The following is a 130,863-nucleotide window of genomic DNA, read 5'->3' as shown; positions in this document are numbered from 1 at the left end:
GTGAGTAAGAGGTAACTTTTACTTTCTTTGCAAAGATGATAGGCCAGGAAAGAAAGAAAAAAAAAAGGCTTTTCTCTTTACTCTTCCACAGAGATCAGTATCACTGTATGAAGAAGAGTTAGTGTCTGTGGCTTCTCTGTTGACCAGATTTGCAGAGACACAGACTTCTGCAGAATTCCACTTATTCTCCAAATGGAATGCAAGTCAGTATACTGATCCCTTCCACAGAGCTGAGTCAGGGCCTCATTAATAGTATAATCCTTGGAGCCCACTTGTACCTAGAGCCTGACCCTTGAAGGCATGCATAGCTCAGGCTCAGGCTTTCCAGCGTTTAATAATCCCTCCCCCCAACCCATGCCCCATTCCACCCAGCACACAAAGAGGTCATGATATTTAAGTGGAATTTTAAAATGCTAAAGCCACACAAAAGAATGCAGCCTGGGTGTAGCACTCATCTGCTAAGTATAACATCTCCCCACCCCCCTCGCCACCCCTCAGAGTCAGTCCTCTATGAACAAGGTCAGCCAGAAAGCTGACACTACCTTAGCCAGGGAGAGGCCGACGGCGCCATTAACAGCTCTTGCCAGCGGTTACCTCAGACAATGTAAATACAAAACTGGTGCTTGTGTTTATTTAAAGTTATTGGCATCAGGCTCATTCCTGGTAGACAAAGATTATCTTGTTTACAGCAGTATCCAGATGATGGACAAGACTCTGTTTAATATAAATTGGACTATGCAGAGGGGGGGACCCGTTAGCATAAACAACTTCCCCCAAGCAAAACAAATCCTGCCAAGACTCAAGCTGGAATTCATTTATTATCCAGCTTCAAGTTGACTTGTCTCAACATTAAACAACTGAGGGGGCAGAGGTCTGAGTTCCGAGGGCATGGCGAGCCCGTCCTTTGAGCATCTCGTGTGCTTTGCAGTGGCTTGGTCTGTCAAGTGTCCACATCTCTGCAAAGTCAGGCACCTAGGCCACTTCTCGAGAGATGTGGCTACAAGGTATGTGTGAGACTGGAAGGGGAAGAGTGACCAGAGAGGCACCATTGTCCTTTCAAAACCGTGTGACTGGATGGAACCCCAGTGAATTTTATGAAGTGGGGACAAATCCGAGAGCTTCAGGGTGAGTGTCCAGTTCTCCAGCAGGGGCGAGTGCTTTGACACGGATCCTGAACTCTGTCCTCTCCTGCTTCAGATGTGATTGGAACTGGAGTTCAGGCCCCTATGAGAACTGAGTCCATCCAGGAATGGCATAGCCTTCTGGGATAACCTCATCTAAATGAAGAATAAGCTTATCTGACCAGCCCAGGCCCGGAGAATAGCAGCTCCAGGTGACCCACAGCGGTTGAGCCTTTGGTAGAATTGACATGCCCAGAGAAGACAGTGACATCCAGAACGGGGCAGATGGTGAGAGAAGGTATTACTGATGAGAATAATTTGTCTGAAGTCAGAGCCAGGAGGAACTGAGAAATAAAGAAATACAGTGGGGTTGGGGGAACAGGACGGGAAGATGATCAGGACCCTGGTCAAGACTCTGCCTTGGAAGAGAGAGCAAACACAACTTAAAGTCCCTGTGTGCCAGCCCAGCAACAGGTTGGGACAGGAATATTAGGAGCTGGCAAGGGTGTTGGCATTAGTCATGTTCTCTGAATGAACAGACTAAGGGATGGATAAGTGTACTGTTTTTAAAGGGATGTGTTACAAGGCCTTACAGACGCAGTGTGGGTACTCCATCAATAGTTGCCTTAGACTGGAGAGGCCGAGATCCGGCAGATGTTCAGTCTATGAGCCTAGATGTCTCAGCACTCACAATCTGGCACAGGAATACTGGAGGGTTCCTAGGGAGATGCTGGTCTTCAGTCTGTCTTGAAATTCCAGAGAAGCAGGTTCTAATATCACTGAAAGAATGCCTCGGCAGCAGGACAGATGGACTTGCCAGTGAGAGCGAGGGCAAGCAGGACAAAACCAAAGACTCCTCCCGCAACCTTTCATGTGGGCAGCCACCAGAAGGTGTGGGTCAGATTCGGGTTGGGTCTCCCTGCTCCAGAATAATACTATTAAGAAAATCCCTCCCAGGTGTGCCCAGTGTCTTAGGTCTTAGTTGATTTCAAACGTCACTTGACAGTAACATCATGACTCCTCCTCTGCCAACTTGACACACAATCACATCTCCTTATGTCATTCTTAATTTCCAAAGGAAAACAATGACCAGGTCATAATTTTGCTCAACATGATATGACTATCCTACATCAACTGAAAATGCATTATATATTTTTAGAGTAGGTGGCAATATCTCTTGAGGAATGCTTAGTCTTTCTGTGCCTCATAACTTGAATGTGATAATATCCAATGATATTATCTCAATCAAGGTTACATTGCATGATGAAGAGTGTGTCTAAGCTGTGTCTGTATGTGACAGACACTTTCATAACAAAACATGACAGAAACACTTATGTTAGTTTTAATCTTCATTTCTGCAACTGGTCATGAGACATTAATGGACATTTATAACCACCTTCCTGTGTGAAGTATTCTGTATTTCTCCTACCCTTGGCAAGCACCTCAGCAGGTCTAGGTTCTTCCTCTGGAAGAGTGAGCCATAACCTTCATTCCTGAAGGGTCTGTGCCCTCTGTCACTGTGTCTGGATTGGGTTGCTGTAGTTTCCCATTGACTTTAATCACAGGACATGGTAGCACCAAGAGACACCCTAAAGGATGCCCTGCACTCCAGACATAACCTTTTCTCCACTATGGAGAAGCAATCCAGTGTCCCCTGGTAGTCTCGATCTGAGCTTCCAGTTCAGAGAATGTTTATTGTCTCCATGCAGGAGTGTTCCCACCTCTGGGACCAAGACTTCAAGGCCAGGGGAACTTCGGGTCCTGGGAACAAGAAGCAAAAGTTTCCCTTGTGGGTCACTAGGGGCAGTAGTGAGTGAACCATTCCCAGTTCCGCCCCTTGATTCCTGGGATCTATGGATCCTGACTATAGGAGAAACAGTAACCTATACTGGATACTGGTTCAAAGCATATCCTACACTCTTCCCGGAACTCCCAGGCACTGCTACCTAATAAGGGTTACTCACGGGAGCATTGATAGCCCGAAGCCAGCTGCCCACCCCAGCCTGAGTGACAATTCATGAAAGCTGAGGTTTCTGTGATTTAAGAAAAGCGGAGTGAGAAAGACGCCATGTGACAGGATTCAAGCAGAGGGCTTTTTTTATTAGGGAAAGGGATCATAAAAGTGGGTAAGGGGAGGGAGCAGCAGGAGAGAGGAAAGGGGGGCGAGAGAAAAGCAGGGAGGGGAGAAGAGAGGGAGGGGGGAAGGAAAGAGAGAGAGAGAGAGAGAGAGAGGGAGGGAGGGAGGGAGGGAGGGAGGGAGGGGGAGAGAGAGAGATGGGAGGTGGGCAGGACCCTTTTAAAAGGGAATATAGTGAATGTGCACAGGTGGTGCTCTTAGTGGCTGCAGCTGAGGGCGTATCCTGTCAGAACCCCAAAGACAGGCCTGTACAGAAGCCTGAATACTGACAGAGGTGGGCTCTATGGAGCTGTCAGCATGACTCTACGGGCAGCCAGAACGTTCAGAAAGTCTCTGTGGCAGTCCTCACTGTTTATATAAGCTTGGGGAGGGGCCACTGTTCAGAAACATCCTGACACTCAGATTGTTTCCCTTCTGAGTCTTAAGCAGTCTCCCTCCAGGATGGAATGCTTCAACTCAAAGTCAATCGGTACACAACAAAGAGGTCCTGTAGCCAGAGGTTTTAGGACAAAAGATGCAACTAAACTCTGACCTGGTCACCTGCCTTGGCTCTGCAACCAGCTGCTGGTTCATCCATCTCTTACCTAGCCACTTGGGGGAGTCTCTGTATCTTAAACCCCAGCTACCTGCTCCAGCCTTCACGCAGCCATTTTGAACTGCTTTCCTTGCAGGCTTGGAGCTGTTTGGCGAATTGCAATCCGAGTGAGACTGATATGGCTAGGGAACTGGCTATGACTCAATACAGCCTGACGTTTGGGAAAGATGCAAATGTGTCCACCCGTGTTTCCGACACAGCAGGCTATGACACGGCTTCTAAGCACCTGTTTCGGAATCTGAAAACCGATATTTATAGCAGTATTTAACAAAAAAACATAATCAAGACAGAGGCCATTCCAGTGTCAGGCAACAACTTGATAAATGGATAAAATGAGGAGCAATATTCAGCCTTCAAAAGAAGGAATTTCCAACACATGCAATGAGAAGAAGCTGAGGGATGTTATGCTAGGTGAAACGAGCCAAAAGTGGAGTGTTACTTTTACTATGTAAAGATGTGTTACATTTGCTTCTGTTGTGGAATGTTACTTCAGCTATATAAAGGGGTGTTACATTTGTTTATGCTGCATTTGTTTAATGATGCATTGCTTTCCCTGCCTAAGGCACCTGACTGGTCTAATGAAGAGCTGAACACCAAATAGCTGGGCAGTAGAGGGATAGGAGGAGCTGGTGAGCAGAGAGAATAAATAGGAGGAGGAATCTAGGCTAGGAGAGGAAGACAGGAGGACACCAGGGGCTAGCCAGCCAGCTAGGTACCAGTCAATCAGTCAGACATGAAAGAAGCAGGAAAAGTATGGCATTCAGAAAGAAAGAAGGAAAGAAAGGAAGAAAGGAAGGAAGGTAAAAAGCCCCAAAGCAAAATGTACATGAAGAGAAACTGGTTAAATTAAGTTATAAGAGCTAGCAGGACAGATATAAGATAATGTCAAACATTCATAACTAATAATATGTCTCTGTGTCTTTATTTGGGAGCTGGCTGGTGGGCCAAAGAGAAAGTCTGTTACAGGCAAACACTCTCTAATTCCAGGTCTACCAGACACCTAGAATCATGCGATTCCTCCAGACAGAAAGCAGAGTGATGGCTGCCATAACTGCAGGAAGAGAGTGAAAGAGGCACTTAGCAGCTGCTTTTGCAAAAGAAGTAACAACTCCTTATCCTCACAGAGTGATACGAAGCAGAATGAAAGTCTGGGTACCTCTGCTGTCACTGCGTGTCTGCACACTGGCTAAAAGGCACAGAGGAAAATCACTGTCCTCAGCCTTTCTTCTTGAGTCACTGTGACTTTCAGGAAATGCAAGGCCTTACAGCAAGCACTGAGTTCTCTCCATGAGGACAGCTATCCTCAAGGGTGAGCTTGCGTCCTCAGCAAGTAGGAGACAAACAACCTAACAGTGTGTTGATTGCAGCACTTTGCAGGATGGACCACCTTGCAGGACTGGAGATGCAGCAGCAGGCTGACAGGTGGGACCACAGATAGTGCTGCAGCAGGAGACGTGGCTGAGAGTTGCAGCCAGCTTTTACTCATCACACCTGCTGGCGTGGTGTCACCAGGGTCACACCCTAACCACCCTCACCTCCCTGGTCCTTGTAGACTCCACTGAAGGAATCAAGGTAGGGCCCACAGTATGGTATAGAAGACAGCTTGAGTTTATTGCAAGCAGAATACCCTTAATGAGGGAGTGTAAATAAATGCACAGTGGGAAAAGAGACCATTGTGTTGGCCTAGAATTTAGGTAGGCAGTCTATACTATCTCTTAAGTCTCTGTAATCAACAACTCTATCTGAGGGACGTTTTCCTGTCCATGTGATTGTCAGACCAGTCTGGCCTTATTTTTATGGTTGGAGACAATGGTATACCCTCGTTATTTACTAAAAAGCCCCTGCCTACAATCTTAGGGCCTTCTTGGCACTTGAGAATGTCATGTCTCTATCCAGAGACATTGAGGTAAAAGAGAGAGAGACAAGGATAATTTGAGGGACATGAGAAAAGAGAGGAACCCTGTTGTGGAATAATCTTTTTGTACACTGTAAAGTTATGTCTTTGCCAAGGTACCTTCTGAATGATTTAATAAGGAGCTGACTGGCCAATAGGTAGGCAGGAAGAGGGTTAGGTGGGACTTTGGGAGAAAGAGGAGATGAACCCAGGTGTGGGAGAGATGGCAGCGGACACAGAGAGGAGAAAGGAGGCCCGAGATGTCAGAGAGGTAAACAGCCATGAGGCAAAGTGCATATTAAAATAAATGGGTTAATTTAAGTTATAATTTAAGCCTAGGCTACAGGCTGAACTTTCTACATAATAAGATAAAGTCTTTAAAGAGAGAATAAAACAATATTGAAAAGATGAGCCACATAAAGATGGAAAATATACAGAGAGTCTAGATTCTGTTTAAAGTCTTGTGGATTTGAAAATTTTTGATTGCTGATGTGTGAATGGCAGCTGCTGAGAGACATGGGATTGTAAGATGGACTGCTGAATTAAACCAGCCGAGATACTTTTGGAATGCCTTAACTTTAAAATGGAATTCAGAAAATGTATTGCTTTAGTGAAGAGGTTGTACTTTTGTTTCCACAGAAAACGATAGGCTGTGGATTCCTTCAAGGTTGATAGAGATCAGGATTGTTTGGGGAAGACTCCCTGAAAATTCTGGCTACAGACATAAAGAAATAAACCTAGAAAAACTACAAGACAGGTGATGTATATTTTACCTCTGCAAACAAAAAACAAAAAAAAAACCATCTTTGGCTGGCTTGTGTACAACATACAAAGTCCATGCTTGTGTTAATGCAGATATGTATGCTACCCTTAAAGCTTGTGTGTTTTCAGAGCAAGGGTACTGGATACCAATGAAAATGGGTGGCCCAGGTGATCCAGCCTCTCAGAATAGCTCTGTTGCAATTTCCTTAGAGTTCTGCATCCAGAACAGCTTCAAGACTGCTGGCTGAGATGGTCCAGTCTCACAGACTATTCTAGCCAGGACTGCAGCTAAGCCTTGCACTTTCCCATTACACAGAGACTGGACAACAAGTAATGTTATGGCTAACTCTCCTAGGACTTGACAATTATACTAATTTTCTCAGGGTCTTCTTAAAGATGTCATTGCCCCAAGACAACAGGAAAAAGTCTAGAAGACACAATACCCAAGAGGTAGGGTGGGTGGTTTTTAGTCATTTGGCATGTTATGGATGTTTGTCATTGTTTAGGGGGGTTGGTAACAAGTTGTTGTTGGTAATGGCCATAAAAAAGCTACATAAAGGAGATTAGATTCAGGGATCTCTTTCTGAAGGGAAAAGGGAGCTATAGCATAGAAATTATTGGATAAAAGGGTGGATTGTTGAGTCTACTTTTGAACAACCATTAGTCTCATATATTTTACATTGGTATGGATTTTTGTAAACTGATACAAATTTAAGGCTACTTTTGTTATGATGTATATATGTTTCTACTCTTGTTTAAGGCATTGTACCTAGGCAGCTCATTAAAAATGTGCAATAAAGTTTTAGTCCTTGAAAGTTATTATTACAAACTATTTAGGATAATAAAGAAAGGCGGATTACTAGTTAGTCATTTATAACAACCAAACTTATAGTCATGTTTTCAAGGTCATGCAGAGATAAACTTTAGATAGATGGTCTTCAAACACCTCATAGACCTACAAAATATGGGTATTTTAATGTTTTAGTAACAGAGTTTTTCATGACAGTGAGACATGTCTGGCAGCACCAATTTACTCTAAAGAAGGATGGTGATCATTGAAAAATTTCTATAAGGAGTTTGCTTTCATTTTGGACAAAGTTAGCCACTGGGCAGAGAGACCATGCTTGCCTCGAATGCTGAGTGTATGCTGTCCGAATTGGACAAGCAGGGCACAAAAGAAGCCAACTGCCAAACTTTGCCAAGACAAGGTGGGGCAATTCTTCATAATTCCTGCTTCACAGAAAAGCCTGCCAGATATTCTAGGCCTGTGGGCCGAAGATGAATGCCCCAACATTACAGGAGAACCTTGGGTGACTGTCCAAGCAGCCAGCTGTTTCTATGATTTTTCATAGTTCTGGGAGTTTCTTGCTCTGCACTTCCCGTTTACTCAGATAATATTATATCCTTCTTGGGTCTCTGATGGGGATTGAAGACTAGTCACAGTTTTCCTTGTTATCAGAATCAGAAAAGAAACTTACATAAGAGATATAAAGTGTATAAGGCTGAAAAACATAAAAGCTTAAGAAGTTTATCTAAGATGTTTTGAGGTCTAAATGACATTTTTAGGCTAGTAATGCAAGTTATAACACAAAATGGTTTAGGTATAAAATTTTGGACTAAGATAGCATAGATAATATAGTATTTTCTCTGAAATTGCCAAGTACAAGTGAACTGGACATTGTGAATGCAATCCTTACCTGATAATTGTTATTATTGTATATAGTTTTACTGTGTTGGAGTTAAAACCTTTCCTTTTTGTTGAGACAAAAGGGGGGATGTTGTGGGATAATCTTTTTGTACACTATAAAGATGTGTCTTTGTCAAGGTGCTTTCTAATTGGTTTAATAAAGAGCTGACTGGCCAACAGCTAGGCAGGAAGAGGTTAGGCAGGACTTCTGGGAAGAGAGAGAAGAAGAGATGAGTCTAGGCGTGAGAGAGATACCAGAGGACATGCAGAGGAAACAGGAGGAGTAAGATGGAAGAGGCAAAATATAGATTAATATAAATGGGTTAATTTAAGTTATAAGAGTTCATGGGACAAGCCTAAGCTAAAAGGCTGAACTTTCACAATTAATAATGAATCTCCATGTCATTTTTGGGGGGCGGGGAGCTGGCAGACCAAGGAAAAATCCGTCCACTGAGTGCCCCTACCCTAGAATTCAATTAAAGCTGCTCACCAGCAGAGAAGCAAGGAATTCAGCACAGTTAACAACTGCTTAAGATCTTCCTGCCCTCCTTGTTCTAAAACTATGGTTTTCCTAGAAATCTTACCAGAAATGTTCTCTGTGGGGAAAAGACAGGCACTTAGGGCCCTTGCAGCTCCAGTGGCTCCTGGTTTCAACTTATCAGACTCTAACCACATCTAAGGCATCTCTGGAACCACCTCATCTACCTTACCCATCAAGAGAGAGAAAAGGAGAAGAAACAAGTTGCTCATCAACTATTTGAGATGTAACCAGAGCTACCAAAACAGTACACACAGCCAATGCTGTGGCTATCCTTTGCATAACTGCTGCTCACACCTGAAAGTATCTCCCTTCCATGACCCTCAGAGACACCTGTCACATGTGTGGTAATATATTATTTATGATTCATTAAAGCTTGCCTGAGGATTCAGAAAAGCAAAGTCAGCCTCAGGCTATAGAGATCAAGCAGTTGTGATACACACCTTTAATCCCAGCAGTCAGAAACTAGGAGGTGGTGGCATACACCTTTAATCCTAGGCCTCGGGATTAAGAGGTAGACAGATCTCTTTGAGTCTGAGGTCACCCAGATCTACACAAGACTGATCCAGTCCTAAAGAGAAACAGCTCACACAAGGATGATCTCAGCATCTGGGTTCACACGCCTTTAATGCCAGCACTAGAGGGGGTATAAAGGATAGCAGCAGGGTCTTCGGTGGTCAGTATCCGGGATTCATTTTCCCGTCACACTGAGGATAGGAAGACTTTGAAGTCTCAGGATTCTCCAGCCGTGCTGAGGAGAGAGTCACAGTCTGAAGTTTGGTGGAGCCAGGATCACCTTTCGGTCTGAGGTGGAGTGAGAGCGAGTGACCAGCTGCTTTGCTTTTCTGATCTTCAGCTTGAAGCTTGAACCCCAATATCTGTCTCTGGGTCATAGGTCGCTTCCCACACAATGATAACAAGGGCCCACCATTGGTGAAGACGATGCCTTACACAACTCACGGAACAGGGAGAAGCTGAACTGGTGCCTACATACAGCCTTCACTCCTATGTGCTTTGTTACAGGAAGGCACTGTGAATGCTGCCAAAGGAGAAACCAACACCAAACCCATGACAAACCCTGTGATCTACAAAGGTGCCCTGCCTGCAGGGAATGCTAGTGCGATGGTGGCACAAAGCTTGCGTGGATAACCAACCAACTGATGTCTGATCTGACTTAAGACCTACTCTTCAAGATAGAGCCCATTACCTGACACCGCTTGGGTGACCAAGAACCTACCGCTCTAAAACAAATGAAACAACAGTAGAAATAAAATGACTCCTAATGGCCTTCTGCTATACTCTGATCAGGGCCTTGATGAGCCATCAATAGAGTAGCTTCCTCCTGCAGCAGGTGAGAACAAATACAAAGATCCACAGACAGACAATTGTGCAGAGACTAAGAGACCTTGGAACATTCAGTCCTAATAGAATGCCTCTATATGATCCCTCCCCTTGGGGCTCAGAGAATCCTGAGGAAGAGAAGGCAGAAGGATTAAAAGCCAGAGGGCATGAAGGACACCAAGGAAACAAGGTCCTCTAAATCAAAAGGATTGATGCACGCATGAATCATTCATAGGGCTTTTCTTTTTATTTATTTATTTCCTTCCTTCCTTTCTCTCTTTCTTTCTCTCTTTCTTTCTTTCTTTCTTTCTTTCTTGTTTCCTTCTTTCTTTCCTCCTCCCTTCCTTGCTTTCTCTTTTAAATATTTTTGTTATCTATCTATCTATCCATCTATCCATCCTTCTATCTTTTATCTATCTATCGTCTCTCTTTTTACACTATAGGCCCTTTGCATATATTTTATGACTTCCAGTTTAATGTTTTAAAGGAATTTAAAGGAAATGAGTGGGTTTCTACATCTGTGTCTATTTCTGCTGCCTTTTGGGGAACTCTTCTCCTGTTTGTTTTGTCCTACTCTGATGTGTTAGTTTTTATTTTATTTTACTACATTGTGTTATATTATTCTATTATCATCCCTTAGAAGCCTGCTTGTTTTCTAATGAGAGACAGAAAGGGAGTGGATCCTGATGGGAGAGGAGGTGGAGAGAAAAATGGGAGGAATAAAGAGAGGGGGTAAACTGTAATCAGGATGTATTCTGTAAGAAAACAATCTATTTTTTTAAAAAAAGATCTATTTATTTATTACATATACAGTGTTCTGTTTACATGCCAGAAGAGGGCACCAGACTGAATTGTAGATGGTCGTGAGCCACCATGTGGTTGCTGGGAATCGAACTCAGGACCTCTGGAAGAGCAGTCAGTGCTCTTAACCTCTGAGCCACCTCTCCAGCCCCGAAAACAACCTATTTTCAATGAAAGAAAAAATAGGTATGATGGTTATTCTTGCTGTCAACTTTACAACATTTAGTCACTAGACACTCCCGTGAAATGTCTGTAAGGGTCTTTCCCAAAGGTTAGCTATGAAGGGAATGTAGGAGGCACCACTCCACAGGCTGGAGTCCCAGATAGGATGAAAGGGCAGAGCAGGGGACATAAGACGGGCGCTAGCATTCACTCCTCTGCTTCTCACCATGACTCAGTGTGATCGGCTGTGCCACGCCCCAGCCCCCAGACGTTCCTACCAAAGGCCCTGATGGGTTATAGTCCTTAATAAACCGTAAGCCAGAGTGAACCCTTCTTCCTTTAGCAGGCTGTATTTGTACATTTAGGAATATATAACAATGAGAGAGAAAGAGGCCATAAATTAGAGAGAGGGAGAGCAAAGGGGTCACGTGGGAGAGACTGGAGGGAGGGAAGGGGAGGCTTGTTGTGCAGCAGTTTCCTTTGAGGTTAAAGCCCTCTCTCTTGGAGGGAAACTTCTGAAGACATGGGATGTAAAGGGAAAGTGAGGTAACAGCGGATTTTAGGTCAAGACATGTGGTGAAGAAACAGCAGAATTGGGGGGGGGCAGCGAGACACTCTGCTTTACAGAGGTGCTCCATTAAGGCAGGACATCAAAAACTCAAAATAGCTTCAGGAAGTCTCTAAAACTGACTAGATTCTCTAGCCCCTGCCTCCCTAAGAGTATACATGTAGTGAAGACTAAATCACTGTCAGACAAGCCCAGTCGCCTGGAAGAAGCAGGAATCAGCCACACATCCTGGGCCACTGGGAAAGGGCACTTTCCAACCTGCAGGCCGTGCAGTGTGTTACTGGTCTCCAGCTTTGTGAGCTGTCAGTCATGCTGGGGTGGGAACTATCTTTGAGTCATTTCTGCTCCTGTAAGTAACAGGGTGGGGGTGGGATCACTGGTTCACCAAGTTGGACCTTGGTACATTGGCTACTTTGGTCTGTTGTGGGCTTACTTTCTAAGGTGGTTAGAGGTGTGTGCTGCATCTCTCCAGGAAAGGTCTGTCACGCGACATGGTGTGTGATATAATTATATTTTAATTTCAAAAATAAATTATAGAAAACAAAGGGACTCAATATCAAGAGGCTCCCGGCTGGCGCACAGTTAGAAACTGACAGCAGCAAGCCCTATGCCATCTGTGGTTGTAGGGTGAACTAGAGATGGCTAGGTAGAAAGAGCCGGATTTAACCACCGAGTCTTTACATTAATTTTTCTTTGTAAAAGAAGAAAATCCATTTACATGTGCACAATGAAATATGATCACACCCATCCTGCCTCCACTTCCCCTTCCATACCCACTCTCCATTTGCTCCACCAATTTCTTCACATCTCCCATCGAAGTCCCTCCCAACAGCGTGTCTGTTTTTTTTTTTCTAGATAACCCATTAGGTTCAGTTTAGTTACTGCTACCCACATTCAAATGGGGTGAGGGTTGGGTTGGGGGCACCCACTGGAGCGAGTTTGGAGATTCTTCTCAGCTCGAAAGCTTCGAATCCTGGTTTGTCTGAGTTGAGGTCCCTAAGAGCTTAGGTTGTTGAGGGAGGCAATGCTGAGTTGTGCCCCCTTCCTCTGTGCTGGCATTGCCGCCTGGCATGTAGCAACCTAGACTATAGCTACCCAAGCCACGCACAAGCCTGAAGCAACCAAGACTATAGCTACTCAACCATGCATAAGCCTGTAGCAACTCAGGCTATAGATACCCATCCATACACAAGCCTGTAGCAACCCATACTATAGGTACCCAACCATACACAAGCCTGAAACAACCAAGACTATGGCTACCCAATCACACACAAGCCTGTAGCAATCCAGACTATAGCTACCCTACCACACACAAGCCTGTAGCAATAGCATGTACTCCCTTAGAGCACCTACACCTTCTAGAAACTAAATCCTCTATGCTTCCCAGGATGTTCTTTCAGTTGAAATTCAGAACTGAATCCCTGTGGTAGCCTGAAATATGTCAGTGCCTGTCTATCTAACCTGGAACAGACTGTGTTAATTTAAAACATCCTGGGCCAGACAGTGACCTACGGGTTCATGAGAGATCTGTCTAAAAAATATGATGGAGCCCATTAGAGAAAGATACTTGACGTTGACCTCTGGCCTCCACACCCATATGCACATGTGCACCTGCTGGTACATGTAAGCACACACAAACATGAACACACCACCCCCCCCCACACACACACACACTGAAGATGCTTGACAAGTACAGCTTGGCATCGTTAAGTCAGCTGGGAACCTTGAGAACTGAAGCTCTGACCTACAGAGAGGAATGGAGTTGTTCCCGGGCTGTTATGTAAATGGCAGAGTTGGAGGGATCCAGAGTTAGGGGAAGACAATAGCATGTTAGAGGGGAGTAGGACTGAGCTCTGGCCACACAGTGGCTCCCTCTGGCTCTGCCATCCACAGGCTTCTGGGCAAGACGTCTGCTGGTTTTAAGTTGCTACCAGGATCAGCCCTTCTGTGTGTGACCAGCTCTGGAGTATGATATTAGTGACAGACAAAAAGACTCCCAGAGGACAGCTATCAAAGCAGATGGGCCGTGTTTGTATAAATATACAAACAAACCTACCAGCGAGATCAATGGTAGGAGATAAACTCTTAGAATTCCAGGCAAAGATAAACAACCCGTGACACAGCCAGGTCTTCCTAGAGTTCACAGGAGATGGTCTGAAGAGGGGCTGCCCCTTGCACAGCTGCTATCAGGGAGAGGGGTGGCTGCAGACAGCAGCCAGGGCCAGACACCAGCAGCAGCTTCAGTTATAGTCACTCAGTCCCAAAGACCCGATGCCCTCAACTCCCATTGCCCCAGGTGATCTGAAGATCTGGGGGCCCGTTGACTTTACTTGGTGAACAGATCCGGCTATGTGGAGGGCTGGCCACCAGGTGCCCTCTCTCTTTCTCTCTCTGTATGTGTGCATTCTTGTATGAAATTCTCAATCACTGGATGGGAGCCTATGATTTCAACTTTTCTCCTTATACTGTATTCTTATAGTTCCCCAAAATGGGATCTAATTTTATGAGAGAGAGACAGAGACAGAGACAGAGATAGAGACAGAGAGGAGAGCCACACTAGGGATGTGGCTCATTTAGTAGTGTGCTTGCCTATTATGAACAGAATCCTGGTTTTATCCCCCGCACCACATAAACCTGACATGGTGGTGCAGGCCTGTGATCCTAGTACTCAGGACATGGAGGCAGGAGGATCAGAAGTTCAAGGTCATAGAAGGGTCATAATGAGATCCAGGTCAGCCTGGGATGAGAGGAGAAAAGAGGGAGGGGGAAGGAGAGACAGAGACAGAGACTTGCATGCTGATAACACAGACTCAAGGTGGTCTGCCTTCCTTTCCTGGTAGGAGCCGCACAGAGGGGCTCCTACACCAATCAGGCCTGGCTAGTGCCACCACGACGTGGAGGTAGGCAGGAGGATTCCAGGAATGAGGGAAACAGAAGGTTCCAGAGATCTTTACAGTGACTTTTTTATTTACAAACAAGTCATGAACACACAAAGCAAGCTGGACCCAGGCCTTGGGGTCTGGCATGAGGCCTGCCCATCTCTTGGCTCCTTGAGCTTGGGTGCTTCAGTTTTATAGCGTTTGGAAAGCCACTTGATTGGGGTAGGCTAATGCGGATGCTGGGAAATTATTTTCTCCTGGATTCAAGCCCTCATTTGCTTATTGGGAAAGGGACAGCCTTTACCCTGGCTGAGCATCAACAGTAGATAAAACATTCTGCTTCCTCTGGAAGCTGCCAGGCACTCAGCACAGACCTCTGGGTGCCAATCTGCCAGCCTAGTGCCTAGTGCACTTGGAGCATGTAGTTCTACCTTGACACGCCATATCCCTGTCTGTCTCTCTGCTTGTGAATGATATCTTTCCATGTGACTGGACTCTGTGAGCTCAGGGGCCTTGTTTGAATGATAGCTGTTCTGTCTTAGCACCTCAGTTGGTAGGATGCTTACCTAGCATGAAGCTGTGGGCTCTATCTGTAATACCACATGAACCCTGCATGGTGGTGCATGCCTGTAATCCCAGCATGGGGGAGGCAAGAGATCAGCTACATAGCTTGTGTAAGGCCAGCCTGGGCTACATCACATGCCTAGATAGATAGATAGATAGATAGATAGATAGATAGATAGATAGATAGGCAGGCAGGCAGGCAGGCAGGCAGGCAGGCAGGCAGGCAGGCAGGGCTAAGGAGATGGCTTAGTTGGTAAATGTACATTTGTAATCCTAATGGCCAGTGGAAGGCAGAGACAGACAGATCCCTGGAAGCTGGGTAGCTAGTCTAGTACAGTTGGCAAAGTTTGAGAGATCCTGCCTCAAACAAATAAGGTGGTAGGCATGTGAGGAATGACACCCAAGGTTGTTTTCTGATTGCTGCATGTGCTGTGGCACGTGTGCACCCCCACACAAGATAAATAATAAGTAAATGTAATAAAAGAAGACAGAGTTCATCAGGCATAGTGGTACATGCCTATAATACCAGCACTTGAGGGATGGAGGCAGGAGGGTCAAAAATTTGAGGCCAGTCTGAATTATACAGTGACTTTTCCCTGACTCAGAAAAACAAGGACTGAGGATACAGCTCCGTGGTAGAACACTGCTCAGAATATGTGAGGCTCTGGGTTCAAACCCCAGCACCACACTCACTGTGCAAATGAAGAAGTCTACATTTACAGATCCCTAGAAACAAGGCCAGAGGCAGAGTCATATGGAAGAGGGCCAGAACCAGCCAGGAGGAACATGGGGAGCAGAAAGTATAAGTAAAAACCTTCACTGTGTCAGGACTGGGGAGAGAGCTCGGCAGTAAGAGCATTTCCTATGCAAGCATGAGGACTTCCTATGCAAGCATGAGGACCTGAGTTCGAATCCTCGGCACTCATGTAAAAAGCCAGGTGTTGCCTCTGCCTGTACTCCAGTGCCTTGCAGGGCAAAGACAGAGGATCCAGCCTAGTTCCGGGTTCAATGATAGACTCTGTCTCAAGGGAATAAGACAGAGACTAATAGAGCAAGGACCCTGGCTGATCTCTTGGCCTCTGTTCAAGCATGCACACATGCATATAGGAACACGCACATACCACACAAGGTATGCAAAGAAACACATGCACAAATTTGATTTTTAAAAGCATAACTGTGATTTTATGGGAAGGAATGGACACGAATCTCAACAGGCTTCCTACTGAGTATTTCAATGTTGTGGAGAGCTCTGGCTGCACTGCAGCTCCTGGCTGTTTAGAATCTGGTGGTGAGGGCAGGGAAGTGTGAGCTCCAGACTAGAGAGTCCGCAGGAGATGCTCTCGGGCAACTTGTCGGCTGTCTGTCTGTAGGAACTGGCTAATGCTGAAGAGGGCAGTCCCCACAAGGACTCCAACTTATAGCATTGTAAAATTTGTAACAACAAGCAGGGTTGGTGGTGAGTTCCCTCTGAGGGGCAGAAATGCAGACGTGGCGGTGCAAGTGTTTCAGAAGTGGTGACCGAAGTACTCAAAGTTAGGAGCGGGTTGGACCAGGGATGGAGGTGGGGTGGACTGGGGATGGGGTGGCGTGGGGTCCATTTCTGTTGACCTGAAATCAGACCCTTCCTTTGGGTAGTTTTGTGGGATAACTGCCTCTGATGACCTCTCCGCTCGGGGAACACATACATGGAACAAGGGGCTGGCGGCCTCGGTGATGGGAGGCCTCGGATATTTCTCCCACTTCTAAGGGCAGAGGTTGGTTTTTCTTAGCGTCAAATGGCTGAGGTCTGGGGGGTGCAGAGCAGAGCTGCGTCAGAGCCGAGTGGGCAGCTTTTCCATTTGATGCCATCAAGATGTTGCTGAGACAGAAAAGCTTGACTCACCTTTGTCTTGTATGTTTGTGTTCTCTTTGTTTTTAAAGGATTGGCTGGAGTGTCCACTGTCCTAATGAAAGAATTATTACACACACGCTATCCCCAGAATCCATAAAAGCGTCTCTGGCCTGCTCTGTAATAGCTCAGTAAAATTACCACTACAAGCCTGTTATACGTCCACAACATAAACAAGCAAGCAAACAACCAAACCACCCAAAAACCCAACAAGCTGGCAACTGCTACCTGAACTTCAGCAGGCAATGGCGCCACTCATGTTCTGCCCTATGCAGGGCCACACTCTTCCTGGTTTTACGTATGGATGTTTAGCAATTTTCTGTTTGCCAGGAGAAGCTGTGGTCCAGATCAAAGGCACATCTTCCCACCTCAAAGATCCGGGTTAAGAGTTGCTCTTCCCACTTCAAACCATTTAGTTTAGGAAAAAAAAAGTCCCTCACAGGCGTGCCCAGTCATCTGAGCTTTAGTTACTTCCAGAAGCGGTCAAGAATAGCCATCACAGGTGGAGAAGGGCATGGGGACGAGGACGGACGCAGGTACAGAAGAGCTGGGACCGGGTGGGCTTAGTGCACTCTGGTGGCACTGCACCAACTACCACAATAACCCCGGACGTTGGTGTGTTTATATTGTTCAGCGCAAGGGAGGAGCCTTGGTAGGTGTCTCTGCGGTCTCGGCTGCAGTCATTTCAGATGGGAAAGCTTCAAAAGCTTCAGGGTTGGTTTTTTCACGCTCTGTCAATACCCACACTCAGACCAGAAAAGAAGGCTTTGCCTGTTACAAGCCTGACCTCTATGCCGAAGGCTTTGCCATTCCCATTGGGCCCTTGATATTCTGTGTCATGTCAACAGCACACAATTCATCTGCTCTTTACACACCCACTCAAGGCTTCCTAGGCTCCCCACACTGGTGAAGGGTGTGTGTGGCGACGGTGGTGTGTATCTGGCATAGTTAAAGTCATACGGTATGTGTGCATAGTATGTGTGCATATACCTGGTGTGTAGTATATGTACTTTGCGGTATGGTGTGTGTCCCTGATGTATGGTGTATGTACCTGGTGTATGATGTGTGTATTTGGTGTGAGGCACATGCACCCTGTGTGGTGTGTATGGTAGGTACCATGAAAGGAATATAGTATGTATACAAGTGGTGTATGCGTTGTGCCCAAAAAGAGAGGGACCCCAAGGCTTCAAGGAGCTTAACGACACCGGAATGCAAGTACAAGAAGGTTTGTTTAATTCCAAGGAAAACCAGCTAGCTGGGGCTTAACCCTGTTGGGAGAGTTGAAGCCCCAAACCACAAATGCAAGGCACTTTTAAGGAGCAAAAGGGGAAGTAAGAAATGGGAAAGGGGACATGAGACCCTTGATCTCATGTTACAAAGTTTTATGCAACGTTACAAAGTCTCTATACAAGGTTATTACAAGACAAAGTGTATTGAGCAAAGAAGCTACAACTGTCATTTATTTTAGGTGGGGGCTGATTAACAAGTCCTGAGGTCTGGGAGATTTTATGACCCGCAGATCAAGAGTCCATCTAGTTCCTAGTTTTCTTAGAGAAAATGGGCTAGGGGCCGGGTGTTTACACAATTGGTGATGTGCTGAGGTTCCCTTTTCTTATTTTGGGAACTGCTTGGTCAGAAGTTTCTTGCTTAGTTAGGGTCTTTTTAATTTTTTTATTATAGTATGTTGTATGCTGTGTGTGCTAACAGCAAATGAAAACATACCTGCAGGGTGTCAAGGAGTTAGTCGAGGCTGAGCAGAAGCTCCCCCACTTTCTGGTGGTGGTCGGTGTCCTTCTGTGCAGAGACCATCCAGAACAGCTGGCCCACAGGCTGGTCTTCCCACAGCCCATTCCCCTGCTGCAGTCTCCTATGCCAGTTAGCAAGGCTTCACTTCGTGCTCTGCACTGTTCAGCTGGCACTCAACCCAGACTTGCTCCTGGGCAGGGGCTCTGCCAACTGCGCCCGAGTTGTTGGCTGAGCAGGTGGCAGGAAGGAACTTGCTCCACACAGTTTTTGCCATTCCCCTGGAGCAACCTCACACTACAGGTGGCTTCTGATATTCTAGGTTGTTTCCTGGACTCCAGAAGCTGCTGCTACAACAAACCAGCACGAACTGCCTGGAGCGTTGTGCTCTATGCCAGGTTCTAGGACCAGGGAGACCCTGTGGTCACCTCCAACTGCTTTGAGTGGCTGTTCCTTGACCATGGTGGCTGCTACTACAGAGCACTGTTTCTGAATCCCTTGGCTGTCCTATGTTCTCATATGGTCTCTCTGTTGAGGCCTGCCTTCTCCACTTGTCATAGTTAGGGTTTCTATCACTTTGAAGAGACACCATGACCACAGCAACTCTTATAAAGGAGAACATTCGATTTGGGTGGCTCGATTACAGTTCAGAGGTTTGGTCTGTTATAATCACTGTGGGATACGGCAGCATGCAGGCATACATAGTGCTGGAGAAGCAGCTGAGAGTCCTACATCTTGTAGGCAATAGGAAGTGGTCTGTGTGTCACACTCAGCAAAACTGGCACGAAAGAGACCTCAAAGCCTGCCCCCAGAGTGACACACTTCCTCCAACAAGGCCACACCTACTTCAACAAAGCCACACCTTCTAACAGTGCCACTCTCTTTGGAGGGGGCATTTTCTTTCAAACTACCACATCACTAGACTGACTATCTCTCTCTTGAGACAGGGTCTCACTATGTAGCTTTGTTTGGCCTGGAACTGACTATGTAGAGCAGGGTGGCCTCAAACTCACAGATCTGCCTGCTTCTGCCAGTTAACAAGGCTTCACCTCGTGCTCTGCACTGTTCAGCTAGGAGGCAGGTGTTTTACCACCACACCAGGTCCCTCCCACTAGACTCTTAACCACAGGGTTGCCTCCTCTCAGAGGGACTCCTGAAAGTTGTCCTCTGACTTACAACCGCAGTAAGACTTTCAAAAAATTGTTCTTATTGAATTTCTACTGATAGACACCAATGCAAACAAAGCCTCCACATAGATGAATTATATACTTACTGAAAAATCAAATCATCCTAGTAAAATCTCAACTGGAAAAATTTGTCCCGAGTCATGTTCTGTAGGGGCAGCAAGGGGCAGGTGAGCAGCAGTTTATACCTTTCCAGACTGACAGAGGGCTGTACTTGGTGTAAAAAGCCTGACTTGTAATTGCACAAATGAATGGGGAAAAGAGATGTTCTGTAACCATTAAATCTGAGTAATCAGTGTGTGTCTCTCACTCACCTTGAACACACTGTAATAATGTGGGTTACACCAGAGGATGCTATGCTAACTGAGGTAAACCAGGCACAGAAGCCCACACACCAGGTGCTCCTGCTCTCTGACAAGCTGATCTCAAGTGGTTATAAGGGGAGCAATGGGGAAGTAGGTATGAAGTTTAAGTTAGGCAGGAGTAGGGCTGGAGAGATGGCTCAACAGTTAAGAAAACTGCTTTTGCAAGAGGACCTGGGTTCAATTCCCAGCACCCACCTGACAGTTAACAATCATCTGTAACTCCAGTTTGAGGAGATCTGATGCCTTCCCCTGGTTTCTATAGGGACTAGGCACACGCGTGGTGCACACACAGTTGTGTATCACACACCTATATACATAAAATAAAAATAGATAACTCAAGAAGGTTAGACAGAAGGAATTAAGGCAAGAGAGTAGGTTGGGGAGTGAGGTCCAGTTACACAATAACTGCAAAGTGAAAAGGAAACCTGTCAGAGATGAAGGCTGGAAGCCCCTTCAGCTGCTGCCACCAAAACTGAAGCACACACACTCCATCTGGACATTTAAGATGCTAGCCAGACATGTGCTGAATGAAGTCTGTGTGTAGAACTACATGTTACAGAGTGAGCATGCACAGAAAAGACTGTGCAAATGAGCCAGAAAGGTTGAGCTGTGTGGTACGGAAGTCCCAACTGTACTCAGTAGGCCCCCATGCTGGTAAACTGCTCTGGCCTTGGGATGTGTCTTTTCCTAGAGTCTATTGCTTCTGTGTCTCTGTCCATCTGTGCTCTAGGAACAAGGACGTGGGTCTCCTTATTGGTGCCCACTGAGCCCTGACACCTATTGACATCAAAGTTAGTTCTGACCATCTACCGAATAGTAGGGGTGGGGATGTAGGGCGGTTGATAAAATACTAGCATAGCTTGCACGAAGCCCTGGAGCCAATGTCTGGTATCTTATTACATTTGTTGTGTTTATCAGTTCAAGGCCATGCTCGGCTACACAGAGTTGGAGGACAGTTTGTGCGTCATGAGACCCTATCTAAACCACATGGTTACAAAAGAAGATTTGAAATGTTTGAGCACAGAGAAATGAAACCAACCTTTGGAAGGGGGGGGGCATGGCCAAGGACCTCAGGCCTGGTGGCTCCACTCTAGCAAGCTCCACCTGAAGACAGGTCACACGGTCGACTTTCAGTTTGTGACGTCTGCAACAATGAATTATTTTAGAAGTAATAGATTTCTGTTGGAAAGAGGAGAGAAGAAGCTCCAGGAAGTTGGGGGTAGGGTGTGTTTTGATCTAAATACATTGCAATCATGTGTGAAATTATCAAAGAATAGATTAAAAATTTTAAAGGAAAAAAATTAAGAGGGTAAACTTCTCTAGGAAGTCTCACAAAAGAAAGGTCTGCAGGGGACAGTGGGTGGAACTTTGGACAGGCAGGGGGTCAGATTAAAGGGTGAAAGTCCAAGGACTGACGAGCTTCCTGAGAAGAGCCACTGGTGAGAAAAATGGATACATCCAATTAAGAAACATGGCGCTTAGATTTGGAAATCTGGCCAAGGACAGATGTTTCTGTCTCTAACTGAGTCAGGAGTTAAGGAAGGAGGATGAGGAGGGCTGACTTGGTGTCTGATGATGAAGATACCTGCTCCAGACACACTGAGCATGAGGCACCCTGAGATCAGCCAAGGGACTAAGGTCAAACCACTAAGTGGGCCTGAGATTCAAGCCATTTCCCACAGGCACATGCTGATACAAGATATCAATGGACAGGAACCCTACAGACATGTCAGATCACATACCTTACAGCAACTCTCTTCCCCAGCCACACAGCCCACTCTTTCCCTGGACAGATTTGTAAGCAGGCATCCTGTAACCTTGCGGCTCTCAAAGCTACATTCTCTCTTTTGCCATCAAGATCACAGGCCTGTTGCTCCTCCCAGTATTGCCCAGATCCAAGGCAGCCTTGAGTTATGGCTAGATGCTGTTATGATAAAGGCACGAGGGGGGACCTTGTGTGAGGGACCTTGGCAGATTCCAAGGCAGGTGACGTGGAGGGACAAACATGTCAGGCAGACAGAGCTTAGTGAGTAGTTTTATTAGAAAGGAAAGGGGGGGGGAGGAGGAAAGAGGTAAGGAGACACAGAGACAGAGAGAGGACAGAAGAGGGAGATGGGAAAAGTCCTGTCTGCCCCAGGGGAACAGTAAGAAAGAGAGCCTAAGTGGTCTGGAGTCTGTCTTTTAAAGGGGTCCTTTGTACCTGTGTGCAGACTATGCAGTCATGGAACCTTGGGCTGACCAGGGTCCTGCCTGAGTGCGTTCTGCCAGGTGACAGGGGCAGGCCAGCATAATGCCTAAGTCCATTACAGATGCCACCAGTGTCTTTCTAGTTTCCATGTGGGAACTGGTTGCTGGTCAGGTAGAAAGGAGGAACAGTGCCAGGGGTGGGGTGAGACTCAGTACTCCATTCTGAAACAGCACCGTGTTTTTGGCATGTATCTGATGTTTAACACAGAAAGCACTGAAAACATGGTTGACAGGAAAGCATGCTTATAACCAACCATGTGATTGGCTGGGCATGGTGACACAGTCCTGTACCCTCTAGTAACTGGAGGACCAAGAGTTGGAGATCATTCTCACTTACACGGTGAGTCTGAGGCCAACCTGGGATACATGAGATCCTTTCATTAAAAGCTACCAGAATGGTGAGCAATGACAGGATGATATAGTCCTTGCCCCCTTAAGGAAACTAAGTTTTTGTCCTATTATGGATCTATACAGGAAAAGGAATTAAAATTTCAGAAAGCTGCAAACAGTCACATATGCAAGCCCAGGTGTGGTGATATATTATTTATGATTTATTAAAGCTTGACTGAGGATTCAGAAAAGCAGAGCCAGCCTCAAGCTATAGAGATCAAGCAGCAGTGATGCACCCCTTCCTTGAATCCCAGCAAAGCTGGGAGGTGGTGGTACACACCTTTAATCCTAGGACTCAAGATTCAGAGGTAGATGGATCTCTGTGAGTCCAAGGCCGCCCAGATCTGCACATGATTGATCCAGGCCTAAAGAGAAACAGCTCACACAAAGATGATCTCAGCATCTGGGATCACATGCCTTTAACGCCAGCATTAGAGGGGAATAAAAGTTAGGAGCAGAGTCTTCAGTAGTCAGTATCTGGGATTCATTTTCCAGTCACACTGAGGATAGGAAGACACTGAAGTCTTAGGATTCTCCAGGGATGATGAGGAGAAGCAGCAGTATAAGGTTTGGTGGTGGAGCCAGGATCGCCTTTCATTCCGAGGTAGAGTTAAAAAGCTGGTGCCCAGCTGCTCTGCTTTTCTGATCTTCAGCTTGAAGCTTGAACCCCGATATCAGTCTCTGGGTCTTTTATTTTTCGTGCTACACCCAAGCACGAACCATTACATCTAATAGGTAGGTGCACAGAAGTAGGCACACTCAGCTAGCAAATCAAGGTCTCCTCCTCACTGTTACCCAAGAGAGAAGGGTGAGGGTCAGGCTGGGTATAGAATACTTGTTAACTCCTAGGCAGAAAAACAGGGCCAGGGTCTCAGTAATATCATTTTGGGGCAGGGGGAGTTGGGGGAGGGCTGGAAAGGCCCACTATTGATTCTAGATTTCTCAGCCACAATTTAAAGACAGGAATCCCACTCCTCCCAGAACAATGAAAATTAGGACTCTTGCAGAGACTGTCAGGCGTGGATGCAAGAGCACGGGGTATCAGGGTTCTGAAGAGCTTGTGTTGGAAGGAGGCACAGAAGAAGAGAGGCTCGGTCTGTCGGTTCTGTCTCCTGGACACACTGCCAGTCAAGAACAATGTGATGGCCTGGGTGAGAGGTGGGCACTCCAGGGCTCAGAGGCCAAATGCTGGGGTGGCGCTAGCCTGACTCGGACTTCTAATCCATTAAAGGCCGGTGTAAACACAAGGGGGGGAAGGCTGGGAAGTATACCAAAGCAAATCCGACCTGACTTTGACCTGCCTGGTGCACTTAGTGACCAGACCCAGAGTGCATCTGTTCCCGGGACACAGCTTTCTGCGGCAGGTCCTTCCACTCGGGATGGTGGTGGCTTCCAGGAGAACCTCAGGTAGAGGAGAAACATAGTCGGAGCAGCTGTTGCCGATGCAGGATGCAGGACTGCGTGGTTCCGTGCCTCAGTTTCTTCCTCAATAAAACAGGTGACACCTGCCCAGGCGAGCCGCTCGGCAGATTAAACGTGCAAACCGCTTGAGATGTTAAACACACGACACAGTAAATGCTCAGTAAATGTGAACTGATGTAGTTATTCCTCAGCCCAATCCCTTTAACCCTCCCTAACAGAGGAAATGAGAGGTTTACTACAGCCGAGGTCCCTGTGTTTCAACAGGCTTTGGGGATGTGGTGTGGAAAATGGATTAGAGAGGGAGGAGGCCGAAGCCTGGGAACCCAGGGAGAAGTCTGCAGGCATCCAGATGGGAGGTGGAGGGACGGAAACTCGAGGTTCTTGGCAGTGGGATTCAGGAAATATTTCAGAGACATTCTCTCCAGGATGTGATAACAGGTTGGGAATGGAGGCTTGGCAGAAGGCACTGGCTTTGGGGGAGGTGGGAGGGCAGCAGCAGGGCTTGTCCTAGGGGGTGTGTGGCCAAGGACTGGAGGTCCAGCCAGCGCAGGGCGTGCACGGGCTGGGGAGCACTTCTGGACGTGGGGGGTCGCTTCCTGGGGCAGCTGGCTGGGGAATCTAGGTAGAGTTCGCCAAGGTGCTAAGTCTGATTTCCTCCTGGGCGGGCGGGCCTGCCGTGTGTTTGAGGGGCGTGCCTGGCCGAGTCCCCAGGGCACTGGCTCGCTCATGCTGTTGCTGCTCCTGGAATCCGCCAGATCCATCCTGGCAGCTTCCCACTTCCTTCCTCGCTCTGCAGCTCTGTCTAGGTGCTTGCAGAGAGGGGGCGCCTCCGCTCGGCGACTCCCCAAGACTCTCTGCACCAGAGATCAGTTGAGGGATTTAGACAGCAGAAACCACCGCCTCGGGCCTCCAGGGGGCGGGACCTCTCCGCCTGAGGTCCGCTCACCCAGCCCACTGCACCAAGCTGTGCCCCGCGGGGGTCCCCACCTGCTCCCGCCTAAAGCCTGTGGATATCCCCACTTAGACCCTCGACTCCTCACTCTCCTGCCAGGATACTATGGGGACCCCACAGGATCGCAGACGTGTACCGTCCCCCGCTTTGAGGACTGGGCTTTTCAAGCTCCCTGCACCCCCAAAGCTGGACCGTCCAAGGCGTCACTCTGTGAGGGATGCAGGATGCCCGCCTGGCTTGCGGTTGGGAGTAGATAACGCGCCCCCAACTGACTTGAGCATCGGATTTTTCCATGGATGCCTCCAGAGCCTAATTCCATTTGCATTTCTTCCCCAGGGCAGTTTCTGTCATGACACTCTCACGAGTGCATCTGTGTAGACCACCGCTCAGGGTTTGTGGTCCCCTTGGTGGAAGTTGACAGCTACCTGAAGTACACAGAAGTACTCATTTGGGGTCCACAGGGTCTGCAGTTTGCCCGAAGGGTGGTGCCAAGCTCCTTGGCTGTGATCCATCCTGCTGCAGGCAGAAAGGAAAAGGCCTGGGAAGGTCAGCCACTTTCTGAGAGGCAGGCCCATCCCTGGATGATTCTGATTTACCCGGCAACCAGGGTGTCACCCCCGCCCAAGTATCCACGAAGTTAAACTGTCAATAGTTCTTAGTCTGACTAATCCAATGCCTGCTCCTGCTCTACTAGAGGCCACCAGGGACTGGAGAAGCCTTTGGGAGCCTGTTTCTTCTTGTTTCAGTAGGGAGGGCAGCCTTCACTGGGACTGGTTTCTGCCCATGCAAATAAAACTCTTAACTTACCTCCCACCCCCCCCCCCCAGCCCTGCCCCAGCCAAGTATGAATGGCCTTGCCAAGTATGATTGACCAAGGCTGTGGAACACAGATTCAAGTTGCCTCAAATACTGTGTTCCAACATTGTAACAGGTTCATGAAAGTTCATATAATAACGGAACAAAGTAATAGGAGAATTTTAAAACACCCCCCTCTACGGGGGCGGGGGGAATCTGCAGAACCTGCTATTTTCTGGATGGAGAGCTCCTGACAAGTCCTGCAAGCTTAGCTGAATGTGGACACCTTCAATGCGCCAGTCACAGAACCAGGGGCCAGACAGACACAATGCTTCATGGACAGGACCTCCGTGCCTTCGCCTGTAGCTGTCGCCTAAACAGTCAAGCACCTATCACAGACCACAGCAGATGAGAGAATGCCACTAAGCAAATAAATCCAACAATGAGCACATTTCAGAGTGTGTAAACCACATGTTAAATTCAATGAAAGAGATTTCAATTAAAAATCAAATGTCTATTCATTTCCTTCCACTTAAGAAATACAAAGTTAAAATACAAAGCTTTATTTATATTTACTAAATCAAAGTAATAGGAAAAGTTAAGGCTTTGTTCGGTACTCTGGCCAACGGTAACAATCCCATTACTCTAGCACCACAGCTCACAAACTTACACACGACTCTGAGTGGTTATAAACTTACCGTTTTAACATATTACATATATTCATCCCTAATTACAACTTTTATCTAAAACAATTCAATACTACTAGAACATAATCCCAAGGAAGAAGGAAAAAAAATAACTTTCCATTGCCAGTGAGGAGAGTGCAGTGACTGCCACTTGATTTGGGACATTCTGGAAGAGTTCAAAAGTGGAAGGTTAGTTAGGTTAATCGGGCTCAATCCTGTGAGCTTTCAGATGAGGAGCGGGGAAACACAGTGCAAGTCACTCATGTGAGGCCACAGCATCATATGGATCACAGGGGCTTCCAAAAGGACATAATCACACTTGTTCAAAGACTGAATCAGGGGCAGGAGATGTAGCTGAGTTGGCTGGAGTGCCTGCTGGCATATATGAAGTCCTGGACTTCATCTCCAGAACTGTATAAATTGGGCATTAATGACTAAAACGTATATTAAGGAAAGAAAACCCATGACAACATTTTAGACTCTTAAAATTACACTAAAGCAATACTTTAATAAGCACATCTTCAAACAACAGTACCATGAACAGGGCTGGCAGCTCACCAATATATTAACTTAATGGCACATCCATGTTCTACTCTCTCTCTGCACTGGCCGTGCTTTCACCAGCATCAGAGTTAAATGTCTTCCACAGAAACTTCTCATTTGCTTTCCACAGGGAAGCCTCCAGCTCGTCTTTCCTTTTGGAGGCTGTGGAGAGGGGTGCTTTTGTACACAGAGTCTCGATCACTGCCAAGTCAGTGAGTTTGCTGAGGCTGTCATCGTTCTGCTCATTCAAGATGTCCCAGAAATCTTTCGGTCTCTGCCTTGCTTTGGCCACAGGCCCTGAAAGAACCTCTTTTGGCAGCTGTGTGGGACCTTCCCCATGGTTCTTAAAGAGGTCATTAAGAATAGAGGTGTCACCAAGCAAGCCTTCCACGGGAGTGCGTTCTGACACTGGGTTTTCTACCCCTGTGTTTCCCAGCTTGGAAAGCGGTCTGTTTCTTGAGCTGCATGCTCCTGTGAGGTCCTGCTGGTGTCCTGGAGAATTTTCTAGCTCTGTCTCCGGGGTTTCAGACTTGCTGTTTGGACAGAAGAGTGTCATGGTGCTCTTGGGTATGTGGTCATCAATCTCTTGAGTGAAGCTGACAGAGGGTTTCTTAATTTTTGCAACACTAGAAAATGTCTCTTCTTCATGGGAACCGTGATTATGAAATCTGACTGACTTTCCTTTACATAGTTTTGGGTTGTAAGCTTGAGACATTTTGTTGGCAGAATCATTGCATGACAAAGTATTATCATTTGAGGGCCTTTCTTCCAAAAGAGATTCTTTTTCTTTGGCTTTATTCTTGACTCTCTCTTTTTCCTTATGAACACGTCTGATCAACTCCGAAGCAGAATTCACAAAGAACCCCTTCACCTCTGGGTGCTGAAAACTGTAGAAGTCCCTGAGCATTCTCTGCCGCTCTTCAGATGTGGTGCTGATTACTTGTCTAGCAAACTCCTGCACCGGTAACTTGTAGTAAGAGGCCATTTCTTCAAACTGCTTTCTAAGATTGGGTAGATAAAGCCAGCAGTTATTTATTTATTTATTTATTTATTTATTTTTGTTACATTTTATTCTTAAAGACTACTCAGGAAGTTGTTGAGATGGCTCAGCAAGTACAAGTGAAGACCTCCTGCATTCAATCAGAACCCAGGTGAGGGTGGAAAGGGAGAGCCCACTCCAGAAAGTTGTCCTGGGGCCTCTACACATGGTCTGTGGCACACGGGCCTGCACTCACGCACTGCAATGGAGTTAAGAACTTTTAACGTATTCATTAGCAGTGACAGGAAACATAAAAGGGAAGCAATGCGCCTTGTTCCTTTGGGACATCAGCTTAATTTCACCCTAAGAGAATGTTCCTCTTCCCATTTGCTACCAGAAATGGCCTTTTGGCTTATTAAATCATCAGCTTTTTAGGTGACTGATTTATACTATTACGTAGTTCCTGGGAATTATAAGAGCCCAGCAGGCTACTCCTCCAGTCAGTCAATTTATGACTGACACGAGAATTATCATTTATATACTATGTATTTGAGAATCTATTTTGCATTCAAGTCCCATAGAGTAATATTGTTAAAGAATGGCTTTGATAAATAGAAAATCCTGAAAAATATTCCCCTTTTCCCCTCCTTTCACAGGATAGAATTTCACACGGTGTTTTCTTGAGCTTAAAAGAAAGCTCTATAAGTGTAGTTTTTGTTCCCCAATTGATTCAGTTTTAGTGCAGACAGCTAATCGTGGGAGTCAGACACTATTTTACTGAGCATACCTGTACTCAAGAGACAAGAGGACGGAAAGTCTGAGGCAGTATAGACTACATAGGGTGTCTGTCTCAAAGCCAAAAAAAATATAAATAAACATAAAAGTAAGATCTTATTTGAAAACGTGAACTCCCTTCCTAGAGTAAGACACTAACGAACACTTCTCTCTGTACACACACAAGTGGGCCTTCTGGAACCCTGGTAAAGTGGAGATAGAAAAATTATTTAGGTTCCTTAAGCCACAGACTGCTGCTTTGCACAGGGAAGGATTTGAAGTCTGAATTGTACCTATTCCCTAAACCACACTGAAGTTCAATGTGACAGCATCAGCAAAAGGATCTACAGCATTAACGTGAGGTCATGGGTAGAGCATGAATGCTGCAGGGTCAGTGCCTTCATAAGATGAGAGAAATAGGGAGACAGCACAAGGGTATTTTCAAAAGATCCCAGTTTTGAGCCAGACTTGGCAGCATATGCTTGTGATCCCAACACTCGGGATGTGGAGGCAGGAGGATTGAGTTCTTGATCATCCTCAGCTATATGGTAAGTGTGGGGCATCACGAGACCCCTGCCTTATCCCCCTCACCACTAAAAAGTAAGATGTTTTATTGCTTTGCTGATGCTGTGTTTGAGCCACAAGTTGGGAAACCTCAGTATCTGTAAATTCGTCTTCAGATAAAAGACGAAGCCAATTCTGCAAGACAGGTTAAAGGCTGCACAGAGTTGTATTTCACATTACACAACAGTTCCACTAGTTTTTACAGAGCCCTGTTATGTGCTAAGTGCACATATACATAATGTGCACTGTAGAGATTATACGATAGCAAAAAAGACCCAGTCCCCTGCTTCATGAAGCTCAGTCTAGCTAAGGTAGTCAAAGCAAAACAAGCAAGGCCGAGTGAAAGGGTAAACTCAGCTCTATTGCCACTCACAGTGGGTATCCAGGTGCTTGTTGGTAGGCAAGGAGGGTGCGCACAGAGGTGGGGGGGGGACGGAATGGGACACAGGGTTTTTTGCTGTCACCTCTATCTGAAGGTAAGGATGAGCCAGGGACACTTCAAGCCAGTCCTTAGAGGACCTAGAACACATCAGAACAGATGAAAATCCTGAAGTGGCCAGCAATCATGGGTCTGCATGGCCAGGTGAGAAGGCTGAATTTTATCATACATACAACATTCTTAGGGTAAAACAATGTTGTTTTTTTTTAAATGTATGCAAATAGAAGCATTAAATACTACTGCTTTTTGTGGTTTCCTGTTCATTTGTTTCTGCCTCCCAGGCCAAGTTAGTCTCTTATGGTTGCAGTGGTGGTCTAAGATGATTGCCATGGATTCTGGGGCTCACTAGTGTCTTATCACATGTTCCAAATTCAGGGATTCCACACCTGATCAACAGTCAAACCTACCTACCACAGTGTATTTCATCCCACAAGTAAACATTCCCCAATTTCTGTCCTGGAAATGGCTAATATTCTTGTTGGCACACACAAGCATGTTCTTAAACAGTTCCATTTTTCAGGTCAAATGAAGTAATAGAATATTATTATTCTGCCTATTTCTCATTTCCAAATCCACTTCCATGACCTAATAAATGTTTTTGCTTATTTATAAAGATTTAGTGACCAAGAAGGTTTTAAGTGATGCCTTTTACTTATCCAAGACTTGGCGATGTCTCGGCAGATGTCACAGTAACTCTATCACTGCTGTGCTGAGACGATGTATGGTCTCACCTGTGACCTAGGGGGACAGGCCACCCCTGGGAGGAGTGCTGCTTCTACACTATTTAGCCCAAGGAACCTTTGAATGAATTATGCCCATGACTGCACAGAATGACAGTTTTTTTTTTTGCCTTCCAAATCATTTTCCTGATTCTGGGACTGCAACAGAATTTTCTCTAAGAATTCAGGAAAATGCAAGGAGCAAAAGCTAACCACTTTTGTGAGAAAAAAAAATTAGTAGAGTAGCTTTAGGAAAAGAGAAAACGAAAAACCAAGTTAGAAATCTATTAGCACGTCTATCAGCAGTTATGAGGGTTAAAGTTCAAAGCATTTCTCCTCTTGGGAAGGAGCTGAGCCACATCTGACATCAGCATGTCACTGCTTTTGCTTTACAAGGGCTAGATGTGCTGAAAGCCCAAGGAAGTCCATCATGCAGCTGCTACAAGATACTGCCTTGATTCTGGCTGACTATGACGACAGCAGGAAGGGCTGGGGTGACCAGGCAGGTCTTGGCATTTTAATATTTCTCTTTTCCTTTTTATCCAGCACAAGACATTTCCTCTCTGAGCTGGGTAAACAACAAAAGGAAGCAAGAAGATATTGTGGAATGTTAATTTGTGTTACAATTTTTTATGCTGTGGAACATTTGTTTAATAATGCAAAGATGTGTTGCATTCTTTTATGTTGCATTTAATTCTGTAAAGCTATATCACTTTGCCTGTCTAAAACACCTGATTGGTCTAATAAAGACCTGAACAGCCAATAGCAAGGCAGGAGAAAGGACAGGCGGGGCTGGCAGACTGAGAGAATGAAAGAAGAGGAGAAATTTGGGAGAAGATGATCTAGGAGCAAGAGAAGGAGGAGGACTCCAGGGGTCAGCCACACAGTAAGAGTGAAAGTAAGATAAACAGAAGTAAGAAAAGGTAAAAGCCCAGAGGCAAAACATTGATGGGATAATTTAAGAAAATCTGGCTAGAAATGAGCCAAGCTACAGCCGGGCATTCATAAGTTAAGAATGAGTCTCTATGTGTGCTTTATTTGGGAGCTGAGTGGCAGGCCCCACAAAAGACAAAGAGTAAAGAGTAAAAAACAACCAACTAGAAGAACATACACTGCTATAGGGACCACGACCCACGTTTCTTTAATGACTGGGGAAGTAGAGTCAGTCTTCTAGAAGAATAACTGACCACAGTGAAAATGTGCGCCCTGCAGAAATCACCGTTGCAAGCCTGCCAGGAAGGACGAGGTGCTGCCTCACGCCAGCTCTCTGGGTTACTGTGGGGCTTGCCGCTCCTCTCCGGGCAGCTCAGACACCAACTCCAAGCAAGAGCCGGTATCACCTCTACTGTCCAGAGGCCATGTGGACCAGGCTTATGGGTCCATCTCACCACTTCTTGATGCCATTCTTGGTAACATTAAAACCTGTCTGTGGAGATCCCACTGAGATCCTGGCTTACTCATTTCTTCACCTGACCCTGGAGATCGCCTCATTTCCATGTTAGTCCACCCCACATCTCTGCAATCCCAGAACTTAGAAATTAGGGCATGAGACTTCTAACACCAGCCTGAACTATATACATCAAATTTCATGCCAGTCTGAGCTACTTAGTGAGCTCCTGTCTCAAAAGCATTGTTTGTGTTTTTTAAATAGAAAAGTTCTGATTTTCTGAAATTCGGATGTGAAGTACGGTTATACATTATATATTTTGTTAAGAAGTTATACTTCTTCGGAGAGTTGGCCAGAAGTCTAGAGTTACCACAGACAACCTACCTGCGAATTCCTTTTGGTGTTTCTCCAATGATGAAGGTAGTCTGATTAGTACGGTAGACATCTTTCTTTTTCTGGCTTACAGGGTGGGATACGCACAGAGGAGAGGAAATGCTCCCTTCACTTGGTGGCTGATCTTTCTCTGTTACTGTGTGTGCGTCCATCTTATCTCTGTATGTCTGTAAAAGGGAAGTAAAAACTAAGCCTGATCAATAAGACAAAGAACACACACTTTTCCCCAGATACTCTTTATAGTAAAGCAGATCACACTATTCAACTGAAGCAACTATTGGAGGATGTTAGCCTACACCTTTAAAGGACAGATATGCAAAAATGTATTGTCTATTGTCAAGGCTGTGGATGCACTTACTGACATATGGGCTGATAGCTACTATTCTAAAGATAATAATCAATGATTAAATGAATGAAGGTTCAGAATTGGTCTGTCTAGGCAAGGTGTGATTGTCCACACCTGTAATCTCAGCAATTTGGAGGCAGAGGTAGGGAGATAAGGCCTCCAAGATCATTCTGAAGAACACAGGGACTACCAGGCCAGCCTGAGCTAATGAGACCCAATCTCACGAAATCAAACAGGACTGTAGATCACTCAAGAGGAAGAGACGTTTCCTCTGAGGCCTAAAATAGTGGGTCAGGAAAAAATATTATATGCTTCTAATCTCAATGAGTGTAGCAGGATGGCAAGTTCTATTCCATTCCAAAAATAAAAGTAACAGAACAAATCCACAACAACAGAAACATATTTAAGTTCAAAAGTAAGAAAATCAAACTTTATAGGTTCCAAAACCAAAGAAATGATATAGCAATGAGTGGGAGCCCAGCAGGCCACGGGTTAGTATCTACAACATGGCCTGCAGGGCCTGTATAGATCTGGGGGATGGAAAGGACTCAGTTCCCTGAAATTAAACAACAAACATGTGGAAGGTAGTTTCATTGGCTCAATGCTTAATGCACAAGCGTGGAGATCTGTATTTGGCTGGCTAGGTGGCTTAGTGGGAAGAGGCTTGCTGCAAAGTCTGACAACCTAAGTTTGATTCCCAGAAACATGTGGAGGGAGAGAACCAACTTCTGAAAATGGCCCTGTGACCACTGTGGCACTAGCACATTGGCACATATGTACACCAAAGTTTTAACACTTCTACTAATAATGGAATTCCAATCTGAGTTTAACCTTAGAACTCATAGATGCTGGGTGTGGTGGTGCACACTTGTGATCCTGATGCTGCGGGAGAGGCAGGAGGATCCTGAGGCTCACTGTCCCAAGGAAGAAGAGACACATCTGTGCACATGCACACACCCACCTGCAGACTAGAGACACACGGAGCAGCAACAGCAGGAGCAGCGGCTGCAGCAATGCTGGAGATGCAGCTCAGGAGCAAAAGCTTAGCTCCATACCCAGACCTCCCCTCCACACAAGAAGGATAGCTGATTTACAAAATATAGACAAGGCTAAACTGGTATACAGAGCAACAGAAGGGGACTACCTTCTTACTCTAGACAGAAACAACCACTAGAGACAAAGCAATGGCTGGCTGGTGACAATTGGAGAATCCGGTTTTATACATCCTGCTGATATGAAAAGCTATCCTGAAAATCAACATTAGAAAATTGGTGAAGAACTGGTGAAAACCAGATTCCAATGAAGTGCAAATGCCAAAACAGTACAGGAAGGTTTCCATAATCAAAAGGTGGCTTGTGATTCAGTGGGAAAAAGAATTCAGAAAGTCAAAGAACACTAAAACTCTGCCACTGTTAAGCCACAGATGCAACCAGGATGAGAACTCTATTGTGGGACAACAGGGAATCAGGAAATCTGAAGGATACTTTCAATGACCTTACCAGGGAAGATAAGAAAGAAAGAAAGAAAGAAAGAAAGAAAGAAAGGAAGGAAGGAAGGAAGGAAGGAAGGAAGAAAGAAAGAAAGAAAGAAAGAAAGAAAGAAAGAAAGAAAGGGAAAAACCCAGCAAGGCATTGTATAAACACACTTGAGATAGGGCCAAATACAAACTTTAAGAAATAAATTTAAAATAAAATAGAAACAACAGATGGGTTAGACAGCAAACAGATCTGCAATAATAGTTGATAAACTAGGATAATAAAAACTTCAAACTAAAAAAGGAGAGTGTCTTTACTAGGAACAATAAAAACAAATGTCTTCCTCTAGATTACAGATAAGGAAATATCCTAAGACCTACTGGAAGGAGAGATGGTAGGAGAGAAATGGCAAATATAAGACTTCTAACTAGTGCCAGCAGAACAAAGCAGGGTAACGTCATTAGCATGCACACAAAGTGATGCTACCTATAATCACACAACAGTCAACTTGACAACTGCTCAAGCCAGGCGCTGTCGGGCACGCCTGTACTCCCAGATACTCGAGAAGTTGAAGCAGGACTGTTTGGTCAAGGTCTGTCTGGACAACATAAAAAGAGCTGATCTCAAAAACATAGAAAGGAAATTCCAAATATAAATAGACTACTAGAATTCATTTGCTATACATTGTTGATAATAGTGTAATTTTTTTCTTTGATGGTGTGCTGGCTAGTTTTATATCAACTTGATACAAGCTAGTCACTGGAGAGGCGGGAGCCTCAATTGAGAAAATGCCTCAATAAGATTAGGCTACAGGAAGGCCTGTAGGACATTTTCTTAATTAGTGATGGATGTGGGAGGGTTCATTGTGGGTGGGACCACCCCGGGCACCGGTTGTGGGTTCTACAATAAAGTACGCTGAGCAAACCATGGTAAGCAAGACAACAAGCAGCACCCTTCCACAGCTTCTGCATCAGCGCCTGCCTCCAGGTTCCTGCCTGTTTGAGTTCCTGTCCTGGTTTTCTTCAATGATGGACTACAATGTGGAAGTGTAGGCCAAATATGCCCTTTCCTCCTCAACTTGCCTTTTGGTCATGGTGCTTCATTGCAGCAATAGAAACCCTAAGACAGATGGGAATCAAAGAGGAACAAAATGACCTACGTTCAAAGGAGAGTACATTTTGATTCCATGGATATCTGAAGTACCTATTATGTTCCCATTACTATGCATCTGAGATATAAACACACTCAGGTATACATTGAAGAGTATCTCCCAGGGATATGAGAGGTGATAGCATTTAAAAACTATGTGCATTTAACCCCTTCTTTTCCTCATACAACAGGTATATCTCAACTTACATTCACATGCCCTCCCCCCACTTAAAGCAACTGTATGCAAACCATTTCTAATGAAGACAGATAGACATCTTTGGAAACTATGATAGATGGTGCACATGAACAAATGGTGCCATTGAAGCTTTGCTGACTGCAGTCAGTAACACTGAAAGCTGCTTTGTTAAGGTTATCGGGTTTTTAAATTGTTTGAAAAAACTATCAATGAAGAGAAGAAAATACTGATCCTTAAGATAAATCCAAAAGAAATGTTATGTATTTATTTCCATTAGAAACAAGATGAGGGTTACAATTTACTAGCTTCTAAATCTCCAGAAATATCTGTTCATTGTCTTAAGAGACAGGAACTCTAATATGGACTCAAAGAGAATAAAGAGTAGAGCAACTGGGTCAACCAAGAACTCCCCTTCCTCTTACACTGTGATTTCTGAAGCCATGGAGAAATGGTGCCGGGTAATGGCTCTTTTCAGTTGTTTATATGACTACTCTTTCTGACATCACAAAGCTCACATTTTATATACATTTAAAGAATCAGTTTTATAAATCCTTTGAGAATTCCGCCTTTGCAACCAAAGATACTGGATAAATAGGTCATTAGATTTTCTGACATATCCCACAATTTAAAACCAGATTCTTGAAAGGAGAAAAGCCATTTTCCCCTTCACATGAATTTTACATCCTACCCTTTATTATTACTTCTTAAAAAGACATGACTTCAAATTGCTATTTTAGTAGACAATTTTACTATTTTATTGAAATTAGGTTGTAAGACATAAATTTGTATTTAGCCCAACTGAATTATTAAGATTTCAGGAATGTATGTGCTGTCACATTTGTACTGAATTATAAGTATGGAATGGAGGTAGTGGATTACATTCTGATTGCTGTATAACAAGTTACCATGGTATTATTGGCTTGAAACAACATAAACTCCTGACCTTACATTTCTGTAGGTATGTCTGACATGGGTCTCACTGGGTTAAAATCAAAGTGCTGGCAGAGTTATGTTCCGTTTCTGAGGCTCTAGGGGACAATTCATTTCCATACTTCTCCAACTCCCAGATGCAGAACACAGTCCTTGTCTTCCTGTAACACTTCTCTCAGGGTCACACCACCCTGTGAGCAGAGCCAGGGAGGGTTCTGCTGGTGAGAATGAATGTGACTATACCAAGTCCAGACAGATTTAAAGGGCACAGGATTCTGATCAGCTAGGTAGTAGCCTTTAATGGTATTCATCCAGTTAATTCAACAAGGTCAGCTTGATTCAAACTGAATTGCCCCTACAATCTTAATCCTCTGTTGTCAGAGAAGGAAACATACTAACAAGTTCCAATGATTAGCCACGGGCAAGAATCTTAGGGACTATGGAACTTTTCCTTACTAAGGGTCCTTTGCTAGAGTCCACTGACCCTATGAAGGTTACAGAGAACTGAAGCTGCATTTGCAGGTGTGTATGTGAGCATGCACATGTCCCTCAGACAGGAAAGCCTGGGGCACTTTCTCATTGAATTGAGGACTATGTGAGCAGAAAGAACTGTGAATTGCTGGTTTACATGGCAGCTCTATTTATGTAGGTTTTTAAAAATCCTTACTCTTTTTGAAGAATAATGTCCATATTAATTTATAAACATCTTGGCGCTCTTGTTACAGAGGAGGTTTTCACTGTGTATAGCCAACTCTTCATAGCAGCTGAGATGGGCAATTACTGCTACAGAGAAGCTGTAGCTGTACTGACAATGCGCAGCCAGAACAGGACAATTCCAGATCAGGTGAGCTATGGAGTCCTGACAATAAGGTAAGTCGCAAAAACAAAGTGGATTAGAAATTTAAGAATACTGTCGCTTTTAACATTAGGACAGAGGATAAAGTTGCTCTTGTGACTCAAGGCATCAAGCTGAAAACACCTTTCTTCTCCCAGAGGATAGGATAGGCAACAACTGGATAACTGGTTTAGAAATGGATAGAAAGCTCTGCAGTTACGAGGTGGAGGAAGAAAGTGAAACCCTGTTTCTGCACAGCCACAATTTTCCTCCTTTCTGCTGATTGGTGAAGTGGTTGAGGCAGTGTTTCAGTATGTATCCTAGGCTGGCCTCGAACTCACTATGTAAGCCCACCCTGGTGGTAAGCTCACAACTCTCTTGCCTCTGTCCCCTGTGTGCTAGAATTACAAACATGAACCTGGCATCTCTAGTATTTTCTCCAGAAATCTGTTACAGTTTATATATGAAATGCTCCTACAGTCACATGTATTTGGACATTTGGTGCCCAGCTGGTGGCACTGTCTGAGGAAGCTGTGGAACCTTTGGAATGTAGGCTTTGCTGACAGACAGACCGTTTGGGTTAGCCTTGAGGGTTACAGCCTGGCCTTGCTTTTGATCCCTCTCTTCTTGACTTGCAAGATGTGTGGAGCCTCTGCCACACACTTCTACTGCCATGAACTCTAACATGCCTTCTCCACCATGACAAAACTGAAGCTCTGGGCAAAAATGAGTCTTCTGTTAAGTTGCTTCTGTCATATATTTTGTCACATTGACAATAAAATGCAGATGCTTAAAAAAAAGCAAGATGAGGGGATTGGAGAGACGGCTCAGCAGTCAAGAGCAGCTGCTGCTCTTGCAGAGGACCTGCGTTTGGTTCCCAGCACCCACAAGGTGGCTCACAATCATCCATAACTCCAGTTCTAGGAGATCTAAAATGCCATCTTCTGACCTCCGTCATGCAGGCAAAACACTGCTACTTAAAGATGATAATGCATATATTCATTATGTCTTTAAGTGAGGATAATAACTAAGAGGCCATCTGTGTAGGAAGAATACTAGGGATGTGTTCACTGTGCACCCTCCCTTAACTCTTGCTTTACATGAGAGCATGACTTATTGATTCTTATGCACTCACTATATATAGTCTGCAAATCTGAAACTCAAAGTAATCTAAATCAACCCTTTTCCACTTAGAAGATAAAACAGGAAAGAAGTATACAAATAGACTACAAATAAAGACTTATGCTCTCTTTCTGCTCCCTCTTTCCCGATCTCTTTCCCTTTCTCCTTCTTGCTGTTCCTCTGGGGCAGACAGTACTTTCCTGTCTCCCTCTTCTCTTCTGTTCTTCCTCTGTGTCTCTTTACCTCTTTTCTCTTTCCTTTCCCCTTCCCTTCCTTCCCTTTCTAATAAAAATTCTCACAAAAACAAACAAACAAACAAAAAAACCCCAAATCAATCCACACTAGGTCTTACCTGTCATACCACATGCTCATCTGTCCTGTATCAGTATGAAACAGTCAAATGGCCTTGGACAATACTGAATGATTTTTTTTTTTAAGATAGAGTTTCTCTGTGTAGCCCTAACAGTCCTGGAACTCACTCTGTAGACCTGGCTGGCCTCAAACTCACAGAGATCTGTCTGCTTCTGACTCCTGAGTGCCAGGATTAAAGGTTCGTGCTACCATGCCTGGGTTAAAGATCTTATTGCTATTTATTTATTCACTTATTTATTTTGTACTCACATGCCAAAGCATATGAGTGGAGGTCAGAGGACAACTTTCAAAAGTCAGTTATTTCTTTCTATCATGTGGGCCCCAGGATCACTGGCCGTCCTTTACCTGGTAAGCCAAGTGGCCCTCTTTCTTTTTCCTTTAGTGAAAGTCAAGATGCCTACTTTCATTAAAGCAATGACTTTTATTTCAGTATGAAAGGGTTAAGAAAGGAAAACTGTCAATAGCAACTCTTAATGTCAGTATACTTTCAAAGAGGGTGTCTCCTGCCTCACAGCTATATGCTTACATTTTCATCTTTCTGTTTATTCAGGCACATATGGAGTGTATATTCTAGGAAACAGCACTGCATAGTTCACAGAATGTTTAAGAAACAAAAACCGCTTTTTATGAACATTAATTGAGGTGAAAAATGAATTTGGAGGTAAACTGCTAAACAACCACAGAGGGCACTTGCAGAAGAATAAGAAGGGAATCAGAATTTGATGGGAAAAGGTTCTCATAACCACATCCTGTTTCAAACTGTCAAGAGATTAAAATCTAGGAGAGGGAAGAACTTTTTTTTTTCTTTCTGACAAAGGGTTTTTCAATGTAGTTACAGGTGGCCTTAAAACTAATGATGTAGCCCAAGCTGGTCTTTAGCTAGGGTACTTCTACTTCAGTCTTCAGAATGTTGTGGTTATACAAGCTTGTCACAATGCCCACAATGGGGTTAACTTTTGAAGGCAACCATGAAGAGCCCTGTTGTGGTTTGAATGAAAAGGGTCCCCATAGGCTCATGGGGAGTGGCACTATTGGGAGGTGTGGCCTTGTTGGAGTAGGTGTGGTCTTGTTGTTGGAGTAGGTATGGCCTTGTTGGAGAAACTCTGTCATGGGGGATGGGCTTTGGGGTTTCAGAAGCCTAAGCCAGGACCAGTGATTCTCTTTCTTCCTGCTGCCTACAGATCGGGATGTGGAACTCTCAGCTATCTCTCCAGTACCATGTCTGCCTGCATGCTGCCAAGTTTCCCTACATGATGATAATGTACTAAACCTCTGATATGTAAGCCAGCCCCAACTAAATGTTTTCTTTTATAAAGAGTTGCCATGGTCATGATGTCTCTTCACAGTAATAAAACTCTAAGACAAACCTCTAGCTACTAGTTTACAGAAGAGGTAAAAAGGTATTGTGGATAATCTCTCTTGGGGCTAATCCACATCCATAACCAGCACATAGTGTCTCCCCCGATCACCTTACCCTGTACGTTGCAGAGAAAGGATACTCAAGAGTGGTGCCCTGGCAGTACAGCCTATCTGTGGCAGGCTAATAGGAATCAGTGAAATCTTTCACTGGGTAGATATGGAATGACTCTAGTCATGAAGCTGGCTCCTGTTAGAGCACACCAGAAAAGAAGAGTATGTACCAGCAATGCTCATGTCTCCAAAGCCAAGTGCTTGGGCTTGATCAGTAACAGGAAACTGGAACTAAGGGGAGATTTTGAAGGCAGCGGAAAGTCATGATGGAGGAAGGCTCAACTCAGAAGGTTAGTTCTAAGATAAACAGAGGACCTGCCTATCCTGGGAAAGTCTGGAGCTTACAGCTTGTTCCCAAGACTAGTACAGAGCTCTAAAGACATTCTAAGGTCACCATCATGTGTGGCCACACTCTTCCATCATCTTGATCACAACAAGTATGCCATCAAGACTACAAATCAAGTGTTCTTTCAGTTTCTGTCTTCATCAAGCTTTAAACAGTGAAATCTGAGGCTGCAATGTTTTGTTTACACATCTGTTCAAACAAAAGATTTAAAAACAGATCTCTTTGGTTAAGGGCCAAACTGTAAGCACACACAAAGGCATAAATTTGCTTATCTTTGTGATACAAGGAACTGGGAGTGCTATCAAAACAGAGAGCACAATAAAAGTAAATCCATTCAAATGGCAGCTGGGCCTGAAGTGACAAAACTGTTTAAGGATCTTTATACAAGGGTGAAAATACACAAATTAATTATGCAAGGTTATAATGCAGGTCTCTGCATTCAACAAAAACCTAAGTCTAAAAGCTACTCTTAAACTTTAAGCCATCATCTGGGAGAATAACCAACCGGTTCCAGGACTCACCCCAAATATATATGAAAGTCACAATTTCTGCATATGTTATAAAAATGACACACCTGAAAACACAAGCAGAGTCAAACCCAAAATATGTCATGGGAAGAAGAGTTGGCAACTCTAGCTCCTTTCTTCCCAGAAAGTATAACACCTGCAGTCTAAAGCAACTTTATTTTGTGGTGGCTCTGTTGGTTTTATGACAGGATCTATCACTTTGTGTTCTAGGCTAGCCTAAAACTCAGCATGCAGCATAGGATGGTACTGAACTTATAATTCTACTTCACACTCTAGAGTGCTGGCACAATATGAAGGTGTACTTCTATGCCCAGTCTACAGTAAGAAATCTCACACAATGTGGCTGGTGGATGGCTCAGCAGACAGAGGTGCTTGCTAATGAACCTCCTGACCTGAGTTTAATCCCCAGACTCCACATGGTAGTGATTCCTACAAGCTACACACACACACACACACACACACACACACTCACACACTCACACACACACACACACACACACACACACACACTAAATGTTAAAAAAACTGAAGAGATTTCACAGAACTGTGGGAGACAGAAACTGAAGTCACAATCTGACTTCCTACATAGGACAGGGCATTTTCCTCACTTCCTTCTCCACATGCTCCTTTGCTAAGTAGGCTTCCTTGACCAGCACTATGACCAACAATGATGAATAACCAGCATGCACGCTGTTCAAACCTGACTAATCCTTCTATACTACATGCCAGTGTGACTACTTCAACTGAGCAGAAGCTGAGTTGAAGGAATTTCATTGTAAAAACAGTTGTGGGATGCCCTACAACTGAAGAGTGGATAGAAAAATGTGGTACATTTACACAATGGAGTACTACTCAGTGGAAAAAAACCAATGGAATCTTGAAATTTTGCAGGCAAATGGATGGCACTAGAGGAAACCATCCTGAGTGACGTAACCCAGACACAAAAAGACAAACATGGTATGTACTCACTCAGATATGGATTTTAGACATGGATCAGGGGAGTGTCAACCTACAATCCCAGTGCCAATGAGTCTGGGAAACAGGGAGGTTCCCAAGAGAGATGCATGATGCTCCAGAAAAGTGGGATGAGGCAAGATCTCCTGAGCAGATTGGGAACATCATGGGAGGAGAGAGGGCACCAGGAAAAGGAAAGGGGGATAAGAGGACATGAGAAGAAGGTATGGGGGAGCAGGAAGGTTGAGTCGAGGTAATACTAGAGGAGAGTAGGATGAGAGATTGAGTCATTATAGGCTTGAGGAGAGAGCTGACACTAGTGAGATCTCCAGATATCTACAAGGATAATACCAACTGGCAAACTAAGAAATAGTGGAGAGACTACATTAATTGCCCTTCCTTGATGGTAAGGTTGATGACTACCTTATATGCCATCCTGGAACCTTCATTCAGTGACTGATGGAAGCAGAGACAGATACCCACAGCTAAACACTGAACTGCACTCCTGGAATCTAATGACAGAGATGGAGGAGTGATGAGCAAAGGGGTCAAGACCATGATGGTAAAACCCACAAAGACAGTTGACCGGATAAGGGGGAGCTCTTGAGTCCCAGACTGATGCCTGAGAGGCCAACAGGGGACTGATCCAGACTCCATGAATGTAGTCTCAGTGAGGAGGCCACAGAAATCACTGGGGCCTTGGGTAGTGGATCAGTGTTTATCATGGTTTATGAATGATCTTTGGGAGCCCATTCCAAATAGAGGGATGCTCTCTCAGCCTGGACACATGGGGAAAGGGCCTAGGTCCTGCCCTGGATGAAATGACAGACTTTGGAGATCCCCCCAAGGACTGGATGGGGGTTAGGAGGGATGGTGGAGGGACTAGGGAGGAGGGGTGGGAGAGGGAGCTGGGATTGACATGTGAAGCATCCATGTTTCTAATTTAAATAAAAACAATAAAAAAACAGTGGTGGGGATCTGTTTTATGCTGTATTTTAATGAGGGATTATCAGTAACAAACATTTGGTGAATGCTCACTCCCTGCTGCCATTGCTAAGTGGTGGTGGTCATATTTAGAAGTATATGTTATGGTATTAATCCTTAAGTTACTTGTAACCTACAAAAAGAACAGATACAAATGGGGTTAAGTACAGTAAGTTCACATCCCATCAGCAATGATGACTGACATTGAGAAATGTGAACTGGAAGGTCAGCCAGCAAAGTAGGTGCAGTTGGAGGTGTGGTGGTCCACACAAACCTGTGAGTATTTCTATGTTTAAGGGACAATAAAGTATCTTACATCTGCTCTCACACTACAGTCCACACAAAAGCCTCGGCTTCAGTGTGTAAGGATTTATTGCAATAGCGGCAATGGTCATGCACTTGTTATCCTCTAATTTGATTTTGGCACCATCTCTCCAAGACTAGCATTTCCCTGACTCCAGATGCCATTGTAAGCCTCAGTTTAGCTCAGCTGTGGCTGTTAGAGCAGCTCGCAGAACTTGAGAACACTCAACTCTGCTCATTAGTTTATTACTCATGATACTCCACATACTGAAACAATATGCAGAAGCAAAGTTGTGGGGGCGCGGTATGGAGCTCCCATGCTCACCCTGGGGATGCCACACTATAGGAACCTCCACATGCCCAACCATTGAGAAGATCAAAACCCATTCTCCTTGGGTTTTATGGATATTTTACTGCATAGGCATAATTGCTAGCAGGTTGCATGGGGAAACTAGCAAGGCCTGTCTGTCCCATTGTTCTTCATAGCCTCCTCCCTCTATGGATGGGTCAGAACCCTTCCTGAATGAGGGTCTTAAGTCAGGGAATTTCTACAGGGTTGGCCCTAAGGCAGTGCTGATAGTGAGCCAAACAGTGGCCAAAACCAAAACATGTGTGTAAGAATATCACAATTTCTCATCCACATAGAGGACCCCAGTCTGGATACACTCAGTTCTATCTCTGAGTAAGGTTATTTCCAGGAAAAGTATAAAGTCATTCATGGAAAAGATTATTCAAGCCACCTAAAGTGTTCAGAACACAGGCTGAGGTAAAACTCAGTGCTAGTGGGTCTACCTAACAAAAACAAAGGCCCAGTGTTCATCTTCATTGCTGAAAACCAAACTAAACCAAACCAATCATACCCAACAATAAAACAAACTCCCCAAGACCAAAACAGTGTCTGAAGCCACTGGACCTCAACAAAACTAAAAACTTAAATCTTCTGGAAAAAATATTCAAACATAAACTCATTTTAGATTATCAAAAGTGAGTAAGATACATTCTACTTAGTGAAAATCTACGTGTCGGACTTATTTGAAGAGGTATGTTCTTACAGGCACCTAAAGAATGAAAAATTATGCTTCCCAGGGATGAGCCCACTCATAGGTTACCTAAAATCAAGCAGCAAGCCCTGAAACCATATACATATGATAACATTACACAGACTTAGCAGGTTGTATTTACATCTGTAGGTGTGTGTGTGTGTGTGTGTGTGTGTGTGTGTGTGTGTGTAACAGTAAAAACTAAAGAAAAAGAGGCCATAGCCCAGCAGTAGTGGCACACGCCTTTAATTGCAGAACTTGAGAGGCAGAGGCAGGCAGATCTCTATGAGTTCAAGACCAGTCTGGTCTAACAAAGTGAGTTCTAGGACAGTCAGCTGTTACACAGAGAAACCCTGTCTCAAAAAAAGAAAAAAAAACCAACCAACAAACAAACAATAAAAAGAAAAAGAGGCTATGATTTAGAGAGGGAGCAAAGAGGGTAGAGTATATGGTAGAGATTGGGGGAAGGAAAAACAAGAAAATGATATAATTATATTTTAATTTAAAAAGAAGAGATAAGTCTTAACACAACTGTACTATAATTCTCAAATACCTATTTTAGAGCAAGCATTTGGTGACACACAGAGTTCTTCTGCTGAGTGAAGAAGAAAGGCAGTTTGTTTCCAGCTGAGGGAGAAACTAGTGGAGACCTAGGGAAGAGGTTACACATTTGTGATGGTACACATTGAAGGGCAGAGAGATTTGGGAGATATAAACACAAAGCTGAATGTTATTCTAGGTAAAGGAAAAGTACAAGTATAAATCAGGGTTCTCCGAAGGAAAAGAATCACACACACACACACACACACACACACGAAGGAATTCATTACAATGGCTTGTATGTACAGAGGTTGAATAACCCCACAATGCCATCCCTAGGTGAGGATTCAGAGAACTCATTGTCGTTCAATCCAAGAAGTTGGGAGCTTTAGAACAAGAGGGCCCAATGAAGCATCTCCAATCAGGGGCTGAAGGTCTGGAAGCTCCTTGGAGAGCTGCTGAAGTGAGTTGGCATTCAAAGGTTAAAGAACTGCCAATGTCTGTTGGCCACTGGCAATGGCAACACCAATGCACCCATTCAGGAAGGATCAAGTAGGTACATGAGGGAACTTTCTCATCTACCCAGAGCTCAGATCACGTTGAGAGCAGATCTTCCCCCTCAGGGTACCAATCTTTATATTAATTGTCTGTAAATATCATCAAAGACACCCCCAGAGGCTGGCTACCAATTTTCTTGGCATCTCTCAATCCAGTCATGTTGACAGCTAAGATTAGCCAACACAATGCTTAGAAAAAGTAAAAATCATGTCTTTGTCAAAATGTCTTTGGTAGAGCTGATATTCCTTATATTCCTGTCATGCTTCTTGTGTGTGCTGTGTTTGTGTGTACCTGTTTGTTTGTGTGTGTGTGTGTGTGTGTGTGTGTGTGTGTGTGTGTGTGTGTGTGTGTGAATGAGGGCATGCATATGCCAGAGTGTGCCTGTGTGGAGGTCAGAGGACAACCTTGAATGTGGGTCAATTACTTTCACATTTAGCAGTGTGTCTTTGCTGTTAGCCACTGTGTATGCTCATGGATATGTCTGTGCCCAGGATGACTGGTTATGAGTTTCTAGGGACTGTCCTGTCTCCACGTCCCATCTCTCCATGGGAGCACTGGGATTACAGACATGTGCTACTGCATTGGGCTTTATATGGGTTCTGGGGGTTCAAACTCATGTTTCATACTTAAGCACCAATCAGTACTTTATCCACTGAGCTACATCTCCAACCCTTCACTGCACTTCTTGTGTCCAGATAGAGTTTAACTTTTAAAAATATACTCATATTTTTTTTAAAAAAGGAAAGATGCATTCAATCTAGTTTTTGGTTGTTTTTATTTTTAGGTTTAATTGGAATTTTTAAAAAACTAAGTATCTTAGAAAATTAAAAGATTAGTATGTTACATATTAGAAAGTCAAATCTGAAATTTTCAAGTAGAGAACAAAGCACAAGAAAAGACAAATGGTAAGAAAGGCCACAAGTTTGGAAGCGGACAGCCATTCCTGGGGCCTGAAGGAGACCCTTAGCTTCTCATTTTAAAAATAAGTAAAATGAAATGGATATACTTTCCCTAAATTCTTCAAACTGAAATACAATCATTTTCCCCCCAGTTTTATGTTTTTAGATAAAAACTCAGAATTCCATGTGCAGAGGCAGTAGGTGTTTCTATTAAGTGACTATGTCTGATTGATACCATTGTTTTCATAAAGGGATAAAATACAATTTGAAAAGCAGTGTTGACTGCTTACTATCCCTTAGTTCATTAGGGAGTCAATAAAAGTTCAATGGCACTTTTTATCTTTGAACCTCTATCCTGCTACCAGAAGGCATTAGCTGAAGAAATGACATTTTGTAAATTATTAAAATCTTACACTGTCTAATCCATTAAGTTTTTCAAAGTCAATTTCTCTGTGCAATCAGAAGGATCACCAGCTGGGAAAAGAGTTAGAATTATATCATTTCCTAATAATAAACTTTAATAACTAATAATTAACTTTTGTTAATCTAATCCAATGTTAGTTAAGTTTTTAACTTCTTAAAAAATGTATGCATGTATGTATGCTTTCTCTATCCCTTTCCATGGGAAATCAGCCATACTTCAGGGACGGTTCTTAATAAAGTTAGATAACTTACCAGGTAGATAATAAGGTATTCTAACAGCTTATTGGTACAACAAATAAAAAGTAATAATAGATAACTATACAGATCCACAGAAGAGTTTATCCCTCACTTGACTCTTAAACCATTATCATAATTATAATAATAAACATCTATGTTCTGTTTTGAGTAATTTCAGCACCTTTTTTTGCAAGGAGGTGAGTGTGTTTTGGATACTATGAAGAAGGCTGCCACAGGTTTTCCTGAACCCTAGCCATAAGAAGGAACAGGCCTATGTGTACAAGAGTACTGGCTTATCCTCCTGTTTGATAAAAGAGCATTTTTCACTCATATGATACACTGTCACCTACAATCAATCTTCCTTCTAGGGATAAAAACACAAAACTCCTTTCATGCCAATAGTAGTACCATAACCTCATGCATATATACACAGAAAACTTAATCCTACCTGTTACTTGTAAAACTACACAAAGTTAATATTGAGATAAAGGAGAAAAATTGATAGACCTAAGAAAAATCCCACTGAGAGTTAATTCTGTTAATATGTTAAAACCACAAACTCTACTTACTGGGCTATCTCATAAACCAGTCAATTTCTTTATGCCATTGGCCATTGTCCTGATAAAAGAATAATAGGAGGCTCTCTTTCCCCAAAGTCTGCTCGTTATAAACAGTCCATTCCTCCTTGCTGACTCCCAAGGCTGTATAAACACACTGCAATCAATCCACCAGAGCTCACAGAAATCCTTGCTTTAGGTAATCTACAAAATGTCAATCTAACATACGTACAAGAGACGTTCCTGGTAACTCAACATTTTGAGTTTACAGTATTCTCAACAACACTTAAACCTGCGTTGGTTATAAAAAAGACACTCCCACCTCAGTCTGACAGCTCGCTTAGTTCTCTCATTCACAGCACACTGCAATAATATAAAGAAGGGTTTACTATTAATCCAGGGTTTACTACAAAGCAACCCATTATTTTTCTGTCAAACACTGGCAGGAGTGCCAAGTGTCTGTCATCCAATTCAGGGGATTAAGTCTTCTTTTATAGTCCGATACTTGTACCAATTTATAAAAATACAGATATAGTTTCTTAGAGTTGGTCACAGTCTATATTTTGGCTTGGATTCAGGCAGCAGAGGTTGACTATGACAGCTGGCAGGAAACTCAGGGGAGAACACATCCTCCCACTTTAGTCACCATATCTCAGTTGCCATAGTGATTAATCCTTAATTGAATGCTGTCTTTGTACATTCTTTTCAGAAAACTTTAAGTAAACTTAAGTTGAAGACATCCAGTTGATTGAGAAAGGAGGCACTGCATCACCACAGGTTTAACAAAATGGTGTGACACACGCCACCATAGGTGCAGTGAAGTCTGTGACACAGCGCCACAGGTAGAGTCCTGTGACACACAGCACCATAGGAACTGAGTTCCTGTAACACACAGCACCATAGGTACAGAGTCCTGTGACACACAGCACCATAAGTACTGAGTTCTGTGACACACAGCACCATAGGTACAGAGTCCGGTAACACACAGCACCATAGGAACTGAGTTCCTGTAACACACAGCACCATAGGCACAGGGTCCTGTGACACACAGCACCATAGGAACTGAGTTCCTGTAACACACAGCACCATAGGTACAGAGTCCTGTGACACACGGTACCATAGGTACTGAGTTCCTGTAACACACAGAGCCATAGGTACAGAGTCCTGTGACACACAGTACCATAGGCACAGAGTCCTGTGACACACAGCATCATAGGTACTGAGTTCCTGTAACACACAGTACCATAGGTACAGAGTCCTGTGACACACGGTACCATAGGTACTGAGTTCCTGTAACACACAGAGCCATAGGTACAGAGTCCTGTGACACACAGTACCATAGGCACAGAGTCCTGTGACACACAGTATCATAGGTACTGAGTTCCTGTAACACACAGTACCATAGGTACAGAGTCCTGTGACACACAGCACCATAGGTACAGAGTCCTGTGACACACAGCACCATAGGCACAGATCTGTGACACACAGCACCGCAAGCTCAGTGAAGTCTGTGACACATTTCGATATAATAAAAACACACTGACTTTAATAGAGGCATTATCAATTTTTAGACACTTAAAACCTTTCTTAATGGTCTGAACTGAAACATAAGACGTACTAGTTTTCATTCCAGATATCTTATCTTTTAAAATGAGCTTTTTACAAAGATGGTTTTAAAATATCAAAATATAAATTTTGCTTTTTGTTATGTCTGAATAGCATTCCATAGTGAATAGGCACCACGTTTTCATTACCCATTTATCTTCTGAAGGACATTTAGGTTGTTTCCATTTTAGAACAGCAATGAATATTGCTAAGAAGTATTATGGGATAGGATAGAATGTCAAGTCCTTTGGGCATATACCAAGGAGTGATATAGACGAATGGATTATTGATAAATTAATTTTAGCTTTTCTGATGATTCTCCATACTGATTTCCATGACAGGGAAGCTACCCCTTGGATACCTCAACAATATGGCTACTTAAACAAAACCCAAAACAATAACAACACCAATATGGGTATTTCATTCTATTGAAAGGGGAAATCTCATGGGGTCCACTATACAAAGAACTACAGCCAATTAATGACTGCTGAGAGAAGGAGAATTCTCTCCCAGGGATGAGCCCTTTAGGTTGGTTATCAAATACTAAGGTAGTAGGCTCTGAAATCATACACACACACTCCAAAAACAAATTCAGCAGGATATATATGTATATATAGTATTTATGCATATGTATATACATACATAATATATAAATGCGTATGTAACAATAATCAAAGAAAAAAGCTCATCAATTTGACAGGGAGTGGTATGGGCATGGCAGGTGCTGGAGGGAGGAAAGGAAAGAAGAGAAGTAATATAATTATACTTTAATAAAAATAATTTTCAAAAATAAAAATAAGAAACAAGTATAATTAAAGGTAAAACATTCTTATTTCATATTTGTATTTTCAAATAACAGATATAATTACAAATTGATTTCGAGAGAGGTTTTAGTTTAGAACATCTATAAAATGTTCTTCAAATAAAAATTAGTAGGCATAAACTATAAGAATCAAAAAGAAACATAAAACAGCTAATGTATTTTAGGCCTTTCCTAAAGACATTGGTGAATTTTTAAAGTAGAGTCACAGTTTTTGTTATTTTTGTTTAACAATTATTAGCTTAAAAGTATTGAGGAACTCTGGGAGGTCACAGAGTTATCTACCACTGTGGTGTCCATTAATTCTCTTACAAGTTGTTCATTTGGTGCACATGTTTCTTTGTAAGTTAGCCAAAGCTGTGATTGCAGTATACTATTCCCCACACAGCAAAGCATTAGAATATTGTAATCACTCTTATTCACTTAGTTTTTACAAATATATAGATTTGTTTTGTTTTGAATCTGGCTGCAGACACATACGCACAATCTTTTGAAACATGTAAATTTTTTAATATAACATTGATGAAAGACATGAAGTGCTCCGAAGAATTCTCAGTAACCAAGAAGATTTTGAATAAGTCCTAGATAAAAGATACTAGGCTTGTAGGTGGGAAGTCTGTTTTATTTTTAAGATTTCAGGAGCAAGAGATTTTCCAAGTATTCCTTCCTTCCTTTTTTTTTGGAGACAGGGACTTTCTACATAGCCTTGGTTGTCCTAGAACTCACTGTAGCACGAATTCTAATTGTTCTCTGCTAATGCTCAGACCAAAGGGGTGATCCTGTCCTCAGACTGCATCTTCAGACTGCTTAGACTGCACTGTTCCTCAGACTGCATCTCTCTTGTCTTCTGCCTTACATTCCTTTCTCCGCCCAGCCGTATCACTTCTGTCTCCACCTCCTTGGTGCTGGGATTAAAGGCATGTGATCCCAAGTGCTGGGATCTGCTAACCCACCTCTGAGAACAGTACCAGCTGTATTTGTTCAGTGGAAAGAGGAGATGATAGGGGATGTTCTACTGTATATATGTTTCTCTTATTGGTTGATGGATAAAACACTCAATGGCCAGTGGCCTGGCAGGAAATATAGGTGGGGTTACCAGACGAGGAGAATTCTGGGAAGAGGAGACAGAGGAAAGCAGCCAGGGAGACACCATTTGCTGCTGTAGGAGTAACAGGTCCAGACATTCTCTGGTAAGATAAGACCATGTAGAAATACACAGATGCATAGTTATAGATTAATAATTAAGAGAGAGCTAGGCCATAAGAAACCTGAGCCATTGGCCAAACAGTTTATAATTAATATAAGTCTCCATGAATTTGGGGCTAAATAGCTGTGGGACCAGGTAGAACAGAAACTCTGTCAACAGGGATCACCTTTGTGTGAACTGTTTCTTTTTTAGACAGATTCAATCTTGTGTAGCCTAGGGTGGCCTTGAACTCACAGAGATCCATCTGCTTCTGTCTCCCAAGTACTGGGGGATTAAAGGTGTGTGTCACCACTGCCTGACATCTATTGCTAATTAGTGTGACTAGCTTGTGTGTACTCTGATGTTCAGGCAAGCTTTATTTGTTAAAACATAAACAAAATCACCACAACTCATCATGGCAGGGAGCCTGGCAGCAGGCAGGAAAGCATGCAGACATGTGCTGGAGCAGAAGCTGAGGATGCCTATCTTGATCCTTAAGCAGCAGGCAGAGAAAGCATGCTGGGAACAGTTAGAGTCTTTTGAAACCTCAAAGCCTACCCTCAGTGACACTCCTCCTCCAATAAGGCTACACGCCCTAATCCTTCCCAAACAGTTCCACCAACCTGGGACCAAATATTCAAACATATGAGTCTATGAGGCCCATTCTTATTCAAGCCACCACAAATCCCAAACATCTTCTGTGGTTATAATAACTACTGTAATGCTATATAGAATTTCCACACTTAGTTGTTATGTCTCTTAAAAGAATCAACAACTACTTTTGAGGGCATAAAAAGGACGCTGTTGAGAAACTTTTGTGAAAAGTGAGATAAAAACTAAATTTTCTCACCTTAGAACTGCAAACAGCTACATTAGCAGGGAGCTGGGAAAACTGTTTCAACTCAAATACATCACGTGTTGCCCATCGGCTCATGTGGTTCTCAGCTCTGCTTGATCCGATCACATTCTGATTGGAGTGGATATACGCCACTTCCTGAACACCACCTAGGAGACAACAATGTTTATGCCATGATTCAATACCATGAAGCAATACCGCTCTAATTACCAACAGCACACTAAGAACAGGGGATACCTGCTTTGTTCTTTCCTCTAGTTTTTGGGAAGCTTTGCCCTGTAGCTGAGGTTAGTTCAGTCTTGTGAGTCTTCTGCCATAGCCTCCTAGCTATGCTCGTTTGCTTGCTTCCTTTCTTCTTTCCCTCTCTTTCTTTTTGAGACAGTGCTTTACTTTGTAGCCCTGGTTGTACTAGAACTCACTACGTAGACCAGGCTAGTCTCAAACTCATGGTTACTCCTGCCCTTGACTTCCCAATGCTAGGATTAAATGTATACATCCGCACACCTGGCTATGTTTGCTTTATTTTATTATCTCTGTTGTTTTCTTGAGACAAGAGCTCATGCTGTAGTTCAGGATGGCCTAAAACTCATGGCAATTCTCCTATCTCAGCCTCCTGAGTGTTGTCAAAATTAGAGGTATAAGCTATTTGTTTTATTTTTAATCTTTAAAAAATTATGTTACTATCACAATATTTTTAAAAAAGTAAACTGAAAAGGAGTTCAAATATGTTGGTCCAAGCTAACTTAGAAATGACTTTCTACTTTCATCAATATGAGAACTGCTGAGATTAAGTAACAATTTTTAAATTTAAATCTGAAATGGAGATTTTTGTCTGTGAGAATCATGGTTAATGGTCCTCTATTGATTTTTCTTCTTTGTTAATTTCAAGTTGCTGTTTGCACATTTAAGGAGGTGCTCTAGGTTTATCTGCTCCTTTAAAAAAGTACTTGATAGCAGTGATGGGAGGGAGCATGGGGTTTATGACCAGGGAGTTGTGTTTGGTTGGTGGTACTCAACTTTATTGTTTGTATTTTGTATATTTTTGTACACATGCCCAGAGAATGTCAAGATGAGAGCTTTTTAGGAAATTAAAAAAAATTAACTCATAGCTTTTTAATCTGAAAGCAGTTTTAAAATGGCTGTATTTTTACTGCTTGCTTCTAGGCTCTAATAATTTATTTTGGAATTGAGGTCATAAAAGAGGAGGCTAGAACTAAGGCCTATAAAATTTCCCTCAAACAGCCCTGGCAATGAACCTCAACTGTGACCTCAACACTCTGCTGTTTTAGCCCTGAACCCTCCAGCAACTGCCAAGCACAAAACACAAGATACTGCTACATCATGTAATTAAAAGTTACCAGGAAAATATCTACATGCAAAGCAAAATATCACTAACTCGAATGCTGACACCTACAGTTAAAAACCTCAAATTATTTTTAAAAGCATTTGTAACAATTCCTTAACCCTCTAATGTCACTACTGTTAACAAACCAATTGATAATCCTGTTCTGAGTTAATAATGGTACCAAAATATACATATATAATAGAAAAATTTTAAGTGAGTCTTATCCGTAATAGAAAGCCTAATGTATAAGTAAATACAAGTTAACAATTAAGGTGCCTGTAGCACCTTATTTCATCTTTCTTCATATGGGGAATAAGTAAAAGACTCATAAAGCAATGTAAACTCATAATCACTAAGCAGATTCTGAACAGAGGTTGTCCATTCCCTCTGAATCCCCAGGTGAAATCAAACACCAACTACACGACAAAAGTAGACACCTATGGACACATGTAAACAAAATTAGATGACAAGACAGCCCCGTGAGCCCTCAATCAAATGGAGTCAATCTGCCATAGCAAAAGAATATAGCAGTGGCTCTCAACCTATGGGGTCACAGCCTCTTGGGGGATTGTCAAATGACCCTTTCACAAAATAAAGATATTTACTTTACGATTCATAACAGTAATACAATTAGAGCCATAAAGCAGTAATGAAACTAAGTTTATGGTTGGGGGTCACTGCAACATGAGGAACTGAATTAAAGGGCTGCAGTGTTGGGAAGGCTGAGAATCACTCCTATAGAATATTGGTATCTGTATTAAGGAAGAAGGAAGCCAGAAGGAAGGTGTGGCGTATGACAGACCAAAGAACAGGAGACCCCAGGATAGCCAACGGGCATTTGTTCGGAGGCAGGAAGGGCTACAGAGAAGGAAGGTGTTCTGCTCACCAGGGCTGAAGGGATCAGGGTGTCTTAAGGTAAGAAGGCCTCCGGAGAATGCAGCAAGCTAACTATATAATATAAATTCCCACAGTGGCCCACTTACCGGTGCTACTTCCCAGCCAGAGCCCAGCAAAGAGAAGCAACATGGGGAAGCAATCAGAGGGAGCAGGAGAGCAGGATTCAGCAGTAAGCAGGGGAATAATTCCCCCTTAAAAAGATCAAGAGAGAATCATCTAGGTCAAATCCTGAGAATTTTGAGGGGAAAAAAAAAGAATAAGCAGCACAGTGATATCTGTGCAAGAAATGACCATTTCACAAAAACCACAACTGATGTCAAAACAAGGCAAGACACTTAAGACCACAAAAGAAGACACAAACTAACAATATAAATCAGGTCAGGCAGTGGTGGTCATGCTTTTAATCTCAGCACCTGGGAGGCAGAGACAGGCAGATCTTTGAAGTTGGAGGCCAGCCTGATCTACAGAGCAAGTTCCAGGACAGCCGGGGCTACACAGAGAAACCTTGTATTGACCCCCTCGCCACCCCCCATGCAAAATCAGAATTAGAATAATTTAGAAACAAGTGATGGAATGTTTCAACAAGAGAGAGACATTAAGAAAATGTCCTTTGTAAGTGAAGACTAATCTAGAAGAGACATTAAGAGGAAATAAATACAACAGATAATGACAAAAAACTCCAAACAAATAAAAAGATAAAGATGATTTAAGAGACTGATAAATTCTCCAGACCAGTAACAAAGACTGAATATCTGAACAAGAAGAGAGACTTGAACACGTAACTAACAGCAGCACAAATGTTCCTGAAAGAAAGACTGAGTGGAAACTGCACTGGCATATGAGAATACTAACTCAGAATAACCACCAGACTCAGAATAACCACCAGACACAATCTGGTGAGACCACTGGACAACAATGAAAAGGAAATAATTTTCTTGTGTATTGGGAGGAGGGATGAAAATGAAGCTTCATACTGAAAATACTCAACAAAGTGTGAGTCAAGAACTTTATATCCAGTAAAACTGGCTTTCAGGGTAAAGATCATTATATCACAAGAACCTCAGAAGAAAAAACAAAAACAAAAACAAACAATCCTTCAGCAATATGTCTTTAAAAGTTTACTAGAAAACAAGGTCCAGATGATACAAACGACTTAGACATTGACACAAGGACTGAAAGGGACCATGAAATTTCTAGTTACCTGTATGCCACAGGGAATGAAACCAAAGGGGAAGAAGATTATATAGTCCTGCCAATGCCTCTGACAGTTTTGACACAGCGTATCCATTGTAAAAATGGAAAGAAATGGAATAGAATGTTTCCAGTGATGCTATTGGTGATAACCTAAGCGAGCGCTTTACTTCTGGGATACATCTCCAACCTTTACTGTAGCATCATGCCAACCCATTCCTTCATTCTTGTGTAATATGGGACAAAACAAATAAGCAGTTATGGAACAGTATAACTAAATCATTTTCTGCATATGAGCAGAATGATCAAGATGAAAGAAATAGTATTCAAATATAATATAAATGAGAGAGAACTTTCTAATTAAGTACCACTATAAATATGAAAATATAAACGTACTTTCATGATGAATGAGGTATATTCATCATCATATACAACTATATAAAATATATGTGCATACATATTCATACACAAATGAGTATATGTGTAATACACACATTAAAATACATAATTACAAACATAGCACATAAACTGCACATACATACATACAAATACCATGACCACTGGAAGTTCCCAGTACTACTCATTTGCAGGTAATACAGAGGACAGAGCACATGTCTGACTGCTGAGAATCATGAGCAAAATGCAGATTGAGAGGAACTCTAAGTAAATTATAGGATAATGAAAGGATGGAGGAAGATTCTTACTGATTACACAGACTATATAAAATGAAATAAATAGACAAGACTGAGCTATGCTACCATAGAATACACATCCGTGTGATAAAACCTTAACGATGTTGGGCCCCAACCCCATGGGGTCTCTGTGAGTTGCTGGTCAGCCTACAAGTGCAACTTGTTTTCCAGTCCAAGTGCTTTCTGTTTTCTAGTCCTGGCTTACTGCCCTGGCCTTGACCCTCTGACATCACCATTCAGCAGGAGGAAAACAATGATCTCTTCTACCTGGGGCTTTTCCACTGTGCTGTAAACCTGTATATAAAGCTCCTCCCTCTTACAAGAGAGAGACCTCTTAGCACTTGCAATGAAGACACACACATTCTCCTGGCAATAAAGGCAGCCCATGCATTTAGTACAAACAGCTGGATATCTGGTCTCTCTTTTCCTGATACCTTGGCTTGGAGTGGCTTGCAGTGGGCGTGGCAATAATGTATGTAAAGAATTACTCTACAAGTCAAAATAATTGGTTATATGGAACAGAAAAGCTATGGTGAAGGTGGCCCACATGGAGGAGCCTTACGGGGAGACAGCAAAACTCTATCCTCCTGTAGGTGGCCTTCCCTTTACTCTGTCCCTTCATTATTTCTTCATTATCCTTAAATATTTCTGCCTCAATGCAGCATCTTGATTTTGGAATTACTTTACAGATGACTGAATAATCTCATTGAATATATGACTGAAAAGTTAGAGAAATGTTTGCAGAATGTCTATAGTTACCTAATATTTTATCCATTGAGTCACACATCTGCTCTTGACTGGCAACTCTTTCACTTAAAAAGCTTGCTGGTTTCCTTGGCATAAAAGTGCTATTTTTCTTATCCGTGCCAGGAAGCTTGGGGAACAAACTGATTTCATCTTTTACAGTTTCTGCCCTGTGACTTAGTTTAGAGAAACTCAAGTGGCTGACAGACAAACTGTCATCTGAGGATGAAAACTCATCAATGACCTGAGAGCTACAATCCCCATCTGCTGCCCACACTTGTTTTGGATCTTTTGTTGCTGTAGGAGTCTTATAAAGCTCCCTCCTGTTTTTCTTCTTTCTCTTAAGCTTTCTTATGCTTGACTTGGGGAACATATCGATGTCATCAGATTCATCACTAATATTATCTGTGCATTTTCTTTTCCTAACAGGTTTCAAGGTCATGTTCTCAGGACTCAAGGGTTTTGAAACTGGTTCATTTCCTCTGCCATTGTTCTGTCTACCATCAATACAATTAATTTTCACAGGGTTTCCTGTTTCAGAATCTTCGGATCCACCTAACAGCAGCTTAAAGCGTACACGGTTGTTATGAGCTGGATACTGTGTGGGTAAGATGACATCACTGTCTTCTGACTCTGTGTCATTCTGTCCCATGCCATGAAGTCCAGCTGTACTGTGACACTTTTTCTCATCATCAGACTCGGAAGAAACGTTCTGTTCTAAAGTCTTCTTACTTTTATCAAAACCACATTTTCCATTAGGATTTTGGATGTTCTCTGATTTCCGATGTTCTGAAGTACAAACAGAGTCCCGAGTTTTCTGACAAGCAGTCTGTTTGGCCTCTGGTGACAGGCATGTGGGCTGTTCATCAGAACTTTCATCACTGGAGGCAGCGTTTCCATTGCCATCCTGTACTGACTTACAATTTGCCTCAAACAATTTAGAGAATCCACACTGTAGCAAAGTGAGCTGTGCTAAGGAGCCTGGAGTTCTACTAGAGCCAGCAGTCTTGTGTTCAGCAGTCTTTCCAAGGGAATGGCCTACTGACTCATCATCACTGACGTCACTGTAGAGCTCACAAACATCTGTGGATTCTTGACAGTCAGGGTCTCTAGGCTGCATGAAAAAGCAGACAGAAACATTAGAAAATAGGAGGGAAGGGTTGTGTGCAGTGGTTCATGTCTGTAGTAAGAAAAGCAAAGGAATTGGAAGATAGACAGTAGGATCGGGGTTTCAAGACCATTCTCCACTTCACAAGGAGTTCAAGGCCAGTCTTGACTAAATGAGACTGTGTCTCAAGAACAAAAAATGCTACAAATTTAAATTCAATTCTCTTTTCACAGTAACCGAAGTTAATAATAATCTTTAGTGTCTGTTGGGGAAGTCCTGTGCATTTGTCAATAAAGCACTGTCTGGCCAATAGGGAATCTAGATGGGAGGGACTAGGAGTCCAGAAGGACTCTGGGTAAGAGAAACACAGGAAGTCGAGATGTAACCGCCATGGGGTAGGAAGCCCGGAACTATTCTCCGGTAAGAGAAATACTTAGATTAACAATTATGGGGTAATTACTTAAGTCAGAGCTAGCCAGTAAGAAACAAGCAAGGCCAACAGCTTCATAATTAATATAGCCTCCTGTGTGTTTATTTGGGACTCATGCGGCTCTGGAACCAGGCTGACGGGAAGGCTTCTCTCAGGAAAAAGCTTCCTTTTACAAGTTCCCTAAAATTGAGACTTAATTTGTTAATATTTTCAGAAAGTCATCTGATACTTCTACCAAAATTTGATATTTGTGTTTATCTACATTTAAAAACAGGTCAACGTGGGCCAGCAAGATGGCTCCGAGGGAGAGGTATCTTTGACCAAGCATAACAACCTGAGCCTGATCCTCAGGAACCAACCTGGTGTTAACACAAAATAGGTAAATAAAAACAATTTCCCCAAGTTCAAGGTCACTCAGTTCACATAAATATAAATCTCAAAAGCAGACAAAAACCAAAAACAAACAAACAAACCAAAGAAACAAACAAAAAAAATCCCAGCAAAAAGAGCAACATAAAAATCTTCTGCATGTTTCTTGTATCTTGTACCTAACATGGCCTCTGGTAACAATGTAGGTTTCATGGCTGTGTAATGAGATCCTAAGATCACAGACTCAAACTAATACAATACTTGCTTTGCTTTACAGAATGATTTTTGATACTTGGATTTAATCTTAGATACACATTGATGGTCATTTCTCTACTTAACTAGTCCTTCAGTTAAAAAAGAAAATAGTGTGGTGTGGTCACTTACACAAGGTGTTTAATTTGAGGGTGATTGCTCCTGGATTTGTTTTTATGAATACTGATCACGTAAAATAATTAGTGTCACTCATCATCCTATGACTCTGTGTCTCTGAGCTTTCACAGTCCATGTTTTCTGGTTACTCACTGTGTCTAGTTCCTGTGCTGAAGGTCCCCCTTCCAGCCATGTTGTGGCTGTCATGATGCCAGCTTCCACTTGACCTTCTCTCTATCATGTCCACAAGGAAGAATATGAACAGCTGTAAATACAGAGCGAAACAACCAGGAAAACAACAGCAAAGGCAGACTAAGTGTGTCTTTGCATTCTTAATAACACTTTCTCATTTGCTAAGTAAGAAACTCATACAGCTTCACATAATAGGAAACTGTTCAACTCCACTGAAAGCACTCTTGGGTGGCACAGAAGTTTATACCTTTGCCCAGGAACCCTGCCTGTAACAGCTGTTCTTACATCATTAAGAAGGAGCACACTCAGCACCCAAGCGTCATGATGCTGAGTGTTGAAACCACAGTGCTCTAGTTTGTGTCAGTAGGGCATTTGCCATCCATATCCACTACAGAACATTATTGGGCTACTCGGTTACTTGGAGTTCTATAGTAACTACTACAGAATGCCAGACACTGCAGAGCAGGACACAGACAACACAGGCCTCCTTTCCCATCCACCAGTGCTCATCCCGAGTGATTGCCGAGATGCTGACGTTACGTGTAACAATGATGGCACATGTCCATTGTGTTCAGCTCCTCTCCCTTCATCAGCGCTCATCCTGAATGACTACTCAAGTATTACATTTAACACTGACCTATATGTCCACTTGTGCAAATGTTCTCTATCTCCATCAAGACTGAAATTGCTCAAAACAGGGAGAAATTTTTCTTCAACTTCATTTATGATGCTTACTAAATGAAATACAGTCAAGAATTTTACTATGAAGTCCCAGAAGCCAAGGGAAAAAAAACCTGGAGTTCTCCTTGGCTGTTTTCTCATCTATGTAATAAGGAGATGAAAAAGGACAATATTCCAGGGCTTTATGATAACTGTGTTAATATCAGCTGGAAAACATGATAATATTCTCAGTGTTCTGGCAAATTAATGAACTTTCAGAATTTTTAAAGCCATGTAAGTGTCTCATTTGAAGAATAAGAAACATCTGTATGCTGAGCATGAACATAGCTAAGAGTTTGAAATACTGGTGTGGAATTTTTATTGGGAACAGAAAACAAAAATCTCTAAGACACTTGAGAGTACATCTCAGGGAGTATTTTGTAACTTCTAATCAGAACATGTTTTATTTAGGAAAATCTTAATTTTTTAGCTCTCAATTTCAACAGCTGTTTTCAAAATAATAAACTCCTCAACTTTGTCTGTCTGAAAATGTCCATAGAGGCTATATTATCTCATACGTAGATTGGATATACACATTGTAAGTATCCACAAGAAAGGCTTGGCTTTGAGGCACAATTCATTTCCCATCTCTTTAAAAGTAGAAATTCTAAGCAAGTATTTTTGCTAAGGAAAACCAAATTTTTCTCTGAAAAGGAACACCTACTATATTTCAAAATTCCTGAATGATGAAACTGTACTTAAACCATCACTGAAGAGGTCACAGACCAGCTCCATACCTCCAAGATGTCTCTCGTAAGGCATGACCCTTGGGCCCTTAGTTTGAAGAGGTTGTGAACACCAAAGAGCTCGCCTCGATGTTCTTTTGATCCTTGTACTGCTTCAAAGTATCGCTTGGCATTTTCACTTCCAACCACTACACAGTGAAGTTGCTTTAACAGAAAAATACAAGATATTTTTGAAGTGTTTGCTCCAATAGTATGTCAGAATTTCCTGGCACTCCCTGCAGACACACAATTTAGTTGGGTTGGCTGAATTGCCTTGAGGAAGAGATTTTGTTTTAATTTCCCTGCAGATGTTGTCATTATGGTGAAATAATAATAATCTGGCCACCCTACTGAAGCAGACATCTTACATTTCTTATTTTATCTGTCTTTTAATTACTGAGTCAAGATTACATTATTATAAATGTTTAATAATGAAAAGATGACATCTGAATACAGTTTTCTTCTTTTTAAAGTATTATGTTAAAAACTAACATTGGCATAATTGTTTGTCACTTATTTATAATCTAAAGTAACTATACAAAGATATGTTGATACCAGGCTAACTGCAGATTTAACTACATTGACAACTACCATGAAAACCCTAGAAACACCATTGTCAAGAGTTTTGAAAACATCAGCAATGGAGCCATTAATGATATATATGGATATGTAACATTTTAGCATCACCATAAGGATGTACTCTCTATTTGCTGGCTATTTTATAATATAATATAAATGTGTAAAATTTAAACATGGTCTTTCAGGAAATACACACTGATGTTATGTCTGTGAGTTTCAAATGGCCCAGAAAAAGGAGAAAAGTAACAGCTCCAAGAAGAAGGCAAACATGAAAAATGTTACCAAAATGGGAATTGGGGCAAGTTTGGAGTTCTTTGTGCTGTTCATCCAACTCTTCTGTAAAGTTTTCTAAATAAACTGCATGCATATCTATGTACATCATATAAATGAAGCAAATTTCAAAATGCCAAACTTGATTACATATAGTACTCAAATTTGAAGAAACACAGGTGCTGTGTAAATGTTATTTTACACCACATACTATTTGAATCACTGCATGGCAGCACAGCACACCCAAATCCAAGTCCCCCTTGGATTATCCTGGATGTCTTTGCAGTGCAATTACAGCCACAAAGAAATAGTTTCATGAACAAACATTTTATATATATACATATATATACACACATACACACATACATATAGATGAAGTAATACGGTTCCAGGGATTAAGATCTGCTAACTATAATTCAGTGCACTGCTGTGCTCTTCATTTTCTTCAACTAATCAATAGTGTGTTTAAATACCTGCTCATCTCAGCCTACTGCCATAGTTATTTGGAGTAGGGTATAGACTGTCCAAGTATTCAGCTTTCTGGGTAATGAGAGTGGCTTTCTTGTGTATGCCAGCAAAATGTTTAAGTTGTCTTACTTGTTTGCTTCCAGTATTTGTTGCTCTACATTGGGAACAGACAACTGCTGGCTGCACAGGGCACAGATAAGAAGAGTACATGCTAAACCACCTTATTACACATGATACGCCAAAGAGTCCCCAGGAATTATTTTTTACAGTCGTGGCTGTCTGATTTTCTGGTGGTCTTCCCTAGCTGGTTTTCACTGAATTCCTCTCTTTTCTGTCTTTAAGGATTCCATAAATAATTTCTGGGACTTTGAGAAATTTTCTGTGTTCCAACATATTTGTAGTTGTTTTTCATTCTTAGTTTTTTATTCTCTTCTCCAAAGAATGTGAGGCTCAATGTACCTGTATGTCTGATATGCATCCTTGTTTCAAATTCCAACCTATCTCTAAACCTTTTATACCTTTTCCTTACCAGATTGCTACCTTATCTTTGTATATATCATACAAAGTTCTAAATACTATGATACTGTCCCCTGAAAATTTCTGTTATATATTATTTTATAATGCATAAGCCATTTTAGATAAAAGTGAAAGCACATATAATAATAGGTTGAAAAAAACTTAAATGATTAAGGAAACAACAGTTGATGACCAACTTAAGACAGAACTCAAAAAACAAGTCCTAAGAAATAGCCTCATTTTTTTCACAAGCGGTTAAGTTAGAAAAGAAATTCTCTCAAGTCATTCCAAACTGTTTCCTTTAGAGCTAAATAATTTAAGAAAATACACAAACTGCTGTGCGTAATTCTATTTTTAGAATGAAGAAGTTAGCATGAGTTTTAAGATTGGATCATTTTTAGGTTAACTACCACCACATGTGAAAGATGTTTGTTCTTAAATAGATGCCAGCCAAATATAAAGGGAGCAATTCAAATTTAATACTTGCAATTAAACTTGAACCTCAGTCCAGAGCTTCTCGAATGAGCAATTCTAAATGAGTAAATGTTTACTTTTAAGTATAAAAAGAACAGAAATTAATATCTTACACACAGTAAAGAGCCAGTGAGATTTCAGATGAACAGCCAGAGTGCCAAGCAGCAGCAGCTGAAGTCAAGCTGTAGAATCTCATTTACTGGGCATCTCTGTGGCCTGTTTCCCTATGGTATGTTCACATTTCCTCCATCTTTTTCATGTCTCAGCACTTATAGAAGATGGTAGCCCATGAACATCAACCTCAAGTAAAAAGATCAGTTTCCTTAAGGCTGGAAGGTGGCTCAGGCATTCCTGACCTCAGTTTTGAGATCAATGCGTCTGGGTACCTGAAACTCACCTATGGTACACATACTGTATCTTGGCTCACTGTGCGGGAGGTGTGACATTATTTAAATTGTGATCAGTGTACTACTAGCAGAGTAATGGCATTCCTGGGAGCTAGTTAAAAAGGCAGATTCACCAGGGCAGCAGTGGCACATGCCTTAAATCACAGCACACAGTAGAAAACAAACAAACAAATTCAGTTTTGGGCTGTACCTCAGACCTACTTAATCAGAACCTGTATGTCAACAAATCCCTAGGTGATTTAAATGCACATTAAGATTTAAAAAATATTGTTTTAAGAAGCTTTCAGGGGTAAAATCCAATGAACTTAACAATCATTATATTTCATGCAAGTGTATTTAGAGTATATTTTATAATCTTAGTAAATTCCATACTTGAGTAAAATTCAAAATTTCTTTATACAAATTTGTTCCTAATTTCTGAAAATAGGCAAATGTTTATTTCTAACTTAGAATGAGGCACATCCTTACCTGCTTGTAGACCTGTCGTAAGTACATGATCTCCTCCACTGTCCCCAAGGATATCAGCCTAAGTACTTTAACATCTCTACACTGACCAATCCTATACGCTCTGAAAATTAAAAACAACAAGTCAACTAAAATAACCTGAGGTTTCAGAGGCAGCTTCTACATGTAAAAGTGGAAGATCACAACATTTTTAATACTCTGTGTTTGGGTTACATGATGTTATTTAGTAACAATGCAAATATATCTAGAGAACTTTATTTTAAAGTCTGTTTTGTATGTTCACTGTCTATCTTTAAGGAACGTGTCTGGAGATTGGTTTGCCATTACTTTGAAAAGGCTGCATTTTCCCGTTATAACTTCAGAACATCACAAAATACTCCCAGTACTTCTAAAACATTTGTACAGTATTTAAAAACTGATCATGGGGTATGGGATGTAGCTTAGTGGTAGACCACTTGTCTAGCATGTGCAAAGTCCTGCAATACCAAGAACTGGAAAAAATAAAATAAAATAAAATAAGAAATAGTGCATATTTCTAGATGAAGGGAAAAAATGGCCTGTTACTTAACCTTGCTTCCTGCAATAGCAATACAGGCTCTTAACTTCTAAGCCATTTCTCTGGACCCTCATATTTCATAACTTTTATTTTTAGCCTTCTACATCCTTCTTATTTTGCACGTATGTCTCATAATAAGTATATACCTGAATCTAACTTTTCCATTGTATTACCATGCCTTTTTTTCTTTTAGAGTCTCAACCTATTCAAATATACATATACTCACATACATGTACACACACACAGATATACAAGCACATATAAAATAAAATAATAAAGCCATAGAGCAGTGGTTCTCAAGCTTCCTAGTGCTGAGACCCTTTAATACAGCTTCTCACATTGTGGTGGCCCAACCATAAAATTATTTTCATTGCTCTTTCATAACTGTAATTTTGCTACTGTTATGAATCATAATGTAAATATTTTTTTTCTGTTAGTCTTAGGCAACCCCTGTGAATGGGTAATTCTAATCCCATTGGGGTTGTGACCTCCAAATTGGGAACCAATGCTGTAGTTTCACTCCATTTCCAGAAGCAGAATGTGTAGAGAGTGAGGACTCGTCATTTGTGTTTTCAAATGGTAGCAAGTGATCACTATGTCTTGTACTTATAGTTGATGCCCCTTAATTTTTTCTAGCATTTAAAAATATCATTGTTACAGATTTTGAGAACTGATCAGAATACTGTTTCCTGAAAGGAAAGAAAAATTCGAAAAGTGCCTTCTTCCTGAATAATCCTGGTTATTCACTAAAATTACATGGAGATTCAATTCTTATCTACTGATGTTTTTATACCATCCTTTACTATTTGTGAGAATTTTTCCTTTCTAACTGTATGAAGCCTCTTAGCCACACCGCCAATGACATTTAGCTCTGACTATATACATGGAATCTTCTTTGGCCATCTCTGATCTGTTTGTTGGCTTGAGCACTGCTCTCGGGGTACAGCAGTACACTCCTGAGTTCTCAGGTGTCAGGCTGCTTTTAATCTTGTTTTACATACTAATGTGTCAGCCACTGATCACAACCACAAGTCCAAGTGGTTTTCTTTCTCATAAGATTATAACTGCAGCCACAGACGAAAAGTCTGACCTGCAGAAACAAAGCTGATTTCCATTTTTGCTAACTTGATTTTTCTTTTGGGTTTTGTTTTTACAAATCCTCTTATTTCTCACTCTGGGGTACTTCAGTCCTCTTTATCTTCAGAATTAGAAATTTAACAAAGATACAGATTTCATCTCCCTCTTGGCCATTATTTGTACTGTTTGGCAGCTCTTCAAAATTAACAGTGTTCTTCAGATACATTGTTAATTCCCTGCCCTGTCCTTCAGTCTTTTACTTTTATTTCTGGAACAAACAGATGATGGGTTTTTTTGGGGGGGAACAATGCTTTCCTTTCTCTGTATTCATATTCTGCCTCCATTTCATTTCACTGTTTTAAAATATACATCATTTATATCACATTGCTCTCTGTACTTTACTATTCGGACTTACCAGTGAGCTTTACCTTAGCAAAGGCTTTAATTTCTGAGAACAATTTTTGTTCACTATATGTGTATGTTCTTATTGTACTATGCTATTTTTGTCTTACCCTTATTTTAGTCCCTTCAACGCCTGCTTTTCCCTGTGGCTCTTTTCTTTCATGCTGCTACTTTTATGAATATGCCTCATAACTCTTAATCTCTCTTTTGTAATGAAAATAAAAAAGCATATGGATTGCAGTGGAAAGATGGTCTGGATTCCTACACAGGCAATAGGTTTATTCGATTACTTTCCTTACTGTGTACTGTGGAGATCTGGGATTCCTGATTGGTTCCACTTTGTGATCTAATTCTAACACACCAAGAACTTTTCTAATCTTGGTTTCCTACTTAACTTATGAAACGGTTCTTTAAGGAACTCATCCCAGACAAGCTCTGTGTAAGAATGAGGTATAGAAAGGAATCTTGCCTCAGTCTCACGTTACTCTATGAGCTTCCCAGGACAAACACCCTCGTCTTGTCCTGCAAGTTGTCAATTTATGCTGGCAGTTTGTTCTGTTCTGCAAACCTGACTGGTTTTCTCTCTGGTAAGCCTCTCTTACAAGTTTTCTCAAAATTTCTGAACTACTAGTAACAAATTGTCCTATTTTTCTTTGGTATTATGATCTTATTCACATTAGTAGGATTTGGGGGTAGAAAACAAATGGCTACTATCAGCCTGCTGTTTGAATTTAAAAGATTAGGGCCATTTTTTTTTAATACAAATTTTCACCAGGCACCTACCTTATCTAACTACAAGCAATGTATAAAGTTCAGGAGTGATTTTAGGTTACAAGAATTCACAGATCATTTACATTTTGTCAGAATCATACCTGTCAATAGCTTGAAGATCATTGGCTGGATTCCAAGTTGGATCAAATAATATAACAACATTGGCACCAACAAAATTGAGACCTAGTCCACCAGCCCTGGAAAGAAAAGAAAACAGCATATTAAAATAGCATAAACTGTTAAGAGGGATGGTTGTATACATTGTAATCTCAGCACTCAGGACGCAGAAGTAGGAGTCAAAAGTTCTAGGTCAGTTTAGACTGTTTAAGACCATTTCTCAAACAACCCCCACCATCCAGAATTGAACAAATCACTGTGCCCTCTTTCTGCTGCCAATATAATATTATATTGCCATCTTTTATATAAAAGTAGATGATCTAAACAGAAATATGCTTATATATCTATTGTGGTGATATCTTGCTTGTACAAATAAAGCGTGTCTGAAGATCAGAGAATGAAGTTCGCCACTAGCCAACCATAGAGTTCTGGAGGTCTGTGCAGACAGACAGGAAGTGAGATGGCTGGGTAAAGAGAGGATAAAAGGGGGAAGAAACAGGAACTAGCTCTCTTATACACTGAGATGCTAAGGAGGTAAGGTGAGGCTATGGTTTGTTCCTTCTTCTCCCTGATCTGTCTGCATTTTCCTCTATATCTGACTCCAGGTTTTTATTATTCAGACCAATTACAAACTCCCTTTTACAATCTATGACATGGTCAAAGGAAATTCCTAAACAAATTGACCATTTGAATCTAAATAGGCAGACTGATAGAAATCCATGTGCTATGCTAGTTTTTAATAATTTTTACATACCCAAATACCATTTCTATAGGATTTTCAAATAGAACTAAAATAATTTTAGTATATTCTTTAACTTTAGTATATAACTTAAACAAGTAGAAGTTACAGAAATATTTGTCCAATAAACCCAATCACTGGTCCCACAGGATCTTGGTTTATAAATTTAAAACTCAATCCAGGACACATACGTATTCTACACTCACATAAGTAAACCTTACATAACAATGGTTGTGACCTTTCCATATTGTGAAATTTCTTGCATTCCCTTTTTAACAGCTAATTTACAACAGTGATAAATTCTATATGTTTTAAAAGTAACAGTTACACACACACACACAAAGTGAATATTCCAGCTCTAAAGAAAAAATGAAGTTTAGAAATTTACATGAAAATAGACTTGTACTATTAAGGAAGGTCACACAATCACAGAAATAAAAGAAAAAACCCCACATGTTCTCTCACTCATCCCAGACTCTAGCCAGTAATATATGTAATCATGTGGACAACATGAAGAAAAGAGATGAAAGGCCATAAAGATTAGGAGACGAAGAAAGACGAGTATGGGTGATGGGCACGAGTCAAGAGAGATCATATATAGAGAATTATTCTTCTGGCTCTAATCCTGTCATGGATATCTGGGTCTTGGTGGTGGCTAAATGCATAAAATATATTCAATCCTAAAGTGTAAAATTTAATGTGAAGCTCCACAGCTTCCGCTCCGAAAGCCTAGTCTAAATGGATAGCAGTATACTAAGTTTTACAGACTCTGGGTGTGGTTAATTTTAATGTGTGATGATTTTATTTTTTGCAGGTTTTTTATAATAAAGCTCATACAGTTAAAAACTAATTGAAAATAAAAGGAAGAGCAAAACTCAAGTCCAAGGAGAAAAGTTTTGCTTTAGCTTTCCTCCACTGTCTTCCTAACCCTGCCTCATAAGCCTTTCATTTACCCGTTTCCCACTGTGTCAGGAACATCATCCTACACTCAGATATTCACACACTGATGCTCATCATCCAAAGGGGAAAAAAAATGGTAATAATCCTCTTCCTTACAACATGCAATTAAATGGACATCAACTGTCCATGACTCTACAAGGAGTCATGCTAGATATTTTCATATCTGTAATCCTCAAGATACACTTCCCATCCCCTGACAGGGGTCTCAGTGTGTAACCATAGCTGCCATGAAACTCACTGTGTAGATCAGGCTGGCCTTGAACTCACAGAGATCTGCCTGCCTCTGCTTCCCAAGTGCTGGGATTAAAGATGTGCATCACTAGGCCAGGCTTTTCTCAAGATAAGTTTAAGAGCCAAACACTTTTCAGGTAGGGACAAAAGGTCTCCTAAGCAGCCCAAGTTTGTATTCAGACTGAAGCATCCTGTTAGATTTCAGTGCTCAAGAGAAACTGACTTCTGTCTTTTTAGAATTAGTCTCCAGAGCTAATACCAAAAAGATTCCAGAGAAGCTGGGTGGTGGTGGCCCACCCCTTTAATTCCAGCACTCAGGAAGCAGAGCAAAGTGGGTCTCTGTGAGTTTGAGGCCAGCCTGTCTACAGAGCTACTTCTAGGATAGCAACCCTATCTCGAAAAACAAAGCAAAACAAACAAACACAAATTCTACAGAGACTTGAACCTATGAGGAAAAGGTTAAATAGGGAAAGAGTTTTGGGAAAGAAGACAACAACAATAAAATCCCACCATGGAACAGTTAGGGTAAACATGGGAGAGAGTTGGATGCACTGCAAGTAGAAGCTACATGAGCATCTGAGCATATCTATGTCTACCAAGCCTTTTCAACTGCTCCAGGTAGGCTCTTGAAGGAGAACCAGACATTGATTCATCTTGGATACCCCACTGTGCCCCCAAAAGGCCTCTGCAGTTAGGGGACTGAAAGTAAAAATGACACCTGGCTGGTTAAAGCAGAGGCAAAACTTCTTTTAGAAAAAAAAAATCATGTATTTCTAATGATGAGTTGATTCTCCGACATAATATAATTTAGAAGTCTACTTGCAAGCCTATGCTTTGGTATTACATGGCTAATAACAAGGATTTATTCTTTAAACAATTGAATATGATTGTTCATTTCTGGCCAAGGACTATTATTTGAGACAGAAATGTTATGACCATGCAGGCTATTTGTGTCTAAGAATGTCTTTCGTATTCTACTCTTGTACTAAGTGAATACATCAACTTTAACTATATTAATTAACAAACTGCATTTTATTATTATGTAATAAGTATAATAAAGGGTCAGATGAAGTATTCACTAAACGTGCTTCCAAGAAAACTAATGAGTAGAAAGGGCAATATCATAAGGATGCCAACTTCCTTCAAAACCACTTATAAACTCAATGATTTAAATTAACAAACAAACAAAAACCCTAATCCCAGATGAGAGGGATGATGCGAATTTCGTACTCGTCTATGAGTACGAAATTAATTCCACAAAAAATGGCAGTGGAGCATTCTTTAAACAAATTTAAAGAGCATTTATGAAAATCTAAGAGTTAAGGTACAGATATTCTAGGGAAGAGAAGACTTAAAGGAAAAATGAGATTAGAAAACACAAAAAATTAGATTAAAAATGTGGTTGTTTCAAATAAAATCTGTAAGATTGAAATTTTACATCCTTACAGACTCAGAACAAGTAGTACAAAATGTTTAATAGCTGATTTAAAGAATATATGAGGTTCTACTACAAAACCGGGAAAGCAAGAGAGGACAGCAATCTTAAGGCCAGCCAACAAAGCACACATCATCTAAAACAGTGGTTCTCAACCTGTGGATTGCAACCCTCCTTGGAGGTCACATATCAGATATTTATATTTTGATTAATAACAGTAGCAAAACTACAGTTATGAAGTAGGAATGAAGAACTTTATGGTTAGGGACCACCATAATATTAGGAGCTGTATTAAGGGGTCACAGCATTGCACAAAGGAAGTGCAAGAAACAGAAGGCATTTCAAATAAACAAGAGAAAAGCACTTCACGGAGGTGGAGAAGACATGGTTTCCGGGATGTGGCACAACAAACAACCAAGACCCAAAGTCTTGTGACTCAAATATCACAGTTAAATTTCAGCAGACGTCCCCACAGAGGATGGAGAATCAGAGTGGCATTTAATGACACTAAATACCAAGCAACAATGCTGTAAGGCCTTCAAAGACTTGAAAGGAAATCATTTCCAGTCTAGATTTCTACAGTTGGCTAAAGTATGAATTCAAAGGGGAAGGCAAATAAATGACATTTTCTGAATTGAAGGCTGCAAAAAATTACATCACGTACATCCTGGCTTACAAAGTTACTTGAGAAAACTTTCAAAAATAACAATGGGGGTAAATGAAGAATGAAGATGGCATGGGATACAGGTAAAGGATCCAACGCAATGATGTAGTGAAGAAGGCTTAACATGACAGTGTTACCAGTCTAAAAGACAACATGCTGAGTTTGAGATGATGAGATCAAAGACTGCTAGCAGAAAATCTTGATAACACAGAGGACTCAACATAAGAGAGAATGCAGAAGAGAAGAAACTGATAGAGGAGAAAAAAACAGGTCATGACTGAAATACAAAGTGAACTCAACTGTGCAAACATAGAACAGTGGACCCAGTATTCTAACGGAGAGTTAGTTTGCCCACTGTTTGATTATATTCCTTGAACTGGCTGGAAGGTAACCAAGAGAGAAGTTAGTTTAGTTCTACTTAATCTGACATTAAACAATGTTCAGAAAATCACAATGCAAGTTGCTGGGTTTTGATCTCCAAATTTTAAAGCTAACCTATGGATACTAATCTAGTTAGCTCTGCAGGAGTTAGAAACAGTAATAGCACCAACAAAGTAGTTAACAGGAAGCAAAGGTCAAAGAAAGGGTGGGTGTGGTTCTGTATTTAATGGCTTACGCCAAAAATTACTTCTTGAATTCAGTCACACATGACTTTTGCCGTGGTCAGGACAGTTAACAGAAGGCACAGGGAAACCACACAAGTGGTTTACAACTGGTCTCCAAAGCATTTCCACCAAGAGAACAAAATGAAAACCTATAAAATATGTAAGGAAACCATGCACCAGAAGCAAGAGCCTGAGGAAACAGCCTGATGATTAGCATCCCCAAGTACAAAACTGAATACAGTAAAATACCACTAATAAACAGATCTTAGGGGCTGGGTGTGGTGGTGCATGTCTTTAATCCCAGCATGTGGGAGGCAGAAGCAGATTCAAGATCAACATGGTCCACATCAGGCCAGACAGGGCTACAGAGTGAGGCCCCCAGTCTTAAAAAAAAATAAGATCAGCAAGATGGCTCAGCAGGTAAAGGCACTTGCCACATAAGCCCTGGAACATGAGTCTGATCCTCTAAGCCAGAGGTTTCAACATGTTGGTCGAGACACCTTTGGGTCAGAACGACCTTTTCACACAAAATAGATATTCACATTACAGTACACAACAGTAACAAAGTTACAGTTATGAAGTAACAGCAAAAATAATTTTATTGTTGGGGGTTGCCACAACATGAGGAACTGTACTAAGGGGCCACAGCATTAGGAAGGTTTCGAACCACTGCTCTAATCCTACATAAAAGTAGGAAAGGACTGACTCTATGAAAGGGTTCTTTTACCTCCACATGAATACCATGGCATGAGACTTCCCCAACAATAGCAAATAGAAAAACAGATGGTGATTAAAATTACTGAAGAATTAAAGGACTAGAAATTACGGAGAACAAAGTACATATGAAATAAGGTGGGCTTGTACAGCTCTAGTAGGGATTCTAAAAATGAAGGTTTTTCTTTAAACATGAGGAATGCAATGTGTCAGGTATGTAGGGATTGAGACCAGAGCTGTTAGCAGAAAAGTGGACCTGAGGTGGTCACAAAGGTCTCTGCACTGCTGGAACCTCTGTTTGGTGTGTCTGACACATGTCAGAAGTTAAGAATGCTGAGGTGTGCAACAGAACTTAGCTGAAGGCAGTACTTGATGCTTTGTATGTAAGGACTTAGATGAGAAATGTTTGGCATCGTCCACAGCAAATGAAGTTCAAAAGCTTCTCTCCTCTTCTAAGTTGCAGGAATTCAACAGAACTACTCCTGCCATAGTCATACCACTGCAGCCTGACTCTTCATCTCGGGACTCAGTTTGTGTTCTACTTTTGCATTTCACATTTTATTTCTAAAGTCCTCTGGTTCTCTTTTTCAAAAAAAAAAAAAAAGGTGAGAACAAACCTTAAAATTCTCACACAGAATGCCAAAAACAAAGTATTTATTATGCTTCCAAATATCTTTCTTAGGTATTTCTACTGATTGAAATCTTTTTGATAGAGTACATTTTCTTTACATGGTTCTAATTAGAGATTCATTAAGTAGGTGCTAGAGCAAATTTATCCCTGGTAAAATCCTAGGAACAGCTCCAGTTGGGACAAGGCAGAGAAGGCAGTAGTGCCAAGCTCTGAGTAAAAAGTCCAACGGTACTGACCCTAAGACACTTACACTATCCAGGAATTCCTGGGAGTCAAGGTTTGTGTTTTCAATCTTATCTTTTAAGCCAGTCCTTACAAGAGGAATTCCAGAATGATACGGTAATAAAAGATTAGGTAAAATTCAAGATACTGCTATTCTAACTACAAATGATAGTGTTTTTTACTGCTTCTTAAAGTCAAATAAAACAAAGCAACATAAGCCTACTTGTTGAAAATTAATCCCAAAATAGTTTTAAAAACAACCAGATAGAAATCAAGCTATCAAGGTTTATTTTCTTACATCGTGGAGACAAGGCAAATGTTCACATCTTTTGTACTGTTGAACTCTTTCACAATCTTGAGTCTTTCCTCTGATTTTGTGCTTCCATCAAGTCGCCGGAAATCGAGGCCAGAAGCCATACAGTATTGCTGCAGCACATCAAGCAGCTGGAGGGAAGTAGGGAAGACACAAAGTCTTCAGTCACAGGCTTTGTCCAATCACTGAGGCTACATCTGGTGAGCACTGATCACTGGGCACACAATTTCTGTCTTCAACTAATGAGCAATTGATATGGGGGTCCTGGGTGCAAAGGTAGGAGAGTGATTTCCTCATAAACACCAGGCCCAGGCTCTATTTCCAGCACCAAAAAAATAAACTTTTCTCACTTTTAATCTATACATTTCTTTCCATTATGCTGAAATAGACTGAAACCAAATATATATATATAACCATTGGTCAAATAATTTATGTAAACATGTCATTTTCTAAACTTTAAAATATCCTAACTCTCTCAAAAGAAAATCAGCAGAAAATACTACTTTATCTTTGAGTTTGATAGGATGGTAGCACCCTATCTAAGCTCCACACATAACTGAGCGTGCTGGAAAGGTCTGAATTGCTTTCTTCAACACAATTTTGCTGTGCGGATGAGGAGAACATGACAGTAATCTCTACTTCCTTGTGCTCAGTGCCTAGAGACCCAGACCGACCAAGCAAGAATGTTCTGGATAGAACTCACCTTGGTGGAAAAGGAGAAGAGAAGAACCTTATCTCTCTGTTTCCGAAAGTGATTTAAAAGCTGCTGGAGAACCTGGGAAGGAACACAGGCCATCAGGGACCAGTGCCGACTTCAAGCACACTTTACACATACAGACAGCACTGGAGAGTTCCTGAAAAAGTGTTCTACACAACACTAACCTCAGTCATCTCTGCTAGTTTCCTTTATTTATTCCAAGTTAACAAATACAATATTTATCACATCAAAGGCTATTCATCATCCTGTTGTCAGGAAGGAAGGACAGTTCCCAAGCCCATTTCATCTCATCTGGTTTTAATAAAAAGAAGCATTTTAGATGGATTAATTTAATTTCTAGATATACTTTTATACCTTTATGTTAAGAAGCTGAATTAGCAAAGCATATATTTTAGCAAATAAATGGCTTTCTAGACAGACAAAATACAATGCTCTCAGTTTGTATCAAGAAAGACCTGATGTTTATTCTCTAAGATACACACCTCTTCTTACTTTCTCCCTCTTGTTTACTTAAAGTAAACCCCAACTTCCAGATTGGATTTTGACCTCAAAGTGCTAATAATCTGCCCTTATATTCAGGTCTTTGGAGAGGAAGCAACAGTTCAAAGACTGCACATAGCAGAACCTAGTGTTTTTAAGCAGACATTCCCATATCTGGGAAGGTAGCACACCGTGGGAAGGCAATCCACAGAGAGAGGAATTTTCTGTACCAAGTATTACTGAACTATGAAAGAAACAATGTTATTTATTTGATGATAAACATCTAAAGAAAAAAATTATACCCAATATAACAACCTTTCAATCGTTTATCTACTAACTTTATTCTAAATTTGAGTCTTACCCTCAGTCTTTGAAAAAACATGATATGGAGGTTGCCTTTTTAAATCTACTCAAATGGTGAATAAAAACGTCACAGCCTGGGGAAATATTATTTTAATATCTGACAGCATATAAAGTTTTATTTGCATTTAGTTTACTTTTAAATGAAATAACTGACTTTATGAAGGACATGTATTTGATTTTATATAAAACTAATACTTTTAATTGATACAAGCCACTTTTTTAGGTTTTCAGAACTGAGTATAAGTATAGAAAGCTCCCACATACTATCCCTCATCTCTCTTTTTGCAATACTGGGGATTAATTCATGGCTTTGTGCATGGGAGGCAAATACTACCTCTGAGCTATATATCCCCCAAATACCTCCTATTAACATCTACATAAAGCAATTATTATTATTATTATTATTATTATTATTATTCAAGAGGTATCTGTGAAAATGATACAGAATACTGGACCATCATGAACAGAATTTGTTTACAGTTCTGAATTCTGATGGGTGTATCATGACATGGTTTCTTATTACAACATCATATAAAATAGTGTTACTGCTTAAAAGTCCCTGGTATTTTACATGTGCACCTTTCTTCCCCCCAGGACTCCCGATCTTTTTGCTGTCTTTGGAGTTTTTCCTTTTCCAGAGGGTCACACAGATGGAGCAGCACAGTGTGTAGTCTTTTCCAGACTAGCTTCAATACTTTAGCAATGTACACTTAAGAGTTCTCCAAGTATTCAATCCTTTTTTTTTTTTTTTTTGAGAGAGAGAGAGAGAGAGAGAAGGTCTCAATGTGTAGCCCTGGCTGGCCTGGAATTCTTTGCTATGTAGACCATACTGTCCTTGAACTTGAGTAGATCCACCTGCCTCTGCCTCTGCATCTAGAGTGAAGGGAGCATGTACCACCATGTCTCACTCAATTGCTATTGTAAAAACTATGCCATTTTATGGCTGCACCACAGTTTATCCATTTGCCTTTTGAAAGACATCTTGATTGCTTTCAAGCTTTGAAAATTATGAATAAATTTAGGTAGGGTTCTTGTGTTGGTATAAGTGCAAACAGTAAAATTCACTAAATCTAACTCTTAGGTAGATAACAAGGATAATAGATAATACAGTAAGAATATTTCATTTTTCTATTTTAATTTATTTCATTTTATTTGCATTGGTGTCTTGAGGGCATGTATGTCTGTGTAAGGGTGTCAAAGTTGTAGTTACAGACAGTTGTTAGCTGCCATGTGGGTGCTGGGAATTGAGCTTGGTTCCTCTGGAAGAACAGTCAGTGTTCTTAACTGCTGAGCCATCTCTCCAGTCCCAAATTTATTTATTTTCAATTTATGTGCATGCATATCTGTGTAAGGTGTCAGATCTTGAGTTACAGACAGTTGTTTGCTCCATGTGGGTGCTGGGAATTGAGTTTGGGTCCTCTGGAAGAGCAGTCAGTGTTCTTAAACAATGAGCCATCTCTCCAGCCGTTCATTTTCCTATTTTAAATATCAAGCACACTTTACGTGTTATGCATTTAACATTACTCAAAGTGAAAGCTTTGTCTCAATCACCAACTGTTCTCTAGAGTGAGCACTCACTCTGTAGTTTCACCTGTGATGGAAGAGAGCCACCGGCTGCTGTGGGATAACCCTCTCGTACATTGTAAAGATCTGTTGCTCGAATTGGTTTAATAAAATGCTGACTGACCAGTAGCCAGGCAAGACATAAAGGCGGGGTAACCAAACTAAGGATGATGGGAAAGGAAGGGTGGAGTCAGAGGAGCTTCTGGCTAGATGCAGAGGGAGCAGGGTATGAATATGCCATGCTAGCAAAGGTACCTCCACATGGCAGAGCATAAATAAGGAATAAGAGTTAATTTACATGCAACACCTAGTTAGTAATAAGCCTGAGCTATCCACTGAGCATTTACAATCAATATAGGCCTCTGTGTGGTGAAATTTGGAAACTGGCAGGCGGGGAAGAAACATCCATTTACAAGTGGTCTGGACTTCACTACGTTAATAGCTATGCGGTGGCAACCCTTGTTTCATTTTTACAGTCGCACAACGTTGGGCAGTGTCTTCCCTCGTGTTTCCTTGCCATCCACCCTTCTTCTTGTATCCCTTCAGATCTTTTGCCCATTTTTAAGATAGATTACCTAATTTTCACCACTGAGTTTTAAGAGTTCTCTGTATACTTTGGATACCAATCCTACATCATTTTGCAAAGATATCCTGGTCTGTGGCTTGTCTTGGAAGATGCTAATGCATTAAACCAGAAATATTCTGAACAGAAATCTACTCATGCCACTGGACATGGCTTCAGATCTGTCGTAATCTGGGTATTTAAAAGTAAAAGCAGAAATAAGTAGTAAGACGTGATTTTTTTTTCCTGACTGCAGGTCATCACTGGACTGATATAAGGAAAAACTCACTAAATGAATAAGCATAAATTAAGGGCTTTTACCAAAAATTCAAAAAGGACAGTATCATCAAAATACGCTGAAGCTCTAATAATGCAGGTGCTTACTTGACCCCCACAGAATAGGTCAATCTACCTGTGAATCTGAGAGTATTCACAGCAAAGAAATGTTTGGATATAAGTTCTTACATTAGTCAGACTGGCCTAGAAAGATGAACATGGTGCCCTTTGGTCTCAGAGCACTGAGCTGGGCTCCTTGGCCTTTCTCAAGTGCATATGTGATATTTCTTCAAGGAATTCACATGTCTGAATTCACAAATGATATGCAACTCAATGACTTGAAGGTCTTAACCTCACGGTCAATAATTCTATGACAAGCCTATATATCACAAACCAGCATGTTATGGGTGATGCTGCTAAGTACATGATAAGAAACAAACAGTCCTAACAGTACATATCTCCAGCTTATCACTGTCAAGATCTGTTTGACGAGCAATCAGTAAAAAGCTGCAAATCAACTGCTTTCCATTCAAACCAAGATGTCTAACGAGCTTCCAACAACCAAAATCAGTATAAAGATGAAAATAATCATTATCTTAACTACATACTATAATTTCTAAGAATAAAACTCCAAATAAATTTGGCTCTTACATCTTAAAATTTTAAAATAAATAAAATGGATAAAACAGATTGCAATATTTTAATTACTTGTTGGAATAAATCACTATATTCTCAAGAGTACACACTAATTTATTTTTAAAAATAAATTTTTAATGCAATTCTCTTTACTACTTCTATTTCCACCTACTTTGTCTCACTAAATTTCTAGGTTCTAAGCAACTAAACTACATTGAGCTTATCAAGATTAACAGCTAAAAGCATTTCTAGATAAAGCACTAATTGACTTTGAATTACTTCCTTTTTATTCCCTTTGCCAAAAGAAATAAATACCTTACCATCTGTGTAATTGTAGTATAAGGCTGAGAATTGTTCTTTAAAAAAAATCTGTGAACCCATAAATGAGGATTTTTTTTTTTTTTTTTTTTTGGTTTTACGAGACAGGGTATCTCTGTATTGCTTTGGAGGCTGTCGGTCCAGCCTGGCCTCGAACTCACAAGAGATCTGCCTGCCTCTGCCTCCCGAGTGCTGGGATTAAAGGCGTGCACCACCACCGCCTGGCGATAAATGAGTATTCTTGATAGCTACTGAGGAGCCAAGCAAACCTGCCTTCTTGCAGGAGGCCAGAGGCTGTCAGCAGTTCACACTACCACGGCAGGGAACGTCCGGAGCCTCATCAGTCAGGGCTACAGAACCTAGGCTTATTATCCACACCCCTCCTTTAGCAATGCCACACCAAGAACAACATGTGTGGTGATGTATTATTTATGATTTAATAAAGATTGCCTCAAGTGTCAGAATGAAAAGCCAGCCACACTAGTCAGCTATGGAAGCTAGGTGGTGGTGGCACACACCTTTAATCCTAGGACTCCAGAAGAGGCAGACTGATCTCTGTTAGTTCAGGGCACACTGAACTACTCAAATGGAACCAGTCTAAAAAGAGAAACAGTTCATACAAAGGTGATCTCAGCCCTTGGGACCACACACCTTTAATCCCAGCACTAGGGAGGTAGAGACAGGAATGATATGGCTGGGTGGAGAGAGGTATATAAGAAAGAAGCAGAGTCAATCTCAGAGATTTATCTTCCAATCAGCTGAGGACAGGACAGCCCTTTTAGCCTGAGGTATGGGTAAGAGCTAGTAGCCGGCTGCTTTGCTTTTCTGACCCTCAGGTTAAACCCTAATATCTGTCTCTGGGTCATTTATTATTCTTGTTATAGCCATAGGTCAGTTTCCTGGAGTAGGACAAATACTCCCTTGCAATTTTACTATCCAGGTCAGCAAACAAAGGTTGTAGGCAGAAAATCCAGTGTGGATTTAGAGGCCTTGTCTCTGCACATATGTGTTAAGAGCATATATTTTAAGTGCTCTGAAGTCCAATAGAAAAGGCTGAAGTATATTTGATACAACTGCCACTGAGAACCCATTGTGTGCACTGATCTATACGCAGAGGTCATAATCTCCATCACGTCTCAGTGTTTGGGAGACTGTCCTGATTAGCTGGTATCCTTGCTGTACTACTGCATCAATCAAATCTTTAGCGCGGCATCCCTGGTTGAATTGCAAATTGAAGGAAGAGCACATACCTTCATTTTCCCACTATATTTGGGATCAGAAAGTGTTTCAAAGGCTGCATCTTTGCTTTTCTGCACAAAATCTGGGAATCTGGAAAATACCTGATCACATAGCCTCTTGATAAGTGTTTCCTGGAGAGAAGGAAGAAGAAATTTCAATGCACACTTAAACCTGCAAAAAATAAAACTGTTTATAAAAAAATATATTTATGAGAAACGTTATCTGCCTTCTGTAAGTCCAAATAATGTTAAATATGTATGGTTTTGATGAGTTCTTGACACTATGGATGTGGATACTGTATCATTACTTTCTCAAGATTTCCAAAACAAGTAAACAAACATTCCCAAAAGAGTGAATAATAACAATCAAAGATTACTGTATCAAATTCTTTTTTTTTTCCTGTGGCTTTGGAGGCTGTCCTAGAACTAGCTCTTGTAGACCAGGCTTGTCTTGAATTACAGAGATCCACCTGCCTCTGCCTCCCGAGTGCTGGGATTAAAGGCATGGGCCACCACAACCCGGCTCTGTATCAAATTCTTAATGGATTTCAAAATCAGTTTAAACAGCACCAGCTACAGCACAAAAAAAAAGAAAAAATTCTTATATTGTTTTGGAGGCTGTCTGTCGGTCCAGCACGGTCTCGAACTCACAGAGATCTGCCTGCCTCTGCCTCCCAAGTGCTGGGAATAAAGGCGTGCGACACCACCGCCTGGCTCAACTGCACTGTCTTACTCTGCAAGTGCTTTTATTTAACCCTCAGCTTAGAGAGGACTGGTTTTTGACAGTTTGGGAAACAGCCTAAATATTTAATATGCAGATTATCATGTATCTACTTACTCAGCATATAAGATAAACATAATTAAACATATTAGCAAATATTTTGATGCAACTTATTGCATGGAATTGATTTATCAACAAAGTAAGTTTTTTTGGTTTTTGGTTTATTGTTTTTCAAGACAGGGTTTCTCTGTGTAACCCTGGCTGTCCTGGAACTTGCATTGTAGACCAGGCTGGCCTTGAACTCCCGAGTGCTGGGATTAAAGGCAAACATATAAACACTACTAGACACATTAAACAGCTATTTCTTTAAGATCAAGCTTTTTCACCCTGGTTAAAATTTACATGCACATGTTCCTTGATACATAAATGTCACTTTAAAAATGTATCAGTATTGATGCTGCAAATTGAGCTCAGTGCATTGCACATGCTAAGCAGGTTCTGTTATTCAATTATTAAATCTTAAAGTAAGCAAGTTACATTCCTCTTCAAGTTTACCTAAAACACACTTAAGAGTATTTAGCTAAGATACTGTGAAGGAGAAATCCTGGAAAGCACTATGTCTGCAGGGACTGACTGATTAGAGCTGCAATACTGTGGATAGATTGGAATGTCACAGCTTCAGAACTTAATTATCTTATCTTAGACAGAGTTTTTAGTCCCACCCTCTCATAGCCATTCCTTGCCTACCTATGTGTCAGACCTAACATTCTGTGACTAAGAGATAAATAATTCAGAATCCTAGTTTCTACCAATCCAAAAACTAAGAATGTCATCAGATAGCATTCTGGACCTATAAAAAAGCTTCCTTCATCCTGCTGTACCCATCTCTCTGATGTATCACTAATAATATATTAAAACTTGTCTCAATTTCTGATTTTCTTTATTCAATAAAGTTTCACAAACCACTTCCATGTTAAATGTGGAATTTGGGATAAAGTATACTTCTCTTTCCAGGCTCTGGTCCCTAAAATGGCTCCAGAATAAAGTATCTCTTTACTCCCTTCAAGATGAGAGAAACAGTTTTTGTGCCAACACTATACAGTATAAGTTTTATATCAAAAGCATTACAGAGAGATGTAAAGTCAACTCCAACCTGGTACTTTGAGGTGCTGGCAGTCTGCAGCAGTGCAACGTGGTTAGCTACTTTCTGTAGCACTGTCAGGTAACTAAGACACAAAGTTCTCACTTTGTCACCCCGTGAATTAGTCTGTAATGGAAACAACAGAAAACACAAACAAGAAAAGCATTAATAATATAGTTAAATAACTAATAATAAAACACAACACTAATACTTATTGTCTAATTCTCTAAGACAGTGAAGGCCAACTGCTTGGTAGAATAATCGTGAATCACAGACCTAGAATCACTTTTCATGAATCATAATATAGCAACATTTATTTAGCAAAAGAGGAGTCTCCATTCTGGAATAGAACAGTGATAGGAAGGCTGCCATTAAGACAGTCCTGGTAGCAACACAATGATGTAGTCACACTACAATGAAGAGTATTTTACTCTCTGCTTATGCCAAGCTCAGCAGAACTGAAGACACTCTAAAGAGACACTTGTCTCTCAATCTGACTATCAGAAACAATGGAGCCCAAGAAAACAGGAGTTCCCCAGGAATCTCACGCTGGGAGGAGGAAAAGACACCAGCCAGAGAGGCAAGTTGTCTTCTAGAAAGATTTCATGAAGTTCTAACAACTTGTAAAATCACCTTATAGACTGAAGTCCAGACACTGATGGGACAGTGGTGGGCAGGACCACACCTTGACTGGCACTGCTTGGATGTGTACCTCCTTGGCCTCTATTTAAATGCTGGTCTCACTTCTAGAATGGGCAGATGGACTTGAGGGATTTTTTCTGGATATATGCCCTTCTTCCCAATGTAGCTGTGCATAATAAATCTCCTTTTTCTCCTTTCCACTTTTAATTTCTCTCCTTTAATTGGATTGACTTGGAGAACAGGGTATGACCTCCGAAATTGGATAACAAAGCTAGAAAGTTTTCTAAAAATATGTGGCATTACAAAAATGGGAATGATTGAAAAGAGCAAAACTGATTAGATGGAATAAAAAGCAATCTAGAGAAATACTTGGGTCCCTGTAATGATCACAGATATGTGACATAAAGAAGAAATTGTTAAAAAGCTGGGCAGTGGTGGCACACACCTTTAATCCCAGTACTCGGGAGGCAGAGGCAGGCGGATCTCTGAGTTCAAGGCTAGCCTGGTCTACAGAGTGAGTACCAGGACAGCCAGGGCTACACAGAGAAACCCTCCCTGCCTCAAAAATCAAAATAAATAAACAAATAGCAGATGGAAAAACAAGCAACTTTTTGCTGCTAAGAAAACATTTTGTTCTTCTAACACAAGTCTCTATTAAATGAACACTGTGTCTAGGAGTTGTGCTTCATCAGCAAAGCAGTGATTCATTCTTACTAGCAGTGGATGAAACATTTGTGAAAATAAAAAGGAATTTTAAGATGAAAGGATGCTATTTTCTGACAAGAAGTGAGAAGATACCAAACTGGAGCTCAACTTCTAAACTAGGTTTTATTGCTATTTGAATATTGCATTTTATAATGTGGTGATTTGATATCATAAAGCATTTCTGATTAACTTGTGGTTACGTGTGTGTGTGTGTGTGTGTATGTATGTGTGTGTATGTGTGTGTGTGTGATGCAGACATGTATGTGCCATGGCATGCATGTGGAGACCAGAGGGTAACTTTTAAGAGCCAGTTCCTGCCTTCCACCTTGTTTTGAAGCAGGGCCTCTCCTATTAGCCCACAAGTCGCCAGGAATTTTCCTGTTTGCAACCCCATCTAACCAGGAGTGCTGGGATCACATACCCCGCTACCGCATGCTGTCTGTGTGGGTTCTGAGAATCAGAACTCAGCCTGTCAGGCTTGTGTCATAAGGACTTCTCGCCAAGCCATCTCCCCGTCCCTTGACAACTTTTTAAAAACATAACTTCTAAAGTTAAAGAATTAGAAAAAAAAAAGTGGTTTCATTGAAACCAGACCAAAACAGTGAAGATGAATGGAAATGTTTGCCTTGTAACAGCAATTTCTCCTTTTCCGGCCACTGCCACAGGTACAAGGCTGAGCGGACTGAAGGATCAAAGCCACATCCTCTGTTTCTAACACTGTTTGATAGACAGCTTTCTGGAACTCTGTCAAAGAACAATACACCATCTGTAGACAACAGAGAAGCAGTTACTAGAAATGTCTAAAGAAATGAGAAGAATCATCACAATGCCCACTAGATTTAATGAGGATATCAGCATAATCACTTATACTAACTACCTGTGCTTATGTCTATGACGATTACTCCCCCATTCTCTTTCATTCTTGTTCCTCTCCTCATTTTATATTATACAGACTATCATCTCACTTTTAAATAATCCTTATAATTAATTTATTCTCATTTTTACTTAAAAGAAAAAGATAAAAAACAAACCATGTGACTTTGTTATTTATTTCTCAGTATATCATGGGCCTCCTTAGAAATATATCAGTCTATTATGCAAATGAATTATGATAAATTAAAACAAAAGACTTTAGAACAATAGTATAAATAACAAATGCTACTGAAATACTTGAAAAACTGCAAAAACATTAAAAATTTCATGTTACTTTAGTTACTTGTATTTAGTATCTTGCTATAAATTCCTAAAATTAGTAAAGATAAGAATTAAATATATGCAAAAGCAAACTTAAGTTCCTTTTATATGTCCAAATTCAAGGAAAGAACAAACAATTGCACCAAGTTATAAGGAACACAATTTCCCTTCTACTTCAGGCAGTACTAGAAATTAGCAAAATGCTTCTAGATAAGTATGAAACCAGTGTCATAAAACCAAGTTTATCCATAATAGGCCATAAAGAATGTGAATACAAAGGAACAGCCACTTATTTTTAAGCATTTTTATAACTACAATGGTATAGTATTACAAAAAAATACAGGAATGCCTTTAAAAACACTACTAGAATTTTAAAAAATATGTCTATAGAATATAATTACTCCTTGCTGCACAGTCTTGAATATAAAAGCACATAAGAAGAGCAGGAGGACATAGATGACAGTCGGTGACTACAATACAAAGGATATATTAGTATTCAACACTAGCAGTTACTAAGTGTTTCTTATGTGTCATGAATTTCAGAGCAATCATGTGCCTATCATTATTGGTTCCCTAACAAACAACACTGGTCTGAGAACCCCAGTTAAGCTGCTCAACTGAAAAAAAACAAAAAACATTAACAAAAACCCTTTTAACTGGGAAAGCCAGAGCCCAAGTTCTAAATCTCTAGGCACAGCTTCTCTCTTGATGTATTTTGTTTGTATTATTCCTATTAAATAAATTACACACATACATGCACCCCTGCATGCAACATTTTGGAAAGCAGAGGTTCATGAAGTACTCTAACATAATAATTTTTGCTTTAGATAATTATCAAGTCACTTATCATCAATTTTCTCAACCACCATATCAGTACCCAAATTTATCTTTACAAGGTGCCCTAAGAAAACTGAGCATTTGGTATGATTTACTGATTAGTAAAAAAATTAAAAATCTTAGACAACTCCAATTTTCTTAAACAGTAACAGTATTATTTTCTTACAAGTTAAAAATTAGATCAGTAGCATAACTACAAACAGCATTCCACATAAAGCCAACCTAGAGGGGAAAAATGGGGCTAACCCAATTTAGTCCTATAACTAGAATTAAGATGCCACAGAGCACACTAAACAGTAGTATGTGAGAAGGAAAATACCATTACAAAAGGAAGCTGTCCCCAACTCCTTAAGGAAGAGCTGAATCAAAAGCCTTGATAAAACATGAGGATCTGGTCTGGGTTTTTTTGTTTGTCTGTTTTATTGAAAGCATTTTACTGTGTAGACCTCACTGCCCTAGAACTAACTCACTATGTAGATCAGGTGGGACTGAACTCAGAGACTCATCTGCCTCTGTGTTTGGGTGCTGGGATTAAAGGAGTGCATCACTAAGCCTGACTTAAGATGTGCATTAGATACACACTGTCATGGCTTGGACCCCAAAGGCCCCCTACAGGCCCCCAAGCCAACACCCAGCTCACTGGCCTTGAGCACATGGAGCCTTTAGAAGGAACCTAGTTCACTGAGGCTGTGTCTCTGAAGCGGGTATTGTGTTCCTGCCCACCCCTTTACCCCCCTATCTTTTTCCTTCTCACCATCATGCTCTCCCACAAGTCACAGGTCTGAAGAACCATGGACTAAAGCCTATGAAATCAAAATAGATGTTTCCTCCTTTTACAGTGACCTATCTCCAGTTATATCATGGCAATAGAAAGATACCTGACACACGTACTAATTACAGGCCTATTAGCTAGCAGGTCAGGAAAATTAGGAAAGAAATAGAACTGAGCTCAGTTGATGTTTTCTGAAATCCCACATGTAACAAACTTATTCCGCAAAAGGAATCCTAAAAAGAAATGTTTTTAGGGAAAAAAAATATTGTGATGAGGAATTCAGTAAAACAAACAAATGCAGTTCTCACCCGGTCTTCTTTCTTAGGCAACTGACCCTTGATAAGGGTCTTGGTGCGCCTCAGAAAACAGTCAGACATCTTTTTTGCAAGCCTGTGCATAGCTTTTCGGCCAGTAGCAAGCTCTCTTTTTGTTGCTGTGTGTCTCTGACCATGTTCCACTGGGTCAGAAAACTGCTTCTTGAAGTAGCTCTTGCTACCTAAAAGTCCTGGCACAGCCCTTTATAAAGGCAATAAGAAAAATGTAACAAAGTTACTAAATTATCTTTTAAAAAAGTATTCAATTCTTTTGCTTGTAAAGAATATATTCAGTGGCTTACTTATTAATAACAGCAAAACAAGAGCCAGGAAAACAGCATCCCTTCTTTGCGACTGTTTAAAACCGAAGGTGATGGGACTGGTAATTCAGCACTTATTTTCTCTGGGGACTAAGATGATGGAGGATGTCCTTCTGTATGCCGTGATGAATAAAGCTTTATGGTCAATGGACAGGCTTCTTATAGGCTATCTCTCTCCTAATTATTAACCCATTTCTATTAATTTATGTATACTCCTATGGTCTGGCTTACTGAGGAGTGTCCAGGTGTCCTACCTTCCAGGTAGCTACATGGCGTCTCCTGTGTTGACTCACTCTCGGCATTCCTCTTCCCAGCATTCTCCTAGTCTGGCAGCCCTGCCTATACTTCCTGTCTGTCTACTGACTGAAACAGCATTACTCATCAACCAATAAGAGAAACATATTCACAGCATACAGAACGACATCCCCCATCACTAAAATTTTTCACAGGACTTCCTACACTGAGATATGCTTAGGATTGGGTATTTCTGTAAACAGTTAAGTGATGAGTTTTCTGGATGAGGAGCTGTGATGCAAAGGGCTAGTAATCAGAAAACAAGGCAGCATTCAGCTAAACACCTACCCAGAAAATGCCTAAGCCTTTCACTCACCAGTCCATAACACACCACAGCTCCTTCATGTTGTTTTGAAGGATGGTGCCAGTGAGGCCAATGCGGACCTTGCATTTTATAGCCTTCATGACTTCTGTAACTCGTGCTTTTGGATTCTTGATTCTATGAGCTTCATCTACAATGACAGCTGACCATTCCAAACTACAAGAAAAAAAAAAGGAGTGGGGAACAGTAAATGCCTTTACCTTAGTCTGAAGAATTTAGACAGCATTTTTTTTCTGCCTAACACCTTCATCTTTTTATGGTTCTACTGCTTCTCTTCTGGCTAAGTGACCTTAGGTCACAGAACACTACTGATAAATAAACATAGAGGAAAAAATGAGAAATGAGAAAAGACATAATGCATGGGAAACTATAACAGGGTTAGAGATCATGTTTGATAATGCTGGAATGATAGCTATTATTTAAATATCATTATGTAACAATTCCTCCTTTAAGTAACAAACCAGAAACAGATACATAGAAGAAACAAACTGTACACTGATACAGTCATCAGTCTTTTCTGAAACTCGTAATGAATGCTGATTACTAAAAAGGTTAGTGCTGTGACCCCAGTAGAGACATGAGCAGCTGCAATGGTCAATCTACCAAAAAGAACAAGTGCTGCCCATCAGCGTGGGAGATCAGTGGGGGAACACAGCAGAAGTGCTGAAGACCCAAAGCCAGGATAAACGTCCAGAAACCAGTCTAATTAGAATATTGGGGCATGAAGATAACTGTTACGCCAGGCAGTGGTGACACACACCTTTAGTCCCAGCACTCAGAAAGCAGGCAGATCTTGAAGTTTGAGGCCAGCCTGACTATAGAGTGTGTTTCAGGACAGCCAGAGCTACACAGAGAAACACAGCTTCAAAAAAATAAATAAATAAAAACAAAAATGAAAATAAAAACAAACCAAAAAATTAAAAAAAAATAAAAACAACAACAAAAAACAATTACAACTGGGTGTAAAATTTTGAATAAATATCCAGGAGTTCAAAAGAAAAAAATCAGACACCATACACAAAAATGAACTTAAGATAGATTATAAATCTAAATATGAGGAAAAATAATAGAATTTATGAAACAGACCAATCTTCCTGATTCTAAGTCAGATACAAACTTCTCAAAAGTTCTTGTGATAAACTGGATGTTCTCAGAGTTACAAACTTTTGCCCTTCTGAAGACATCCTTAAGAAAATGAAAGGCACATACCGAGAGAAAACATCGGCAAACTATAACTGGATAGACTACATGGTACTACAACTATTCAGACGATGGACAAATACCTTGAACTATCTGAAAACACACAACAGATTGCATATATGAATGTCTGTAACTCAGAAAACAAAAAAGGACAAACTGCCATCATTATAGACTTACTTGTTAGTTTAACTTCCAATACAATCGGGCATTCATTGACCTTGATTTAAATTAAAATTGTATTCAATTCCTAATCAAGGAAACTTTTCTTTATAGAAGAATACCATTAATAATATAAAAGAAATGATACTAAGAAAACACATTATGGTATAAGACCCAATAAGATAAATGGGTTCAAGCAGGGATAAATTTTACATGCTTCCCCTCTTATCCTATAGGTAAACTTAGTGTCATTAACAGTGAACACCATGGCATACTCTAAAGTGACAAATATGATAGTCCACAACAATACCATAAAGCATCCTTGCCAACAATGTCAACCTGCATCTAACAAAGCTTTAGGTCAGGCTCAATTTACTGAGATAAAAACAATAGAGGGAATCAGTCTATATCAAGTGAGGAATTAATAACCAAAGCCACCACCCAAACCTTTACTGCATCCTACTTTACAGAAATTAGCTACTGATAATATCTTAAAGATATTTGCCTTATTCTTTAATTTTTTATTATCTTCTTTTGTGAATGTATGCATGTATGTACCTGTATGTGTACATATGTGTGTGTATGTATGTGAAAGACAGAGGTCAACCTCTGGTATTGTCCACCTTGGTTTTTTTGTTTGTTTGTTTGTTTGTTTGTTTGTTTTTTTTGAGACAGGATCTCTCACTAGTCTGGAGCTGACCAATTCAGCTAGGCTAGCTGGTCAGTAAGCTCCAGGGATCCACCGATCTATACAACTACAAGTGTGTGACACCATGCCCAGTAGGAACTAGGGAATCAAACTCAGATCCTTATGCTTCACATCAAGCACTTTATCAAGTTACCTACCCATATGACAAGGATAATGACATATAAAGTGTTGTAGAAAATTAGTTTAACTGTGTGAAAGCATGTTACATTTGTTCCTGCTACTTTTATTAATGCAAAGACATGTTGCATCCTTTGATGTTACATTTATTTAACTTTGTAAAGCTGTGTTACTTTGCCTGCCTAAAACGTCTGATTGGTCTAATAAAGAACTGAACAGCCAATAACTTACACACATGCTTGCACATACACAAGAGAGCACACAAGCATACATATACACACAAAATGATATGTTGGCTATAACTGTTGAGTAGATAGACACCCATACATACATATTTGTCCAACTTTTCTACAGATTTCTTAAGGCAAAAGTACAAAAAGATAGAACCTCTCAAGAACACAGAAAGGAAGAAATGAAAAATGGACAAGATGACTTACAGAAGCAAAGAAAAACAGTCTGGAGGCCAGGGAGCACTCTAATGCATATGTGTAGTTCTTAGGAACCAGGAGCTGGGGTACTGGGTGACTCATAAACTGGAGCCACATAAATACCCAAGTTGTTCAAGAAACGTTTGAACCTCACAAGTACAATTCCAACTCTACAATATAGGTATGATATTCTCACGTAAGGCTATAAAAGGCAAAGTACAGCAAAATCTTAATTTCCCCTTAAAAAAACGACAGTTGACACATAAAAATCATTAAAAATTGTAGCACAACTGTTGTTAGAAATATGGATATTAAAGTAAGACATGGGTTACACATGTTTATAATCCCAGTATTCAGAAAGAAAGAGTTGGGAGAATCAAGAATTCAAGGCCAGCCTGAGATACACAGAAAAGTCTCGCCATCCTGGGCTAGATGAGACTGTCTCAAAATCAAACCAAACAGAACAAAGAGGGTTGGGGTAAGGGTGAAGAGGAAATGAAGGGAGGGAGAGACAGAGACAGAGACAGACTGACTAACTAGTGTCAGTAACAGCTGAAGGTACCTGTTAGAAGGGAGTGTACAAAGAAATGCAATTTCCCCTACAAGCCTTATTTGATTCTTTAGACATATATAAATTTGCCAACATTTCATAAAGTAAAACATATAACAGCAATAATTAAATATTGTTTAACCATAGTATACCATGAATTTGTCTACTCTGCTGATTGTTTATTATAAACATACAGAACACCACACTCACAAAATAGTACTCACTCAGCGTACACATAGAATATTTAATATGTACCAAAACAAAGACATTTGAACCAATACAAGTAATAACAACAAAAGCAATGTCATCATTTCCCTACTTTTATAAATATATGGTTTACAGTTATATAATTCTTGGTATTCTTAATACTTATGTCACATAAAATAATCAATTATACATTTCTTTAGCAAATATATGTTAAAATGCAATAAATACTGAAGCACAGAAGTTAAATAGAAATCTATGTCAAGGAACACACTCTAACTTGTTGTAATAAGTGAAATTATTACATTTATCTAACTGCACAACATCTTTTGAGGTAATGCTGGCTAGAACTCTGAAGTCTAGAGTTAAAACAGATAGACGATCAGTATTAAAACCCCGTGTTCATCACTGACTTAATTGTGCAAGCCTAGACAAATTACTTAATATCCTCTCCATAACGAAGATTAGTGCCTTATGCCAAAATCCACGAAGAAGTAAAATACAAACAGCATGGGGTAAAAAAAAATCATATCCAAAGCCTGTAAAATCCAACTTTACCAATACTGCATTAAATATGAACGGTCTAAATACCCACAAAGGCAAAGTGACCAAAAAGAAAAAAAATCAAAGTTCAATTACATTCTACTTGTAAAGGGAGTTACTGCAAAATAAAGAAAATGTTGCAATAAAAAGAGAAAAAACTATAATAAGCAGTAGGCATAAGAAGACGGTTAACAGTTTTTTTAGTATTAGATAAAACGAGATGAGATAAGAAATATAAAAATAAGAGGCAATTAAAAATTAACCCATCAGGAAAAAGTAAAATTTGAAAACGCATGTGAACCTAAAAATGTATGACTTAAAGCTACAGAACTAAGGAGATATAAATAAATCTATGATTTAAAATCTCATCTCAGAAAATATAAACTAACCCCAAGGAAAATCAGCAAAGACTGGAACACTCAAAACTACACAAATAAACTGGACTTTTATAGAATACTATACCTAGCAGCCACTTTTCAGGTGTACATGCATTAGAAAAATACAATTCCTATCACAATGCCATATACTACATGCACACTAAAATGAAAAGAAAAAGACTGACAATGCCAATATTGGTAAAATTATAAAGCTATTCAACCTTAATACAATCCAGTTAAAGTAAAATGGCAAAGTCACTGTGGAAAATGGGTTGGCAGTTTCTTCTATTTACTCCTGCACTTCTAAAACCCACAAACTCCACTCTTATTTATTTACCCAGTACAAATAAAAGCATGCAAAAAGGGGCTTCCATAAATATATTCCTTGAAATTTTATTTATGATAATGACAAAACAGGAAACAAAATCAAATAACTATTTTCAAATGAATGGGTAAGAAAAAGAGGAACATATTGGTGAGATAGAATACATTCGACATTTAAAAAAAATAATCACTGATTTACTAAATAGTTCAGATGAATCTCAAAAACATATTGGGCACTGGGCGTTGCTGGCGCACGCCTTTAATCCCAGCAGCACTCGGGAGGCAGAGGCAGGCGGATCTCTGTGAGTTCGAGGCCAGGCTGGACCGACAGCCTCCAAAACGGAGAAACCCTGTCTCGTAAAAACCAAAAAAAAAAAAAAAAACCATATTGCGCAAAGAGGCCAGGCAGGAATGAGGAAACTTTCAGCCAAATTGTATTAATAGGATTCTCTGGAACAGCTTGAAGCATTCTGTCGTGGTAGAAATCAAGGTGAGTGTTCATGGTAAGAACAAAGAAAGGTTAGCTGTAAAGAGGACAGCTGGAAGGTTTCTCCCTTACTTGAGATGGGAGTTGAGCTCAAGTATTCATTGTTCAAAACCAGGTATCACACCCAGATTGTGCATAGTTTTACACAGTCAATAGTTTTATATTTTAATGAGCTGAAAAAAAAAAAGAATATTCCACAGAAACTATGGATGACCTCAAAATATTTACAGAAGAATTTAACAATGCCAGATCAGTATTCACTGAGTTATATAAGGTGCCCCTTACTATCTGTGAATTGGTTCAGGAAACAAAATAAGTGGATGTTCAAGTGTCTGACATAAAATGACAGTGTCTGTGTATAACCTATGCCATCCTGTGTTCTTCAAATAATCTCCAGTTAATATGCAATACCTTCCACAATGTAAGTGGTATGTAAAAATATTACACCAAGTTGTTTAAGGAAACCATTAGTTTGTTACAAACACATTTTTCTAGCCAATATTGTAATCTACAGTTGGCTGAGAGAACCTGTGAAAATAGAGGCTAAATACATTTAAAAATCAGTATTGGTTAATGTACGTAAACTGAACCTCATTAAGTTAATTCTAATAGAACCTTCCACCTGTATCTGAATAGTCCATTTTGGCAAAAACAGATCCAGTTCATCCTGTCATTTTCCAGATAAGATGATTTACTCAAATCCACACAGCTAATTAGTGATTGCTTCTATGCTTCTTTGTTACTGAAATTTTGAGCACAGGCGCCACTATATTTGCTCACACTAGCCTTAAATTCATGATCCTCCCACCCCAGCCTCCACAGTAGGTGAGATCACAGGTACGCACCACCTCATCTAGCTACATTTTACTCTTGAATACATTCTGTGTTTTCAAAACCTCTAAGACAACTGTTGGTTTTGTTCATTATTATCTCATGCCAGGCATTTAGCTGATTTGAAAGCATCACCTTTAAGGTAGTTTCCTGCCATTTTCTTTTTTTATTTTTTATTTATTATTTATTTATTTATTTATTTATTTTGGTTTTACGAGACAGGGTTTCTCTGTATTGTTTTGGAGGCTGTCGGTCCAGCCCAGCCTCAAACTCACAGAGATCCACCTGCCTTTGCCTCTGCATGCTGGGATTAAAGGCGTGCGCCACCACCGCCCGGCTCCTGCCATTTTCTTTCACCAACTATAATTCAAACTGACTGAAACCATAATATTTTAGCATTCAAAAGACATTAGATAACTCACATGTCCTTCCCTATTTGTATGCTCTTGGTACTTGTCTAGTAAGGACGCCTCTACCCAAACAGCCCAATTTTTTTCTTAACCACATCTTTAAACGTGATTATATTCTAAGGCTGGGACATGAATTTGGAAATTTTGACACAAATTAGTTCAGAACAAACCTCTTTTTTTTTTTTTTTTTGGTTTTTACGAGACAGGGTTTCTCTGTATTGTTTTGGAGGCTATCGGTCCAGCCCGGCCTCGAACTCACAGTAGTAGGACACCTTTCCAGATGGAGGCAGCTATTGCAACCTCTGCTTTATAACCCAGACATGAAGTCAAGCTAAAGGAGTTTGAGTTTTGCATCATGACATATAGGATGCAGATGACTAACGTCAGCATCACTCTCATGATTTTACCTGTTGAGTTCCTCCAGACACAAGCGCAGAGTTTCATAGGTTGTCAGAGCAATTTCACATTTCCTTTGCTTTAAACGAAGTAGTCCATTGTCCTTTTTGCTACCATGTAAAACAGTGACTCTGAAATATCCCCAGGTATCCAATTCATCCTTCCAGTTGTAGAGGACAGAAAGAGGAGCAACTATTAAGAACATCTAAAAACAGAAAGGAGGGCATCCATGTTTTTAATAAGAACTCCAACATGAAATACACAGTATCAACAGTCCCACTCTTTGATTTTGATGCTATAAGTAAGTGATTAATACAACTGACTGGTTTGCTAAATGTGAACAAAAAAATCCTCAAAAAATACTCTTTGTTTAATTACCTTTTTGTTAGAACAACAACAACAACAACAAAAAGATAACCCACTATCGGGAATGGTTATTTTCATTTCTATTCTTAAAGGCACTGAAGAAGAGAAAGGTAACTCTTTGAGAGAAAGAGAGAGAGAGAGAATAAAATCAGGATCCCAACAATAAATTAAAGAGTTAATATTCAAAACAAATGGGTAGCATCTTGCTCTGAACACAGTCTTCTGGGGCTCTGTTCACCTCTCCTTCCTACTCCATTTTCTCAGATTCTCTCTGTTGAAGGCAAGAGAAACTCACTGGAAAACTGAAGCAAGTACAGAAGAATATTTGTGTAGGTTTCTATCAGTAACTTTACCTGTATTTATTTCCACACACCCTGCCTTCCCACCTCTGACCACAGATTAACTGATTATGTTCTTCAAAACAACGTTTGATTACATTCAGTGGCTCGCATTTATCTCTCCTGCCAATCTAGAACCAACATGGCAAAACTGGCCCCAGTCTTCCCCACGTGCCAGCTTTATCATAATAACAAACCACTTTTATCCAGGAGTATATTTCCCAGGGTTAAAAGATAAAATAAAATAAAAATGAAACAAAACAGAACAGGTTTTCTTCATTGTACATCTTTGGCTACTAGTCCCTTATTTTACAGCAATGGTCTTAGGACCTATCAATACTCATTCCTCTATCCCCTGTTCTCTACTGAATTCCTAAAACAGAATTTCTTCTATATCTGGAAATAAGCTATAGTCTGGATATGAAGTGTTCCCCAAAGGCATGTGTGGTAAAGCTTGATTCCCGGGGAGATGGTGGGACTTTAAAGAGACAGAACCTTGTGTAAAGGAATTAAACTACTGGGTCACGCCCTTGGATTTTTTATTTTTTATTTTTTTGAGACAGGGTTTCTCTGTGGCTTTGGAGGCTGTCCTGGAACTCACTTTGTAGACCAGGCTGGTCTCGAACTCACAGAGATCCACCTGCCTCTGCCTCCCAAGTGCTGGGATTAAAGGCGTGCGCCACCAACACCCGGCAGGGTCATGCCCTTGGAAAACATGTCTTCTCTCTTTTCACTCTGGCCTCCATGAAGTGAGCAGTTTCCTCTTCCGTGTATTCATATCATGATGAGCCTTGCCACAGGCTGAAGAGCAACATGACAACTAATCATGCACTAAAACCTCTAAAGCTAAGAGCCAAAATAAATCTCTCCTTTTAAGTTACTCATCTCAGATAATTTGTCCGAGTGAAAGAGAGCTGATTGATTCAGCTTTCAACCAAAGTAGTCTGTTAAGATTGCTAACATACCTGTTTTTCACAGTGGTGCTTGGAGGTTCCACTTTTCTTGATAGCCCTGAATATCTTCCCTATGACCAATACTCCTAGCTTGCTATATATCAGGGTATTATTGGTAAACTTTCCTAAAGGTTTATACCTGCCTCACTCCCAAGAGATTAACCAGTAACACATACTGTAAAATGTAAGGATCTGTGTCAAGTTTCATCCAGGTCACTTATGACCTGTAAGAAACAAAATTTATATGACTGTGCTCATAAAGAGAAGGCAGGAAACAAGAGTTTAACTGAAGGGAGTTCCTCACCCCACCCTACCCCTACCCTTTTCTTGCTTGCTTCACTTCAAATGCCTTTTGCTATTTTAGTTTACCTTACAAATTAAGTTTTCTGTTTTCAAAAACAAAGTCAAAACTCAAATTACTAAGTCCAACTGTGATGTCACTCTTTGAATTTTGTGTATTACAGGATGAGAATCCTGCGTACGAACTCCATCTGGGCACTCAGTAGTTTTCCACAATTCAAGTAGTTCCTACCCTTACAACCACAGTGCTAGGAATTTAATCTACACTTACTAGCTACAAAAAGTTGGTGAGATATATACATAAGGGTGCATTTGCAATGCAGCCTCCTGTGACTGATTCTTCTTAAAACTGCTTGGCTCCTTATTTTTCTGTTCTGGCGTGTATGTTCTGGTTAGTCTTGATTGTCAATCTGATATAGCCTAGACTCACTTGAGAAGAGAAGTTTCAAGTGAGGAATTTTCTTGATCAAATTGGCCTGTGAGGAGCTGTCTTTATTTTTAACTGATGTGGAAGATCCTAACCTACTGTGGGCTGTACCATCCTTAGGCAAGCTCTCCTGGGTTGTATAAGAAAGGGAGCTAAGCATGAACCTGAGAGGAAAAGAGAGAGAATGAGCCAGCAAGCAGTACTCCCCCTTGGTTCCTGCCTCCAGGTTCCCACTGTGAGGTCCTTCAATAACAGACTATGTCTGACCTGCAAGTGTGAGCCTAATACAACCCCTCAAGCTGTATCTGACCAGAGTGTTTTATCACAGTAACAAAAAGGAAACAGAAACTTTCCAATTGTTTCATCCATATAACGAGAGCTTAAAAAGGTGGTAAATGGTAAGCAAGATAGCTGAAAAGTACTTTTGCTCAATATCACCATTTCTAACACAACACTGGTATTGTAATTGCTAGGAAATTCTTCCTCTCATTTTTCAATTTTAATTTTCTTTCTGTGTGGTGCACATGTATGTGTACATATGTACAAGGCAAAGGTTGACTTTGAAGGTCTTCCTCTCTGGTTCTCCACCTCTCTCACTGAACCTGGAACTTGCTATTTTGGCTGAGCTGGCTGGTAGGCAAGCCCTGGGACCTGCCTGTCCTCTGTTCCCAGCACTGACACAGATGTGAACTGCCAACCCACTTTTTACACAGGTTCTGGGGGCCCAAACTCATGTCACCAACGCAGCAAGCACTCTACCCACTGAGCTGACTCCCTAGCACCCTCCCTTCTGTTATAATTTTTTCTTAGAGTCGCCAAAGTTTGATCTTACAAGGTAATGATTTTAATTAACTTACTATGATTTATTTCATAAAGACCAATCTACAGCATAAACTTATCCTAAATCTAATGACTCATTCCAAGAATCAGCACTTGAAAAGCATGATTTGTGTCTTTTCCTTTAGGAATTCATTGGCACTTATATTTCATGCATTCCTCAAAGTTGTATTCATACCTGACAAGTTTTGGAATATATATAAAATAGTATCTCTCTTTCACATACATGCATTCCTAGTTCAAAATACTACTCCTTAATTTGTAACATTTAATTCACTAAATGCTTCTTTTTCAAGGAGATTGAAGATCAGTCTTTCAGGGTTTCTTTAATTCAGGCATTAACTTTTATTTTATGTATTCTCTTTTTGACAAAACATCTCTTAAAAATGTATTCTACTTCAAACGAACTCTCCAAAAACATGTATGTTCTGATGCCAGCAAAATGAGGAACAAATATAAAAACAATCTGTAATAGTACTATGATGCCTGGAAGGGAACTCCCAGCAGAGCAGAATAGTTCAGGAAGATAGCAATGGGTACACACTCCCCACCCCTTGCAGAACTGACAAGGCCATGAAAGAGAAATTATCAAGTAAACAGCCATAAAACAACAACAGAAGCCAACAGACAAACTGAAGCACTTGGAAGGACCAGGCCAATAAAAGTAAGACCCTTTAAGAAAGATCGGTGGTATTAGTCTTTGTCAAAACGCTTACTGTGGAATCATTACTTAGCTTCCCCTACAAAAAACACTTACACCAATTTTTAAAAATATGTATTTACTAAAAAAATGCATAATGACTTCAGCAAAAAAAAACTTTGTTTATAAAAAATAATAAATATTAAATACCAAAAATATGTATTTACTAATTTAATGTGTGTGTACATATGCACATATGGGCATCACATGCATGCAGGAACCTGCAGAGACCAGAAGCATATGATTTCCTAGAGCTGGAGTTAAAAATGGTTGTGAATTGTGGATGCTAGGAACCACATGCTGGTCCTCTGCAACAGTAGTAGATGTTCATAACCGCTGAGCCATCTCTCTAACCCCTGGACACATTTTTCAAAAGTGAACTTATTTGAAAGAATTCTACAGTAACTATTAGGACTTTGTTTTGGGATTTCAAAGATGGAATCCTACGTACTTGAACAAAAAGAAATTTCCTTCAATGGGGGGAAAATCAGTTCAGCATTGAACCATTATCTAAAATAACCAATTGACAATAGATAACAAAATTATTTAGGTCAAGTTATAAGATAAATTCTGACCTCAGAAATTAGCAAATAAGCTGTAAACTGAATATATAACCAATATACAAGCAAAATTTATGAAACCAACGTTAAAGAGATTAATGAAAGCCAATACAAACACAAGATCAACAACAACCTCAGTCATTACAGAAAATTTAATACAGATTTCTCAGAACTCAGTTGTTCAAATAAACAGGAAAATCATATTTGAATCAGAAGACACAGCTGGTCCAAGCCTGAGTTCCTTTTTGGAGACTGTCGTTCAAGAGAAGTCAGGATTCTTGACTACACTGCAGGAAAGTTTCAGGATGAGAAAATATAAAACAGAGTTGGACTTTATTAAGAAAAGATTTTAGCTTAGATTAAAGCATGATTTTGACATAGAAAAAGAACTTCAGGAAAAGGATAGTCCATATCCACAGACAGACATGAGCTTGTCAAGAGACCTAAGCTTAAGTCTTTTAGCAGTAGCCATATAAATACTTTTGATGGCTATGAGGTTCCTTTGTTAAATAGTTTCTAATGCCCTTCCCTCAGTATCATTTTTCAGTAGGTGGGTTGTTTCCTGAGGTACACTGGGCAGGTTTACAGGTGACAAATGTTGAAGGAATCCTTATTATATTTGGTCACTAGGTAGTGAAAACATAGGCTTTTCTCATAAACAAAGTTCACAGTCTAGGGAGCATCTCAAAAACTTGCAGGTTTACAAAATCCCTTCCCTTAGTATTCCACTTGAAATGGCTCTGTTGTTTAGATACAGGGAAATCTCTCAGCAAATCTGCTAATTGTGCTGGAATTCTTGACACTCAGCAGTCAAGAGGATCCCTGTCTTCCTAATTTGCCTCAACTGTGGGATTAAGGCTTTTAAAAAGGCAATCAAGCTAGGTTAAACAGAAAACACACAACTATGTGGCCATAATAGCAAAGAATACAAGAAACAAGTGGGTATTTCCAAACAATAGACTACACAAAATACAACATCAAAACATTTAAAATACTTTACAAAGGAAACATTATGGTTATATTATCCTGTAAGAAAAACACACAGAACTAAGATCTTCCATCACTCTACCAAATACTATATTTATCTGGAAATTTTAAGACTTCTCTTTTAAGTAGTACTTGGGTAAAGAGAGCAAAATTGGCGTCACAGACAATTTAGAGAAGAATAATGAAAACACTACTACTTGTCAAATGGAACTGGATAAAGTCGTGCTCAAAGGGACATTTACACATTAATGGAATTTATCTGAATACAAGACCACACAAATTAATAAAATTTCAGCTAAGAGATCCAATGAAAGCAATGTATACTGGGGCTTAGCCCAGAGAAGAGACCCTTCCCCCGCTCTACCTGCTGGGAGGACCCTGCACCTTAATAGAATAGTAATTTTTTTCATCAAGCATTCCATCTTTATTCCTACCAATGGTCTAAACACTGAGGAAAACATAAAAGCACACAAGAGGGCTGAAGCGATGACTGAGTTGGTCTCAGCACCCACGTTTTAAAAAAGCTGGGTGGCAGTGACCATCTGTAGGCCCAGAACTGGGAAGGTAGAAACAAGAGGGCTCCTGGGGCTTGCTGGCCAGCCAGTCAAGCTGGAACAGCAAGCTCCAGGTTCAGTGAGAGACCCTGACTCAACAACTAAGGTGAAGAGAGAAGACACCAGGCATCAACCTCTGACCCTCAGCATACACACACTTGTACTTGTACACACGTGCGCACACAAGCATGCATACACACAAAGACTATAAGCATAACACTTCTAGGAATTTTGTTTTATTACAAATCTCTTACGTTGTCTACAGTCACTCCACCCTGAACATGCCCAATCGTGTCTGATCTCAGCAGAGTCAGGCCTGATTAGTACGGGGATGGGAAAGACTGAGATATAACCTGATGCAACTATCAGATGAAAATGGCAGCCTTCCAAAAATAGTCTTCTAAAATAAATAGTTTAATGTCTACATTCTTGTTTGAAAATGTATAATACATTATGTTGTGTTTAAATGCTTCTGTATTTGCAATGTCAACTTTATAAGCTGAATACTTCTAGATATTTCACCTTTTGGGCTGTAGAAGAGGGTTCCTTTTTCATGCTTTTTAGTAAGAACTCTGGCATGTTATTTTCAATATCTTCACGAGTTCCCTTTTTATGCAAAACTGCAGCCAGAAATGAAATAACCTGGAAGAAAAAAGACTTTCTATCACTAATGCATAATTTCACTTTATACATGACAAACTAATAAGTAGACTACATAAAAAGAGATGTTAGAGGAAACATAAGAATATTGGCACTTCCTTTGAATTAACAAGCAAACTATGATAATACTTCCTCCGAACACATAAATTTCCACATGCCTATCTCATCTTGGAACAATTCTGCCCACTTCATGAATTCTTTCTTTATTCCATCATCTGAGATATTACCTTACTATTTGTTTCTATCCATGGATACTATCTTTTCAAAGTCTCTAAAATAAACTATACATTTTTTTCTTTTCTTGTAGAAAATAAATTCCTTAAAGGAGGAGATATTTGCCTCATAACTTTATGCCTTTGTTTATCTAATTAATGACAGAAGGCTAATTTAAGATAGGCTAATACAACTCATCAATACACATACCATTTTGAATGGCAACTATTCTCCAAAAATTAAATGAGAAGAATAAAAATAAGAAAAAGCATCCTTCACACAATCAACAGCAAGGAACAGTCAACCAATTAAATGCTTGTTGGTTGAAATGTTAGGTCTGGTTGTTTGGCAATTATGTGAATTTCAGCAAGGTAATTAAACTCCCTAAATAGTAATCTGTAAGAATGACAAAAATAATGTCAGCAGGGTTATTTTAAAGATTTGGTATGAAAGTGTATGAAGTGGGTATTCATATAGAAGGAAATAACTCATTACTTTACAAAATAAATTATAGAAATATTGAAACCTAAGGAAAAAATTATAAGAGAATTAGAAAAACTATAAAGGAAAGTTTCTATCTGGGGACAAAGAAGGGGGCTGACAAAGGGTCTCACTATAGCCCAGTGAAGTCTAAAACTCACTTAGTGGCCCCATCAAGATAGCTTCAAACTTGCAACAATCCTGCTTCAGCCTTCCCAAGTGCTGGAATTACAAGTGTCACTGTAATTCCATACATTTGGTTGTCAGTACACACCTTATGAGAAAAGTATTTTAAATATTTAAATATATATATATTATATGATCTAAATTCCAAATGATAGGAGAAAAGGAACAGTAATGAGATTTATTTGAAGAAATAAAAGTTGATCATTTTTAAAAGAAAACATCTTAAGTCATAGTTATGAATATCAAGTACTTGCCACTACAAAAATAAAAAATAAAAAATTCACAAGTAAGTGCTTCATCGAACAAAACTGAGCCATAAATTAAAAAAAATATATTTAAAAGTGGCTAGAGGAAACAAATAAAGACACTATATAATAATACTTTCAAAATAAGGTAATCTTAATTCTAGATTTGTCAAATTCCCTAAAACAAAAACAAAATATTTTTCATTTGCTGAATCTCAGATCTGGGGCTGAAGAAATGGTGTGGCGGTTAGAGCATGTACTGCTCTTGCAGAGGACCAGGTTCAGTTCTCGGCACCTACATCAGGTGGCTCACAACTGCCTGCAACTCCAACGCCAGGGGATGGCAAACCTTCTGGATACTTCAGGCACCTGCACACATATCTGTGCTCATGCTCACACACAGGAGCACATATATACATACATAATAAAGAACAAATCTTAAAAGAAAAACTCAGACCTTTTAAAAAAATGTCTAACTAAAATTTTAAGGTCCAATTAGAAATAAGCTCTACCTAAATCATTAAATATACTAGTGATAATAGTAATAATATACACTAACTTCTAACCTCACTGCTTCATTCACCCCCACCCAAAAAGGTATGCTAAAATAAAAATAAACTTGTATTTTAGTTGAGAATACACCCTGAGTGAGCAGGGAAATTAAAACCATGGAAATCTCTTAGCTTGATATGTTAATTAAAGCAATGTTAGCTATAAGTGGAAAAAGGAGGATGTAAGAATCATACAGGTGGTGGTTCATGGAACAGGGCCGAAATGGCACTCATCGTGTCTATGTTATTGTTACCGGCCTAAGTCTGTCAAAAGCTACACTGACACACAAGATTAGCCAAACACTTTATTCGGGAGGGCTACTACTCCATAGCAAAAGAAACATGGATATTTGGAGAAGGCCAAGCTGCTCTACCGCAATTCACTGGCACAGTGCAGGTCTATACAAATCTGAATTCACAGATATAGTGCAGGTCTATACAAATCTGAATTCACAGATATATGACAAACATAGAATGAAGATCTTTTTAGGCCATCTTTCCTCACCTGCAGTAAGCTCCTGATATAGAATAAATATGAGCGTGGGAAACAGTTCAAACATTTAAACCAAAGGCCTAACCAAAAAAAAAAAAAAAAAAGAGACAAAAGCAAGAGATAACCACATCCTTATTTTCTTCATCTCACAGAACATAAAGAGACAGAAGCCTTCAGAGTCACACTTTTAAGAGGTTTTTGCTTGCTTAAAGAAAGTGCTAGTGCCAGGTGAGAAACTTGGGAGCACGTAGCACTAGATGGATGTCTTCATCACATCCCTTCCCTCAAGGCTCAGATCTATGCCGAAGAAGAAAAGGAAAGACTGTAACAACCAGAGGTTAGGGACGACTACAAGGAAATCACATACTCTAGGTGTAACAGGGCGGATGCACACACAAACTCAGAAACTGTGACAGCATGCATAAGACCTGAAAAAACAAAACAAATAGAGACCTGCAGAGTATATGCACTCTTATACAGAGGATGACCTTATTTGTAATTATAAAGTAATTAATGTAAGTACCTGTATTGTTTTTCCAAGTCCCATGTCATCGCCAAGAATACACCCTCTTCCCTGAATGTAGTGTCTGTAGAGAAACTGAGCCCCTTCTCTTTGGTAATCTCGCAAGTACCTATTAATGGTGTAAGGAATGGAGTCTCCATCTTCAGATAATTTAAAAGCATTAGCCAATGATGGAATCTTTCGATCTGGGAAATAAGGCTTTTCTAAATCTTCATCATCAAATATAAAACTCCTGGAGCAATCTTTAGTTGATTTTACTTCTTGGAGTCTTTGAAGAGGTATTTTCTTTTCTTGAAAATCTGGATACAGGACAACTGCACATGGCTTCCCATTTTCGTCCACAGTGATAGACTTTATGCTTGCTTCACAAAGCTTTTCATTATCTGAAGAAGGAGCGAGACATCTTTCTCCTGGACACCACCTGTCTATAACGAGGAAGATAATTAACTTTCCAAAAAACGTATAAAGTCACTTACCTACTGAGAAAAAAAAAACAAGTTTTCCAAATAACTGAAACTAACATGTATTTTCATAGACAGTTTTTAAAAAGATATATTATCAGATGTTTTCCTATAACCACCAGTATAGCTTATTTTCTGTATCTTTTATCCTAGCTGTGTGCCATTACCTTCTCTGGGTTTTAAAGACATTTTGTTGGGTTACGACCTCTGCTGACTTCAAGTAATGGATATGAGTCATGGACATTCGGTTTCATTATTTGTTTGGTTGTTATTGTTGGATTTAAAATTGATCTTGATGTACCACCAGAGCTGAGCTCTGCTGATTTAAATATTCTTGCTGACTCGTGAACCTTATACACATTCTCCTTCTATGGTACAGTAAGAGAAATAGACACAGTAAAAGTACACTAAAACCTTCAGGAAAGCAACTCTTTTGTGACATATTTACTCCATCCCTCTCTGGACACAGGTATGGAACTAGCCAAGAGAACCTCTTGTTTAACTACAGTGATGTCACAACCATTACAGCTGATCCCTTTTGGGTTTTGAACACTTCAAATTATAAGAGATAAATTCTAGGCGCTGGAGAGATGACTCTGAAGAGCATATGAATCTCTTACAGAACAGCAGGGTTCAATTCCTGGTATTCACATGGTGGTTCACAACAATCCATAACATCAGTTCTAAGTTATCCAACACCCTCTTCTGATTTCCCTGGGCGTCAGGCATATATGTGGTGCACATATATATGTAGGCAAAACACCCATACACATAAAATAAAGTAAGCCTTTAAAAAGAAAGAGCTAAAGATGAGTTCTAAGAGCCCTTTGTAAGATCCTATTCTTCACTGAAGATTCTGATTTCTACACATCTAAACTTACTCTTTGTTAACTGTTCAGCCATTTGTTTCATTTTCTAATTCTAAAAACAGCACTGGGGGGGGGGGTCCCAGAATATACTATTAAGCAATTTAAAGGGTGCTAAATGGAGAACACAAGTAAAAACAATTTTCCAAATGGAATTCCTCACTTCAAGGATCCAAAAAATATACAGCTATAACTGTAAGGATATTGTAGATTATTTTCCTTACACACTCCTCACTGATTCTACAAGACCACTAGTGGTTTCCTATGGTCTTCCTGAGGTGTTCCAGTTAGAACTTCATAATGTTTTAGGTTATAATGATAGGTCTATGCTGTCTTAAGCAAAAATAACTCACAGTGACAGTCTTCATCAGTTATTCCTCAGAAGCATTACTCCCACGAACTTTGCTGAGACGGTTTTACCATAGGAATCCTAAGTACACATGGAAAACCTTGTTCTCCCACTCTTATTCTTTTAGATCCAAACTGAGAACTGTTATACTATCATAAAATTAATAACCTACTTTACAAGTAAAAAGGATGTGCAGGTCAAAGTGTCTTCTTTCTGGGACAGTGCTAGCTGAGCCTGAGCTAACGATACCTCGACAGCAGTTCCTAACACAGTATATGTTTTAAATGATCCATCCCCCTACCTAGGAAATATCCTCTCATTTTTAAAACCCAATTCTTTAATTTGACAGTCAACATACACGATTTAGACATCAGTTACTTATCAGATACTGTACCACATAATGGGTATAAAAAGAAGAACAATGTCAAAAATGGTAGTGGGTAGTTTCCCTGCCTCTTATTAATTGGGATCACTTACAATTTTCAAGGTAGGAAACCATAAGTCCTTACACCTCTTTTTTTTTGGTTTTTACGAGACAAGGTTTCTCTGTGTTGTTTTGGAGGCTGTCGGGCCAGGCCAGCCTCGAACTCACAGAGATCCGCCTGCCTCTGCCTCCCGAGTGCTGGGATTAAAGGCGTGCGCCACCACCGCCCGGCTACACCTCTTTTTATATTGCTCCCACATGCTATCTATCACAATATCTTTCCTGGTTTTACTTCAAAAACACATCACAGTTGGGAGTGGTAGTACAAATCTTTAACCCAAGCATTCAGCAGGCAGAGGCAGGAGGATCTCTTAGTTCTCTGAGTTTGAGGGTAGTCTGGTCAACAGAGCTATAGAGCTAATTCCAGAACAGCCAGGGCTACACACACACACACACACACACACACACACACACACACACACACACACACACACACACACACACAAACCCTCATCTTGAAAAACAAACACAAACAAACAAAATAACAAAAAAAAAACAAAAATCACTTTTCTTTATGTCAACATCTTTGGAAAGGAGCTGGAAAACCTTATCTATAGTCAATTATTACTTGTTAAATTATATTTTAAAAAACAAAATTCTTTTACTCTTTTAAGCAAAAGCAGTTACAGACAATAACTAAATGGGCATGGGTCTATTGTAATAAAATTTTAAAAAGGCAGCATCAGATTTGATTTAGCCCATAGATAGTAAGTAGTTTGATGACGTTTCCCTTAATAAATGCCACCATCACTTTATCCGGAATCACTCACAACCTCTATCTCTAGTCTACCTCACTTAGCAGGCATCCCATTATTCTATTCCAGAATTTCATTCCCACAACAGCATTGAAGTATGTTTCTTCCACTACAGATAATTTCCTTTCCAAGAATATGCCCTCATGGGGTGTGTGTCAATAAGTAAGTAAATGTAGAAATGAAAGATGCCTAAAACATCAAGGAGCAAAAGCTTATTATTCCATATCCTCCTTTTCTCTATTCCTTTCCCTTGTATACCTGCTACTTATGCCATTTATTAGTGTTCAGTTGTACTGTTTCTAATACCAAAAACTATAGCTTGACTTATTATTGAAGAAACTTTGTATCAGTAGTTTAAATATATATTAACTATTCTAAATATCTGATTTATTATCTGCACAACTTGGAATAATAAACCCTCTAGTGAAAAAAAATCCCAGGACTATAACACACAAAAGATTATTTAACAAATATAAGCTTAATTTGTAAGTGAAAACAAACTATTGATCCAGTGAGATGACAGTCACTAAAAAAGTACACAGGCATAAACATAATGACAAACATACTTTGGAAGAAGAGAATGGAGTGCTATGGGAAAGAAGTATTGGGAAACATATTGTAGAGAACGGGAGTCTAGGAAAAGTTTCTCAGGTAGGACTGTAAGTGGAAAACACCAGAAGGACATATCTTATGGGCACCTTCGTACCTGAGTTTGGATAATTTCTAGAAACAAACAGATAAAGTTTGAGTCAGTTACTACAGGGATTGGAAATGTTAAAGCTGGGAGGACTTCTCATTGAAGGATGGAACTGGTGATAATGCTTAACGTTTGGGATGTCTCCCTCAATCCCAACGTGCCTTCTTTGTTTGCTTGCAACATGGAAAACATGCTCCCACCTCAGAGCCTTGGAGTGGTCTGTCCTTTCTGTCAGTACTTCTCCCCCTAAAATACCAAAGTGACAGAATCGTCCACTACAGTCAACCGAGAAATAAGCATAACAGTTGCATAATCTCCAGTTAGAAGATACACTTATTTGCCTTGATCAGCCAGACTCATAAAGGCATTTGTATTTGTGGGTCCTCACTTATGACATTATCAATTTTTAGCCCTGAGAGTTCAAGGGCTTGTTGCCTACTCTGAGAGTTAGCACTGAATCCCTCCTTGTTTTCCCGAGATACCTTTCTCAAAGGCAAAGCAAGATTTGTCAGAAGTTTCCTGGGCACAAAAACAATCAACTGTATTATCTGTTCTGTTCTGTCTTGTAGGGTGCTCCACCTGCTGCTAACACTGGTGGTCTAGGTTCCACTCCCACAACTCACAAGGTGGTTGGAGAGAACAGACTCGTTCAAGCTGTCCTCTAACTTCCTGATTGCATGCGTGCATACAGACGTGCACAAAATAATTGTTTAATCTGCTATAGCAATCCCTATTATTAATAAAAGCTGGGGGGGGGAGCCTGAATCCTGATGACTTATGAGCTAACCACGCCTTCTTCAAAAACTCGTGGCGACCTACTAGAGGCAGAATTCTGCTTCAACACACCATGGGGTAAGTAAGCTCTTTGTGCAATAAGACTACACTCAGCTAAATAAGCCTTCGCCCGTCTACGTAACAAATCCCCACTACTGACTAATAACCGGCGTATACGAAGACAGAAAACTAAAGTATCTGACATTTACTGAACTCTCACTATGGGCCAAAGTGGAGAGTCCCCTGCGCACGTCGTCGCATCTCCTCTAACAGTCACGGAACCCAGTTGTCCCCGTTTTACAAATGAGGCATCCACGCTCCCACTGCTGAGGGGGCAGCACCAAATCCTGAAGTTGCCGTCCCTAAGGCTGACGGGCAAAAGCCCCGGAGTTCCTGCGCTGCTGCACTGAGGGGGTGGGGGGGTCTAAACCGTCAGCTGTCAATCAAAGGAGCCAGGCGGAAGCCCCTTCCGGAAGTTCCTGTGTTGTCTGCGCAGAGGCAGAGGAGCGAGCTGGGAGCTCATACCTTGGCGGGTTCCCGCGCGGAGCTGCGGGGAGGAGTCGTCCATCGGGCCGCGGAAAGGCGCCCGGCAACCCCGCTGCTCTCGGCATCCAGCGGTCGGCGGCGAGGAGGCCAAGGCACGTACACCGCCCGCTCGCCCGGCATCGCCCGCCGGCAACGCCGAGCCTCGGGCCGGGAGGGCAGCGTCACCGCAGCCTACCCCGACCCTCCCAAATCTCGCGAGAACAATTGCCTGGCCGCCCTCCGGGTCTCGCTTCCCTCCAGATCTCGCGGGAAGATAGATGGGTCAGTTCTTTAAGCCGGCTGCCACGCTCTCTCCGCTGGACCGGCTCGGCCTGGACGGCACTCTGGCGCCCCCAAGTATCGCGAGATTTGGTAGTGCTGGCTGGCTGGCTGGCTGGCTGGCTGACTTCGAACTTGTGTTTTTGCTAAGGCTCGAGGCGCGTGGTATCCTCCAAGAGCGGGAAAGGACGTCGTGATGCCTGCAAAGATGGCCGTCCGGGTGGTAGTTTTGTCGCCCGGAAGCATGGAGCAAGGGAGGGTGGGGGTCGTCCTCTTGCATTTACCTAGTTTATTGCAAATTCACTCTTGTGAGTGCAAAACCAGCAGCCCTTGCACGAACCAGGTGAGCAAGGGCCTCGGTTAACCCTTGGAGTGTATTTCTTGACCCTGTGAACCGCCCTGGGGAAGAAGCTCGCACCAAGCAGCCTGTTAGCATCTCCAGCATGGCGTACTGAGCATGAGCCAAATGTTTGCTGCCTGGCGTCTGACACCTCCCAGACAAGTTAATGAAGCCAAAAAGAGAAAAACTTATTTCTTGCACTTGTTAGTGTTCGTGTACTACGCAGTATGCCGTTGATTTAGCTGGAGCAAGTCTTTGGCCTAGTGCAGTTGTGACCAGTTTGTTTTCTTCATCTAAAAAACGGCATTAATGTGTTAAGGCAACATTAATCTGCCTTGTGGCTTTGTAGGCCGCAGTTCCTAGACAGGTCTCCTAAAGCTAAAATCCGACTGTCAGAGAAACTGCATTCCTTCTCAGAAGATAGAAGATGTGACTTGACCAGGATGGTGCCTTTTTTTTTTTTTTTTTTTTGAGCCTTCTACAGCTGGCTAAAAAAAAGAGCAGTTTTTAGAACTCACCTGGAATAATCTCATTTCCAGGTCTGCATTCTTAACGGCATCAGGAAAGCATATGTTATGCGGTTCCTGGATTTAGAGACACAAATTTCTGTATTGGGGGATCATTATCCTGCCTTCTGTAGGACCATTCTTAGACACACTATACCTGTTCTCCATTCTTTGCAGATACTAAATGTTAGTACAATATTTTCATAGGAATGCTTCATCAAGAGATTCATTTGTCTGCCAACCAGTAGGTTTTCGTAAGTTTTAAGAGAAACACCAAGGAATATAGATGAAGCTTGTAACAACTTAAGTAAAGAGGAGAAGAAATGAGTTAAATAAAACTCTTTAAATCAGCACCTGGTCACAATAAGGAATGTTTGTTGATATAAATATGAAGTGCATCCACTTAAGATTTACATGCTGCGTAGGTTAATATTTTGGCTGGTAGTTTACTGAACCATATTAGTTTTAATTCACTGATCCTAACTATAGACACCCATCTATTATAGGACATATTTCAGATACAACCATTAAAAACATAACTGATTATTAATTACAACCTTTGATTCTAACATACATTCTGATATTACACATCTTTAAAAACTTGACTCTTGGGATTGATGAGGTGTACCTGTTTTACTTAAACTCTTCTCATGTTCTCTCTGAAATCAAAATGATAAATAGAAAACTTAATCAAGCTTGAGGATTGTGTTTTTATTTTGCTATAAGAAGAGTTTGACCCTTCCCCACCCTGCAACCTGCCACCCATTAATATCACTAGTTGTATGTTGTCTTGGTTTTCCAGAAGTCTGTTGACTTACAATACACATCCTTACAGAGATGACCTGTAACTACAAGTGATTTGATAAATCCAAAATAAACTTTGATTTAAATGAAAGAAACACCTTGTTGAAGGAGTATCCTTGTGACTCACAAGAAAGACACCTTACATTTGAGTGTCTATTATGCAACTGGATCGCCATGCTTGTCCTGTACAGTGGAACACGAACAGCTATAACATGAAAATGTCTCAAAGAACTACGTGCTTCATGAAGTTAAGCATCCTGTAATATCCTTCCTGCCCTGTGTTCCACCCATAGCTTCACGTGAACAGAGTGGTGATATACACTTTTAATCCCATCATTAGGGGTATAGAGGCACTATTTTATGGACATCTACCACAGAGCTGTGTCCCCAGCCCTCCTGACTTTTGTTCTCATACGATGTCCATAAAATAGTGTGCAGAAGAGGTTTTTTAGATTTGAAAAACTGAATTCGATGTAGTAGTCCATCTAATGTCAGATAAAAATTCTGCAACTAAACAAGAACTGGTATTGTTTACTGATAGCCAGGTCAGTAAAGTGACCTAAGTGCAGATTGCCAGCATCTTCATACAAAGTCTAGGTATGGGTGTGTGCACCTATAACCCTAGTGCTGGTTGAGGAGGGAGGGAGACAGGTGGATTCTGGAAGCTTTTAGCCAGTCATTCAGTGAGCTCGGATTTCAGCCAGAAACTCCAAAATGATAAAGTGGGGATCAAGGAAGCATGTTTTATCAGCCTCTGGCCTCTGTGCATATACGTATGTCTACACATAGGAACACATGTACACACAATTGACAAGAAGTACTACTAAATATTTCTATAAAACTACTCAAGATGTATAACTTACTTCTCAAAACTATATTGCATACTCATAGGGCATCTAAGTAAGGAACTGAAAGCTGGCTTATTAAGATGGTACTTAACCCACTACTATCATGGAGGCATTAACCTCAGTTACATAATCATAAATTTAGGTGACAAGGGTACAGGATACAGCCTTCGTCGACATGGAACCTTATGAGAACCTATGTTGGAAGTAAAATTCTCCATTTAAGACAAGAAAATTTGAAATATAATATCCATCCTGAAATGGTAAACTAAAAGAAAAACCTAGACAACAGAAAAAGAGGATGTGCCTGTTTGAGAATCCTTTTCAAGCATGCTGTGATTTTCTTTGATATTTTCCTGTGTCTGCAGACAGATTCAAAATTTTCATTTTCACAATTAACATGATCTGGGAAATGTCAAAACAATAACAGTGTAATACCAGATTAGTTGCATCCAGGTAGATGGACAGAAGCAAGTACACCCTTTCAAGGGAGAACTGTGTTAAAGATTCCTCAGACCTCAGAGATAAAGCCCTATCAAGCAATTTACAATCCCAAAACTGAAACAAATATGTAAAAACAAGTCATCATGAACAAAATCCAGTATGTGCAATAAAAATAGAACACTGGTAGATTCTATCATTAGAGTAATTGGTGTTTTTTTAGCAGTGGCTAAAATATTTATTGGTATTTTTAAGTGCTGGAAAGAAAGCATGAGAGTAAATAAAAGGCGCTGTCAAGAAGTACCAGACAGCCAGGTATGGTGGCACATACCTTTAATCTCAGCACTCAAGAAGTAGAGGCAGGTAGATCTCTGAGTTTGAGGTCAGCCTGGTCTGTATAGGGAGTTCCAAATCAGTCAGAGGTACACAGTGAGATCCTGTCTCAAAAAAAAGTCTCAATGGACTTTTTAAAGAATTATAGAAATTTAAATTTTAGTTACTGACATCTAAAACTCAGTGGTAAGATAAAGGTAAACAAAAAAATTATGAGCCGGGCGGTGGTGGCCCACGCCTTTAATCCCAGCACTCGGGAGGCAGAGGCAGGCGGATCTCTGTGAGTTCGAGGCCAAGCTGGACCGACAGCCTCCAAAACAATACAGAGAAACCCTGTCTCATAAAAACCAAAAAAAAAAATATGAATCGAAAGGTCTGCAGTGCAAACGATGAAGAAGCTGAAAAACAAGAGAGACAAAACCAAATTCAAAAGAAAGGTGAAAATCTAATTAAAGACCTAGAAGTAAAGAATAGAGAGCCTGTTAAGAGACAACATCCAAAGAAATAATTTATGACATCGTTAGATGGGAAGTATGGAAAGTTGTGTGTCTAAATAAAATGTATCACTAGATACAGAAGTAAAGTTACAAGAGAGTAGAAAAGAATCTTGAGATCTCCAAAAGATCAGATTACCTCTCAGTGGAGTGACACCAAGAAGAGCAGACATCTCCACAGTAACACTGAAGCCTGAGACAATGGGAGAGTGACTTCAAAGTGCCAAGGGAAGACAACTGACAACCTAGGTTTTAATTAAGGCAAATAATATTTTCAGACAAGGCCAATGGACTTTCACTATGAAATCTGTTAAAAGATTTTGAAGTTAAAGGTTTAAAGAAATGATTAGCCTAAAAAAAATTGGTAAACAATCACTGGCCTAATAAAGCAACAAACACAATAATAGAAGCAATTTGACTATATAAAAACGAAAGAAAATAAGAATATTGTAGAATAACGTATAATAACGTATTACAGTGTTGCAGCTTGGGTGTTGCATACCCTCCAAAGTCCCATGTAAGAAATCCTTATTTCCCAGTCTGTCACTGTAGGGATGAGATGAAAAGACCTGTTTTTTCTGAAGGGAAATAGAGGAGCAGTGGATCTTGGGGAGAAGGGAGAGTGACTGGAAGGAGAGGAGGGAGGGGAGAATAAAGAAAGAGGAAAAAAAAAAGAAAGTAAGATAACATCCAGGAGAATACATGATACATGGCAAGATATGCAGTATTCCTCAACATTTTGTATTGGCTTAACCTTGACAGCAAAGTCTGATAAAGATCCAGTGGCAGCCAGGCAGTGGTGGCGAATGCCTTTAATCCCAGCACTAGGGAGGCAGAGGCAGAAGAATCTTTGTGAGTTTGAGACAAACCTGGTCTACAGAGCTAGTTTCAGGACAGCCTCCAAAGCCACAGAGAAACCCTGTCTCAAAAAACAAAACAAAACAAAACAAAAAGATCCAGTGGCAATGAAATTATGAGAAAATGTTATTATATGTAAATAGTCTAAGTAAAGACAATTGACTGAAGTTAGGGGATCAGACACCAATGAAAGCCAGTGGCCCATGTGATCCACCCTCGCAGAGTGACTCTGATGCAGTTTCCTCAGAGTTCTGCATCCAGAACAGCTTCAAGACTGCTGGCTGAGATGGTCCAGCCTCACAGACTAATTCCTGCTAGGACTGCAGATGAGCCTTGGGCTTTCCCATTGCACAGAGACTGAACAACAAATGTTATAGTCAGTTCTTTCAGGACTTGACCATTTTCCTAATTTTCTCAGGGGACCCCAAAGATTCCATCACCCCCAGACAACAGGAAGCAGTCTAGAGAACAATACGCCCATATTCCCAAGAGAAAGGGTGGGCGGTTTTCGGTCATTTGGTGGGTTATGGATATTTGTCATCATTTGAGGGGGGGTTGGTTATAAGTTATTGGTCATGGTCAGGAAAAGGCTGAATAAAGAAAATGATATGCAGGGATCTCTTTCTGAAGGAGAAAAACGGGGATATAATATAGAAATCTCCTTTAAGGGCATGTTCCCAGTGACCTGAGTGCTCCTACTAGCCTATACTTCTTACAAGTTTTCATACACATGCATATGCACAAAATATGTAAGTAAATAAATGTAGGCTTAATTATACTGATATTTTTAAGTGCCAAAACTAACTTGTTGTAAAAGCTAACTTGAAAACTAAATAAAATTTAAGGTAAAAGATTAATAAATAATGCTTATTTTTTTATTTTTACGTCTTCCCTTACATATCAACAGTATTGTAGCACAGAGAGTTAGCTAAAGCAAGTTGCATGGAAAGACCTCCCCAACTAGAAAAAAAAATGAAAATGTGGTTTTTGGTCTGTGCTACACATATATACAGACTGTTTCCTTGCTAAATTTAAAAAAGTCCAATGTTATTATTGTGTGCGCATGATATGTGTGGCCACATGGGCAACGACAGCACACGTTTGGAGGTCAAAGGGCAACATTTTTTGGAGTTGGTGCTCTCCACCTTTATATGCTTTCTGAAGACTGAATTCGGATTGCTAAGCTTGCATGACAAATGCCTGTACCCACTGATTCATCCCTCCAGCCTGAAAATGTGTATTTTTAAGGCATTAAGCTCCAAAGATCCATTACGTTTTTACAATAGAGTTTTTCCTTGAGGAAATTTAATTAAAGTAGTTTGTATTACATTTGAATAGGATCAAGATACAAGAAAATATGCAAATTTATCTTAACAGCTTTCAGTAAGCATGATTAAAAAACTATCTGGATCATATTTTAAAATTATGATGAAAATGCTTTCTGGCCTTACAGTGGACTTTTCCAGCACTCTTCATATTATAACCTGAAGAGGCCGGGCACGCTTTTAATCCCAGCACCCGGGAGGCAGAGGAAGGCGGATCTCTGTGAGTTTGAGGCCAGCCTGGTCTACAGAGTAAGTTCCAGCCAGCCTACAAAACAATACAGAGAAACCCTGTCTCTAAAAAATGAAAAAAATAATATATAACCTGAAGATGGAGGTTTATGTCCCACCTGGTCCTACAGCTGATTAGCCTACAATAACACATAAAGACTTTAATTAATTTATAAACTGTTGGTAGATGTCTAGGGCTTCTTATTGGCTAGCTCTGTCTTAATTATTAACCCATTTCTATTTGTCTATGTATTGCCATGAGGCTGTGGCTTACCCATAATCTGGAATGTTACTTCTTTGACACCATGGCGTCTGTCCGTGGCCTCTCCCTGCCTTCCTCCCCGGCCCCCAGCCTTCTCCTGGTCTCCTAGCCTGTCTATCTTCCTGACTCTACTGGACAATCAGTGTTTTATTCATCAACCAATAAGAGAAACATATTTACAGAAGGACATCCCCCATCAATAACCCATGGTCCCCACTTCATGCACAATGCTCCATGTGATTTTCTTTAAAATGACTTTTCTCTGTGTTATCTTGGGGCACATCACTTGGTCTTTGAAGACTGCTTTTGGAGTTTGCATCACTTGAATTCTTTAAGCAAGGAAAACCAAAAAGAGACTTGGCTATGTAGGTCTGAGTTCTCAAGTCAAAATTTAAAATGTGCTTATATACTTCATAAAAGATTGTTGCTAAAGTTTTATTTTTCAAAAATGTTTCCCAGTGGACAACAATGTAGGTGTCATGAAACAAGGGTAAAGGGAGTGCTATGGTGGTTATAAGATGTGCAGCCTTCAAAGGCTTGTTCTGAATGCAAATACAAAGATAAATTTGATCACATTATCCTAAATTCATTATATGTTTGAGTAAGATGTAGGCTTGATTGTATTTGGTTGGAAGTAAGCTAAGGAATTAATTAAGACTGAAGAATATGAAAAATATGTAAAAAGGCAAGTGAGTTTATTTTCAAACTGGATACTGGTTTTTTTTTTTCAATATAAAGCAACTCTTTCAGGGGAACTGTTCACTCTCTCCAACCAATGCATAGATTATTTGACAGAATGGCTGAAATATCCCACACCACTTACACACAGTGGAAATGCAAAACCCAAAGAATTCATATTTCCAGGACTGTTAACACATTCTCGAATTTCGATAATTCATTCAATTTCTGTAGGAAAACATGGGCTTTGTTTTTCTTTCTTCTAATTATTTATATTGCTCAGTTTTACAAATAAGTTCTCAATATCTGAAGGCCTGTAAGAATCTTGCCACCCAAAGCACATTTCCCTGCTCTTTTTGCATTTACTGGCATAAGAAAATAGCTGCTTTCCTCCTCTTATCAACCCTTTCATTGCTTTTTCTCAAGAAAACTGTTGCAGTCATTATGTCTGTAGCAGTCTGCAGATCTGCATGTCTGTTGAACACAGTTCTAAAATACTACAGGATAGTTTAGCATGGTGGTGAGAGGGGTCACACTCGACTCGAGTCACTAGAGAAAAGTCTCTGTACTAAGCAAGCCCCTAGAGCTATGACACATAACCATCAAGCAAAGTCTTCCACTTGTGTTCAGTCGCTTAGCGTTTGTGGATATTCTTGAGGGAAGCAAAAAGAAAATCACTTCAGTTCTAAGTATTCTAATGATCTTTGTAGTGGTATGCAGTTCAAATCAAATCGAGTACAGTACACCTACAACAGTCCTAGAAAAACATGTGATCACACTGAACTGGTTACACCTTAATGGGGGAGAGGGGTCCGTGGCCAAGTGCACTGCAGTATTTATACAGTAGCACTCACAAAGGATGACTGCATTTTTCATCGAGGACTAGTGTATTGTTCAGACTCCAGGTATGGATGTATAAGCTAGTCATGATTTCCATGTCTCCTTTTCTGTGCATTTTCTTAAATTTCATATAATCTATAGCCCATTTAATGGAAATAAATGTAATATTGTAGTCTACTAAATGTCTGTTTCTTATTTTTCTGCTATAGAAATTTCCTAACAAACAAGCAAGTTGCAAAGGAGTAATATTGGAGAATTGCCTGAAAAGTTCACAATTCCCTGATAGTTCATTTAGACATCCACTCATTCAACTAATGTTTATTTAGCTAGCCTACCACATGCTGAAATCTCTGCTAAGCACCATAGATAAAACCATTAACAGAAAGATCATGATTCTGCCTTCATAAAACTGGAAGTCTACACCATGTCCAAGACATGAGCTGGAACAGAGGTGGTATGGACTCTAAGATTGAACATTGCAGGTTACATTTTGTGACTACTTTTCACGCACAGGCCATTAGTATAAAGAAATGCAATCCAGAAAAGAAAAAATATACAAGATTAGCGCAGCGCTAGAGAATAGAGAACAAGTTTAAAGAAATTAATCAAAATGAGTTGGATCTTCAAAAAGTTCAGCAAAACTGGCAAACTTCATTATAATGAGCACATAAATGGAGAGAAGAGATGAAAATAAAACCAGAGGCAAAAGAAGGAACTGGTTCCTGATTTTACAGAAATAGAATTTTAAGAGTACTATAAACAATCACTAAAAATGGATAACCCAGATGACATGAACAGTTTTTTCAAAATATACATAATGTATCAAGACTAAATAATAAAGAAATAGAAAGCCTGAATAGACCTAAACACAGATAAGTGTATTGAAGTAATCTAAAACCTTCCAACAATGAAAAACCAAAAGTCTCTGATAAATTCTACCAAATACTCAAAGACTAATTGATACTGATAATCCCCAAACTCTTCCAAAAATTAAAGAAGCCTTCATAACTCATCCTCTGTATCACCCTTTCACCAGACCCTGAGAGAATCTACAAAAAAAGAAAACTTCCTTCAGTATTTCTCAACAGAATACTTGCCAACTAAACTTAGCATCATACTAACAGGATTGTACACCAGGATCTAATGGGTGTTATTCCTGGAATTCAAGAATGGTTCTACATTCAAACATCAATGCACTATATCACATTAACAAATAAAGAGGAAGACACAGTCCCCTCAATTGATGCAGAGAAAGCAATTGACACATTTCAATACTCTTATAATTTAAAAAAATCAACAAACTAAAGCTAGAAGAAAAGTTAAACATGAATAGCCCAAACTTTGCACTTCATATCAATGCATCGATAAGAGATTGAAAGTGGTCCATTTAAGATTAAGAACAAGAGATCCTCATCTGTCCCCACACTCCAGGCCCTATGACCAGCCCAACCAGATAAATGTTTCTTTCACCCCTCATGAAGTAATCTTTTTTTTCAGTAGATGGAAGCTATTGCAGAGATCTGCAAACAGGCCCAGTTAGCACATCTACAGTGCAATCTCACCACTAGACCTAAGGCTCATGGAAAATCATGGAAGAAAGAGTAGAAAGATTTTAAGAGACAGAAGACCAGAACGCCTGCTGCTAGACAGTGTCTTTTAGAGGACATAAGTTTGTCGGGGAGAATACAGAAGGAGTTGGAGGGGTGAGGGATCAAAATGCATTGTATTCATGTGTGAAATTTTCCAAAGCTAAATGGACAAAGAATGTATATAGGCAATATAAATAAAAGTAAACCTAAGTGACCAAAGAATATGTTAGCAGATGCTCAAACTTACAAAAAACCATTTAGTTATCCATCCATGAGGTAAGCAAACACTTGGAAAATCATGTGAAACCTTATGATAAAACAGTACCCTATACCCACTCCTAGAGAAAGCAGAGTTCAACTACTATTCCGTCATATTGAGTGCTCATCGACTCAAATTCATAACAACACAAAACTAAACACATCTGGGAAGAGAGAATCTTAATTGAGAAAATGCCCTCCATAAGACTGGACTGTAAGCAAGTCTGTGGGGGCATTTTCTTAATTATTGATGGACATGGGAGGGTCCATCTCCCTGGGTGCAGTACCACTCCTGGGAAGGTAATTCTGAGGTATATAAGAAAGCAAACTAAGCAAGCAAACCAGTAAGCAGCATTCCTCCATGGTCTCTGCTTCAGTTCCTGCTACCAGGTTCCTGCACTGACTTCCCTTGGTGATGGACTGTGACCTGAGAATTGTAAGCTGAAATAAACCCTTTCCTCCCCAAGTTGCTTTTGGTCATGGTGTTTGTTATAGCAATAGAAATCTAAGACAACCAGCTAGTTTTTACTATGTCTGTGTAACATGCTGACACACAGAAATCCTATCTTTGGTAGTCAGTGGCACTCTGTGGAAGCCAAGCATTAAAGGAAATTTTGGTCTGTGTGGAAGGAACAGTTGAGGAAAATGTGGTGCATATAATAGAGTATCCTGTGACAATTTTAACTAACAGATGTCCACAGGATAATATTAATAGATCTTAAAAGCATGGTGCCAAATAAACAAGTATTGAGTCTACTAAAATAGAGTACAACCCAACATTTTTTAAAAAAATGCAGCCGGGCATTGCTTAACAAGGGATATGTTCTGAGGAATGCATTGCTAGGCAATTTTGTCATAATGTCAACATCATAGACTACATTTACATGAACAAAGAAAGCATGGCATTGCTCTGTAAGGCAGTCTTGTGAGACCAACACTGTATGTGCAATCTGCTTGCCAAAATGTCATGCAGCACACGGCGATGCATTTATGATATATATCAAACTCGTTAGAACAGATACATGTGGAAAGAAAAAGGAGAGCGGTGATGGGGAACAGCATGAAACGGGAATAAATACCTGAAGTATTTGCTTCTGGAACTCTAATGGCTCTAGTATTAAACAAGAAATATTATTAATCCTATTTTCTGTCCCTTGATCAATTGGAAATATTGATAAGGTGTTATCTCTGTTCCTGTAAATGTACAGAGTGATATAGGAAAATGACCCAAGATATGCTTAGTCAATACTAAAAATATGCTGAGTGCTAGACACAAGTAAACTCAGGCGAGTGCCATCAGGAATCCTAGAAGAAAACTGGCATTAGAAGAGCTGGAGTTTTCAAATGGCAATGGAGGCTATTATAGTTGATATATATATAGTAAGTTCAAATGTTATTCATTAAAAACTAAACAGAAAAATCAGAAAGTATTAAGAAGTATAGGAGGAAAAAGACATAATTAAGTTTTGTTGAAATATCTGCGATCTGAGGGAGATTAGCCTCAAGCAATCTTAAAGGAGATGCTGAGAGTCCAGCAACCCCAAGAGCAGCAGAGTGCCACTGTCAATTTTCCATCAAGTTAGTGACATCCCAAGGGCAGAAGCCACATGATGCTCCCAGTGCTGAGCCGAGCTGCCCAGGACATTTGATTATTTGCAATGACGTTAGCGATCAAACAGGACTCCTTGATGTCTCCTTGAACTTTCATTTGACTGACTAATGAAAGCCTTAACAGACTGAAGCTGCCTCCAAGAAACAGCGAAAACAAGTCTTGGGAAATCCCTGCGGCCTAAATTAAGCTCTGGGTATTCTCAGTTTTAGTTCTGGCAGCTTCATCAAGTTTCTGTTCCTATTTCCACACTAAGACCTTCTAGCTTTCATATCAGGCTTTAGATTTTTTTCAAGTTCATCGTGCACTGCTACAGTGGGTATGAAAACCCAGCTTTGACCTAGGTCAACAGCTAGCAGACCAACTGCTGTATCTGGTCAGTGCAGGGACATAGGTGCTCAAGAGCCCTGGTTTTCCTGGACCAGGAAGAAGGCTGGCCAGTTAGCCCCCAAGTCACAGCCACCTGGTGGCAGATGAGTGCCACCCTTCTTCAAGATGGCTGATCTGAAGAAGCTGGGCTGACTGTCCTGTATGTATACTTGATCTCATTGTTGCTTAAAGTCAGCCCTAAAACTTAAGTGACAGAATGCTGAGCTCATATCAATTGTCCCACCTTCTCTGGGTCCTGGGGTGGAGAAGTAAATCCGAGAGTGTGTTTTTTTTTCTTTTTTTCTGTGCAACACTTTCTTACATGAACAGCTCAAAAATCCCTAATCTCACTTGTCTAATTCCCTAGAAATTGACCTCTAGTATTTAAATGTGCCCTCCCTGCAGACTTTTTTAAAGGTATTCTGTAGCTTAGCTCTCTTTGCAGTTAAAGCTCTGAAACCCTTAACTGCCAATAGTAGGCTCAGCCTCTCCCTAGTTAGAACCAGTCCAGATACAGGGACAGAGCCTGGCATGGTGGTACATGAAAATCCAAAGACCCAGTGGGATCTAGGGAGTTGCAGTGCTCAGAAACTAAATCTAGTCCTTGACATTTTGTTTCACACGTTGCCATTTCTCTGACTGTGATTCTGTCAATAAACACTCACCAAATGGCCCCTCTGCAGCCGGGGCAGTTCTGAGTCAAACGGTCAGAAATCAGTTGGCTTAAAGCCAATAACAAAGAATGAATCTAATAACCCATTTGCTGAATTTACCACATCTACCAAAGTAGACTTTAAGAAAAACAATCATCTTCAATATAGTTAATGTATGCGTCCATGGAGAGATTTTAAGGAATATGTACTTTGTAGCAAGTAAGGACATAAGGGGTCTAGTGTCTGGCTTCAGTTTTTAAAAGACTTAGTGTTATTTCCTATTTATGTGTGTGTGTGTGTGTGTGTGTACATGTCCAGGTACGTGTGACTGTAGAAGGTCAGAAGAGGGTATTGGATCCCTGGAAGCTAGAGTTATTTATAGCTCCTTGATGTGGATGATGAGGACCAAACTCCCCTCTGTTATCTGTTGAGTCATCGCTCCAGCCCCAATACCCAGTTTCTTAACACAGTTTCACGATATGATATGCAAAGTTTTCTAATCTTATAGAAACATAAGAGATTAATTATGGAAAATAAAATCAGTATTTTCCTACTGTCACTCCTCAGCAGGTAAGTATCAAATTAGTATGTCTTGGGGTAGATTGTGTTAGAATGCTTGATTTTAAAAATTGATATTTGGGTACTAACTTGAACTTCATAAACAGTAGTCAATGGATTTGGCTTTGGATTCAGACAAAATTTCCAACCATTTGCAAAGTGGCCCTAAACATTCCTCTGCAATTTTGTATAATGTATTTATTTATGTGAACTGATGTTTTCGACATTGACAACTTTAAAATCAAAATATTGGTCAGCTCTGAAGAGGTTCCATATCCTACAGTATCAAATTTGTTTAGATACTATTTTACTTCATGTTGCTCACTGCTCATAGCATGCATTTTCCTTACAACATTGGAAAAAGTTGCTGAAGAATTTTGCCATTTTAATAAATCAAATTCCTCATTTTTAGACATCACTGAAGTCTTATCTCCATATATTCAGGCTTTAAGCACCTATACTACAGAAAAGTATATTTAAGTGTAAATCACACAACACAGAAACATAATAGAGTAAAAAAAATGGCCTGATAACAGAAAAAGAATCATTCATTCTTTGGTGAGACAATCCATTAAACAAAATCACTCAGCACCAAGACTGCCAACCTGAGTTGGCCTCTTAGAACCCACATGATGGAAGGAGAGAACCAATTTTCACAAATTGTCCTCTACCCTCCATCTGCATGCTGTGACACACACACACACACACACACACACACACACACACACCATCCATATGCAAAATAATCTATTTGAAAAACTTACAGAATTTTTAATGTAGAATATCACATTCTAAATAAGAAGAAAAAAAGGATGGTTTATAAGAATGCAAAGAGTTTGTTCATAAACAGTGTGACTAACTTGTTGACTATGTGCTAAGAAATCAAAAAGCATGGGAGAAGTCATGGGTAGTATTACACTTGTATGTTAAGAAGCCAGAAAGACTTTACTGGGTAAGGGTCTTATTTACAAGCAATGATAGAAAAGCCAATGCAAGATGGATATGGAGGTCTCAATTTAGACTTCATACAAAATATACCTGGTAGGTGAACCAATTCAATGAGATGATGAAGAAATAATCAATTCCTTGGAATGTGAATCATCATACAAAACAAAGCCATGATTTACAAATTCAGTGTCAAAAAGAAAATGTGCATGAGAGAACATGTGTGTGCTGGGGTGCCGATGAGAACATTATTCTAAATTAAAAGAAACTGAGACACAAAGACAGGAGCCATGGGCTGGAGAGATGGCTCAGTGGTTAAGAGCACTGGCTGCTCTTCCAGAGGACCTGAGTTCAATTCACAGCACCCACATGGCAGCTCACAACTGTCTGTAGTTACAGGGGATCTGGCACCTTCACAGACATACATGCAGGCAAAACACCAATGCAAAAAAAAAAAAAAAAAGGAACAGGAGTCAGTATCTAAAACTTAACTGTTTTTAAGGAATACTATACTATATACTTTATAAAATGCATTAAGGACACATGTAAAACAGTCTGGGGCATAGATAACATTACAAAACTATTATTTTTGGGGAACCATAAGTATTTCTAATTTTTATTTGTAAATTAAAAAATGTAAGACATGTACATTCACCACAGAGTCCCTCTTAATGGCTGATCTCACTAGGATACTTAGAATTACTGATTTATAGGTAAAATAACCCCCTCCTCTTGCAGAAAAGCACTCATAGTAAGTGAAGAGGCTTATCCATCAACAAATGTTTACTAGAGTGCACTCAGTGCCAGGTGTATAAACACAGAGTTAACAAGAGGCAACGTTTTCATCAGCTCTAAACCCTAAGAGGGGGTAGATAGGTGTCTGTCACCAAAATCACTGCACGGTGAAGTGGGTTGGTCCTAGGCTGAGGTAAGGGTCTGTTTGGACCCCTTTATGGTTTTCTTTTAGTCTCTGGGTCCCTGGGGCCAATCCTCCTCCCTCCACCGGCAGCAAAAGCTGGTCACTGTTTTGTCACTGACTTGGCAGGAGAGCCTGGCTGCTGATGGCAGCCTAGAAGAACACTTTGATGTCATCTCCCTGACCCTCTTATGTTTGGGACCAGTGACAGAGGCCCATAGAAGGGAAGGGAAATCACCACTGCATCAAGGAACACCTAACTTGTTCTGAGCTCTGCCACTTGTTATCTTGAGCATTGAAGTTTTTCTGTTTTTGTTTTGTTGTTGTTGTTTTGTCTAAATAATAGTTCAATGTACAGGCTTTGCTTTCACCTCTACTTTGTGAGAGAGAAACTGGAGGTTAAAAATGCTGAATAATTTTGATAATTTCAGCAGTCTGTAGGATACAAACAAGGATGCTTGCATGGCCTTTAGAAGAATAACTACTGGAACTCTCCTCAAAACTATTCTTTTGGGGGAGGGGTTATGTTGCTATTATAATTAACACAGCGGAACATCCTGGTTTTAGAAGCTGCCCCTGAAATTCAGGGTAAAGTGTCAGGATGCTATAATTCCTTTGAATGTAGCATCCCTAAACACATATGGGTACACACATGCACACATGAAAAAAACTAATGATGTTTTAATATTTTTTGTCAATGAATTCAAATGGCAGAGATGTGGTATGTGAATCTTTGGTTATGGCTTGTTTGTTATTTTGTCTTTCAAATTTTCAACATAGTCAAAAAGTTTACAATCAAAATCTGGGGAAAAAATAAAATCATTTCTTATAAGACAGTTCTAGTATTTCTAGGAAAGCACTGAAGAAATTTCCTTTCTGAAAGATACAGAAGTAAACTGAGATCTCCAGCTAAGGTGAAGAACCAACTATCAGGAGAGGAGAGGGCAAGCCAGCCATTCTGTACAACCAATACAGAAAAACAGAAATGAAAACAGTATTCTGTACAAGCAAATCAGTCATTTCTAAATAAAAGTGCAAGAAAAACTAATTATCCTGAATTTCCAAATTTCTTGTGTTCTCAGGATGAAGGCAATGCCAATTAGCCTAGAGAACGATACACTTTTAAGTTCACTGAGGTCAATATGTTTTTAATTATCTTCACTGTCAAGGGTTTTCAACCTTCACATAAACCTTTGGAGAGGATTCAGGTGAACTTCAGAGCCAGCAACATCTAACAAGTTTTATAAGTGGAATGGTTGAGTAACCACTGTACCGTTTTGGTAACATAGCAAAAAGTAGATTAACTTACCCGAGTAGGTGAGAGTCTCACTGAACTTGTGTCTGGGCATCTCTGTAACACTGTGGTTAGCATTCACTGCTTCCCACTGCTGCTTTTATATAGCCCAGGCTGAGCTAGACTTCCTGTTCAATGATAGGGTGAACCATTGGGCTGAAGAGACTGGTAATGCCATTGCTGAGTGATGGTGACAAAGCCACTCTCTCTACAGCTACAATTGACATTTGTTGGTCCAGCAGCTAACAGACCGATCAAGAAGAAGCTGCTTATTTGGAAGTTTTTGGCAAAAGGCCAATTACATGCCCTTATAACACAGCCTATGCACCATTTGTGTCATCTGCTGCAAAAGATTAAAATTAGCACAAAAGTTTAGAAGTTAGGCGATTGGTGTTAAAGAATTTCAGTTTTCCTTGTTGTTATTAACTTCCCAGTCAGCACTCAATTATATTGAGAAAGGGGATGGACAGTAGAAGAGAGAAGTGGAGGGGGGAAAAGGTGCTTACTTTGGTTCACAGTTCTGGTCCCCGGTCAAGGCCAAGGGGCTGCATCTGGTGAAGGCTTTCTTGCTGGTAGCATCTAGATGATGCAGGGTAGCACGTGTTGAGAAACAAGTGTGTGTGTGTGTGTGTGTGTGTGTGTGTGTGTGTGTGTGTGTGTGTGTGTGTGCGCTGTCACTAGCCTTTCCCTGTTTCTATAAAGCTACCAGCACTGGGTCAAAGAGTCTCCATCCACCCTAAATGGTTTCATCTAACTCTAATCGACTTACCAAGGCCCCATGCCCAATGGCATAATCAGACCGTTTCCACTCTCTTATTAACTCACAAAGGGATTGAGTTTCAACATAAACTTTTACATTGGGGCAAACGATATATGGAAACCAAATACAACTGCTGGTTTTCAAGTTAACATCAACAGAAGCTGCTCCCCCTTCCAACCTCACACATCAAAGTCTGTTCTTCATCCCCCGGCACCCAGACATCTCAGGCAGATGGAGGTTTTTCCAGTTTCTCCCTCCTCCTCTTTTAGAATCTGAAACACGCATAACATTCTGGGCCACTAAATAAGGGCATTTTTTTTTTAAAAATCCCTGTAACAATAGAAAAATCAAGTCACCCGTGTCTTCTGCTCTTCAGAGGGACAGAGACTGGCAGAACTAAGCGCTTGGCATTAATGTACAAACACTCTGGTCTTTCAGAAGGGAAGCTTCTTGCAGTAGACTTGGCGAGAGAAGTCACCTAAAGGAAACATCCACACAGCAACTCATTTCTTCTACTACAGGTTGTCAAAAGTAGGCGCTGGGGAGTCATAGTGAGGTTATTTATCCACAGTGAGCATGTCATTTGAGTCATACAGGGAGTACCTAAAATGGACTTTCCAGAAGCTGAAAAGCTTGATCAATGATGCAGGGAGGGGGTACTCTCCCTCCGTGGTCAACACACTTCCCAGAGGCTGATAAACGGGTAAATCAGGCAGGGAGAGCAGAGCACATGTCTGAGACAGTAGTGTATTGTCTTGTTTCTAAGAACAATGTCACTGTGTGCAGATCCTCAGTGTTCAGGTATCTAGAGAACAGAGTCCTTTGGCTCCCAATATCTCCTGTCTTCCTTTCTCTTTCTTAAGTTCCCACCATGCATACACCACACCTTTTGTGACTCATTCACAGTTCCTGGATAGTTGTTTCATTTTTCTTTCTACCGTTTCCTGCATTCTTCTGAATTTTGGGGTTTTCTATTGTTGTATCTTTAAGGTCAATACTGCCTAATGATAAGCCTGTGAAATGCGCTCATTTTTGCTTCAGTGCTGTTCATCTCTGGCACTTCTGCTGGGTTCCTTCTTAGGACCTTGCTTTCTGCTTGCATTAGCTATTTGCTCTTATATGATAATTGATGTTTCCCATCAGAGCCTTAAGGATATTTATTTATCATGGTTGTCTTATGTTTTCAAGCTGCTGATCCCAATATCCCAACCATGTCTGAATTCGGTGATGTGTCTGTTCTGTATCCAAGTTTGGAGGTTTTGTTTTTTCGGTTTAGGACTTTATGTGTGCATGCGTGTGCGCGTGCGTGCGTGTGCGTGTGTGTGTGTGTGTGTAAGTATGTGTGCGTGTGTGTGTATATGTATGTGTGTGGGGGTTTGTGTGTGTGTGTGTACTTGCTAGGTATGACTTAGGAAATTAACAAAACTCAGTATACTGAGGACTGATTTGACTTGTTAGGAAGTTGTTCCCAGTTGCCATGCCCAGGGGCAATATTGGACACTCTTTTCAGCTGAGATTCTTTTCTTTTATGAGCAAACTACAACCTCCACATCCCACAGATAATTATGAAATTATGATAAAACCATAAACAATACTAAGAACACACAGTGTATATAAAAAATAAGGTAAAAGCAATAGAGGACACCATGAGTTATGGACTTAAGCTCACAAAATCTTTTTAAAAGGTTGACTCTTGATTTGAAGACAGGAGTAATTGCTCAAATCTCTTCCATGCAGCATTGAACTAATCCTTAGATAAAAAAGAAAGAATTGATTTCAGGCTAATAGTGGTTGGTTTTTACTAAGTCTGGAACAAAATCCTCACGCACACACAAATCAATCATTATGAAAATCGCTTTCTAAAAGATTGTTAAGTCGGAAGGATTTTAAGTCTCTTCCAGTGTTTGAATTCCAGCATTGGTTTCTTAAAGTGGGTTTGAAACAGAGGTTCTTAAGCAGAGGCAGGTACCTGGGGGGTCTTGTCAGAATACAGATTCTGGGCCTGGGCACAGTGGTGGATGCCTGTAAGCCCAGCACTGCAGTGCTTGGGAAATAGAAGCAGGAGGACCAGGAGTGAATGGCCAGTCTTAACTACACAGCAATTCAAATTTTTTATGTTTATTTTATGTTACGTATATGGATGTTTTGCCTACACGTATGTCTGTGTACTGTGTATGTACCTCACACCCACGGAGGCCAGAAGAGGATATTGGATTCCCTGCAAATGGGGTTACAAATGTTTGTGAGATGCCCTGTGGGTGTTGGGAACTGAACTTGGATCTTCTGCAGGAGCAGCTAATACTGTTCACTGCTGAGCCATCTTGTGGCTATTTCAAGGGCAGCCTGGGCTATATGAGACTGCCTTAACCACAACCAGAACAACAACAACAAAAAAATAGACACTCCGAATCATTAGGTCAGAGTGAGTCCCAAGGTTCTGAATTTCAACAAGCCCTGAAGAAATGCTGCTGCAGCTGATCTAGAGACCACGCAGCTTGTACCAAGAACTGGTGACTCTTCGTGAACCTGATTTTCTGGGTGAAAAAAACGTATCTGAAAATGGCAAGGGAGGCCACTTGTAGAACCAGGGGAACAATGCCCTCACAGCCAGAGAAGGGCGTTCCACTCACATCTGGCCAGATGACTGAAGCCCTGAATGGATTCACACCGTGAGTCTGAAGTGCCATCTCCTCGGCAGTTACTGTGCGTCACCTGCACTTTTAGCTCAAGATACAGCGGGGTTTAATCTAAGTGGAAGGCTGGCGCTAGTATTGATGTAAGCAGACTGTGTGTCTCTGGTAAATGCATATGCATGAGCTTGGAAGTACCTGTGACCATCCCACTAGGGACATGATCTCAGGAAGTCCAGTGCTCGTAGGCAGAGGGTTTCCACACTCAGTGGCATCCTGGTTGGCTGGCACACCTTTCAGTTCCAGAAAGGTTAAAGTTCTCTTCCATCACCAAGAACAAGTAGACAGGCCAGTAATCTTTGGCATCACTCAGGAATTTGCCTCCTGATCTTCAAAAGCGCTGGCGTGATTTCAAGTCAACTCTCAAATACATTTGTGTAAATGCACATCCCGGTTCAGAGAGAACAATCCACAGCACGCACTTAGAAACAGGAACTTAAATTGCAGCAGATGTTTCTCTTTTTAAATGGGTTCCTGAATTCATCGGCAGACCCTTGGCATACTGATGAATTAATTTGTTCAAGCCAGGCTTTATAAATCCTCTAATAATTCTTCCCTTTAAACATATTGACTTGATTGTTGAGGTCTACAGCATATGGTTTAAACGTTTTAACCTTTACTACTTTAATCAGCTAGCATTTACTTCAGAGTTGGATGATGACCGACCACTGAAAGATACAGTTAACTTAAGAAACCAAGTCCAATTTGTCAGTTAAATAAGCCTGGGTCTCTAAAGAGCAGGGAGAAAGCAGTCTGCCAGGGAATTTTTCCTGACAGCTTCAGGGTAACTCTTTACCTTCCAGGCCTGGGTTGAAGACACATTTCTGGAAACTGCTACAACTTGGTGACACCTTTAGTTGCCATACTTAGATGTGGCTGCGTTAGTCCTGCTGTGACAACTGTGACTCCTAAGGCGCTCACACTCATGTAAGCTACTCATCACCCATGCTCCTATAAATTACCCCTCAACCATGCTCCTATAAGCAGCCTCAGTAAATTCCTTGGTTTATCAAGTTGGACTTTGGTGGTAACCTTACTTTGGTCTGTTATCAGGTGAATAGATATTAGTTTACATCTCCCTGGGAGTTGTGTACTTCAATCCAGATTGAGCCAGGCGGTGGTGGCACACTCATTTAATCCCAGAACTTGAGAGGTAGAGGCAGATCTCTGTGAGTTTGAGGCCAGCCTGGTCTACAGAATGAGTTCCATGACAGCCATGGCTATACAGATAAACCCTGCCTTAAAAAACAAAAACATTTATTCAGGGATGCCAAAGCCATTTCTTGCTAAAATCTCCTCCTCATGAGGTTCCATCAACCAACTAAGGCACAACTCTGGCAAAGTTCTCTCTGAGGGACCACTGAGTGTATTAGGTTTCCTTACATAGCGTGCATGAGGGGTCACTTACAGGGGTGCGAGTGTTCCTCCTCCAACAGGCTTTACCCAGTAGGAATGAAGGCTTCCCTGTAGCTACATAGATGAATCCCACCTTTTCTTAGTTTCCTATTTATATATCCTAGCTCTTCCCCAAGGCCACAGCACTTAAGGCAGAGTTGCATACAACTGGTTGTAGGGAGTCACTAGACACTCAGGTGAGGAATCCCCTGATGCTCCCTAACCCTCCATGAGGGTCTGTGAACTGTCAACAGCAGCTGGGATGGTCCTTTTGCAAGGTGGCACAGCTGAAATCTACTTGGCTTGGAGGACAGTCACTCACAACACCGTTCAATGAAGAAAGGACAGGTGCTTCAAAATAATACAGAAAAATCAAATATCCATATGCAAAAGAATGAGGTTGAACCTTTATATGACAAGATCATGTAAGATGGCAGAAAATATTTATAGGTCATGTGTTTAGTAAGCGCTTGGTGTCTAGATATATAAAGAACATCTACAACTCAATGATGAGAAGAAAAATATTTGAAAGGAGGCAAAGGACTTTACAGATACTGCTCCAAAGAACATATATAAGCATGCCAAAGCACATGAAAAGACTCTCAAAAGACTTCACTAGACATTAGGCAAATACAAATGAAAACCATAACAAAATACCACTTTCCCCAAGGAATGGCAACTTTCCAAATATGGAAAACAGGGCTGGTGAGATGTCTCACTGGGTAAAGGCACTCAATGACATGCCTGATGACCTGAGTTTGATCCACATAGTGGAAGGATATATCTTATTTCCACAAGTTGTCCTCTGACCTTCATATGCATATGCACACACACACACACACACACACACACTGTAAAATAATTTTTGAAAAAATAGAAAACAATTTATGTTGACAGAGCTGTAGTGAGACAGGAACACTATGCCCTGGTGATGGAAGTGGGAATGAATGGAAACCAATCAGAAGTGTCTCCAAATGGGCAACTGAGCAGTTCCAAAGGATTGAAAGCAAGGACTCAAGTCACACATCACAATACTGCTCACAGCAGAAACCCAAATGCCCACCATAGACAGAGGCAAACATGTACTATACACACACAGAGGCAATGTTTCTGAGTCTGGAAAAGAAGTCAGTTCAAGTGCATGCTTCAGTAGAAATCAGCACAGCATGGCACACAACAGGGCGTGTGTTTTAGGGTCCTACTTACAGGAGATGTCGTCCCACAGACACATTTGTGAAGGTGCCTAGGATCTTATGAAGGGGGTATAAGAAGCTGTTGCATAAGGAATATTGGCTTTCTATTTGAGACAGTTTTGATAGCCCTAGAAAATGGATAGTGATGGTATCTTAGTCACTGTTCTATTGCTATGAAGAGACACCATGACTGCAGAACTCTTATAAAGCAAAGCATTTCATTGGGGCTGGCTTACAGTTCAGAGGCTCATTCATTATCATCATGGCGGGAGGTATGGAGGCACGCAGTCAGACACGGTGCTGGAGAGGTAGCTGAAAA

The 130,863-nt window shown here is 40.6% G+C and overlaps 1 protein-coding gene across 7 annotated transcripts; it reads right to left on the bottom strand.

Annotated features, from left to right (window-relative positions):
* Nucleotides 1–26,582: 26,582 nt before the first annotated feature.
* On the bottom strand, nt 26,583–124,562 carry Ercc6l2 (ERCC excision repair 6 like 2). Of its 7 annotated transcripts, XM_040756139.1 has the most exons (20): nt 108,083–108,376; nt 103,172–103,596; nt 100,343–100,462; nt 93,810–94,003; nt 87,058–87,219; nt 86,122–86,329; nt 83,636–83,776; nt 81,676–81,789; nt 79,814–79,933; nt 74,351–74,422; nt 73,633–73,778; nt 67,118–67,213; nt 64,214–64,313; nt 61,044–61,196; nt 59,548–59,628; nt 57,134–58,232; nt 52,244–52,398; nt 32,511–32,686; nt 29,955–30,100; nt 28,128–28,265 (listed from the first exon to the last, which is right to left on the bottom strand). In XM_040756139.1, coding segments are annotated over exons 1-20 (3,753 nt in total). In that variant the 5' UTR covers nt 108,126–108,376; the 3' UTR covers nt 28,128–28,263. The 7 variants fall into 7 exon arrangements, with proteins under 7 accessions (XP_021087708.2, XP_005078494.2, XP_040612072.1 ...); XM_021232049.2 differs by lacking the exons at nt 29,955–30,100; nt 108,083–108,376 and adding an exon at nt 124,522–124,562 and having other exon boundaries at nt 26,583–28,265; XM_005078437.4 differs by lacking the exon at nt 29,955–30,100 and having other exon boundaries at nt 26,583–28,265; nt 108,083–108,371.
* Nucleotides 124,563–130,863: the final 6,301 nt, after the last annotated feature.

The sequence above is a fragment of the Mesocricetus auratus genome, unplaced genomic scaffold, assembly GCF_017639785.1.
Source record: "Mesocricetus auratus isolate SY011 unplaced genomic scaffold, BCM_Maur_2.0 Super-Scaffold_100013, whole genome shotgun sequence".
Lineage (NCBI taxonomy): Eukaryota > Metazoa > Chordata > Mammalia > Rodentia > Cricetidae > Mesocricetus > Mesocricetus auratus.
This window is presented reverse-complemented; position numbering and strand designations above follow the sequence as displayed.

Coding starts and splice junctions, on each gene's coding strand:
- Ercc6l2 (XM_005078437.4), bottom strand. CDS start 108,125: ATGGACGACTCCTCCCCGCAGCTCCGCGCGGGAACCCGCCAAG. Junction 83,777..86,121: donor TGCCTAAGAAAGAAGACCGG/GTGAGAACTGCA, acceptor TGTTGTCTACAG/ATGGTGTATTGTTCTTTGAC. Junction 58,233..59,547: donor CAGCACAGGAACTAGACACA/GTGAGTAACCAG, acceptor TTTTTCATGCAG/CCTAGAGACCCTGACTGTCA.